Here is a 135,313-nt window from a genome sequence, read left to right on the forward strand (position 1 = left end):
GCACGGGAGACCCCGTGGGCTGTGGGCAAGAAGTGAGCACCAGCCCCGCGTGCGGAGTCAGTGCACAAAGGGGTGTGTTCTGCACCGGAGCCTCCGTGCTGTGTCCCTGGCCTCTGGGAGAGGGGCCGGGAAGGCCTCCTGCTGACTTTGGACTTGGAAGCCGCTTTGGTGAGGGTCTCAGGTCGGGCCTGGGTTCCCAGGAATGAGGCCCAACAGAGCTTGCGCCAGAGCTGGACTCCTGTCCTTGAAAGTGGAGACCCGGGCCGAACGGAAGCCCATCTGACCTGTTCTGCACCGGCTGACCTGCCCGGGCTGTGCCAAGGGTCTCCGCTCCCCCACCCCCACCTGCTGGGGCCCTCACTGCGGGAGGCCAGGGGTGAAGGGTCTGCCCCCCCAGGCCCTGCAGGAGGAGCCTCAGCCCAGCCCCTCCATGCACAGAGAAGGCTTCTGAGGGGGTAGATGCAAGTGGGCTGGGACCAGCACCGGGTAGGGTAGGGCTGGGGGTCATCACGGGGTCCCCGGCCTGCCGGCAGAGGCAGCGGGTGAGGACGGAGGAGGATGACCTGCCCACTGCAGAGGATCCTGCTGGCGGCTGCAGCCGCAGGAGCAGCCGTTGCCTGGTGCCTCTGCTGTTGCCATGGCGACAACGGAGGTGCTAACTTGCTAATGAGTCCCCTCGGCTGCAAATAACAATACTAGGGTGGTTAATAGGGCCACGTTCCAGCGCAAGTGTTCCTGGGGAGGCAGGGCCAGCCAGGTACGAGGCCCCAGAGCCAGTCCTCCCGCCCCCCTGCAGCCCCTGCCCCCAGCCTGCCTTGTCGCTAGGGCTCAGGTGCCCCCCTCCACTGGCCTCGACGCCCATCGGTAGATCTGCACCCACATTGGGCAGTATGGATTCCAGGCCCTGTGCTGGGGGTCCTGCTGGCTTCTGTTTGAGCTGAGGGACAACCTACCCACTTAGCAGATGAGCACATTGAGGCTTTGGCTCCCTGGCATCCCCTCCCCACTATGGCTCTCTCAGGTGCTGGGGCAGGGGTGGGGGTGTGCAGGGCAAGTGGCTGTGGCCTGTCACCACTTCCAGGAGTCACCTCACTGGGCAGGGACCCCCTCAGGGCAGAGATGCCCAGGGCAGGCAGGGACCCCTCAGTGGACCGGGAGCCCCTTGTAGGTGCAGCCTGGAGGGCAAGTGTCTGGGAACCGACCCCTAATCCTTGCCCACCGCTCAGAAGTGCCACGTTCCTCAGTAGCTTTACCCTGTCTCACTGGCCCACGGGGCAGCAGGAGGCACCCCAGGCTACAGGGGAGGTGGCGGGGACTGGACACAGAGACCCCAGCAGGCGAGCAGAGGGGCCGGGACTCACCGCGCGGAGGGGCTGGGAGCTGCCCCAGCAGTGGGCAGGGCATGCCGACCTGGGGTCAGCTGCATCATGGCTGCTATGGGTGACATGTGGACATTGTGTTTCTCCTACTGCTGCCTTGAGCCTCAGTTTCCCGTAGTTAATTCAAACTGTGTCTCCTTGGGGGCTGTGAGGCTCGGGTGGGCCTAGAGCAAGGCCAGTCCTGGCAAGTGGTGGGGAGCTTGGGCCCTGCAGGGGCGGGGGCGCAGGGGCTGCCAGGGGCCCCAGATACCAAGCTTCCTCCTACTTCCTCCATGCACCCCTTAGCCTGAGGGTGTCTGAAGCCATCTGAAAGCCCCAGCACCCCAAGCATCCCAGGTACACTGACCTTGGTCCTAAGGCTGCCCTCACTCTGTGAGGCAGGAGTGGCCCCCATCACAGTGCCCAGCCCTCCCACCCTCCTCCAGGAGCCCGTCAGTCCAGTCCCCACTGTGACCAGGATTATCGGCTTAGGTCAGCCGCTGTGCACACTAGGCTGGTGGTGGGGAGCAGGGGAGATGCCGAGGCGGGGAGAGGCAGGTTGGAGTGCGACAGGCAAGTTCTCTGCTTTGCCAGGGGCCCTGGGAAGCCTCGGAACCAGAGAAGGGAGAGGGCTGCATCCAGGTGTGGATGAGCCGTCCTGGAACTGTCAGTCAGTGAGCCCCAGGGCCCCGTGGAAGCTCCCCCTGGCCCGACCCGGCCCGAGACCACCCACCTGGCCCCGCCGTGTCCTGCTGAGAGGCCTGCAGGACAGCTGGGCTGGGCTCCCACGGACCCTCCCAATGCAATGAGGCCTCGGGTCACACTCGGGGAGGGGGGCCCCTGACACTGGTGCATCCCGGGAGCCCCGGGAGCTCTGACCGCCCTCTTCTCCCCTCAGGTCTGCTGCCATGCGCTAGGGCACTCGGGACGCGAGGCCACACCCTCCTCACTCCGGGGGTCAGCCTGCCCACTGCCCCACCATGGCCGGGGACCGGCTCCCGAGGAAGGTGATGGACGCCAGGAAGCTGGCCAGCCTGCTGCGGGGCGGGCCCGGGGGGCCCCTGGTCATCGACAGCCGCTCCTTCGTGGAATACAACAGTTGCCACGTGCTCAGCTCCGTGAACATCTGCTGCTCCAAGCTGGTGAAGCGGCGGCTGCAGCAGGGCAAGGTGACGATCGCCGAGCTCATCCAGCCGGCCGTGCGCAGCCAGGTACCCGGCCGTGGCCGCACCGGAGTCCACAGCTGAACGGGGGCCTGGGACCAGGCAGCGAAGCCGGGCTCCGGGATGTCACTGGGGAACCTTGCCCCCACTCCCCACGTGCTCCTCAGCACTGCAAGGTGTCTCCTCCAGGGAGGCCCTCCTGCCGCATCTCCCCAGCCCCCTCTTTCCTGAGCCTGCTGACCCCACCTGGGAGTCCAGGCTCCCCGAGTTTGCCTCCAAGCACACAAGGCAGGTCGGTGCCCCCAAGGCCCAAACAGGGCTCAGAAAGGAGCCTGCTGAGTAGAGGGAGGTGGGACCGCGCAGGGGTACAGCTGGACGCAGCTGCTCTGACCTGTGAGGACAGGGTGGGGGGCTGGCAAGGGGACTGCAGTCTTTAGGGAACATTGTCCCAGCTCGTTCCTCCCCAGGACCGCCCAGCTAAGGGGGCCAGGAGGCCGGGGCCGGGGACCCGTGCAGGTGCCCCCCCCAGGCCTCCGGCGGGGCACGGGGCACATGTGGCAGCCCGGGACCTGGTCCCAGGTGGGACGGTGCATTTGGCTGTGCCCCCACTCCAAGCCACAGCAGGCTCCCTGCTGCTCCAGTGGGGGGAATCTGGTGATTAATCACCCCCAGCGAGGACTCCAGGCCGGAGTGTGAGCCTATTGGCTGCTGGTGACATCATCCAGCCCGGGTTGGCGGCTCAGCTGGCTTAAGGGCTGAGTGTGCTGGGGTGGGGAGGGGGGGTGGCCGCTGCTCTCTGAGCAAAAGCCGCTTAACATCTGGCCCCAAGGCCCCTCCCTCAGAGTGGGGGAGGGGAGGAGGAACCCCAGCCTCCAGCTGCTGCCTCCGGAGTGGGGGTGGGGGACACTCCTGCTGCAGCCCTCAGGGTCTCCACGGGGCTGGGGAGGGAAGGAGAGGCCCAGCAGCTCCAGCGAGACCCCCACCCAAAAGACCCGCCCAACTCCTCTGCCTGTGCCCAGGCCCCCCGGCCATGTGCCCTGTCACTCTTGGTGCCCAGCAGGTGCACCCCCCCCAGCCATCACCTGCGTCTACTTGACGCCAGCCTGGCCACAGGGGACACACGTGTCCCCCCTCCCCTGTGTGGCTGGAGAGGGCACGAGCCCTCTCTGTGCCTCCCCGACCCTGTGGCTGTCTGTGTGGGCCTGGACATTTATACCTATCCAGGTGTGAGCACATCTGTGCCCCCAGCAGGCAGAGAGTGGGCGTGGGCAGGGCACCTGCCATCCCCTCAGGCAGCAGCCCTTTCTTTGGGCAGGGGTGGGTGGGTGGCAGCAGGGGGCTGGGCTGTCAGACAGGTGCAGGCAGCCCTGACCGCTGCCCTCACGGCCCCCAGGTAGAGGCCGCGGAGCCGCAGGACGTGGTGGTCTATGACCAGAGCACGCGGGACGCCAGCGTGCTGGCCGCCGACAGCTTCCTCTCCATCCTGCTCAGCAAGCTGGACGGCTGCTTTGACAGCGTGGCCATCCTCACAGGTGAGCTCCGGGGAGCCTCCCTCTCCGCAGCCCCCTTGCAGCGTGGCAGGGCCCGAGGGTGTCTGCGGAGGCCACGTCTGTAGGGGCCCAGGCAGGAGAGCAGGGGGATCCCTGAGAATGACTCGCTTGTGCAGGGGCGAGCGACCGGGAGAGACCCTCTCTGGGAACCCCCTGTGAGCTGGGACCGGTCCCACCCTGCTGCCCAGGGGCCAGTACAGGGCTCCAGGGTCTACACATGGCCTGGCCAGCCAGCCCCCCCACACGTCCATGGAATCCCCTCCTGGAGGTGGCCCAGGTCCCAGGGACACACCTCCTCCCCCGCATGGGTCTGGGGTCTTTGTTGACGCTCATGCCCTGGCCTCTGTGTACCAACCACAGGGCTGTGGCAGGCGGAGTGGGGCGTGTGGAGGGCTGCACACAGTGTCCCCACCTCCCATACACACACACCAACGGAGGCACTGGGCTCCTGACAGGTGCAGGCACAGCTGGGCCAGTCCTCTGCCTCCGGCGGCCAACAGGAGTGGGACCTTCCGCCCTGCCTGTGAGGGAGGCTGCCCAGGGGCCTGAGCATCGTCTGGGAGCCTTGGGTGGTGGGCAGGGGTGGGTGACACAGGCTGCCCCTTCTCCGTGACTGTAGTGTGAGTCGAGGGCCCCACCCCTCTAGGCCAGGGTGTCTGCAGGGTGGTCGTCACCGCACGCGTGTACCCGCGTCTGTGTGCACTCACGTGCATTCCACCTCTGGTGTATGCACCTTGCACCCGTCTCAGAGGGGTTTGCATGAACTCCTGGGGTACCTGGGGGCAGGAGCGCCTCCCCAGGCCCCAAGGAAGGCCACGGCCTAGGACCGACCACTCATTCTGGCCTATGCCCCTCCCTTGTCACCTCAGCCCCTCCAGGACTGGCGCCCAGAGCTCCCTGGGTCTGGGGGACAGGGGTTCCGCTGGGATTCCCCATGCCTCTCACTTTGAGGGGGAGGGGGAGGGCAGGTGGGGAGGACAGTCCGCAGGCCCTGTCCCTCCAGGGGGCTGACCTCCGGCAGGCATAGGAGGGGGTGGCAGCGTCCGGGGCCCCACGGCACCCTGCTCGGCATCTGGGGGCCGGGGACCTGGGGCAGCCCTGCTGCCTACAGTCACGCTGTGCACCCGGCAGCCTCCCGAGGAAGGGACTGCTTCTCCCCATCTCCAGGGTCCCCCAAAGTCACGCCTTCCTTTGCGGCACACGGGCTCTCCGGCAGTGCTGGGCTAGGGATGACGGCCAAGCGCCTCAGCAAACCTCCAGGTCCCCGGCACAGCCTCCTCCGGGGGACCTGGGACCCTGCCTCTTCCCAAGGGTAGCGAATGCCTCAACTTAGAAGCAGCAGCCCACCTGCTGGGGTAGGGGTGGGGCTGGTATCCCCAAAATGTGAACAGCCCCAGAAGTCACCGAGCAGGTCTCGGCTCACCCTGTCACGAGCTGACGGCTACTGCCTGGTTTCTGGTGTGAGTCAGTGGTCACCCCAGCCAGGACAGGTGTGTCCAGGGCCACTCATACAGGACGAGGAAGCCGAGGCCAGAGGCGTGCTGTTCGTGGGCACAGAGTCGGAGGCACCAGGACGGGCTGCGAAGCGCCCCTCCACCAGCCTGTAGCCCAAGACTCGGCGGCAGGGTGCGTGCCAGCTGTGTGCAGAACCGGTGCCCACTGCTGCCCTGGGCACGCCTGCTGCCCCAGGTGCCTCTGCGCCTCTGTCTTCTGCTGGAGCAGAGCCGCGGCCTGACCACAAATGCCCCTGCCGGCTGTGCCAATCCCACGGGGTGATGTCATGCCCCGGGGGGAGGAGGTCCCCCACAAGCACTTGCCTCGCAGTCCTGGCACCCAGGCCAGGGCCTGGGGCTGTCGGCCAGCTGCAGGCAGGGAAGGATTGCATCAGCTCAGGGTAGGCCCGGCCTGGCCACAGGCCTGAGTGCCAGAGCTCGGAGAGGCTCCCGCCCCGACCCGAGACCCCCACGGCCTCCGGGTCCAGCACGTGCCGTGCTGGCCACCTCCAGCCCACATTTTTATGGGCATCACAGCAGCGTCGTCCGCGGGGCCAGCCCCTAATTAGCGTGGGGAGGAATGTGGGTGTCGTCTCCTGGTGCAGACTGTAAATGCTACAGCAGGTGCCGCCCGCCCGGAGAGAGCCGTCCTCCAGCCCGAGACCAGGTGCTCAGGCCGGGCGCGGGCCGGGGGTCCCCCTGGGCATGGCTGAGCCCTGCGTGGATGGGGACCTTGTGCTGTGTGGCCTCACGCGTCTCCCTCTCCCTCCTCCCGCAGGGGGCTTTGCCACCTTCTCCTCCTGCTTCCCCGGCCTCTGTGAGGGCAAGCCCGCTGCCCTGCTGCCCATGAGCCTCTCGCAGCCCTGCCTGCCCGTGCCCAGCGTGGGCCTCACCCGCATCCTGCCTCACCTCTACCTGGGCTCTCAGAAGGATGTCCTCAACAAGGTGTGTGCACAGGGCAGGGGGAGGGGGGCGGTGGGAGCCCGGGCAGCCTCACCCAGAGGGGTGGTCTGGGGAGGGGCTGGGGCCAGCCAGGCTCCGATAGATAAGCTCAGGTTGGGGGCAGAGGCGGCCCAAGGCTCCCCTCCCCACCCCACCCCGCACAGGAACACACAGGGCTGGAGGAGGGGCCTAGCAGGGCGGGCATGCCAAAGTGCTGATGTCACCAGGCCCCTGGCCAGCTCTGAAAGACTCCCGTGTTTTAAAAAGCAGTGACGACCGATGGACGGGATGGGACAGGAAGTGGGGGGGGCGGGAGCCAAAGCCACCACCCAGGCAGCCATGAAATGCCTGGGCAGGGATCAGAGAGGTGGAGGGGGCGGGGACTCCCCACGCCCTCAGACCAGGAGGCTCTCCGCGCACGTTCTGAGCCCCAGGAGCCCCCAAGATTCTACAGCCCTTCCCTGCCGCAGGAGAAGGCCACCCCAGGGCGTCCCCCTCCCCACCCCCTTCTGACCCGTCCTGCCCTGCCAGGACCTGATGACCCAAAACGGCATAAGCTACGTGCTGAACGCCAGCAACTCCTGCCCCAAGCCCGACTTCATCTGCGAGAGCCGCTTCATGCGCATCCCCATCAACGACAGCTACTGCGAGAGGCTGCTGCCCTGGCTGGACAAGTCCATCGAGTTCATCGGTGAGGTCTGCGGCCAGCGGGAGGGGCGGGGCCGCCGGCGCGCCCGGGGGCGGGGCCGAGGGTGCCCAGCCCGGGAGCTCAGCCCTCACCCCCGCCCCCCGCCCCCAGATAAGGCCAAGCTGTCCAGCTGCCAAGTCATTGTCCACTGTCTGGCTGGCATCTCCCGCTCTGCCACCATCGCCATCGCCTACATCATGAAGACTATGAGTATGTCCTCCGATGACGCCTACAGGTGGGTGCCCGCCCCTGCCCTCCCCCACACACCCTGCGCTCCCCGAGGGGCGGAGCTGGAGGCCTGAGCCCAGCCCCCCCGGTCGCCGCTGCAGGTTCGTCAAGGACCGGCGCCCGTCCATCTCGCCCAACTTCAACTTCCTGGGCCAGCTGCTGGAGTATGAGCGGAGCCTGAAGCTGCTGGCCGCCCTGCAGGGGGACGCGGCGTCCTGCCCGGGGACGCCTGAGCCGCTCCCGGGCCCGGCGCCCCTGCCGCGGCTGCCTCCACCTACCTCAGAGGGCGCTGCCACCGGGAGCGCCGCGGCCGGCGCGGCCAGGGAGGGCGGCCCGAGCGCCGGCGGGGAGCCCCCCGCGCCGCCCGCGCCCGCCGCCGCGCCGGCCACCAGCGCGCTGCAGCAGGGCCTGCGCGGCCTGCACCTCTCCTCCGACCGCCTCCAGGACACCAACCGCCTCAAGCGCTCCTTCTCGCTGGACATCAAGTCGGCCTACGCCCCGAGCCGGCGGCCCGACGGCCCCGGGCCCCCCGACCCGGGCGAGGCCCCGAAACTCTGCAAGCTGGACAGCCCGTCCGGGGGCGCGCGGGGCCTGCCCTCCCCGGGCGCCGACAGCCCCGACGCCGCCGCGCCCGAGGCGCGCCCGCGGCCCCGCAGGCGGCCCCGCGCCCCTGCCGGCTCCCCTGCCCGCTCCCCGGCGCACGGCCTGGGCCTGAACTTCGGCGACGCGGCCCGGCAGACTCCGCGGCACGGCCTCTCGGCCCTGTCGGCGCCCGGGCTGCCCGGCCCCGGCCAGCCCGCCGGCCCTGGGGCCTGGGCACCGCCGCTGGACTCCCCGGGCACGCCGTCGCCCGATGCGCCCTGGTGCTTCAGCCCCGAGGGCGCGCAGGGCGCGGGCGGCGCGCTGCGGGCGCCCTTCGGCCGGGCGGGCGCGCGGGCCGAGGCCCGGGACGCGCGGACCGGCTGGCCGGACGAGCCGACGGCGCCCGACGCGCCGTTCACGCGGCGCAGCTGCCAGATGGACTTCGAGGACGGCCGGGCCGAGGGCCGCGCGCGCGGCGAGGAGCTGGCGGCGCTGGGCAGGCAAGGCAGCTTCTCGGGCAGCGTGGAGGTCATCCGCGTGTCCTGACGCCGCCGCGGCCGCGGGGCGTGTGCGTCGTGCAGAGCACGGAGGACGGTAGATGGTTTTACTGCGATTTTTACCGAGAAGTGAATATTTCGATTTTTATTTATTTAAGCTGTTGACTGCCCGTGACTTGGCCACGGCGCTGGCGGGCCTCGGGGCTCTATTTTTACTGTCCGGTATTTAAACGGAAACTCACGTTTCTAAGCAATACGAGGCCACCAGCAGTGGCAAGCTGGGGCGCCAGGCCTGGGGCCCCCTCCCCGGGAGGGGAGACACTGCTGAGCTTTGCAAAGAGGCTGCCCAGCTTTCGTGCACTTTTTACATAAGAAAAAGGGGAAAAAAGGAAAAAAAAAGTCTTTGCCACAAACTGAGCCGCAGACCCTCCCTCCTCTCTCCTCCCCTCCCCCTTCCTTCTCCGGCTCTGCACCCAAGAAGTAGGCTGGGGTGGTGATGCCAGGAGCTGGTATACCTGTGGCTGTGGTGCCAGCCCTGTGCCAGCTCCAGGTGCCAAGTCTTGGTGGCACAGAGGGCAACCATGTGCACAGCTCCCCAGGGCTGACCCCAGTAGCTGCTGAGGGCCACTGGACCCAGGGTGAGGGGCTGCAAATGGGGGCCTGGCGGCTCCCCAGCATCTGATGGGGGTGGGAACGCGCCTGGGCCTGGGCCAGGGCCAGTTGCCCTGGTGACCCGGAGAGGCCGCTCCTAAGCCAGATTACACAGGGAGCCGCCTGCTTTGGGGGGAAGCACCGCCCAGAGGAGCTTGGCCCTGGGTGGGGGTGTTGGGCGGGAGGCTCGGGACCCCACTGGGGGAGGGAGGGGTCTGCGCCCAGGTGTGAGGCCAGGGTAGCTTTGAGGGCTCCCTGCAGCCAGCCCCAGGCCGGGGCCCCAGGCTGTGCACCTGCAGGTCCAGGAGGCCTCGGGGAGCAGGTGCTGCCTCGCACCTGCCAGACCCTCCCGCTCTGAGCAGGCCGAATCCTGAGCTCCAGGCAGAGGAAGACCCGGGTCTGCCCCACCCCCAAGGGGGCCTCAGGGGAGGGGCCCCCTGCCCTGGGGTGGCTGTTCTCCTGGCAGCTTCAAGGTGATGTGCCAGCCCCCACCTCCAGGTGGCGTTGGGCCCAGGTGGGCCAACCTGGGGGTGAGGGTGGGGGAGAAGCCCCAGCTGCCCCCCCACAGCCTCTGGGCCACTGGACCCCAAGGCTCTGGGGACCGGAGGAGCTGCGCCCAGCCCTCAGGGGCCCCTGAACCTGGCAAGGGAGGAGGGAGTGGCCGCCTTGCTTGGGAAGGGCCAGGGGCTGGGCAGGAGGGCGGGCGGCCCAGCAGGTGGGAGGCCCCTCTGCCCCCCCCCCCCCGCCCCGTGTCTTCTTTCTCTGTTCTTTTGACCCCAGCCTTGTGTCCCTGTCCGCAGGGAGTGCTGTTCCTGCCCCTCCGTCCCCACAGCCCCGACCCCCCAGGAGATAAGCTATCTTTGTTGTATTTGCAATCTCTTAGAGGTTTGAGTATTTATTACTATGGGTTAATTATTATGATTATTGCGTCTGTGGACCCGCCTCCTGTACGTCTGTCCCTGTTGGGTTTCCCAGGTGACCCTGGGTGTGGAGGATGCACTGGCTCTCACCTCCTCGCCCCCCCAAGCCCCCTCCCTGTGCTGTCCGGGAGACAGCGGTCTGGGGCCACTGGTTGGGCCCTGAAACCCTGGAGGGGGGTCCCACAGCCCTACCTCCCCACTCCCTTCCCTTCCTCGGCGTGGCGTCGTCCTGGCTGTGGGGGGCTTGGTGACCTCTGCTCTCACTACTGCAGGCCCAGACCCGAAGTGAGCAGCAGAGGCGGAGGACAGCTCGGTTGCTGCCTCCTCCCCTTTGCCGGGGAGACAGGGCCCCCCACAATGGTCACTTCCTGCCCAGCACTTGGGGTCTGGAGGGGCCACTGCCCAGTTCTCCCCCAGCCTCCTGCCCACTGCCCGCCCCCTGCCCCGCTGCTGGGCACAGAGACTGCCCCAGAATGGACCAGGCCCCTCGTGTTATTTGCTGGAAAGTCCAGTGGAGGAGAGGTGGCCGGTCCCCCCACCCACGGCCCCCGGTCGCTGTGGACTGGGCTGCCAGCCCCCTCCCCCACCCCCTTTTGTATCTGGAGATAATGTGTTGTAATAAATCCCGCACCCAGGTTTTCCTGGGGGCTCCTCTGCCTCTTTTCTTCAGGCTGGGGTGGGGTGTGTCGAGGTGGGGGCAGAAGCTCCGAGGGGCTTCTGGGGGGTGCCCACCTGCGGGGCTCACCAGAGCTGGGGTGGGGGAGGGGCGCCACTCTGCCAGTGCAGGCTGCTGAAGGTGTGAATAAGTCAAAACCGTGTAAATAAAACCATTTTGCATTCACCCCCACCATCCAGGCCGGCCGGCCCTGCCCTCCACCCCACCAGGTGGGACAGCGCCTGTGGAGTGGCATGCAGCGACAGAAGCAGTGGTGGCCGGTGCTGGACGCCCATGCGGCTCCCAGAACACAGATTCTTCTGTGCGGCTTTCCCGGGTCCCGGGGACGCGCACACACTGGCGCTCACCGTGCGCCAGGCGGGGTGGACCCTAGGCGCTTTCAGGAGCGGAGGGCGTCCTCACTGCTGCCCCGGCCTGGCCTGCCTGGCCTGGGGGCCCTTCCTGACTTCAAGAAGCGCCAGCGGCCCCTGCGCCTTCCCGGAAGGCAGAGGGAGCGAGAGGAGAGCAGGGGAGGACAAAGCCAGCAGTGCTGCGGGCTGGAGCCCCACATCCCGGCCGCCTGGAGGAGGCAGAGAGCTGGAAGCATCCTTGGACTCCAGCAGGGCTATTTTTAGCTCAAGAACATCTATTTATAACTCTGGCAGCCCCTAGGAGTCAATAAAACCCAGGACTGGATAAAAGCTGCTGGTGGCTTCCAGAACATGGAGCCCCCCCTGCCCCCCGGCAGTGCAAGCGAACTTGACCGCAGGAGCTGGGGGCAGGGCCCCTCCTGGGCACCGGGGCGGGGGCCGCTGTTACCACCTCAGCTGGGGTGCCAAGGTCAACTTGACTTGAAGCAAGAGTAAGACGCTGCTGGGGTGACCGTGCCCGGCTACTGCGCTGAGCCCCGCTTCCACAGAGCGCTAGGCCGAGATGGGGGGGCTGGGGGTCACAGGTTGTTGAAGCCTTGTGCTTACCTCCTGGGGGCTGCAGGCGGGCTCCTGGTCCTTGCATACAGAAGGCACCCAGCGAATGGCCAGTGAACGATACACAAGCTGTCCGGAACCCGACGCCACACCAGAGCCCAGTTCAACCTTCTCGGGGCCCAGGGCAAAGCTGGGGCTGTACTCGGTCCCCTGATCTCCCAGGCACCACTGCTTGCGCCCCTCCCCTCCCCAGGCAGTCCCTGGTCCCACAGGCCACTCAGGCCCCACCAGCCGCTGTACTCCCGGGGGGCAGTTCACCAGGTTCAGAACCCCAGGGGCTCAGTGACGAGTGGGCAGACCCTTGCTCAGGGCAGCTCCCAGGAGGGGCATGTCCTGACGTCCAATGGCCAGGCTGGGTTGGCAGAGGCTGCGCAGGTGTGTGGTGGTGGACGTGGGGGCTGTTGCCAAGGGCCACGGATGGGAGGGAGGAGAGAGGCAGGGCCGCTCATGGCTGGGGGCCCGCAGCTGAGGGCCTCTGGCCCAGGCCAGGTGGGGGGGAACAGGTGCATTCTCCGTGACTCGGAATGGTGGGGGTGGGGGTGGGGCTGGAGGAAACTGAGCCTCTGAGGATCTGGACTCCAGCAGTCTCAAGGGAGGGTGCAGAGGCCAGGCAGGGTCGCAGCTATTCCCAGCAGCCTTTGCAGTGGGCAACCTGGGTGGTGGGCAGCAGGCAGGAGCACTCGGGGAACCACCGTTCAGGAAGCCCACCCTTTGGGGCAGGGGCTCGAGGAGGAAGGCAGAGCACACCCTGGGCCCTACCCTGGGGTCTCCTCTGACAGTGTCACTCACGGAGGCCCTGTGCGCTGGAAACAGAGCCAATCTGGCCAGGCAGAGGGAGTGAGCTGGAGACGGCGGCTTCCCCCAGACCACGAGCAGGTGACTCCAGGGCAGCCCACTGCCAAAGCCCAGGCAGCTGTCTGGTGAGCTGCATCCCGCCTTTTCAAACTCAGGACTCACCTGACTTCAGAACCGCCCAGTGCACCTGCTGGGGGCGTGGGTGGCCTGGGGCGGGGAGGGGTGGGGTCTGGAGGCTGGGAGAATGAGGGGAGGGGTAGCAGGCGAGGAGGAACTCGCTGACCCAGGAAGGGGCCTCCACTCTGGCCAGGGGCAGCCGCTGGCCGCTCAGTGGAAGTGTCCGCGTCTTTGCACACTCCAAGCTTGAAACGAGCAGCAAAGGCAGCCAGGGCAGGGGGAATGCTGGGAGCAAAGGGGAAGATGCCACGTCCTCCCTCCCCAGCCAACATAAAGGAGCACGCAGGGTCCCGGCCACTGCAGCTGTGTGCCCCAGGGCCAAGCACACCATCCCACCCCATACACCGGGGCTGCAGCCTGGGACCTAGCAGGTAGCCCTACTACCCTGGACAGTGATGCAATAGGACAGACTATAAATAGGCAAGGAGAGCCCAAAATAGAAGTGGGGGGAGGGGGGCAGGAGTCCTGGAGCCTGGTGGGGGCCAGATTGGCCTGAGCTCCTGGGCAGAACCAAGCCAGCCCCACTCTGAGGCCCCCACCCCAGTGCCAGGGCTGGGACCCAGATGAGGGGGTCAGGAGAGCTGGGACCCTCCTTCCCTTGCTTGTCCCCTCTCCGCCCCCTCCAGGTGGAGCCCTCACTCAGCAGATGCCCCAGCAACAATCCTCCCCCACGTGCCCACAGGGAGGTGTGGTCAGTGGGCACTGGGCCTGCTCCAAGCCTGGCGGGACCGGGCTCCAGGTGTGGCCTTTACCTGGGTCCCCTTGGGGAGCTGTCCCCCAGGTCAGAGGCAGGAACCCCAACCTGCCCAGGCCAGGAATCCCAGGACCCTCAGCAGGCCACAAGTGACTTCTGCTCCCTCCCCCCAGGTTTCCTTGATCCCCTGGGGTTTCTCCACCACGCATACCCCACCCCTTTCTGATCTCTGGTGGGGGTCACTTCTGCTGGGCGTGGGGCAGGGCCAGGAAGAACCCAGCCGCCGCCCAGAGCGGTGACTCAGCCCCAACAGGAAACTCCGGGAGGGGCAGGATTTAGGGCAGTAGGGCGGGATGGGGGAGGGGACAGGGCTGGCGGGCCCCGGCCCCCGCAGGGGGAGGACCACCGGCGCCCTACCAGTGGGGAGTGGGCAAGGGCCGCCTGGGACGCGGGGCAGTGAGGTCCACCCGGTGCAGGGTGCCCCAAGGCCCGGCTGGCTGGCGCGGGAGGACCCGGGGTCTGCCACCCGCCTCCCCACGGGAAGCGCCCCTCCCCGGGAGCCCCTATCCCGTCCACCCTGCGAGCACAGCCGGGCGCCCTGGGCAGGGACTGGGCGGGGTGGGTGCGCGGCGCAATTCCTGCCCCGGCCCCCACGCGCCCGCGCAGAGCCCCGGGTCCCGAGGCTCCGAGAGCGGAGGGCCGGAGCTCGTGGGCGGGGCGTCTCCGGTTCTGGCCCCAGGTGGGCGAACACCTGCCCCGCGGGGCGGCCGGAACCCGCCCCTTCAGAGATGGCCTGAGGGGCTCTGGGCCTGCGGGTCTGCTCCCGGCCTCGGGGCTTCCACCCCGGCTCGCCGGCCGCCCCCACTCCGCACTTCAAGGCCGGGAGAGAGGCGAGCGGCTCAGCCGCGCCACCTGCTGCCCGTCCCTGCGAAGGCTGCAGCGCACCCAGCCGGCCCCTTCCCTCCTGTCCATGCCTGGGTCTCTGGCCCTTCCGCCCTCACCCACCTCCTCCTGAGGCCCTCCCCTTGGCGCGTTTCCGGCCGCAGTGTGCCTGCACCTGCTGGGGCTGCCCCACCCCTTGCTCCAGCCGGGTCTGCCGCTGGATTTCTGGAGATGCCCCACAGGGTGCATCTGACTTCATCTGGTACCTCACCCCCCACCCCGACCCCACGCCCTCCCACGGCCCGCTCCTTCACCCCTCCCGGCCTCAGGTAGACAGTAAACCCGGCCTGCCTTTTGTTTCTTTAGAAAGGTGCGGGGTGGGGGGCTCCTGTCTGCTGGCTCCCTCCCCAAATGCCCTCAACAGCCGGCGCTGGGGGCCCAAGCCAGCCGCTGGGAACTCAGCCCAGGTCTTCCCAAGTACTTGATCCTCACCCGCCGCCTCCCAGGAAGCTGGAATAGGAGGCGGAGTTGGGACCCAAACCCAGGCTCTCCGCTGGGGGCCTCGCAGCCCCAGTGCAGACGCCTGGCCCTGAGTGTTCACTGTGACTGGGGCCCTGCCCACCCCCACCTCACCTGGACGACTTTCACCAGCCCGTGCAGACCCCACTGCCTCTGCGCCGGCTTCCCCCAGCCTCAGGTGCAGGCCTCCCTCAGAATCCTCTCCCCGGTGCGGAGGGGACACCAGCCACGTGTGGCACTGGTTACTGTGGCACCGACCCTATTTCCAGGGGAAGCCCTACTCTGGGTCAGGAGCCTAGCATAGGAATTCGGGGGCTCAGTGCAACCCCCCAGTGTCAGAGGAGGGAGGTTGCTGGCCCCCAGCCCTGGGAGCATGGCTGCACCCCTGCAGCTTTGCAGAGCTGCCCCCCCAGCTAGCCCCTGGGGTCCCTGAAGGCCACAGCAGGCACAAGGTCGACTCGCCCAGCCTGGCTGCACCTGGGAGCATCTTCACGCACGGGTTCCAGGGCCCTGCTCCGGGCCAGCTCTGAGGACCGGGGCCCAGGACTCTGCATCCCAAGGCTTCTCCAGGGAGTCTGCTTCCCCCGTTCCTGGGGAGACCCCCCGCTCGCCACCCAGTGTGCAGCGAGGCCTCTGGGGCCAGCTCCCCCCACTGCCACCTGCGGGGGACCACGGCCCCAGGAGCAGGCCTTTCCCAGCCGGCCCGAAACGGGCCTGGTGGCCTGGTGCTCCCTGCTCTGTGGGCCAGGGTCCGAAGCTGTGGCACAAAGCTGGTAGGTCCCTGGGCAGGGGAGGGGAAGGTGGGGGGGGTGGGCCCTTGTCATTTGCTCTGCCTGGAAAGGGGCTGGGGGGACCTCTAAGGCCTGCTGGGGTCTCTGAGGGGCGGCCCGGTGGTCCCAGCCACGCCAGGGTGGCTGGCATCCCCAGGAGCCCTGGTGCTGCTGCTACAGCCCCTCCCCCAGGGCACCCCGTGCCCGTCTCCACCCACCTGTTGCTTCTCAGGGCTCCAAGTTCCCTGCAGGGCAGCCTCTCCCCCCCCCCCCGTTCCAGTTCCAGGCACTGGTTACTGGGGTGGGGGAGGGGTCAGCATAGCCCCCCCCCGCCCCACTCCAGGCCGGCCTGACAGTGTCCCCATCTGGGGAGGGCACAGGAGCCGTCCTGGGGGCCACTTCCCCCTGGCCAGGAGTCGGGAGCCTGCACCCAGCCTTGGCTCTGCTGGTTCCTTGCCGCCTGCCCTCCCCCACCCGGGGCCTCCTCCGTTTCTGTGCTGTGGGGGGAGGAGTCAATGTCATTGACTTGCTGGCCTGCTGCTGCCCGCTGGTGCTGGACACCCACTCAAGACAGACCCTTCTCCCCACAGCCCCCAAGAGCCCAGGTAGTGGGAACCTGGCGATTCCTGGAACAGGTGGGAGGCTCTGAGGAAGACTGCCTGGAGGAGGTGGCGTTTGAGAGAAGTCTCAGAGGAAAGGTGTGCACAGTGCCATGTGAGAGAGCTTGCTGGCTCAGGCCAGGTGTGGCCGGCCACGTCCCGAGTGGAGTCCACAGCTCGGGAGAGTGCAGGCCCAGTCCTGAGGGTGAAGGGGGCACCCTACAGGTCCAATTCTCAGGAAGGGACCCTTTGCTCCAAGGTGGACCCTGCAGTGCACGTTGGTGGTATAGTGGTGAGCATAGCTGCCTTCCAAGGTGGACCCTGCAGGGGACCCTGTTGGGCTGGGTCCTTGAGACAGCCTGAGGTGGACGTGCCCTGGCTGAGCTCCCAGTCTGTCCAGGTCCCATGAGGCTTTGCAGGTGTGTCAGGCCCTCCCCTGCGGTCTGCAGGTGGCTGGCCTCTCCCAAGGCTGCTCTGAGCAGTCCTGGGGGAGACAGGTGGAACCAAGGGGCAGGGCGGGCGCCCAGCATCCCCCTCTGGGCCTCGAGTGCGAGTCCGCCCGGGGCAGCCTGCCTCTCGGGCCACCTCCCTCCCTCCCCGGCCACTCCAGCCTCCCCTGTCCTGGGAGCGAAGGACAGGGGGCCGCTTCCCATCACTCTCCTCCTGTCTCTCCTCAGTGATGAGACTCCCCCCCCCCCCCCCCGCCCGGAACCGCTCCAGGGCGCCCTCTGTAGGCCTGCCGGTGCAGCCTCCCGACACCCAGCTCCTGCCTCCGGTCTGGAATGGGGGTCCTAAGAGCCCCGCGGGGGCTGAGAGGCACCCAGGCCACCACCACGCCCCTGAACTCAGCCTCCTTGGATCAACACACGTGTGGTTGTGTCAGAAGTCGCCTTTCGGGGACGGGCGAGCAGGTAAGACACAGCAGAGCCCCCAGGCCCCAGCTCCCAGCTGGTGCACCCTGGGAGGCAGCAGGTGACAGCTCAAGCGCCTGGGTCCCTGCTACCCCCACGGGAGACCCCGCTGGAGTTCCCGGCTCCCAGCTTCGGCCTGGCCCAGCCCCGGCTGCTGCAGGCATTGGGAGGGTGAACCAGCAGATAGGAGCTGTGTCTGTTTGTCTCTCTCTCTGCTTCTCAAATAAAAAAAAAAAAATTTAAAACAAAACAAAACCAGCAGCCAGGAGCTGGGCCCAGCTGGGAACGTGGGTCTGTGTGCACATCAGTGCATGAGAAACAGGCAGATGTGGTGACACTGGGCCGGGCTCGCCGCAGTGACAAGGGGCAGGAGACCACCTCGAGGTGGCCACCCTGTGACATCGGGACACGCCAGCCCCACGCTGGGCCTACGCACCTGCCTCCCCCCCATCTGTAGGCATTTCCCTCCTGGGAGTTGTTTCCTGCCCCCTGGGCAAAGCCAGTGCAAGACCAGGGGTAAACATTTTCCAAAATGGACGTGAGAATTCGAGTTTGAAATCCAGGCTGGGGACTGGGGACTGTGGGGACTGGGGACTGTGGGGACAGCCTCCTGACCGGTGCACCGGCCGTCACCTGGGAGCCCAGCGTTGGGTTTGCTCATCAGCACTTCACAGATCCGTAGCCGAACTTCTTTGGGATCCAGGGAGGTCCCAGCTGAACCTATGGGAAGGCGTCTCTGCGCTGCCCCTGGGGAGTGCCCTATGCGCCCGAAGGTGGCTGACCCCTGGAACCTATTTGCCCAAAGGTGGCTGACCCCTGGAACCAGGGAACATGACCTGATTTGGCAGCAGAGCCTCTGTGGTGGAACCAAGCAGGGGTGGGGTCGAGCCAGATCCGGGTGGACCCCCATCTGGCCACTGGTGTCCTCATAGAAGAAGGCACTCTGGACAGGGAGCTGAGACACACCAGGGACCATCGGGGAGGGGCACGGTCCTCCAGGGCCCTGTGAGAACCCAGCTGCGCTACCTGAGACCTCAACAGGCCTACCCAGACCTCGGCCACTGAGTGACAGCTGACATCTCGGGCGTGGGAGCAGGAGAGACTAGGGAGGAGGACACAGGGGTCATGCATGTAGCAGGTGCCAGCTCTCTCCTGATGCCCATAGTTCCTCCCCAGAACAGCAGCCCCCGGGCAAAGAGCCGTGGTGGGGTGATCCGGGCCATACCCGCGATTAGCATCCCGCGTCCCCGCCCCCAGCCAGGGTTACTCCAGGAGCGCCAGGCCCCCCGCTGAGAGCTAAGCCCACGCACCACTCAGGGTTTCCTGCCTTCTGCAGAGGGGGTGCCTGGTGGGCCAGAAGACCACTCCCCAGCCTGCTCTGGTGGGTGACCGCCCAGCCCTGTGCTCAAGGCCCCGAGGAAAAGAGCCCTTGGGGGACACAGTGGTGTGGGGGGTCAGGGACTTGGGAACAGATAGGTAGTTCTGGAATCCACGCACGGTCCCTGTCTGCTGTCCGAGTGCCTGGTTCGAGTCCCTGCTGCTTTGTTTCCCAGCTTCCTGCTCACGCACCTGGGAGGCAGCAGATGGTGGCGGGAGAGCTCCCACCACGTGGGAGACCCAGCCAGAGTTCCTGGCTCCTGGCTTCAGCCCGGCCCAGCCTCAGCTCTTGTGGGTATCTGGGGAATGAACCAGGGTATGGAAGATCTCTCTCTCTGTAAATCTGCCTTTCAAATCAATCAATCAGTCAAATTTTTTTTAAAGGATTTCAGATCCCAGAGGTCTAACCTGAACTTTCTGGCAGCTAAGACCCAAAGTTATCTTTTTAATTTTAAAAAATAAATAAATTTTTTTTCGTGGGGGTGGAGGAAGCGGGCATTGACCACCCGGCGCCCCGGGGAGTGGCTTTCCGTGGTCCCCACCTCAGGCCCCGCCTTCTGGGAGACAGAGCCAGCACTGCCCCTTGGGGGCAGCAGGGACCCAGAGGCCACAGCTTGGTGCTGTGGCTGCTGCTGCCCTTGGCCTCACTTGGGACCGTCCCAAGCACGCAGTGAGAGGGGGCCATTGTCCCTGGCTCCCGAGTGTGGGAGAGTGCGTGTCACGAGGCCGCCCCCACCAAGGCCTGCGACAGCAGGCACCAGGGCGGGGAGGGGACGCTGTGGCTGGCTGACCGGGAACCGACCCTCAGCCCCGGGATGCTGGGCTGAGGCAGGAGCCCAGCCAAGGGGACGTGGCCGCCGTGCAGGGGCCACCCGCCGGGTGGCTGAAGGCAGGAGGCATTGGCCGTTCGACCTTTGGGAGTCACAAGGGCTGAGCGGGTGTCACTAACCTGTGGGGCTCACCAGCACATCCTCAGCCTGTGTCTTCCCTTTCCACGGGGACGGGGGTCCTGCTGGGCCCGCAGCCCACCCCCTCATCCTGCAGGACCTCCACACACCTCCCTGAGGGGCGCCAGACCAACTCCACCTCTCCTTGGCTGCATTCTTCACCAGAAAAATTACTTTCTAACGTGGTTTGTTTAAAGATTTATTTATTTGGAAGGTAGAGTGACAGGGAGAGATCTTCCATCTTCCGGTTTGTTCCCCAAAGGCCTGCGACAGCTGGGCCTGCCTGGGCCAGGAGCCAGGAGCCCCAGCCGGGTCTCCCACGTAGGTGCACCTGCGTTAGCAGGGAGCTGGATTGGAAGCAGAGCGCCCGGGGCTCACTCTCTGATAAGGATGTTAATTTTTTCCTGTTGATTGTCTACAGCTACCCACCTGTAGGGCTGCCCAGCAGACTTCTTAATGATTTATTTACTTGAGAGGCAGAGCTATAGAGAGAGGGAGGGACAGAGCAAGGTCTTCCATCCGCTGATTCACTCCCCCAAAAGGCTGCAATAGCCGGGCTGGGCCAGGCTAAAGCCAGGAGCCAGGAGCTTCTTCCGGGTCTCCCAGGCAGGTGCAGGGGCCCAAGCACTTGGGCTGTCTTCCACTGCTTTCCCAGGCCGTCAGCAAGGAGCTGGGTGGGAAGTGGAACAGCTGGGACTCGAACCAGCGCAGAGCAGACTTCCGTGTGCTGTTGTTTCCTGGGCACTTTTTAGTTCCTGTGGCGTAGCCGGTACTTGATACTTGTTTGTCAAGGAAGGGAGGAATAGAAAGAAGGAAAGGCAGGGGCCGGCGCTGTGGCGTAGCTGGTGAAGCCGCTGCCTGCAGTGCCAGCGTCCCACGTGGGCACCGGCTCTCCAGGTCCGGGGCAGGATGGAGACGGCGAGCTCCGGCAGGAGGACTCAGGGGTTGGGAGCACCGGCACAGCCTCGGGCTTCTTCGAGACGCGGGCCCCAGGTCCGGTCGGCCACAAGCCCACGGGTGCAGGGGACATGGAGCCACGGGTGGGGGTGGCCAGCGGGCACTCTCACTGAGGGACCAGTGCTAGCCCCAGCACGGGCTGCTCCTCCAGCCTGACACCTCCTCCAGGGTTTCCTGGGGCAGGTTAGCTCCAAGGTGGTATTACCATTGCCGTGAAAGGGAAACGGAGTCGTCCAAGTCACTCCACCAGTGACCGAGGGACCACCAGGGGGACTTGGGATGGGGCAGGACGGATTTGGACGGAAGCTGGGGTCGCCCGAAGCCCCGCCTGGACAGCTGGGTCTAGGGGCCCGGCAGCGGGCACTGCCGGGCAGGTGGCACCACGGGGAGGCACAGGTGGAGCCCGCTGATGGCTGGCGGGAAGGAGGCGGGCGCGCACCGAATGGGGACGGCCACGGGGGCAGCTGTGGACGTGGCATTTGACGGAGGAGAGAGTTCTTCCCTGCCTGCCTTGGGCTCTCCCGTTTTTTCCAGGGTGGCTGTGGTCGGTGCCTGCAAGGTGCGGCGAGGGCCGCCAGGGAGCAGGAACAGCCCCCCGCCCCGGGCCCGACCCCCGGCGTGCAGAGCGAGGCGGGTGACGGACAGCGCTGGGGGCCCTCGCAGGCGCTCAGGGACCCAGCAGGTCCCAGCTCTTGAGGCCCGGGCAGCTCCGGCCTCTCTGCGGACCGCAGCCGCGTTCCGGGACGCCCGGGAGCGCAGCAGCGGTGGCCCTGATGTGCGGGGCGCCCTCGGCTCGGGAGCCCAGCCCGCAATCCCTGAGCGCCCGCCGCGGGTCGGGCCAAGGGGTCCAGGGACGGCGGCCAGGCCGGCGTCTCGGGGGGCGTGAGGGTCACTCCAGGCCTGGGCACCAGGCGGGACGTGAGGTGATGCGGGGCAGCCAGGAGTGCGGGGCGCAGCCCCGGGGGTGGAGGTTCAGTCCTGGGCCCCGCGTGGACACCCCGGGCCGGGGACAGCCGGGGACCGGAGGCAGCCCGGACCGCCGGCACCCAGGCCCGAACCGCGCGCAGCCGCTCCGGGCGGGGCGTGGCCGCGGGGGCCGCCGGGACTACGAGTCCCAGCAGGCTTGGCGTCACTTCCGGCGGCGCGTGGGAGCGGGCGGGCGGCGCGTGTTTACTTCCGGCCGCCGCCGGGGCTGAGGCCGAGCGAGTCGGGCGGCGGCGGCGGCGGCGGCGGCGGCGGCGGCGGCGGGGTCCGCGGGGTCCGCGCAGCCATGGACTGGCTCATGGGGTGAGTCGGGGCCGCGGCCGCCCGGGTCGGGCAGGCGGCGGGGTCCGGGAGCGGCGGGGTCCAGGGCGGGCCGGGGTCCGCGCGCGGCGGGGTGCAGGGCGGGCCGGGGTCCGGGAGGCGCGGGGTCCGGCGCGGGGGTCCCCAGGTCGCGCGGGCGCCCGCGGTGTGTGCGCAGGAGGCCGCGCTGCCCCGGGGCCGCCGCGGGGACTCGCTCCCGGTCCGGCGTCCCGGACGCGGCGGGGTCGCCCCTTCAGCGAGGGCCGAGGCGCCCCGCGGTCCGCGGACCCCGCCGCCCCCGGGGCCAGCGAGCGCCCGGAGAGCCGCGGACACGGGCGCCGGCCCGGGGCGTGGCCGGCAGGGCGGCACGGGGATGCGCCTGTTTACTCTTCAGCCCGGAGCGGCGAGAGGGGCAGGCGCGTCCACCCAGGCGCCGGTGCTCGCACATCCGGGCCCGGCGGGAACCGGGGAGCAGCCGGTCCCGGGAGGGGGGGCAGGGTGCTGGGTGCCGCTGTCGGGGTGGCCCCTGGGGGCGCAGGCTCGTCCGGCTTCCCGCTGCCCGGGAGCTGCGAGCCCCTGGATGGGCGCCGCACCCTGCTGGCCCCGGCGCGGGGGGAAACGGCGGTACTCGGGGCGCCCCGCTGTGCGCAGTGGAGTGGGGGCAGCGCCGGCTGCCCGCCCCGCGGCCCGGGGCTCCCCTGCTTTCTGCAGCCGCCGCGGGGGCTCCGTCAGAGGCCCCCTGGCCTGGGGGAAGTCCGGCTCCATCAGCTGGCTGTGTTTTCCGAGCCCGGGAGCCTGGCTTTATGCTTGTGTCCGAAAGGAAACGGGCCAGCAGGCGGCCAGCTTAAACTGGCCGAGGCCGTGAGCGGGGAGGCTGCGGGGGGCCTGGCTCTGGTAACAGGTGTTCCTGCAGAGAGGGCCTGGGGGCCCCTGTGGGCGGTCAGAGGGGCTGAGGCCCGAGGGAGGGTGTCCGTGCGCTGGCATTGCCTGGCTTGCGCGTGAATCTCGCGTTTGTAGCAGTTCCCTAAACGTGGGCCTAGTTTGGCTTCTCCCACCTGGTGGGCAGTTGCCAGTGCTCCTCTGCCGTCCGGGACGTGGGCTGAGCGGTCTGGGTCTGCCGTGCCCCTGCCCTCGGCCTGCTCTGTGTTGAGCCGGCCTCTCTGGAAGCAAGAAGCTGGAAGGAGAGCAGGCCCACAGCCCCTCCCACGCTGGTCCTCGGCTCAGCTCGGGTCGTGGGAGTGACACGCCGACCCCTGCCCCCAGGGCTGGAGGCCGCCCGTGATCCCCTAACTGGGTCTCTGTCCAGAAGAGCAGGGGCTGGGGGTCATCGTCGACTGCTTCTTGATGTTTGTGTTGGTTCGGGCCTATCCGGGCTCCCCCGGCAGCGTGCGCGGAGTGTAGCGTTCCTGGGTTTTAAGGGTGTTTTTGAAGGGCCTCTGACCTAGTTTACCTCCTGTGGCTAGGTGGGCTCCGCGCCCTCTTTGCCGCCCGGCAGAGCGGTCCGTGGCCGCGCGCGTGGAAGGCCACGTCTGCCTGGTGTGGGGAGCGCCTTGCCCTCAGCAGGGCAGGGAGGCCCTGCCGGGAAGCCTGCTTGGGAAGCCAGAACAAAGCCGTGCACGTCGGGACTTGGTGCACGTCGGGACTTGGTGCCGGGCGCTGGCTGCTGGGGCTTTTCTGGATTGGGTGTGGCCCTGGGCCGGCTCCGCTCCCTCCCCTCCGCTCCGCTCCTCTCCTCTCCGTGGCGTGGCGTTGCGCTTGCTTTTGAAGTAGCTAATTAGACTTTTTCTCCCTGTGTTTTTCTTAGAAAGAGCGGTTTATAACTCGAAAAAGGTCGCTCCCGCTGCTTGCACAGCAGGTCACAGGGCGTCGCGCTGCAGCACAAGCGAGCCGACCCCAGGGAGACGTGGCCGCTGAGGAGGACCCCGTGCCGGCCCGGCGTCGGTCGGTCTGAGACACGAGGGCAGCTCACATTTGTCCGGGAGGAAGCGCGGCCAGGAGCCCGCGAGCACCTGGGGCCCCAGGAGAGCAGGCGCGCACGTCCTCCGCTCTGGCTGATAGGAGGCAGCCGGCCCTGCCGCCGCCGCCCTGGGTGGGGCCCGCGGGGTGAGGTTTGCTGGGACAGGCTGGCCATGGGCTCCCCGGTGCTCCCCGAGCCGTGGGCCGGGGGCTTCCACAGGGTGGGCGCTGGGCACAGAGTCGGTGCAGCTGAAGCTGGACGCTGGGCTTCCCGGCCCGCCTGGAGCTGCCTTCGGGAACTTGTGCTCCGGGCCCCGCCTCTGCGCGGGGACTGGGGGGCTTGGTGGCTGCTTGATGAGCGCCTGGCTCATCAGCGCGTGAGGCCCCGGACTGAGTCTCTAGACTGATTAAATGGGCTCGTGGAGGTGCTGCGCCCACACCGTGACGTCCGCAGGATCTGAGTGTGGAGTTCAGTGATTTTAGTAGGATTACAGGGCCAGGCGGCCATCGGCACAGTCAGTCGTTAGAGCTTTGCCGTCTTCCCCGAGGAAGCCTCGCGTGTGGTTGCGGCGGGTGCCGTCACTCCTGTCTGCGGCGTCTGGTGTGTGGGCCTGGCAGTGACACACGGTCTCTGGTGGCTGGCTCACACCGAGTCCGCCCGTCGCCTGCGTCGACACTTCCACGCTGTGACTGCCAGGTGAGAACCACGTGGGACCGCCATTCCTGCCGCGGGCCTCTTCACCAGCCGACAGGTGTTTGGATTGTGTGCACGTTTTGTAATCCTGGGTGGTGCTGCCGTGAACCCACCCTTTTCTGATGGCCAGCCACGGGTGCAGGGTCCCCACTGTGGGCCCCCACTGCCCTGAGCCCGTCCGGTGCTGGGGTGAAGGGCCCCCTCCCGGTGGGGAAGCCACAGTTCCCGCCTTGCACAGGTTCTCAGGCTGGTGGTGCGGGGAGCGGACGGGGCCTTGGAGAGCGCAGCACGCAGAGGGCTGTGGGCCAGGAGAGGCGCGCGCACCCGGCCACGCGCTTGCCTGATAGGCCCCGGGCGCCCGCCGTGGTTCCGGGAGCCTCGGGTGGTCTCTGGGGCCTGGGGCAGCATCGCATTGCGACCCCCTGCTCTCCGGGACAGTGGTGGTGGTGGTGGGCGCCTGGGCACCCCCGGCCCCACGCTGTTTTTATAGCAGCCATGGAGCATCCTGGCACAGGTCCTCGAGGCTGGCAGGAGAGCAGCAGGTGTGAGCCTGCTACAAGTGCCCAGGGCCTCTGTGGGCGGCGGGGGGGGGGAGCTTGGCCTGCGTTCCCACTGAGGCGCATCCGAGGCCGGAGCCCCCTGCCCAGGGGCTCCTGCCTCCAGCTTTGTCCTCATGCGGCCACCACCAAGTGCTACCCCCGTCCTGTCCCTGCTGCGCACTGGGCTTCTTCCCAGTGTCCTGGAAGAGCCAGCAGCGTGGGGGTGGGCTGCCTGCCGCACCTTCTCAGAGCTGGTGGGCTCTGCCAGGCTGTGCCCTTGGGAGCAGCTGGTGCCGGCCCGCTCGTCTGGCGTGGGAAGGTGCGGGTGACGTCCCCCTTACAGGGCGCCCACGTCCACATTCCTGTGACCCCGCATTCCTGCCTCGCGCTGGCAGTGGCTCCCTCACAGCCCGCTGCCTCGTGTCTGGCCCTAAGGCTCAGTCTGACGCGCCTGGGGGACTGCCTGCTGTGGGGGAGCCTGGCCCCTGGTCAGCCCCCAGGCACCGAGAGGGCACTGGCAGCCGTGCGGGCGGGGGTCCTGGCCTCCTGCTGTTGCAGGGGTGGGTGCCGCTCCCGGCTCTCTTGGCAGGGGTGCCTCCCATTCTTCGCCTTCGTGGTGTTTGTTTTTCTTTCTGCACAGGATTTCTCGTGGCTGGGGCACACCCACTGGTGTTCAGTGCAGTGCCGTAGCAGTGCCTGGGAACACGGAAGTAGAAACAATTGAAATAAAAATAAACGTGGAGGCTCAAGAGGAAAAGGAGGGGGTGGTTGGCAGGGTGCCCAGGCCACGAGCCATCGTGGTCCCGCTGCACGTGGACCCAGGGTCCCCTGGAGGTCTCTGTCGCCAGCAGTGGGTGCACCTCCTGGGCTGCGGGGCTGCTCAGCTCCTCCCCGCAGTTGTGGGTGCCCTGACGAGCCCTCGGTGTACCCTGGTCTGCCCGTCTGTTCAGAGAGTCGTGCTGGATGTGCTCTTGTTGGGGGGGGGGGGCAGAGGCTGGGCAGCAGCAGCGGCCGTCCTGTCCCTGTGCTGACCTTCTCGAGGTCAGGGGACTCGTCTTGCCACTGTGCCCTGGGTGTCAGGGCTGGTCGCGGCGGGCTGGGCCTGCCCCTCGGGGAGCACTGCTGGGCTGCCGCCCTGGAGTCTGGCCCGCGTCGTGTGCACCTGTTGGAGCTCCCGGCTCTGCTTTTCTGGGATGGGTCTCTGCGCTACGGAGAGGGCAGGCCTGGGAGGGAGCCCAGGAGGCAAAATTGGTTCTGGCGTGGGTTGTGAGCCTCTGGTGTGAGCACGGCTTGTCTGCGTGGATCTGGTTGTGTGTGGCCCTGGCCTGGTGCATCCGGCCTGTGTCCCCTGTGCAGGGTAAGGCCTGTCCACTGGTGGGAGACACTCTAGGCTCAGCTCCTGGGTGCCTGCTCTCTCCTCCCAAGCCGGCTTTTGACCGAGGTGAGCCAGGACACTCGTGGTGAGCTGTGGTATCGGGTCTGCAGGTGGCTCGCAGCCCCTCGGGGCCGCCCCCAGATGCCACGCGGGGCAGAAGGGCTGCCGCTGGACTCGCAGGCTGGCTTTTCGGTGTGGTCAGTGATGGTCTTTGTTGGCACTTCTGATGGGTCTCTACTGCTTGTGGGTCATTCCAAATTCAGCAGAGCCCGGGGAGCCCACCCGGGTCAGAGACTGCAGGTCCAGCCACAGCCGTGCCCGAACACGCAGCAGAGCGCCGGCACGTGTGGAGGGCAGGTGGTGGCACCGGGGCAGGAAGGGGTGCCTTGCTCACTCAGGGTGACAGCTGTCCTATGACAGTGTGTGTGAGTTTCACTGAAAACCAAGTTTTTGTTGCAAAAAACCATAAAATAAACAAAACACCACATAATCTTACATTGGGATGATCATAATTTAAAATTGTCCCTTTATGGGGCTGGCTTTGAGGCATAGCTGGTAAAGCCACTGTCTGCAGTGCCGGCATCCCATGTGGGTGCTGGTTCCTGTCCCGGCTGCTCCACTTCCCATCCAGCTCCCTGCTGTGGCCTGGGAGAGCAGCAGAGGATGGCCTCAGTGCTTGGGCCCCTGCACCCGTGTGGGAGACCCGGGTGTTCCTGGCTCCTGGCTTTGGACTGGCCCAGCCCTGGCCATTGTGGCCAGCTGGGGGAGTGGAAGGTTCTCTCTTTCTCTATTTCTCCCTTTATCTCTGTGACTCTTTCAAACAAATAAAAATCTTAAAAAACACACACACAGACACACACACACACAGACATACACACATGAAACCTGTCCCTTTGTATTCTTGGGGGGTTGGTTTGTAGACCCCCGCAGGTACCAAACCCTGCAGGTGCTCCAGCCCCTCAAGTGAGACAGCTGACATCCCCCCCCCCCCCAAGTGTGCAGCGCGGGCACGGTTGTCATGGTGTGTTTAGGGATGGGTGCGGTCTCAGCGCAAGCGCAGTTTGCTTGCTAAGTACTTTGTGCCTGTGGTGGGCTGAACCTACGGTGGAGCCCTGTAGTACGTTTAACCCAGCCACCAACTGCTGCCGGCTGCAGCAGCTCCCAGACCTGGCCCAAGGCCACCTTGGGCCTCCGTGGGGAGCAGCAGCGCCGAGCACCCAGGCTCGGTGCACGGTACTTTGGCTGCCAGGTCGGGGGTCTGTCTGCTGGAGGGGTCCTGAGGAGGCGGTGCCAAGCAGAGAGAGCCTGCTGCAGCCCCGCCCTCCCGCCAGCCCTGGTTTGGTTCTCGTTGACACGCTGGCTTCTGAGTGTTGTAGCCGACTCCCCCTCTCAGCCGCCTGCCGCCCCCGTGCAGTAGGTGCACCGCTGGCCATCACGCTGAGGTCCCCAAGCAGAGCTCTGCCGCCGTTCCACGCCCGGTGGGGTGAGCTGGCTTCTGTGCCCAGCCCGGCGTGGCAGGCCTCTGCCAGCACAGCCACCCCTCTCTGCACCCCTGAGGAGCCTGCCCTCGTGCCAGGAACGGGCCCCCGCGGGCTCCCCGGGTCCAGCCCCTTTCCTCTGTCCCCTGACTCCTGGGGGGGTGGCCCCTTCCCTGCACGCACCTCCTCCAGCCTCGAGTTTTCCTTAGTCTGCGCTCCCCTCGAGGTTCCGTAGAGCCAGTCCTGGCGTGGGGGTCAGGGCAAGGTGGACAGGCCCTCCTCACCACGGGGACCCTCGGGAAGACCCTCGCTTTGGAACGGCCGTGTGCCCAGGTGGGGCCCCTCTGGTGGGGGAAGAGTCCCCGGGCCCGCGTTGAGGGTGCGTAGAGGCTGCCCACGCCCAGCCCCTGGGCGTCTTCTCAGGGCAGTGGTGAGGGAGTGACTGCCCCGGCCGGTCTTTGCGCCTGGACTCCTTCTGGACTGTGCCGGGAGCACCGTGAACTGCAGACCTGACGGCCACACAGGTCACAGAATCTCTGCTTCACTCTGCAGTGCCAGCACTGCCGTGAGCCTGGAGGGCCGCCCGGGGAGCCGGGGAGCAGGCCTGTGGCGGGCAGCCGGTGAGAAGGCAGAGAGAGCTGCTCTCCCAGGCCGGCAGTGTTGGAGGCCACGGGACGTCTCTTCGTGGCCGTGATTATTCCCGGTGGATGGGCGCCTTAGCTTGGCGTCTTGATTCTTTCCAAGCAGGAGGCCTAGAGAGACTGCCCCTCAGTGTGTGACGTCCACTGTGGGGTGGGCGGGGGCCACGTGCCGAGCTCCTTGTGCCGCGCGTCACCTGTGCTTTCCTGTCCTGCCCCCAGTGCATCGCACCCAGCTTCCGAATGGGACTGAGCATTAAAACAGTCAATCAACTAATCACGTTTGAAAGGCAGGAAAGAGAAGGAAAGATCTGTCCATTGGTTCACTTCCCAAATGCCTGCAAGAGTTGGGGCCGGGCCAGTCCAAAGCTGGGAGCCAGAAACTCGATCTGGTCTCCCTGTGGGTAGCGCAGACCCAGGGACTTGAGCTGTCACCGGCTGCCTCCCAGGGTGCATAGGGAGCTGGAATTGGAAGCAGAGCTGGGACTCAAACCAAGCTCCCTGCGGGGTGTGGGCGCCCAGCCGGCTTCTTAGCTGCTGTGCCACACGCCCGCCTGGAGACGGCCTCTGGGAGCCCTTGGGCTGTGCTGTGGGAGTGGGGTGGGCTGTCGTGGACGGGCAGTGTGGGAAACCCAGCCGGGGAGGAACGGAGAGGGTGCCATCCAGCACACAGGGACTGCGGGTAGCCCGGGCCCAGCTGCCTGTCATCTTGAAGCTTCTAACGTGAACCTGCCTCGCGGGCTTTTCCCGAGGCGGCCCCTTCTCTGGTCAGGTCCTGCTGGTAGGCGCCCAGGCCTGCAGCAGTGAGGGCGCTGCCAGGGTGCTGGCTCCGGGAGTGGGGAGGTGGAGCCGAGCTGCGTCCCTCCCGGGCCTGCGGTGGGGCAGGTGCAGCTCTGGCTGCCACCCGGGGCCACACAGAACTGAACACTGCGTGTGAACACTGGGTGTGAACACTGCGTGTGAACACTGCGTGTGAACTGACGTGTGTCCTGCTCGAGAAGCTGAGAGCCCCAAGCCAGGGCCGCAGCACGAGCTGCCCTCGGAGGGAGGCTGCTCAGGCAGCGCCTTGCATGGGGAGAGCTGAGTGCTGGTCACTGGACGAGAAGATGCACGGCGCAGTGCTTCCCACACGGCCTGGGCAGGATGGGAGCAGCAGCCTCACCGCCGGAACTGAGCCCGCAGCCCAGTGCCCTCACCGCCGGAGCTGAGCCCGCAGCCCAGAGCCCAGTGCCCTCACCGCCGGAGCTGAGCCCGCAGCCCAGTGCCCAGTGCCCTCACCGCCGGAGCTGAGCCCGCAGCCCAGTGCCCAGTGCGCTCACCGCCGGAGCTGAGCCCGCAGCCCAGTGGTGGAGAAGAGGCGGCAGAGATCTTGTAAAATGGGCTCTGGGACAGACAGCTGCCTCGTCTGCACTCGCCGGGGTCTCCTCCTCTGCTCCTCTCTTCTTTGACCACCCTGACCCCCTCCCTCCCACACGTTGCCAGAACAGTGTGTCTGGTTCCTCTGTCGGGAAGCTCAGGTCCGGCCGGCGCTCGGGACCCCGTGCGTGCCGGAGGCAGCTGGCCCCGTTTGCTCCGAGTGCGGCCACGCAGAGTCTGGGCAGGCTTCTCAAAGTCCCTCTCGAGGAACACCTGTCCTCAGAGCTGGCCTGGTGAGCTGGGGGACCTCTGACAAATGCCAGGGTCCTGGTGGAAGCTCAGTGGCCAGGGGGGGCTGAGGGCCCTGAGCAGCCCCCGTGAGATCTCCGCCGTGGCCAGCAGGGGCTGGGGGCCCTGAGCAGCCCCTGTGAGATCCCCGCCGTGGCCAGGGGGGACTGGGGGCCCTGAGCAGCCCCCGTGAGGTCCCCGCCGTGGGCTCTGTTGGTCTCCGCCACCCGCGGTGCCCCGAGACACTCAGGCCGTGCACCCAGGGGCAGAGCTGTCTGCTCCCAGCCCTGCTTTGTCCTCTCCGAGCTGCTGGAGGGTGGCTGGGCAAGGGGTTCGCAGGCACGCCGCTGCGGATCCCCAGAGCTGACCGTTGGGCAGCCTGGCCTGGCACCCCCTGCTGGTGCTCGTGAGCCCTTGTTCTCCCTGCCTCTTGGTATTTTCACACTCGCGGATACTCTTTGCACATTCTGGGCTCTCAGCACGGTGATCGGGCCCAGAGCTTGTGGGGCGCACGGCCAGGCCGGCCCTGGGTGGCACCCGCCCGCCGGTGTGCGGTGTGCGGCTGGGGCCGCCGGGAGCTCCGTCTCCCGGGGACTGCGGCTCCCTCCTGTGGCAGCCGCGTCTTCTGGGGGCCCTGGGAGACGCGCTAGTGCGGGCCTCTCTGCGGTGGGCACGGATGGCACTGGGCGGGGGCGGCTACACCTGGCTGCCCCCTTGGCCTCAGGAAATGGGTGCACAGGCTCAGGTGTGCTGCTGGCAGCCTGTCCTTGGCTCCGTACCCTCAGCAGGAAGCTTAAAACGCTTTGTCCTTAGAATCTTTATTTCCAAGCGCATTCTGCGGTGCCTGTGGGGAACACCTCTGCCCTCCTGGCTGAAGGAGGGGGCTGCTAGGTGGGCTGGCCCCTGCAGCAGCAGCACGCGGCCTCGGCTCTGCCGTGCCCCTGCCGAGCCACGCGAGGCCGTCACGGCCGTGTCCTCCCGCCTCCTCCCAGGTGGGAAAGCTGGCACAGCGGGGCGGGGCAGCAGTGCCTGGGCTGTGGCTCTGCCTCCCGTGCCGCCATCTCGTTGGTGCTGGTGTTTCCGCATCAGCACATGGGTGTGCTGGCTCCTGAGGACTGGCTGTGCCAGGATCTTGGCGAGGCCCTGGGTTCACCGGCAGAGTGCCCTCTGCCTCCTGAGAGGGCGCCGTGGGCCAGGCCCTGCTGCTGTTCTCCCTGTGGAGCCGGGACTTGGGGTCCCAGCATGCCTCGGTGCATCTCGTAGCCCGTTCCCGGGAGCGTCTGGAAGTGTGAGCTCTGGCTGCTCGGCCTGGGCATCTAAGCCGGACAACGTCCTGGAGCCCCCAGCAGGGGGACTAGAACCCACCCTGCACTGGCACGAGTGCCTGGGCTCCAGGGCTCTGGTCAGTGTCACGTGGTGGCCGACGGCTGTCCCACACTCCCCACGTGCACCTGCTGTGTGCGGCGGTCACTGGAGCAGGCGGGCTTATGTCATGGCAGAACCTCTCTGCCCTCTAGCACAGCCAGGACACGGGACTGTCGGGTTCCACCTCGCCGCCCTGGGAGGCGGTGCTGGCCCATCTGCCACACAGGTGTGACACTGGGTTGTATGCAAGGCCTCTGGGCCTCCCATGCTTGCTCCCGCCATGAGGGGACAGGGCCCCGTCCTCCTGCCTCCGTGTTGGTGCTGCGGTCCCAGGGGCAGGTGTGCCAGGGAGCCTCATTGGCCACCGTCTGCTCAGCCAGAGCTCTCCCGGGGTTTGTGGGAACTTGGGTGGTGTGGGTGCTGGCTTCAGGTTGGCTGTGCCCCCCACAGGTGTGGTGAGGGTCAGGCCGTGCGCGGGGACTGCCCTCACCTCACCTCCACCTGCTCCGCGGCCCCCGCCTGCTGACCGTCCACTCAGGTGGCTGCACCCACAGCTGTGGTCTTTGTGCCGCCTCCGGGGCTTGGTTTCCGCCTGCACCCGCCCCAGTCCCCCCGTCCGTGCTGTCTTCTGGGCTGTGAGGTTGTCTTGCACCGCAGCGGGCGAGAGAGCAGTGGGAGTGCCCGAGGCCGTGCTGTCGAGCTCTGCCTGTCGTTTCTTGCAGGGAAGTCTGGGTCCTTTCATTTCTGATCAGAATGATGAAATGCCTAAAATGAGGCTTGCAGCCTTTGGGGTAGAGACCGAACCTTTGGAGGGTCCTGGCTGAGAGGGCCTGAGACCCGGTGGTGGGCTCCGTGCCCCGGGCTGTGTCCTGTGCGGGGCCGCATCCAGAAGCGGTCAGGGCCGCAGGTACACGGGCTCCCTGGCAGCCCTTGGAGCCTGGCCTGACCGGGACGGAGGGCCACTCTGTCCTTCCCCGAGTCAGGTTCCTCCCTGGTCACTGGAGGCGGGACTCGTCCTCCTCCTGCTGAGAGACCCTTTGATGGCCTCCGCATCGCCTGTGGGTGGAGGTTTGGGGACTGCAGCTGACACGTGGCAGCTGCTACAGAGGACGGTGGACTCACTGCTGGGGACTGCGTGCCCCACACTGACGCCCGCCATGGCTGAGACGCCACAGCGCAGAGAGCGGAAACCAACCCAGGGGTCACGGGTGGCGCTGGAGTCTGCGGGTCGTCTTTCAGGCTGAGATGTCGCAGCCTCACGTGCAGGCTGGCAAGGAACTGAGATCCTGGCACACGTGTTGGGGAGAAGCCGTGACCCCGGGTCAGCTGGGGAACGAGGCAGGGTGTGAGGTGTGGGGTCCAGGTAAGCAGTCACGCCTGGCTCACGCCGCGTGCAGAACGTGTGGCTGGGGAGCACTGCCGGTGTGCGTGAAGCGTGACCTGGGTTGGGCGAGGCAGCGAGCGGTGTCGTCCGAGCAGGGTCGTGCTGGTCTCCGGTTGGGGGGGGGGGGGTTCGTTCCACCAGCTCCTTTTGCTTTCAGCGTGGCCAGTCGAGGGCCTGAGATCCCGCACAGCCTCCGCCTGTGGTCTGTGCTCCGTGTCTGCCACACGGCCCTAGGGCTGAGGAAGGGGCCCTAGAGCTGTGAGCACAAGCGGCTGTTCCGTCAGGACGAGGCAGGCACCGCCCGGGGACGGGGGAGGCTCGGAGACCGAGAGGTCGGACCCCTGCTTCCCACGGGGGCAGCTGGCTCCTGTCCAGGACAGAAAGCCCTGTGTCTGCGGCTGTGTGCCACAGGCTGTCGCCGACCAGTGGAGGTCACCAAATGGAGTGGGCATGCAGTCGGCCTCCTGCTACTGTGGGCTCTGCGGTAAACGTGGAGGACGTGGCCGGGTCCGTGGTTACCTGCGGCCGCACGCGGCATCGCCCCGTTTCTGGAGCAGCCGACAAGGGAGGACGTGGCGTGACCTGTTCTCTGTGGCAGGGGTGGGGGCTTGTCGGCCGCCTTGGAGGGGCGGGACGCGCAGAGCGGGCGGTGTCCTGGGGTTCAGGCAGGGACCACTCCCGTGTGTCTGCAGGTGAGTCAAGGTCTGGCTCCTTTCTCCGGGCCTGTGTTTGTCCCATGCGTGTTCCTCAGCGCTCATGCGGTAGTGACACGGGAGGGTGGGTTTGGCCGGGCTGGAGCAGGATCCCCCACCCCGCTCCAGGCCGCACCGCAGCAGCCGAGGGTGCGGCCCCAGCAGGCATTGCCCACGGCGTCCTCTAAGCTTTGCCGTGGACCGTGCCAGACGTGGCCACAGCAGAGAGTGAGGTCAGGCAGGGTCTGTGCTCAGCCACCTCGATCCCCCCTCCCCCCCGCGGAGGACTTGTCTTCCTGGAAAATTCTTCAGGGCGCATCTTTGAAAGCAGTCACAGCACGTTTCGCACCTAGAGCAGTGACACACCTGTCACTGTCCACGGCCCCCGAAGTCCCTGCCTCCACTTCCCTGCTTTTTAATCCTGGTTTCTTCCCCCTGCCTCTCAGTTTGTCACTTCCTGTTCTCCCCCCGCCCCACTCTGATTCTCTTTCCCTCTCGTCCTTCACCAACCCTGAGCGTGAAGGAGTTGATTGTGCTTTTGTCAGAGGGGCCGCTGAGCGCTCACACGCAGTCTCGTGTGGTGTGGCCACGGTGTCAGTGGTGGGCGCTTGTGCAGCAGGGGTCCTGTGGGAGTACAGCAGTGGAAGAGGGGACAGTGCTGTTAACACATTGCAGCAGGACCCGTGTGTGTGTGTGTGTGTGTGTGTGTGTGTGTGTGTGAGAGGGAGAGGGAGAGGGAGAGGGAGAGACGCTGCTGTAGGTCCGTCTGCACTGTGAGTTGCAGAAGCATGCAGCCACGTTGTGTGCGGTGGGTCGTGGTTGGCTGGGTGCCGCCGGTCTGTATTTGCCGTGCTCCGTTTTGCAGTGTTCTAGGTCAGGTTCTTGCTACATGCCAGCCGCAGCCGTGTGCCCCCAGGCTCCCTGTGCCAGGAGGCCGTGGTGAGGTGGGCGGCGCGGTGCAGTGGCTTCACTTGCCACCGGGGGCGGGGGGCGCTCTGTCTCATGCTGCAATGCCTGGGTTCAAACCCAGTTCTGCTTCTGATCTGGCTTGCAGCCAGCGTGCACCACGGGAGGTGGCAGCTCAAGTACTCCGATGGCTGTCATCCACGTGGGAGACCTGGATGTAATCCTTGGCTGCTGGCTCAGCGTAGCCCAGTCGCAACTGTTGTGGCCATTTGGGGAGTGACCCAGCAGATGGAGGACCTCTCAGACATCTCTCGGCCAGTATGCTTTTCAAATAAACTTAAAGAAACAGAGGTGTGAGTGACTGAGCTGTAGCACCCACGCGTGCGTCCTTGTCACCAAGTGCCACGTGGCTCTGTGTACGCGTGCATGCACATGGGAGGGTCTTTGAGACTCCCTGGTGACAGGGGCTTTGCCCTCCAGCTCCTGTGACCCCAGTGACCCCTTCCAGGACAGCCTGGTGCAGGCTTGTCGCTGCGATTGCCGCACTGCCCCTGGACAATGTCCTTTCTCCATGGAATCTGGTTCCTGGCCTGGGAAGTGGTTTTAGAGCCCACAGTCCAGGCGCCAGGGTGCCCAGTGCTGGCGTGGTCTCCGGCAGACATCCCGGGAGGGCAGAAGGCACGGATGCAGCCTCACCCTTGCTTCCAGGCTCAGGGCCCGGGGCTCCTCCCTCACCTGAACCTGGCCCGGCTGAAAATGTGGACCTCGGCTCCACCACGGGGCTTCCTGTGGGCTTCCCGTCCCGTTCCCAGGAGACCCTCGGCACACAGGTGCCCGCAGCAGCCTGGCTCCTGCACACAGGGGTGGCGAGGACTTAGGGCGGCTCCTGGAGATGGGACCAACGGGGGACGTGCGCACCTGGCTTCTTTCCCGAGGCGCTGGTCTCACCCGGGTGTCGCGGCGACGTGGTGCTGCCTGCTGGGTGTGCGCAGCGGCTGGGCTGGTTTTCTGCTGTTCTGAGTGTGTCCAGTCCTGACTGATAGTGGCCGCTCGTGGCTTCTGTCACTGCTGGGTTTGTAGGAGGGTGTGAAACTGACTCCAGTTCAGGGGTCTTGGGAGCCTTGGGAGGCCACCTGAAGCCCCAGAGCCACACAGCAGCAGGAGGCCGACCACCCTCTCCCCAGACCCCCACTGGCCTCCGGAGGAGCTGAGGCAGCGTCCAGGAGTCCCTGCCCTCCCCAGCCCTTCCCAGATGCTGCGTGGAGGACATGGCCGGTCGTGGGGTCCTGACTCCAGTTCAGGGGCCTTGGGAGCTCAGGCCACGTCCTCCACGCAGCATGCTGCTGTCCTGAGGGGTGATCTTCATGACCCCAATTCATAGGTGACAGAAGGGAGGAGTGACGGGGTAGGGGTGGTCAGGAGGGGGCGTCCCCACCAGGTGTGCTCTTGGGCACAGAGGAGGGGCGGGCAGTGGACATGCTGCCCGAGAGCCCACAGCGGGGAGAGGAGCGGTGCAAGGTGCCGGCCTTGGGCGCAGCAGGTAAAGCCGCCGCCGGCAGTGCTGGCATCTCATATGGGTCTCACGTGGGTCTCAGTGCGAGTCCCGGCCGCTCCACTGCTGACCCAGCTCCTGCTGTGGCCTGGGAAAGCAGCCGAGGATGGCCCAGGTGCTGGGCCCCTGCACCCAGTGGGAGACCTGGATGGAGCTCCTGGCTCAGTCCTGGCTGTTTTGGCCATCTGGGGAGTGAACCAGCCAATGGAAGGTCTTTGTTTCTTCCTCTCTCTCTGTAATTTTGACTCTCGAATAAATTAAAAACAAAACAAAACCAAAGACAGGTGCAAGACAGGAGAGGCTGCAAGGTGTTTGACAGACGCCTCTGCGGGTGAGGGCTCAGCACTGGGTGCGGTGGGTGTGGGGTGGGGAGGGGTGGGGCCGAGCCAGTGCTGTGCGCCCGCACCCTGGGAGGCCTGGCCTCTGCTGCGTCTCCTGCACCCTTCTCCGGGCTCAGGCCGCTTCGTGCTGGAGCAGCCGAGGGGGCGGTGGTCCAGCCCTCTCGGGTTTGTCTGTTTGCTGCTTGAGGAGGGTGTGGAGGGCGAAGGGGCCCGCGGCTCCTCGCCTGCTGTGAGTGAGGCTGAGCTGTGCCGTGGACGGCGTCCCTGGGCCTCGTGGAGCACGGCCTGTCTGGCCGCCAGGAGTCACACCTGGGGAGACCCCAGCGGTGACCGGTGCTGCTGCTCACGGCTGAGCTCGCCACAGGACCCTGCACATAGGGGTGGGCCCTCTCGTCCTGTCTGTCCTCAGATCGTGGGCTCAGAAGCTCCAGGCGCTACTGGCCTGCTGGCCCCCATCTCCTGGGAGGTGACGTAGCTGCTCTGTCCGTGCCCAGGGCAGTAGGAGCAGCCAGGCCTGGGGCTGATCAGCGTTCCCATTTGACAGATGGGAAACGAACCCCAGGGAGGTTAGGTTGCGGGCAGCGCCCTGGAGCCCCCCTGCCTGCAGTGCTGGGAAGCAGCTAACCACGTCACTGCCCCCTCCAGGACTTCTGGCCAGGAGTGGCAATAGTGGGCCTAGGGGCTGGGGGGGGTGGGCAGAGCCTGCAGGACTGACGGGAGGGGAGGGACAGAGGGCAAGGACAGGCAATGCCTTGCGGCTACTTTCTGTCCCCAGGTTGGGGGGGGTGCCGAGTGGGCTGCACCCCGTCTCCACCAGAGGGCGCTGCTGGCTGCCAGGCTCCAGCGTCCTAGGAGAAGACAGAGGAATCAAGGTGCCATGGTCAGACGAGCCTGCCCACTGGGGTGGGACCCCAGCCCCATGAGCACCTGGTCACCCGTGGCCGTGTGGTAGATGGGATGAGGGCTGAGGAAGGCTCTGTGTGCTGGGAACACACGGAGCACCTGGCTGAGCCCAGCAGGGCTGTGCCCGAGCCCCGTGTGCTGCGCAGGGGCAGGGGAGGTCCCTGTGCTCATCTGCCAGCGGCGGCGGTGACAGGGAGAGGCATTGTTCGCTTCCTGGGCTGTCTCTGCCTGGGTGACTCTGCTCCCTGGGGCTGGCGTCTCGTGTGAGGGACCTCAGGCGGCCTGTAACCGCCGTCCTCCCTGTAGGGACGAGGGTCCCTCGGATGCAGCCTCTGCCCCCGTGTCTGGCCCTCCCCTGGAGCTCTGGGCTCGGGGGGGTGGGTGCTGGGGGTGCCTTCATTCCGTCCACAGTTGGCCTTGAGTTAAGGCTTCATGCCTGAAGATCGCGCCCCGTCGGCATCCTGCCTGCACCCCTGGCGCCGGGTGGGCTGCGTCCACTCCTCGGAGGGCGGGTCGCACCCCTCCCGCATCCCCAGGAGCCGTGTCCTGCCCAGTGCCACTCTGGATTCAGTCAGCTGGTATCAGATCTGAGTTCCTTCAGCAGATCTCTGGGGAAATGGCTGTTTTGGCGGTGTCGGCTTGTCTTTGAAATTCAGAGAGACAGAGAGCTCTCCCATCCGCTGCGACTGTGCAGCCAGGGCTGCTGGACAAGGCCAGAGCCAGGGGCCTGGTGCTGCGTCTGGGTCTCCCACATTGGAGGCAAGGGTCAGTGTACTCCCACCATCTCCTGCTGCCTTCCTAGGCACGTTAGCTGGGAGCTGGATTGGAAGTGGAGCAGCCAGGACGAGCTGGCTTGGGTGTGGGATGCTGGTGTCATAGGTGGTGGCCTAACCCACTGCACAACGCCCGCCTCGAAAAGGCTGTTTCAAAGCCTTTAGCCAGGATGTGGGCTGTAGTCCATGCCCTGGGCAGGGTGGGATCTTGTTGACCTTCAGGGTTGGGACCAGCCGTGGGTGGGCGGGTGAGCGGGTGAGCGGGTGAGCGGGAGGGCAGGGCTCTCCTTAGGCCTCTTGGCCGGCTGGTGGGGTGGTGGTGCTGTGGGGAGGGCTGGTGGATTCCATCGTGCTGCAGCAGGGGACTCCTGCGGCCCGGTGTGCTGTGTGTGGACAGACAGTGCTCCTGGTGGGATTCTGTGTGGGCACCCTCTGTCCTCACGGGCCCCTCCCGGGAGTGGGGGTGTCGTCCCAGCGCCCGGCCTCTTGGGGAACCTGAAGTGTGGGCCGGCACACCCGGCTCTGGCTTCGCCTCACTTCCTGTCACCTGGAGTGGAAGGTGCTCCCACGGCTGCCGCCTTCCCTCCAACCCCTGGGGGCGGAGCTGGGGCCTCTGGGGTGGCCTGCCTCCTGCCTGCCGTGGGTGAGCTGGGGCCTGGCAGGTGCTGGCCCAGCAGTGCGGCTCCTGTCGGCGTGGGGCTCAGCTTGGCGGTTGACTCCCTGCTGTGACGGTGTAGCCCCGGCCAGCACTTCCTGTGCTCCCAGCACGGGGCACAGCTGAGCGCCGCAGGGCGCCTGTGACCCTGGCCCAGGGCTGTGGGCTGGGGACCCTGCCTGTGTGTTGCGCGGGCCGCCTGTGTGCGTTTTCATAATGAAAGGTTGTCTCTGACCATGTTTCAGCTCTTCTGAAAAACCGTCGGTTTCCAGGTGTTGCCCAGCCTGCGGGGGGTTGCCGTGTGGCGACCCCCTTGTCCAGTGCGTCCGTGAGGGGCTGGGGCTGGAGAGGCTCACAGCAGGAGCACGGCGGGCCGGACGGCGGCCGCTTCTCACCAGCACGGCCCGCGTGGGGCTGCCGCTGTGTCCTGTGGGGCTGAGCCGGGGCTAAATTTTGCAGCTGAGGTTTTTATACCAGCGGGGGAGGGCGGGGCAGCTTGGCAGGGCCCAGCGCCGCCCTTTCCCAGGCAGCCCGGATGCCAGGCGACGGGCAGGGCCCCGCCTGCCCTGCTGTGAGAGGCCTGGCTGTTCATAGCCCGTGCCTCCTGGGGGGTGGCCAGTGCTGGAGTTCAGCCGCCAGGTCTGCAGCCCACCGGGGCCCTGCGCTCTGCAGGTGTGAGGCCGCCCATCCCTTGCCTCTGCCAGCCAACAAGGCAGCTTTGGCTGGGGTGGGGGATGAGCCCAGCTGGACCCGTGAGCCCCTTGCCTGACCCCTGGGCCAGAGGTCACTTGTGGCCGGGGCCAAGTGGGATGACAGGGCAGACCGCGGCAGCCACGGCAGTCACTCAGACGTCCGCTTGCCATGGACCGGAGCCGGCCGGCCGAGGGTGGTGTCTTTCAGCCTCCTGGCTTTCCTGCCCTGGCACATGCCTCGCTGTCCTGTTTGTGCCCGACAGCTGTTCCCCCACAACCTCACCCGACTCCCGGCCGCCTGGCCCACGAGGCTTCCCCGCTCGGCACCCCTGCAGTGGGCTCTGTGCGCAGGGGTGTGGTCTGAGGGCCAAGCCTGCTGCTGGGGCTGGAGAGCCCTGGCTCTCCTTCCACCCCTTCCCACGGCCTCCGCACAGCTCCTCCGGCTCCCGTGGGCCCGTGCGGTCCAGCGTGGCTGTGGGAGAGGCCACCCCGTGCCGCTTCCCAGGGCTCTGCGTGTAAGGGACTCGAGGGGTTTTCGCTTGGCTGTGGGTGTCGCTGGGGTTTCTCTCTCTCTGTCGGGGCGCGGGGGCAGGCGCGCTGCCTCCCTGGGGAGTGGGAGCTGACTGCCCTGGCCGTGGTTGGCTCCCCTTCTGGGTGGGCGCGTGGGGGCTCCGAGCTGAGCGGGAGCTCTGCACTTGGGGCCAGCCTTCCTCCGGGCGCGGTGACCTGCGTGCTGTCTGGGTGACACCAACCTTTTTGTTAAATTTTCTGTTTTTCTGGTAGGAGTGTAGGCTCAGCTCTGCCTTAGTGGGATTCTACAGAGTGTACTGTTGTGTCTTTATAGTCTCGTTGTCGAATCTACTGTTCTGTCCCATGATGTCTCATTTCAGATATGGCTTTCAGTTCTAGACACTTCTGTGTAATCTCTTTTGGAGTTTCCGTGCCTTTTTGAAAGTCTTGGTCTTTTTGCTTCCTTTCAAACCTTCGGTGCACCTGCTCCCCGTGGCCTGCCTCTCCCTGTGTTTCTTGCTGGGAGGTGCCGTTGGTGTTCTCTCCCTCCCCCTCCCTCTCCCTCTCCCCATCCCTGTCTGTCACTCTGCCTTTCAAATAAATACATCTTTTTTAAAGAACTCTTTTCTTAAGTGACTTTGTCCCTGCGATTTTTTTAACTATTTATGTATTTATTTGAAAGGAAGAGCTAGCTAGCTGGCTGGGTGGGTAGGTAGAATCTTGCACCTGCTGATCCCCTGGTTGGCTGGGGCCGGGCCAGGCCACATCAGGAGCCTGGAGCTCCAGTCAGGTCTCCTCTGTGAGTGCAGGGGCACCAGGAGTTGGTCCGTCCTCTGCCGCTTTCCCAGGCACGTTAGCCAGGAGCTGGCCTTGACCCAGCACCCACATGGGATGCCGATGTCCAACCCCGGGGCTTAACCTGCTGCACCGAAACCCGAGACGCCGGCTCCTCCCCTACTTGGTCCCAGGTGCGTCTCCCAGCCCGCGTGAGGGGACGGGGCAGCAGCCATGCTGCCTCTGTGTCTCTGGAGCGCCCTCCTGTGTCCTCACATGGTGATGACAGCACACGGCCCTTCCAGGGGTCTCAGCACAGGGGCGAGGTGAGGCAGTCGGAGACACCTGGGTGTCCCCTGCTTAGCTTTTGCGGCTGGGCAGGGTTTAAACATGCAGATTGGTGGTCCCCGTGTGCACGCATTTCCGTGCTGTTGGCTGAGGGGGCCACCAGTGCCCACATCCCCATCCTGGCCTAGATCGTCTCCAGTTAAAGGGACCAGGCTCCCAGGGCAGCAGCTGATCTCGGGGCTGGAGCAGGGAGTAAGCCAGGCCCTGAAGGGCCAGAAAGTCCGGACGTGCCCGGACGGGCCCAGGTGTGTGTTGTGACCGAGTGTGACGTGGACACCCTGGCTCCGCAGCAGTGTCTTAGTGACACTAAGAGGTCGATAAATGAGGCGGGTCTCCTGTGCAGAAGAGTCCCCAGGGTGCCCGTGGGTGCCCCCCGCTGGGGAGCTGGGGTGCCCCCCGCCCTGCCAGGAGCTCCGTGTGGAAAGGGGATGAAGGCTCCACAGCGGGGCCCTGGCCGACACGCCGCAGGCCGCTGGGTCGGCATCCCTGGACGAGCCGTGGCTATGCGGGTCCCGGTGGGTGTGGCAAGTGCCCTTGCACCCTGCGGCTCTCCCCACACACCCACGGCCCAGCCTCACCGGGAGAAGGACACCGGGCAGAGCCCGGCAGGGGCTGCCTCCCCGCCAGCCATGCAGGCCCCTGGGACCAGGCGGGGCTGAGCCCAGGGAGAAGGGACGCCTAGGGGAGGGGCTATTGTCACATGAGGTCCTGGGTGGGTCCTGGGACAGGAATCTGGGTTGTCAAGTGAGATTTGTGTGTTGTGACACACGTGATCTCCTACACAGGGGCTGATGGCAGGGCTGAGGGTGGGTTTATCCTCTCATATCTGCAGCCATCCATCACTCTGAAACAATGTAAACCGAGCGTGTGGTCAAAGCGATCTCACACACAAGTGCGTGGCTGCGCGCATCCTGGCCCAGGGTGCTGCGTGGCCTCTCCCCCGCCCAGGTCTGTGTTCCAAGGGGTGCCCCACAGCCTTCTGCAGGCCAGTGGGGTCCAGCTGCCCGCCCACACCTGCCCCTGCTTCTGCAGACGCCCTCGTCAGCAGCCCCGTGCTCCCCCACTGTCCTTCCTGGCTCCCACCGTGCCAGCACCTGCCTGCCCCGCCCCACGCTCTGCTCCACTGGCGAGCAGACAGCGCCCCACCACCATCCAGGTGCACTCGGGGCAGCGGTGCTGGTCTGCCCGCCCGCCCTTGGGCCTGCGTCCCCCGCAGCAGCTTGTCTGACTGTCCCTCTCACCTGCACCCAGCCAGGCCCGTGGCTCCCCTCGTCCTGAGCGCATCCCTGCTGCCCGCACCCTCTCCCACCTGGCTCTGCAGTCGCTCACTGGGAGCCTTGCTGGGCCTGAAGTGTGGCCCCCGCAGTCCCCTTCTGCCACTTGGGTGCCCCCGGCCTCTTCCCACTGTTTGTGGCACCACCGCGGTGCTGAGTGTGAGCCTGGGTTCATGGTGGTGGGCGGCTCATGCATGATGCCCACCTGCCCCGCCACACTGGAGGAGCAGGAGGTGCGTGCATGCAGGCATTAGATGACCAGAGCCTTCAGGATGGCCACTGGGGGTGGCCTGCATCCCTCACCATCTTCTGATCTTTCCCAGTGACGCAGCCTACCCGATGCCTGTCCTGACACCATGGGGCCCCAGCAGGTTCTGGGTCAGGATGCCCAGGTGCCCAGCCCCATGGCTGGCTGGGCAGAGCAGCTGCTGGTCACTGTGGTGGGGTCCAAGCTGAGAGGGGGGAGAGCTGGTGATCTCCCAGGTGCCGACCACCCACAAAGGTGGCCTTGGTGAGGCAGCCTCCCACACCCCCCGAAGGTGCCCTGCACGCTGGGGCTTTGCGTCTGCCCACACCTTCCGGAGACCTGGGAGTCCGTGGCCCTGTGCCCGAGACTGAGTGGAGAGCCACCTCGGGTGCCGCCAACAGGTGCGCGGTGACCTGTCCCGTCCCTGCCAGTGTTCTTGCGGGAGGGCCAGTCCTGCCGGTTCCCTCCCTCTGGGCCTTGCTTGGCCACGCCCCCAGCCCGCCTGAAAGGGCCCATTCAGACGCTCCCTTATTTAACCAGCCTGGCCCAGGGAGCAGCCGGTCGTGTCTGCAGTGCGCTGCAGGCCAGCCCGTGCTGCGGCACCCACTGGCCTTCCCCACCTTGCCGCCGCCCCCACATCATGCTTGGGGACCACTGTGCTGCCCCCGCAGACCGGGTTCTGCTTGGCCAGCCCCCCAAAACTGGACTCCACTGCAAAATGGTGTTCCGAGCAGTCAGCAAGGTGCTCAGGTAACCCCGCCCTGGCCCAGTCCGTGCCTCCCGTTGCCCAGGTGAGGCACCAGCCGCTGTGCGGCGGGCGGCTGGGTGCTCTGGGACGTTTCCTCTCTCCACGGACCGCGAGGGGGGGCCTGGCAGGTGGGGTGGAGGTAGGGGTCTCTGTCCTCCTGGGCCCACGGCAGCCAGCCCCGGAGCCTGGCCACGTCCCCCGCGGGGCCTTCTGAGCCGGGCCTGGTGCCTGTGCCGGGCAAGGCGGCTCCGCGGGCGGTGTCGCCGGCGCCGTGGTTTTCTCACCGCTTCCTTTCCTGACGCGCGAGCGCTGGTGCTGGGAGTGCGTGGGGAGGCGTGAGCGCGGGAGGCCTGTGGGTGAGTGGGGCGTGGCGAGCCGTGGGGTGTGGCGAGCCGTGGGGTGGTGGTCTGCCCTTGTGCTGCAGCGCGAGGAGGCAGGTCCATGTTTTCCCTGTGTTGGACTGTCCTGTTTCCTCCCACGCCGATGGCTTCACCAAGGCTGCCTTTCGCCATTGCCCGGCTGAGCAGGGCTGTTGGGGAGGGTTTGGGGCGAGCTCCACCCTCCGCTGCTGCCCCCCGGAAGTGGCTGCTGAGTTCTGGGCCACACGCGTGCCTGTGTGTCCCCACACAAGGCCTTCACTGCCAGACACAGTGGGCTCCAGAGAGCTGAGGGGTGAGCCTGCCACGGCCGGCCTGTGTGCCTGTGTGTGTGTGATGGGAGAGGTCCACAGGCAGGATCCATGTGCCCACGCCCCGGACTACAGAAGTCCCAGCCGCTCCCGCGGGCCGGCTCCCCCGGGGGCCCTGAGCACCTTCGTCACAGCAGACCTGTGCAGCTGGCTGTGCCTTGAGCCTAGGCCACGGCGCTGGGATGTGTGGGAGCCGGCCTGGCGCCTGGTGGGCGCCTGCCTTGTCTGGGGCCTGCCTGTCCGGGCCCCTCTAGCCAGCACGAGGACAGCTCACCCTGCCATCGCCACAGTCCTCGGCGGTTCAGGCTGTGCTGTGGGAAGACCCGGTGAGACCCGGTGAAAGGCAGTGTTAGAAATGCCCTTCTCAAGCCAGCTGAGACCCAGCCCCCGCGTCGGAACTGGGGACACTCCCTGCCACGTTTCCTTCTGGCCGTGGGCTTGGCCCAGGCAGCACGGTCTCAGCTGAGCACAGTGCCTCGTGGTTACAGGGTGGGGGTCGTGGCTCTCCCTGGCCTCCCTCCCCCGACAGACGCCTCAGATGGTCCTGCCAGGCTGGAGCCCCTGTGCCTGCCCCTCCCCCAGGCCAGCTGCCCTGTTTGTTAGGGAGGAGGAGAGGAGGCTGCACCTGCTGTGTGCGCAGCTGTGGGACACGGGCAGGGGTGCAGGGCCGGCTGCACCTGTGCCCAAGTAGCGGCCAGGCAGCCGTGCCCATGTGCCTGTGGCGCAGGGCTCCCCCTGCCCGTGCAGGTCACTTCTTGGCGAAGATCGACTGGGCCCTGGGTACAGGTGTGCTGGCCGGCACAGGGAACGTGGCATTGGATGGGCTCTCTCAGGACAAGGAGAAGCCTGCGGTGCTGGGGTCAGACGATGCGTTGTCTGGGGACCCAGCTAGGACAGCCACGGTACCTGGAACCTGGGAGGGTGGGAGGTAGTCGAGGCTGGGTAGCCCCGGGGGAGACAGAGCAAGGTGACTCCAGTGGGCCCTGGCACCTCCCAAGTGGACGGTGCCTGCCCGCCAGACAGGGACCAGCACGGGGGGCTTTATCTGGGGGCTCCCCAGGAGGTGGCGGCAGCCTGTGGCGGGCCCAAGGCTGCCCATCCACTCCCTGGCCACTTCAGTGCAGTCTTTGTCCTGCCCGAACAAGCCCTGACTGTCAGGGACTTGGCTGTACCTGCAGGGCCACGGCAGGGAGGAGGGAGGCTGGGACGAGGGCCACAGTGGCGCTGTCCTTGGAGAGGGAGAGGGCAGTGTGCGGGCCTGGCCGGTAGGGCGCCCGGGCGCAGCTGTGGGCCCGAGCGGGGTGCGGAGGTCTGTTCTGTCTGGGAGGCAGTGAGTGTCTGTGGCGGCAGGGACAGCCCCACAGCGTGGCAGTCCCGGGAGTGCAGGCAGCTACTGTGGGCCTGTGGCGTAGGAGCTGTGGCTGGGCCGCGTGAATTCCTGGCTCAGGGGAGCAGCACGCGGTCGCTGGGAGGCCCCCCTTTCTTGGGCATCTAGACCCCTCCTGGGGAGGCTCCCTGCCGCCTGCACGGTCTGTGCTGGAGCAGGGGTCCTGTCTCCCTCCCCCACGGCACTGAGAGTGGCCGGGTGTCAGGAGGGTCAGCTGGAGTGCACAGAGCTCCGGGGACCCAGGTCCTGGTAACGGGAGCAGGGGAGCTGGGAAGCGGCGTGGGGCCTGTGTGCTCTGGGAGGGCAGGAGCTGGCGGGAGGTGAGGCCGTGCCCAGATCTCAGCCAGAGGCCTCCCCGGGGCTTGCTGGCACACCGCTCGGAGCAGGGCAGCCTTCCCAGCAGGCCTAGTCTGAGATCTGATGCAGGAGTGAGACCACCGGCCCTGCGCCAGTTGCACCCCTGGTGGGACTGTGGTCCCCGCAGGCCGGGAGGTTGGCTCAGCACGTGTGGCTGGCACAGGTGGGAATCGGGAGCCCACAGGATGGGGTCAGCCGGCGATGCTAAGGTCCAGGCTCACGGGGAGCACCTGCCCCGTGGGGACACGCGGGGTGCGACCCAGCAGGGGCTGGTGCAGGGCTTCCAGGAGCAGGGCTGTGGATGGGTCCCTGTGGGCGTGGAGCGCTCCAGGCTGCTTTCGGCTTTCGCAGCTGGGTAGTCTGTGAGCGCATCAGCAGTCAAAGACCCTGGGTCCAGAGAAGGCTGAGACGCCCAGGATGGGCGGGGACACATCCCGGGGCGTCCCAGCCCGGCTGGACTCCAGAGACTTTGCCAGAGCAGGCGGCTCAGGAGCCGCAGGGCTGGGATGGGCCTGGCTTGTCCCCTGCCTGGCTCTGGCCACTCTGGGCCCTGGCCTGGAGGCTGCGCGCCCGTCGCCTTTTAAGGCGAAGATCTGTGAGGGCTGGAAGGGGAGCATTCCGCTGGCATCAGGAGCATTTTTCCTTCCTCTTGCTCTTAAGTAAACCACTCGCAGCTTTTCAAAACAGGAGGGAGAGCGCCAGAGCCAGGGCAGGGTGGTACAGAGACCCCACCCCCTGCTGTGGCCCCCAGGGCTGGGGGCCCGGGGCCCGGGTGCGGCTGTGCCTGGGCAGCTCTGCCTGCTTCCTCTGCTCGTGGGGAGAAGGCCGTGGGCCCCTGGGGTCAGCCGAGCCGCCCCTCTGCTGTGGGCGTGGCCTGGCTGCACACCCCCTCCCCTCCCTGAAGCACGTCCCTGGCTCGTGTTGCTTGGAGCCGGGGTCAGGGGCGAAGCTGGTGCCCTCCCTTCTGATCAGGCGACGGTCTTGACGTAAGCACCTCCCCAGGACCCCGTCAGGGCACTCTGCAGACGCACCCACGGCTGCAGCTGGGTCCTCCCTGGCTCTCCCTGATGTCCCCTGCCCTCTTGATGTCAGGTGGTGCTGTGGTCAGGGCCGTCTGCTGTCCCTGGAGTGCTGCCGGCAGGCCCGCCTGGCCTCCGTCAGCCTCTCGCTGTGGCTGCCTGCCTCCAGGAACTTCCGGTGGCTGCTTCAGCCGGAGGCCTCTGCTCCTGGGCACGTTCCTGCTGCTACGGCTTTTCTAGTGACAGAAGTGGTCCGCTGTCTCCCAGCCAGACAGGCGCCCCGCCACGTCTTGGGCCCACAGGACGCTCCAGTGGTTTCCTCCTTAAGGGGATATCTTGTCTGCCCACCTAGAAGCTGGCTTGCAGAGGGGGCAGCTGGCATGCAGGTGGGGAGCAGGCGGCCTGCAGGGGGAGCCGCTGTCTCAGGACCCAGCAGCTTCCCTCCACTCCCTAGTGTTTGCTCTGGTCAGAGGCAAAAGAAGACTTTTAAAAATACATATTTCTGGCCGGCGCCGCGGCTCACTAGGCTAATCCTCTGCCTTGTGGCGCCGGCACACCGGGTTCTAGTCCCGGTCGGGGCGCCGGATTCTGTCCCGGTTGCCCCTCTTCCAGGCCAGCTCTCTGCTGTGGCCCGGGAGTGCAGTGGAGGATGGCCCAAGTACTCGGGCCCTGCACCCCATGGGAGACCAGGATAAGCACCTGGCTCCTGCCATCGGATCAGCGCAGTGCGCCGGCCACGGCGGCCATTGGAGGGTGAACCAACGGCAAAGGAAGACCTTTCTCTCTGTCTCTCTCTCGCAGTGTCCACTCTGCCTGTCCAAAAAAAAAAAAAGTATTTTTTTTTTTTTTTAAGATTTATTTATTTGAAAGAGTTACACACAGAAGAAGAGACAGAGAGGTCTTCCATCTGCTGGTTCCCTCCCCAATGGCGCAACGGCCAGAGCTGCACCCAGTCTGAAGCCAGGAGCCAGGAGCTTCCTCTGGGTCTCCCATGTGGGTGCAGGGGCCCAAGGACTTGGGGCAACTTCCACTGCTCTCCCAGGCCACAGCAGAGAGCTGGATAGGAAGTGGAGCCGCCGGGACTCAAACTGGCGCCCATATAGGATGCCGGCACTGCAGGCGGTGGCTTCAGCCGCTGTACCCCGGTGCTGGCCCCCCATGTTTCTTTGTTTGAAAGTGGCCACAAGGGGGCAGGTGTTTGGCCTAGCAAGATGGGGACCAGTTGGAGTACCTGCATCCCAGCTGGAGTGCCTGGGCTGCAGTCCCAGTTCCGCTCCTCACTCCCCCTTTGCCAGAGAGGCCGCAGTAATGGCTGAAGTATCGAGTCCCTGCTGCTCACAGGGGAGACCGGATCGGGTTCCTGGCTCCTGGCTTCGGCCTGGCCGAGCCCCGGGCATTGTGGGCGTCTGGGGAGGGAACCAGCTGTGGCGCTGCACTAGGTTGGATGACGCTGACGGAAGTAGTGTGTGAGGAGCTGTCACCCACGTGGTCCGTCCAGGTGGTCACGTGGTGATTCTTTGGCCAGAAGGACCTGCTGATGCTGGGCCAGCCCTGGCTCTTGGGGAGCCTGGGCCCCCCAGCACTCCGGGTGGAGTCAGTCCTCTGAGGCCTTCTGGGACGCTCTGGGCAGCGTGGACACCTCCCCGCGGGCTGGTTGGGTCTCCGGAGCCCTTTCCTAACCCAGCTGATGAGGGAGGCGCCCCTCGCCGCCTGCGGGGTGGGGGTGACGTGCAGCAAGTGCGCAGAGTGCCCACGCCCGGGCTCTGCTGCCGGCTCTCGAACACAGCTTGTTGGCAGGGGCCCCTCCCACCTTGGGCTTCTCAGGAGTCGCACCAGAGCAGGCCCTGAGCTGCCCCAGTGCAGCCCGTGTGCCCCGGGCTCCAGGCTCCCTCCCCAGCCAGAGGCCTGGGGTGTCTACCTCCCACTCGTCCCGGCAGGATGGTGCTGCTGGAGCCATGGGGAGGCCGCAGGAGCGGAGGGCTGGAGCCCCTGGCAGGCCTGCCCTGGGGTCTGGGCGGGCGAGGGGTGACTGTGCCGCCCCTTCTGTTCGGCAGGAAGTCTAAAGCGAAGCCCAACGGCAAGAAGCCAGGCGCCGAGGAGAAGAAGGTGTACTTGGAGCCGGAGCACGCCAGGTCCCGCATCGCCGACTTCGCCTTCAAGGAGCTGGTGGTGCTGCCCCGCGAAATCGACCTCCACGAGTGGCTGGCCAGCAACAGTGCGTGGGCGGGGGCGGCCTCTCTCCTCCCCCACCCCTCCTCCATCTTGGAGGCCCCCCAGCTGGTGCCTGGCTGCCCGGCCGCCCCCTGGGGGTGGCCTGTGGGTGGGCCTGAGCTCCCCGGGTGCCCGGCGCAGGGTCCTCACCCGGCTGCTTCTCTTCTCCCTCCCAGCGACGACCTTCTTCCACCACATCAACCTGCAGTACAGCACCATCTCGGAGTTCTGCACCGGCGAGACCTGTCAGACGATGGCCGTGTGCAACACGTGAGTACTGCCCCTGGGGCACCCCTCTGCCTGCCTCCAGGGTCCCAGGCCCCGCCGCCCCCGGGGTTCTGCGCAGCCCAACCGTGCAGGTCCCCGCTGGGGCACAGGAGGCCCAGCAGCCTGCAGAGGCCATGGGCTGCGCTCTGGGGGACGGGCCGCTCCCTCAGCTCCCCTGGGCCTCCCGTCTCACGGGGCGGGGCTGAGGCGCCTTCTTGGTGACCTCCCGACTGGCCAGGAGCCCCCGCCCCCGTGCTGCAGCAGGCCCTTTGTGTGTTTGAAGAGAACACAGGACTTGGTGTTAACACTGGGCAGATGTGCGCTCCGCCTTGCGGTGGGGCCCTCCTCACCTCCCCTGTGACAGAGAGGAGACCCCTGGGCAGGGTCCCGCCCTGCGTGAGAGAGGAGATGCGTGGCAGAGCCTCTCCACTGTGTTACAGTGGAGACCGCTAGGCAGCCCCAGCCTCTGTGTGAGAGGAGACCCCTGGGCAGCCCCAGCCCCTGTGTGAGAGGAGACCCCTGGGCAGCCCCAGCCCCTGTGTGAGAGAGGAGGCCCCTGGGCGGGGCCGCTTGGTGACTCCACACCAGCACTGGGGCAGGTGTCTGGCACAGTGGTTGAGACACAGCTGGGGGCGCCCATGGCCCCGGTCAGAGTGGTTGAGCACAGCTGGGGGCGCCCATGGCCCCGGTCAGAGTGGTTGAGCACAGCGGGGGGCGCCCATGGCCCCCGTCAGAGTGGTTGAGCACAGCTGGGGGCGCCCATGGCCCCCGTCAGAGTGGTTGAGCACAGCTGGGGGCGCCCATGGCCCCGGTCAGAGTGGTTGAGCACAGCTGGGGGCGCCCATGGCCCCCGTCAGAGTGGTTGAGCACAGCTGGGGGCGCCCATGGCCCCGGTCAGAGCGCCTGGTCCGCTTTCCTGCTCGTGGGCACCCTGGGAGGCAGCAGGTGGGCACTCAGTACCTGTGTCTCTGCCCCCGCAGGGAGACAGACGGAGCTCCAGAGCTTGGCTCCAGCCCCCTCAGTCCTGGCTGTTGTAGGCATCGGAGAGTGAACCAGCAGGGGCAAGAGCTACGTCTGTCTGTCTTGGCTCTGTCTCTGCCTTTCAGAGAAGAAATAGTTGAGGCCGTCTGATGCTGGCATCCCACTTGGGTGCCGGTGTGAGTCCGGCTGCTGCACGTCCAACTCGGCTGCCTGCCAGTGCGCCTGAGAGAGCAGCGGGCGATGCTCCCAGTCTGTGGGCCCCTGCCACATGTGTGGGAGACCCAGATGGAGTTCTCGGCTCCTGGCTTCAGCCTGGTCCAGCCCTGACCTGTTGTGGCTGTCTGGGGAGCGAACCAGGGCATGGACGCCCCCCCCCGCCCCGTTGCTGTGCCTTTTTTTAAAAAGCAGTCCAAGTTATCAGCAAGGCCTGAAGAGCCGGGCGGATCCTGGAGCTGTACGTGGAGACCCTGCGCAGAAGCTGCACGCCCACGTCCTGCGCTCCGTTCTGTCTCAGAGAGGCACTTCCCTGAAAGGCAGAGTCACAGAGAGAGGGAGGGCGACACGAGCTCCTCCGCCCACGGGTACCCTCTCCAGCGGCTGCAGCGGCCAGGGTGGGCCAGGGTGCGCCAGACCAAGCCAGGGGTCTGGGGCTCCATCTGAGTCTGCAGCGTGCGTGGCAGGGACGCAGCCACGTGGGCATCTTCCTTCCCGGGGACGCTAGCAGGGCGCTGGGCCGGAGGCGGAGCAGCTGGGATTCAGAACCGTGATCTGGGGCCGGCGCTGGGGGCCGGCGCTGTGGCGCAGCGGGTGAAGTCACCACCTGTGGTGCTGGCATCCGTATGGCTGCCGGTTCGAGTCCCAGCTGCTCCACTTCCAATCCAGCTCCCTGTCATGGTCTGGGAAAGCAGCAGAAGATGGCCCAAGTCCTGGGGCCCCTGCACCCGTGTGGGAGAACCCGTGGGAAGCTCCTGGCTTCAGATCAGCACAGCCCCAGCCGTTGCAGCCATCTGGGGAGTGAACCAGTGGATGGGAGAGTGCTTGCTCCCAATCTTTCTCTAACTCTGCCTTTCATATAAATAAATCTTAAAACAAAACAAAACAAAAAAAACCCTGCTGTGATACAGGATGCCAGTTTCGCAAGCAGTGGCTTCACCCGCTGTGCCAGTGTCAGCCCCACGCAGCCAGCGCTTTGAAAATGCAGAACAGCAAAACTGAGCGAGAGAAGAGGGTAAGGGATCCTGGTTGGAAAGGAGAGCTCGGTCCGGCCCCATTCACGAAGTGCGGCTGTAAAGCCCTCAGGGCCTCGGCCAGAGGGTGGCATCGACTGGTCAGCGGAGGACGGCGTCCCGGCCACGCGCAGCTCAGGTGCCGGAGCAGCTAGGGACGCGGCGAGCTGCTGCCGCCGCGGTGAACACAGGATCCGTGCCCAGGGGACTGCACGAGGCGCACACGCACACGCGTGCACACGCATGGCCACGTGCTCGAAACTTCCTGAAGACAGCAGCCATCTTCATGCTGTGCTCCCAGGAGGTTGCTGGGGCTTGACACCGAGCGCCCAGCGAGGGGCTGTGGCAGCGAGGGGCTGTGGCAGCGAGGGGCTTCGCCAGCGAGGGGCTGTGGCAGCAAGGGGCTTCGCCAGCGAGGGGCTGTGGCAGCAAGGGGCTTCGCCAGCGAGGGGCTGTGGCAGCAAGGGGCTTCGCCAGCGAGGGGCTGTGGCAGCGAGGGGCTTCGCCAGCGAGGGGCTGTGGCAGCAAGGGGCTTCGGCAGCGAGGGGCTTCGCCAGCGAGGGGCTTCACCAGCGAGGGGCTGTGGCAGCAAGGGGCTTCGCCAGCGAGGGGCTGTGGCAGCGAGGGGCTGTGGCAGCGAGGGGCTTCGCCAGCGAGGGGCTGTGGCAGCGAGGGGCTTCGCCAGCGAGGGGCTGTGGCAGCAAGGGGCTTCGCCAGCGAGGGGCTGTGGCAGCAAGGGGCTTCGCCAGCGAGGGGCTGTGGCAGCGAGGGGCTTCGCCAGCGAGGGGCTGTGGCAGCAAGGGGCTTCGGCAGCGAGGGGCTTCGCCAGCGAGGGGCTTCACCAGCGAGGGGCTGTGGCAGCGAGGGGCTTCGCCAGCGAGGGGCTGTGGCAGCAAGGGGCTTCGCCAGCGAGGGGCTGTGGCAGCGAGGGGCTTCGCCAGCGAGGGGCTGTGGCAGCGAGGGGCTTCGCCAGCGAGGGGCTTCGCCAGCGAGGGGCTGTGGCAGCGTTCAGGACTTCGCTGAGAAGAGTAGGGAGAGGTTGCAAGGCGCACATCCCACAGAGCGCCAGCGCTCCGAATGCGCGAGGCCCTCAAAGGTCGTGCCGGGGACGCGGCCAAGCACGCGGGAGCCCCGTGGACTGGCAGTGCCGGCCCCCTGGATGGTGGTTGGGCAGTGTCTTGTGAGATGCAGCCTGCACTGACCGTGGGACCCAGCGACCCTCCTCGGGGTGCTGCCCCAGAGGGGTGTATGAGCCACGGCCGCATGGACATCTGCCTGTCCAGGAAGGTTGTCGCTCTCCCATCCCGATGTGCCCCCGACAGGACAGGGCGCAATGTGCTCCCGCAGGGCGGCGGGTGGCAGCCCTGCAGCCGGCCATGGCCATCTCGGCAGCCACCAGGCGGTGGGCTCCGGGGCCTCACTGGGCACATGCAGGGCGGCCGTGAGGGTGTCACGGGGTGGTGTGTGCGGGGTTGTGGTCGTGGTTCCGTGAGCCTGTGCAGGGGTCAGAACTGAGACGTTCCCACCAGGACAAGTCGGTTTTGTCGTGTGGTTTTTCAAGTGAGATGCAGACAATGGCAGGGTTGCGTGGAGGCGGGGTCCTGCCTGCAGAGTGGCTGGGACCGCGGTGCCCGGGGCTGACGCCCAGGAATGTGCGCTCCAGCTCCTGCCTCGGCCTCTCTCCTGGCACACCCTGCACTGGGGGGCACCGCACGCGCAGGGAAGAACTGCTGGGGCCAGGGGTCTGGGCCCTTCCACGCTTGCCTGGGGCTGGGCCGTCTGGGTGGTGACGGCAGAGAGGTGCCCTGTGGTGGGCACGGCCCCCAGCAGGCTGGAGCAGCAGCTGCCTCTGAAACCACCGCTCCCATCAGGCCCGACACAGAGCCCTGCGCGGGGCGTAAGCGAGTCCCCTGGTTGCACTGTGGGGGCAGCGTGCTGGGAAAAGGTGGTCCTGGGACCCCTGGGGAGGGGCCTGCTGGGAGGTGGCCCCGCTGCCTTTTATCCTGTGGAGGGTCGGGTGCCCGTGGCAGAGGCTTGGAGCCGTCTCAGTGCCCCCGTGACCCCCTGGTACCTCTGGCGACCCCCGTGGTCCCCACTGCCCACCCTGGTCCTACCACAGCCGCACAGGTGCTCGCACAGAGGCGCTGCCGAGTCAGGGCGTAGCCGTGACGTCACAGCTGTCCGTTCCTCGCTTAGGGTCAGGCTGGCCAGGAGAGGCTGTTGATGCTCTGCAGCTGCCACGACCCGGGGGCTCTGTTCTGCTGGCGGGCTGGCCGCCCGCCTGGCCACGCGGGGGTCTCCGCTGGTGCTCGGCGAGCTCCCGCTCCCAGGGCACGGGGCTGGGGTCCGCCTCGAGAGCCGTCTCCGAAGCCGGTGCCGAGACCACGTGAAGTCGGCCCGGTGAGGAGTGGGCGGTGTGTGGGGAGGGTCTCTGAGGCCCGGCTTAGTGAAGGCAGAGGTGACGGGTGTCACAGGGGGCGGAGGCCCTGGTGGTTTGCTGTGCTGGGGGCTGGAGGGGGGGGGGTGTGGTGGTCACATGACCAGGAAGCGCACCTGGCTCCTTCCTGGCTGGGCTCTGTGCTGAGGGCCCTGTCCTGGCCAGAGTGCTGGCTGCACGGCCCCCAGAGGCCCCGCGCTGCCTCCAGGAGGACAGGGAGCCCTGAGTGCTCTTCAGATTCACGCAGACAGCACGCGTCTGTGGGCACACAGGTGGAGGGCAGGTGGGGACAAGCCCCATGCCCTTCTCCGTGTGCGGCAAATGCAGCCGACCCTGCCTGCAGTGGGCTGCTCCCAGCCCCTCAGGCAGGCCCATCCCCTTGTCCGACTGCTGAGTGCCCCCGCCGCTGGGCTGACCACGTCTCTGCCCCACAGACAGTACTACTGGTACGACGAGCGGGGCAAGAAGGTCAAGTGCACGGCCCCGCAGTACGTGGACTTCGTCATGAGCTCTGTGCAGAAGCTGGTGACGGACGAGGACGTGTTCCCCACAAAGTACGGTACGTGGCCCTGCAGGGCGGGTGTGGCGCGAGGCCGTGGGTCCCTCCTCCATGCTCTGGCCTCTGCTCCGTGCCCCGGCTCACAGGCCCGTGTGGGCACACCTGGTCCCCACTTTAGCAAGGCCCCCGCCGGGAGGTGCCGCCCGGCGGCCGAGCTCGGGGAGCACGGTGGCATGGGCCTCCCTGGCGGGCCTGACGCCGCGGCTCCCCCAGGCAGGGAATTCCCCAGCTCCTTCGAGTCCCTGGTAAAGAAGATCTGCCGGTTCCTGTTCCACGTGCTGGGCCACATCTACTGGGCGCACTTCAAGGAGACGCTGGCGCTGGAGCTGCACGGACACTTGAACACTCTGTACGTCCACTTCATCCTCTTCGCCAGGGAGTTCAACCTGCTGGACCCCAAAGAGACCGCCGTCATGGACGACCTCACCGAGGTGCTGTGCGGTGGCCCCGGCGGGGCCGGCGGCGGGGGCCCAGGGGCACAGAACCACGTGAAGGAGAGATGAGCGGGCCGGACCGAGGCGCACAGGTGCAGGGGGACGGCTGCGTGTCTGCGAGTGCAGTGCCGTGCACGCGGCCCCGAGAGGCCGGGGCCCGGGCTGCGCCGAGCATGGGGTCCCGACACCGACGGCCGGGCCGCGGCTCCCGGCTGCCCCGTTGGATGGATGCGTGCCGTGTGCCGGGAAGAGCCTTGGGTTCGTTCGTTCGTTCACACGCTGCCGGCCTGACGCTTCGAGTGTTCTGCAGGGCTCTCCTCTCCTGGGTCCTCCGCGCAGCCCCCGCCCCCCACCCCGGGCCTGGTGGGAGGTGGGGCTCGCTCCAAGGAGGGGGTCTGCAGCCGGGGCTTCTGCTCTGGTTGGAGGGTGGGCTGCTGCTCTCGCGGCCCCGCCTGCCACGCCTGCTCCCTGCCTCACCCGGGTCTCGCTGTTGGTGGCTCAGAGCCCAGGGAGGCCCAGGTGGCCTGGGAGGCTGTGCACCTGCTGCTTGCTCCTGCCACGCAGGGAGGGGTCCTGGTGTGCAGGCCCCGGGGGGGCTGAGGCCCCGCGGAGACGCCAGGTCAGCAGAAGGCTGGGCCGGGCTCGAGTTCCTCTGTTCAGTAATAAAGAGAATCCTCTCAGGTCAGAGCCCTGTGTGCGTCCTCAGCGTCTCGGGGACCCCGCCCTGAGGGCAGGGGGCTGGAGGGGAGGCCTGGCTGCTCCCGCACGTGGGCAGCCCCATGGATTGCTGGCAGCAGGTGGTCCCGAGCCTTCCCTGCAGCTCCTGGGTGGGCAGGGGAGGTGGGGGCCAGAGTCCCCTTCCTGTAGGGACTGCCCACAGGATGCCACGGGGCCACGCCCAAGTCACTAGACCAGATCTCTGCCTGCTATGCCCCTGGGCCCCACATAAGGGCTCTGCTTCCAGGCCCCGAGTGCACATGCCAGGACCCTGAGGCAGGTCTGAGCTGTAGTCTAGCTGGCCCAGGACCGGAGTGGGACGAGGGAGGGAAGAGGCTGGCCCGGAGCTTGGAGCTGTGGCCCGCCACAGTGCTGCACCTGCCGGCTCCCAGAATGCTCAGCGCTGCCCCAGGACCCCTTACTAGGGAGGCTCACCCGGGTGCCTGCTCGCCTGGCCCCCAGCCCAGCCCGTATGTGGTGCCTGTGGCTGAGCGGCACTTCATTGGTGTTCCCACACCACCACCAGCTACGGCCACCTCCCCCGGCGCCTGTCTCCCGTGGCCTGGGCTGGCCATCGCCCTGTCTGGTCTCAGCCTCCCCCTGGCACCTGTCTCCCGTGGCCTGGGCTGGCCATCACCCTGTCTGGTCTCAGCCTCCCCCAGCGCCTGTCTCCCATGGCCTGGGCTGGCCATTGCCCTGTCTGGTCTCAGCCTCCCCCTGGCACCTGTCTCCCGTGGCCTGGGCTGGCCATCGCCCTGTCTGGTCTCAGCCTCCCTCAGCCTGTCTCCCGTGGCCTGGGCTGGCCATCACCCTGTCTGGTCACAGCCTGTCCTCCCTCCACCCGAGAGCTGCCGCCTCCTGACAGCCTGTCCCACCACCGGCCCAGAGTCCCACAGGCTCTCCCCAGTCCCTTGGTGCACGATGGGCCAACCAGGACCACCCCCAAAACTCCACCGCTTCTGGACCCAACTCGTAAGGTCACCAAGCCTGTCCTGGAGGTAGGCTCCCTCCTCTCTCCTCCCTCGGACTGTCCTGGAGGTAGTCTCCCTCCTCCATCTGACTGTTCTGGAGGCGCTTGCCCTCCTCCCTCTGACTATGTCCTGGAGACGCTTAGCCTCCTCCCTCTGTCCTGGAGGCGCTCGCCCTCCCCCCTCTGACTCTCCAGGAGGCGCTTGCCCTCCTCCCTCTGACTGTCCTGGAGGCACTCGCCCTCCTCCCTCTGACTCTCCAGGAGGTACTCGCCCTCCTCCCTCTGACTCTCCAGGAGGCACTCGTCCTCGGCCCAGCCCCCAGAGCTGCCGTACCCTCTGCCGATTGGAATGTCGGTTTTCGCCCGGCGGAGCCCACTTTGATTTCTGACTTCTCAGCTCAGCAGGAATTTGTTTCGTTCAAGCCCCTGGGCCATGGGGACTGGGCAGTGGCCGGAGGGGCGTGAGGCTCCCCAGCGGGTGGAGGAGGGGTGCTAGTGGCCCTGCGGGACGCCCTGACTCCCCTGGGAGTACTGCCAGGAGGGCGTGAGCAGACGCGTGGCAGGGTGCACGGGGCCAGGCCTGCGCGGAGCCCCCTCTGGCCAGGGCAGGAGCCCGGCTGGGTCATGCTCGCTGGCTGTGCAGGAAGAAGGAGGGCGCCGAGCGGTTGTTTCCGAGCCGCGTGGGCGGCCGGAGGGAAGGAAAACCGAGGGGCCTCGGCCTGAACGCGCTGCAGCAGACCCCCAGTGGGTGTGGCTGGGCGGCCTGTGGCTCGATTGGTCACCCCCTCGGCCACCAAGGCCAAGCCCAGCGCCAGAGAAAAGGCAGTCTTGGAGGAGCCCGGCATGGGAACCCTGGCAGTGTAGACGGAAGGCGGGGGCCAGGCAGCGTGGCCAGAGGAGAGGCCGTCAGACCCCAGAGTGTGGGCAGCACACGGGGCTGTGCCTGGGGAGTGGTGACGCCCCGCGCTCTTCCACTGCTGGGTGTGCGTGTGTGTGTGCGCACGCATGCGTGTGTGAGAGCTCCCCACTGCTCTGTGTGTGTGTGTGTGTGCGCACACGCACGCGTGTGAGAGCTCCCCACTGCTGGTTTTTGGGTTGCTCCTCCAGCCGCCTGCAACAGCCCGGCCTGGGACAGCCCTGAGCCAGGAGCTGGAAACTCCACCAGCGTCTCCTGGGGGGGGGGGGGGCGCAGGGGGCAGGGACCCACGCACTGGGGCCGTCACTGCTGCCTCCCGGGACGTGCGTCAGCAGGGAGTGGAAACGGAGCTGAACCCAGCCCCTCTGATAGGGACGCCGGCGTCCTGACCATCGGGGCAGGTGCCCCCCTGCGGCCGACGCTGGCACCTGCCTGAGCCCCAGGTCCCCAGGGAGAGGGACCTGCCCCGGTGGGCCGTGGTTTTGGTGGTGGTGCTGGGCCCTCAGCCCGTGAGGGCACGGGTGGAGACTTGGGGACCTCGGGAGGGACGTGCGTGCTTTGCGTGTGGCATGGGTGTGGGGCTGTGGGGGCAGGCAGGGACCTGTGGCTGTGCCTGCTGACGCTGCAGGTGGCGTTAAGGTTGCCACCTGCGACCTGGCGAGGGGAATGGCGCAGGGGGTAACCAGACCCCTCCGTTGGGGGGAGGCAGAGCGCAGCGGCTGGAGAGGCGGGGCCCGGGAGCCGGGGAGAGCAGGCCGGCAGTGGCTTCCTGAGCCCAGGGAGACCCAGGTCAGCAAGACCGGCCCGGTGCTGGCGCCACGTTTGAGGTAACTGGTCAGGAGCAGCGACAGGAAACAGACGCCAAGGCCACAGAGCCCTGGGAGGATCTGCTGGACAGTAGCCCGGGGGCACGTGGCTGACACCCTGGCTGCGGTCGCCCCAGGCAGGAGGCTGCCGCCCCCCGCCGCCCCCAGCTCTTCCAGCGTCGCTGATTCCAGGGGACCCTTGGGCAGTGGCAGGGAGGTCACGAGAGGCCTGGAGCGTCAGGAAGCCACTCCCCAGGCCGAGCACCCTGGTGGGGTGGGGCTGGCACAGCGCCAAGCGCCTTCCTCCTCGAGGCCCCATGGGCTCAGCCCTGCCGCGTCGCACAGGCTCCTCAGCAGAGCGCCTCGCGTGTGTGCGCCCACCCTCTCCATCTGCAGCACCCCGCTGCCCGAGAGCCTGGGCAGAGCCTGGCCTTAGGTGGGGCCCCGCCGCCTGCGTCGCGTCCGAACGTCTCTGCTGGACAGCACAGGGCCCAGCGGGCTCGCTGCTCGGGGTGCACGTCCTCACGTGAGCCCTCGTGTGCGTGCCAGCAGTTGGCCGTGGCTTGTCACAGCTGGGAGAGCTTGGTGTCAGAAGTGGGGCTGCAGGGGACACCCCAGGCCCCCGAGGCTGACGTGGGTCTGAACTCGTCCAGAGGGTGTGGGACAGCAGGGGCCTGTGTGCCCCGGCCACTGCACAAGAGGCAGAGGCGAAAGCACAGGTAAGAAACGGCCTAGCCGTGGCCGGCAGTGGGGACCCCGGGGAGCAAGGCCCTCCCTCCCCTGTCTCAGGCGAAGACTACAGGGGACACCCCGCCGGCCAGCAGTGGCCACGCAGCCTGACCCCGTGGCCTCGAGGGTACCATGATGCTCCAGAGCGGGCAGAGACCCCCGGCTCTCCCTGGGTGCCCTCCTGCAGCCCACGGCCCTCGCCCGGTCCTGACGAGGGGACCAGGGCAGCCTTGACCTCCGGGGTGGGCAGGTGCACAGGACACGCCCCCCGCCCCCAGCTCCACGGCAGGCAGCTCCGGCATCGCGGCCTCTGCCCCACCCCGGGTCCTCCAGGCCGTGTAAACCCGGTCTCCAGGGAGCTGCTGGACGCAACACGGCCAGAGCCACGAGGGGGCAGCACTCGTCCTCTGCATGCCACCGTGCCGCCCCCAGCCCTGAGCGTGGCTCTGCTCAGCCGGGCGGTCCCAGACCCCTCCCCAGCCCGGACGAGGCCTCGCGCGGCTGTGACGGAAGGGATTTATTGTTCTGAACTGAAGTCGCTCACAGTTGTCTGACGGGGGTACACTGGATGGGGCGCGTCCACGTCCTGATGGCCGAGGTACAAAAGAGGAAGGCGTGCGGGAGGTATTGCTGTGGCGTCTGCCTCCGAGGAGGGGCCCTGCCCGCCTGCACCGCGTGGCTCTTGCTGTACAGGTGTTTGGTTGGTTCTAGAAATCCCGCCTGTGCTGGAGGTCGGATGGATGTGACCGAGGGGGGCGGTCACAGCAGAGGCATGCACACCCCCGCCGCCCCGGCGCGAGGACGGGAAGAACAGAAGCTGTAGATGGGCGCGAAGCAAGGAGGCGGCCGGGCCTGCGGTGGCGGTGGCGGTGGCGGAGTGGGCCGCGCCCCTGGGCCCCACTGTGGCCGGGGGACGCCTGCCGCTGCTCTCTCGGTCCTCGTTGTCTGTATGGGTTGTTTTTTTTTTTAAACCTTTTGTCATTTTAGTAAAAAAAAAAAAAAAAAAAGAAAAAGAAAAAAACGCCCCAGTGCCCCTGCCTCCCTGTGGGTGCCGGCTCGGGGCCTTGCGCACCCCCTCGCTCTTGGAGTCCAAACCAAGAGGCGCCCCGGCCGCAGCTCGCGCGGGGCTGCTCTGCACCGCGCAGGGCAGAGGCCGGGGCGCGTGCGTCCCTGTGTAAATATAGATCTGTGTGTATCATAGAAACCGCCAGGGCACGGACCCTGCCCGGCGCCCCACCCCCACACCCCTCTCCAAAAACAACCGAGAAAAAAAAAGTTTATAAAAATATCTTGCAGGAATTCTTTTAAAGTGTACAGTAGCTCGCCCCCGCTGCCCCCCCGGCGGCTCTGTCCTGGGGGGGCACCTTGGCTCCGGCCCCACCCTGCCCGGGACACACAGACAGACGGCAGGCGGGCACCGCTGCCGCCCCTTCCCTGAACAGAGAAGTAAAGGAACTCAATAAATTAAAACAGCAAATAAATAATACTGATCTCAGCCCGGCCTCACAGCCTGGCGGCCCCCAGCGTGTCTCTTTCCAGCTCGGGTGGGCGGCACGCGTGCCCTGCGGCCGGGCGAGGCGACGGAGCAGCCGGTGAGGCGGTGGGGCCGGCGCCGGGCCTCCCGCCGCGTGGGGACACGGCGCACAGGGCCCCCGCCCCGGAAGGCGGCGGGACGGGCTGTTGCCTCCAAGGGGTCTGGAGCCGGCGGGCGTCCTCGGGGCCCGGCCAGCCGGTGGCGCGGCGCGGCGGCAGCGGGAGGGAGGGCGGGTCCGCAGCAGCTGCCGTGGGTCGTGGCCTCGCGCAGGCGGCACGTTAACTTTTCGGGATAATTCCTGGTATCAGAGCGGAAACAAGCGACGCCGTCAGAGACAGGCAGAGACAGACACAGCGCGAGAGGAAGGAGTGAGCGTGAGCCAGTGCCCGCTCCTTCCTCCCAGGCTCCGGGGCCGCGGTCTGGGCGGGCAGGCGGCCGGGTCCACGCGGTCAGTGCTGGGCTGGGGAGGGGCTGGTGTCTACGGCGGGTGGCGGGCGGCGGGCGGCCCCGTCCTGGCCGCGTCCTTGCCCGGCGGGCGCTTGGCGTCCCCTCCGGGGCCAGCGGCCGCGGAGTCGCCGAGGGGGCCGTGGGCACTCCGCGTGCCGGGCGTGCTGGGGGCCTGGGCCGCCTGCCCGTTCTTCTCGTCTGAAAAAAGTTGTTTAATTACGTCAAAGAAGTTACTCAATGGGCTGCCTGGGTACACAGAACAGAAGACAAGAGAGAAGAAAAGAAAAAAAGGGGAGGGGAGAGAAAGAGGAAGGGCGGGAAGGAGAGAGAAACACGAATGAACACTGGGCCCTCGCCACGAGAGAGACCCGGCGGCGCGGGCGCGGGCGGGCAGCAGCCAGCGGCGGGGCCCCTCCGCCCCACCAGGCCCAGCCCCGAGGGCCCCAGGCGGCTGCAGCCTGTGCGGGTTCCCTGCTCAGGCGGTCCGGGCCCAGTCCCCAGCCAGCACGGACAGGTCAGCGGCAGACAGACAGATGGACGGATGGGTGGAAGGCATGGAGAGCGTGGGCGTGGGCGGGCGGGCAGAGCCGGGCCCCTGGTCCCAGGGGACAAGCGCACGGGCGTCCCGGGCACCACCCCCTCCTAGGCCCTGTGCGCCACCGTCCAGGCAGGCAGAAGGGGCTCCAGCCCCGCCCTGGCCCCTCAGCCCACAGTGCTGCAGGCCCTCTCTCTCCCAGCCACAGCCCATGGCCAAGCAGGCCTAACCCCAGGCCGGAGCTGCACCTTGGTGTAGGGGCCACTCCTGGCCCTGCCCTGCCCTGGGGCTGCCCCGGGGTGAGTGAGTGAGGCTGCTCCTGGCGGTGCACACGCAGGGCCCCAGGGTGCACAGGGGCAGGCAGCACTGGCCAGGCGGGCTCTAGGGTAGGTGGAGGGTGGGTGGCAGGCCGAGGTGCCAGGTGGGCGAGGGGTTCTTACCACATTTGGAAAGCCGCCCCGTCACCATTTCCATACAGTTAGTGGTGTCTGGAGTGCAGAATGGAGAGAGGGAGGGAGGCAGTGAAGAGGGTGCCCGTGCCCCGGGCTGGCCTCCCCAGCCTCTGGCTGGGGTTGTGCCCCAGAGACACAGGGCCCCAGAGAGGGGCAGGGCCTAGGTGTGGGGCGGGACCTCAGAGGGGGTGTGGCCAGGAGTGGGGCAGGGCCTAGGTGTGGGGTGGGACCTCAGAGGGGGTGTGGCCAGGAGTGGGGCAGGCCTAGGTGTGGGGCGGGACCTTAGAGGGGGTGTGGCCAGAAGTGGGGCAGGGCCTAGGTGTGGGGTGGGACCTCAGAGGGGGTGTGGCCAGGAGTGGGGCAGGGCCTAGGTGTGGGGCGGGACCTTAGAGGGAGCATGGCCAGGAGTGGGGCAGGGTCTTAGAGGGAGGCGTGGCCAGGAGTGGGGTGGGACCTTAGGTGGGCATGGCCAGGTGTGAGGTAGGACCTTAGAAGGGTGTGGCCAGGAATGGGGTGGGACCTTAGGAGGGTGTGGCCAGGGATGGGGTGGGACCTTAGGAAGGTGTGGCCAGGTGTAGAATGGGACCTTAGGAGGGTGTGGCCAGGGATGGGGGGACCTTAGAAGGGGCATGGCCAGGAATTGGGTGGGACCTTAGGAGGGTGTGGCCAGGTGTAGAATGGGACCTTAGAGGGGGCATGGTCAGGAGTGGGGGAGGGGCTGGGTAGGGCGGGGCCCCAGAGAGGGGAGAGCTAGTTGTGTGGGGGGTTCTGAGAGGGGAGGGATGAAACTTGGAAGACAGCAGGGGGCAGGCCCTGGGCGGGGAGGGGAGCCAGGCGGGCTGTGCAGGGTCCCCTAGGTCTGCCCTGGGCCTGGGACAACCATCCCACTCGGTCCTCACCTGGCACCTGCAGCTCCGGCACTCCCTCCCCCAGCTTCCCTGGCTTCTCCCACCCTCGGGGGCCTGGGGTGTCGGCGCCGGGCTGGGCTGGGGTGGCAGGCGAGGGGGCCCCTTACGGCCCTCCCAGGCCAGCCGCAGGGACTCTAGGATGGGTGGTGCCTCTGTCCACCTCCTGTGACGGCTCTGGGCTCAGCTCACTGGACAGGAGCACACAGGGAGACGCAGAGTACTGGGGAGTGCGGGGGTGACTGGGACAGACTGGGCACCTCTGGCCCAAGGTGGGGACAGACGGGGCCCACAGTGGGCACCCAAGAGGCTCAGAGCTCCGAGGTGGATGGGTTGGGCTGCAGAGTGCGCCCAGTGGCCAGGACCACAGGGGCCTTGTCCAGCACGTCAAGCAGTAGGGGCCAGGGGATGTGGCATCTCGCTGGGGAGGGGCCTCACCCTGGCCAGGAGCAGAGCGTGGGAGCTCACTGGGAACAGGAGCCCCCTGGGAAGCACACAGGGCCCCATGTTCCCTGCTGCCCCGCAGGACGCTGGGCTGGCCTGAGCGCTGCCCGGTGCTGCCCCGGCCTCAGCTCCCCCTGCTCAAATCGGGGGGCTTACAGGTGCAGGACGCTGACAGCATGGCTGCCGCCGCCGCAGCACTAAGCCCCTGGCTCGCTGCCCCCGCCCTCCGTGCCAGCCTGGCTCCTGGCTGGAGGCCACTCCTCGCCCCCAGGGCTGGGGCGGGCCAGGGTGACGGGGTCTGGAGCCCCGCCCCCGGGGGTGACGCGGCAGCGGCCACAGGTGATGGGATGAGGATGGAATGACCACGGCGGTGGCTGGGTGGGGCTGGGTGGGCCAGCCAGCTCTAAACTCCACACCCTACGCAGGCACAGGGGGTGGCAGCTCTGGGGACAAGCAGCCCAGCCAGCTGCGGGGGCTCTGCTGGGGTTGGGCCGGGGCTGGGCCAGGGCTGGGCCTTGCTCCCCCCATGACCCCGTGTCACGCCACGTGCACACAACCGTCACCCCACCACCCCTGCACCCAGGCCCGGCTCATGCACCTGCCGTGGGCCTCCCTCCTCCCCCTCTCCCCCGGGACCCAGGCGAGCAGGCCTCGCCCTCTCCCCTCCAGATACCCGGTGGCAAGGCTCCTGGCCCTGTTGGCTCTAGGCCTGGGCAGTCCTCCCTGTGCGCCCCCTTCCAGGCCCAGCGGGGGACCCCTGCTCTGGCTGGGGCCTCGGGCCCTGTGGGGCTGCAGGGAGCTGAGCAGCCCCGGTCCCCTCCGGGTGCTGCGCTCGGGGAGCCTCGGCACGGGGCCTGCTCAGGCTGCCCTGCGTCCGGCCGCCTGGGCGCCTGTCCAGGGCCAGGACGGGCGAGAGTCCTGGCTGCGGCCGGAGGCCCTGCCCACAGCCCCTCCCGCCCCGGCAGCAGGCCGGATACCTTACCTGCCAGCGTCAGAGGCTACTCTCGTAGCTGGTGGCCACCTTCTGGCCTTTAAGCCCAGCGCCCCAGCTTAGTCCTGGCGCTGGCGGGGGGGGCTCTACAGTGGACAAGAGGCGCCCTCAGTGTGCTGCGGCCGGGCCTGGGCCCTGGGGCGGAGGCGGGGGCGGGGGCCCCGCTCCCTGAGGGGTGTAGCTCAGAGGGCCAGGACGCCGCACCGCCCGTCGGCCGCCAGCCCCGGCTCACCTGGCAGGTGCGGGGCGCACGGCTGCTCGTGGGCGCTCAGCAGCTGGGCCTGGATGGTCTCCACCACCCTCTTGAAGCGGCGGCTTGGGCCTGCGGGAGAGGGTGGGTGAGAGCAGGGCCGGGGCGGGGCCTGTGGGAGAGGGCAGGTAAGGGCGGGGGTGGGGGCGGGGCCTGTGGGAGAGGGCGGGGTAGGGCGGGGCCAGGGATGGGGATGCGAGGCCCCAGACACCTCCAGCCAGGGCGCACCAGAGAGCAGCGTGAAGGTCACGGAGTAGATGCCGTTTTCTTTGTGGGCCTCGCTGCCCTCCGTGTAGGTGATGTCCACCTGGAACTTGACCGGCTTCTGGAACACGGCCGGGCCTCCGGTCGCCTTGTACTCAGCCCGGAAGCTTGTCTGGGAGATGACGCTGTGGCCCAGGCTGGGGATCTGTGGGCGGCACGGGGTGGCGTGAGGGGCTCCCAGGTGACCACACCCATCTGGACTGAGCCCAGTGTAGGTGGGCACTGGGGCAGGAGAGGAGCTGAAGCCCCTGCCCCCATGGCCTGCACAACCCGAGACAGAAGATGGGGTGCGGGCAGGAGGGCACGGGCGGGGCCTTGCGGGCTGGGCCACTTGGGGGTGGGACATGGGCCCCTGGCAACGCAGGAGCAGCCTGGAGGGGGGGCACGCAGGCCGCAGGGGCTGGCTGGCCAGGGGCCCGGGGAGCCTCACCTGCAGCTACAGTGGCCACGGCTCAAGGGGCAGAGGGGCCAGGTGGGGGGGCCCCTGCGGGTTGCGTGGCCATGGTGCCGTGTGGCCCCAGGGACAAGCATGCGCCAGCGCGGAGGGGTCAGGCTCGGCGGGGGACCCTGTGAGGGTCCTGGGGCTGGTCTCCCCTCAGCTCCCCTCAGGGACCACTCCCCAGTGGCTGTGAGCTGGCAGAGCGGGGAGGAGGCCGAGGAAACAGGCCCCGAGCCCCTGGGGCCTCTCCTGGGGTGCTGCCGCAGGCCCCTGCTGGGCGGCCCCCCACCCGTCGGCCGGGCCCACCCCAGCATGGCCTACCGACAGGAAGGCGTGCACCACATCGGCCTTGATGGAGCTCAGCGGCTTGTCCTTTATCACCACAAAGATCTGCTCCTCCTTCTCCAGGCTGATGAAGTTCCCGAACCACGACTTCTTGGCCAGCCTGGGCAGGGTGCGGGGGGGCTATTAGGGTCCCGGAGCCTCAGGTTGGGGCTTCTCCTCCACCACTTCCCACCGCCTGGACGCCCCCAGCCCCAAGCCTGACCCACTCTCAGCCCAGCCCGGCCAGCTCAGCTTTGGCCCTAACCACAGCCCTGCGCCTGGCCCCCAGGCCTGTGCCCAAGCAGCGCTTGCTGGCAGGGGAGGACCTTGCCCCTGGCCGCAGGGCTAGTTTCGGGGTAACACCTGGGGTGTATGGGCCGGTGACAGCACCAAGGACACTGGACAGGCAGCCTCGCAGCCCTGGGCCACCCTGGTCCTGGGGGACAGGTGGCCACGTGGCCACTGCTTCCTGGCTGCTGCAGACCGGACCGGACCTGCCGCTCCCAACCGTGGACAGGGATGGCAGCTGTGGCAGAGCCCCTGGGCCAGGGGAGCGCCTGTCCAGGGCAGGTGCCCCGTGGCACAGCACATGTGGCACATCTCACGCGTGTGGCACAGCACACGTGGCACATCTCATGCGTGTGGCACAGCACACGTGGCACATCTCATGCATGTGGCACAGCACACGTGGCACATCTCATGCGTGTGGCACAGCACACATGGTGGTTCACACGCTGCGCCCAGCACCACACCGTGGGTCAGCCCCTACCCTGGCACCGTTTCCTCAGCAGCTCGGAGAGTCCCGCTGCCCCCGCCCCGAGCCGCCAGCCCTCCGGCACCCTCCTCACCGCACACCTCCTGCCTCGCTTTCTAAGCCCAGGCACCTCCCCGAGGTGGAGCCTCCCCCACGGGAGCCGGAAGCCCCTCAGGAGAGGGTGGAACTGGGACTTGCTCCGAACCGAGAGCGCGTCAGAAGGCCAGGGCGCCTCTCCCGTCCCAGTGAGACCCTAAGCAGAGTCGGGGCTGGCCGGGGCCCGGGCCGTGCGCCCCGCACCTCCTCTGCCTCACATGACCAGGCAGCCTCTCTGCCCGCCCTGGGCAGTGGGCCTGGAGCCGGTGCGCGAGGCAGGGGGCCGGTGAGTCCTGGCCCCAGAGCTTCCCCGGGCTGCCCATCTCGGAGCTGGTCCTCTGGCCGCCACAGCCACCCCTGGGCAGGTACAGCCCGGCTGTCACGCGTCCTGCCCCGGAAGCTCCTGCTGGCTGATCCAGCGCCCACGGCAGGGTCTGAGCCCAGAGGTGCCCGGGGCATCTGCTGGCCAACTATGGAGTAGCCACAGAGGGGTCTGCGCACGCCTCTTCCCGTGAAGCCTGACGGGCCCGGCGTGGTGGAGGCTGTGCTTGGGACCCGGTGCTGTGGCCCCCGTGGGAGCCAGGCCTGTGCGTCTGGGAGCAGCAGGAAGACCAAAGGGGCCCAGGCAGGGGCGGTGGAGGTGCCCAGGCTGGGCGTGGCCCTGAGGGTATTTTTGGATGGGATCAACATGTAAGCACAGGTGACCTCCCTGCACCACGTGACTGCCTGTGCCACGTATTCACCCTGTACCACGTGACATGTACCATGTGACCTCCCTGTGCCACGTGAGCACCTGTACCACGTGACCTCCCTGTGCCACGTGAGCACCCTGTACATGCCCACCTGTACCACATGACTATCCTGTGCCACATAACCACCCAAACCATGTGACCTCCTTGTGCCACGTGACTGCCCCACACCACTCCCTGCCCTCCACCTATCAGCAGAGAGAAACCGAGGCTTCCCAAAGAAGGAGACCCCGGCTGAGCCCCGGTCTCTGGCCTAGCAGCCCCCTTGCAAGCCCGTGGCAAGAACCGCCCCCGCCACGCCCCATCAGGAGCCGTCTCGGTCCCCGGCCAGTGAGTCAGAGAGGAGGCAGCGCTCGGAGAGGACCCGGGGCCCAGGCCTGCAGGGCGTTTCGCGAGTGGAAGGCAGGCTGAGGCTGTGCTATGGTGTGCAGAACCCAGGGCGGGTGGTGGGTGTGGCACACAGCAGGGCCCTCCCCGGCGGCCCCTCCCCCTGCCTCTTACAGGGCACCCCTCAACCACCAAGACACTCAGCAGCCACCAGGGCCTTCGCAGAGAGTGGAAGGAAGGTCTGGACGCTGGGCATGGCCAGGGTCACTGCCCCGTCCCCTCACGGCCCGGGGTGACTGCCACCCCTGCTGTGTCCCCACCCCCAGCACGTCTCCCCCTAAGCACAGTGCCCCCCGCAGCTGTGGCTTCTGCGTGGAGCAGGGGGCACCCGCACCCACCATCCCCACACAGCTGGGATTCAGAGTGCATGGGGGCTCGGGCCGAGGACACACGCAGGGCCCAGGGACCTAGAACAGGGGACACTCACTCTGGGGACGACTCCGGGGTCAGGTTGGACATCTCCTCTGGCGTTGGAACTGTGCACATGGGGCGGGCAGGAGAGGGGCATGGTGACCGCCGTGCTCAGCCTCAGCCACCCTGCCCCCACCCCCGGCTGCAGTCCTGCCAGGGACACAGGGCACCAGCCCACCGCAGCTCCTGGCCAGAGGCCGCGGGAGCTGTCCGGCCTCCGGTGCTGAAGTTGGGCCGGGCCTCTGCACCCGGCCCTCCAGACTCCAGCACAGCCAGGGGCCACCCAGAGGAGGGCGGGGCGCTCACCTTGTAGTTTCCGGCGGTGGAAGCGGGGTGAGCCCAGGAAGCTGTTCTTGATGGAGTTGAGCCGCGTCCTCCAGGGCACGCCGCCGACGCTGGGGCTGGACGGCGGCGTGGGGTTGGGCGTGCCGGCCGGGCTCTCCTTTGGCGTGTGCACGGGCGTGCCCTTGGGGGTGGGGAGGGGACTGCCCCGCGGTGAGGGGTGAGGGGTGACCTGTATGGTGGGGACAGATTTGGTGTTGGGTCCAGTCCCGGAGGGTGGGAGCCGGGCAGGGGCCGGCTGGCCAGGGGGCGGGGCCAGCTGGGGGCCGGCCGGGAGCGGGTCCGACTTGGTGCCCTGCAGCGGCTTGTCGGTCAGCTTGGCCTTGCACGGCAAGGTCTGGGTCTTGGGGTTGGGCCGCAGGGCGGCCTGCGGAGGGAGGAGGTGTCCGGGCTGCGGGGTGCTCCGGCAAGCTTCAGGCTCCACGAAGGTGGCCAGGGGGCAGGCCACAAAGGGGGGCTCGGGGGGCGGGGGAGGCAGCACAAACTTCCTGACGGGCTAGAGGGAGCAGAGCAGGCCCAGGGGGCGGGGGGAGGGAGCGGGGAGCCGCCATGCACGTGCACCCGCCGGCCCCGCCCCCACGTGCACAGACACCAGGAAGCAGCAGGGTGGACCAGGGGTGGGAGGCAGGCAGGCAGCGGGGGAGGATGCGGGGCAGCCAGGAAAACCAGTGACAAACGAGAAAACACAAAACAGAACAAAAGAAAACGTGCAGTTAGCAAGAGCAGCCCGGGCAGGGCAGCCAGAGAGCCTCGGCCTGTGTGCGGGGCGGGGCCCCCTCCCCCCGCACCTGCGGCAGGCGGGGCACTCACCCGGGGGCTGCTGAGGGGGCTCGTGGAGAGGCCCGAGGAGGCACCGCTGATGGACCGGGACCTGAGGGTGGCAGGCAGGCGCTGCGACTCAGCAGGAGGGGGCGGCAGGGGCCCGCGGCTCCCTCCCCACCCCGGCAGACCCGCGGACCCGCTGAGGCCGGCGTGCGCCCTGCCAGGCTGGCCGGCCGGCCATGTGCAGCCATGCCAGGGCCTTCTTGCTGCCCACGGCCCCGTCAGCAGCTCTGGCCCCGGCATGGAAAGAGGCACAGGGACGGGCAGGGGCTTCCTGTGCAGGGAACCCCGCCCCATCCACAGAAGCTGGGTCTCCCCGCCACGCCCCTGCCTGCCTGAGATGGTCCCTCACAGCTCAGCCACAACAGGGCCTGGCATGTGAGCCACCAGGGGACCCCAGCCAGGGCCCTCCGTATCCATAGCAACCCAGGGGACAGGGCAGGGCAGCCCACAGCCCTCCTGTGCTCAGACCCCAAGGGCCTGGGTGGGCCAGGCTGGTAGACGCCGCCAGCAGGACAGTTGGGCCTTGCCCAGCCACCACACAGCTCAGCTGGAGGACTGGGCACAGCCAGAGGAGGCCGCCGGCCAGAGTGCCCAGTGCGGCTCAGGCAGCAGCCGCCTCCAGGGCAGGGACTTGCCTCTCGCCAGGACAGGCTACCACCACACCCCCTGCCGGCCTTAGGACAGAGGACGGAACAGAGCAAAAGGCCACCCCACAGTGCCCACCACCAGCCAGCCAGCCGCAAGGTCAACCCGCCCACCCACAGCGGGCACCGGGCGGAGGGAGCTGGCCCCTCGCCGCCTCCTGGGCACCTGTAGGCAGTGGGGGTCCAGCTCCCCAAACCCACACAGGCCGGGAGGCGGGGAGGCAGCCAGCAGCTAGGCCCAGGGCCCGGGACACCCGCCAGAGCCGAGCGGGAGCTCGTCCCGGAGGGCAGCTGTGCCCTGCGGCCTCCTATCTGGCCTGCAGCTCTCAAAGGCTGCAGGGGAGGGGCGCACACAGCACGGGCTGGCTGCGAGCTGGGGCAGACCCCTCTGACCCTGGCACCGCCTGCCCCCTCCTCGGTGCCTTCAGGTGGGCACAGGACCCACTCAGGTCGGGCCAGCCTTGCGGGCAGGAGGCCACCCCAGTACCCGGGGCCAGCAAGGCCCACTGGGCACGGGCCAAGGGGCAGGCAGCCGCACAGGTCCCGGAGCTGGGAGAGCCGCCTGGGTCTCCCAGCCCTGGGAGCCTCCCCGCGCTGGACGTGGGCGCTGGCCCTGCAGCCCACCCCGCCCCCTCGCCTTTGGAGTCGCCGACGGGCTGGGCGGGGTGGGCGCCTGGGCTGGAGGCAGGTGGCGGGCAGGGTGAGTACCTGTCTTCTTTGCTGAACTGGGGATGGGCCTCAGCGATATCCAGGCTCTTACTGAACACTGCCTTACTACAGCAGGAACAAAGCAAGAGAACAGAGTTACCGCCGGGGCCGCCCTGGGACCCAGACCGGGGCAGCCAGGGAGGAAGCCGGGCAGGAGCCTGGGTAATCTGCTGGAGCCCGGAGGGTGCCCGGCCCCACCGCCAGCCCCCAGCACCCCTCCAGCCACAGCCAGCGGCCAAGCCAGGAGCGGAAGTGGGCTGGGATGAGCCAGGGCACTAGGCCTCCCAGGGACTCGGGGAATCCCGGCCACAGGGCTCAGGATAGGAGGGGCTCAGGGTGCCGGGGCTGTGGGCAGGACGCTGCAGGAGGGTTAGCGTGAGAGCGTGGCCGGGAGGGGCCCCCTGCCCTGCCCCAGTGCTGGGGGTGAGGTGCAGTGGGCCACGGCTGGCCGGAGGCATGGAAGGAGGCCCCAAGGCCGGGATCCCCGGTTAGAGGCAGAAGCAGCCCTGTTCCCTGGGGGCCCGGCAGACTCCTCAGTAGCCAGTCTGGCCTGTGTGACGCCCACCAGCAGAGAGGGCAGTGGTGGGGGGTGGGGAGGAAGCGGGGCAAGCTGCAGAGCTGACCACGGACAGCCAGTGGTGCTGGAACGCCCTGTGGCCCCAGGAGACAGAAGCCCCACTGGCTGAGGGAAAGTCGGGGCTTGTCCCTAACAAGTACAGCTGGGCACCAAAGATCTGTGGCCAAGGATCTGTGCAGCCCAGCCCCACCCCCACCCGCCATGGCTCTACAGGACTGGGTACCCCTCCTGCCTCCAGGTCCTGCTCTCAACCCCAGAGTCCACACCCCTGCCCACACGATGCCACGGCCACCCAGACACTTCGTGTTAAACCAGCTGGCTGGCAGCTCAGAACACAGTGTGTCCGGTGCCCGGTTTAACCAATCATAGCCTGGCCTAGCCCAGCCCAGCCCAGCCCAGCTCAGCTCAGCTCAGCCCAGCCCAGCCCAGATCAGCCCAGCTAAGTCCAGTTCAGCCCAGCCCAGATCAGCCCAGCCCAGCTCAGCTCAGCTCAGCCCAGCCCAGCCCAGATCAGCCCAGCCCAGCCCAGCCCAGCTCAGCTCAGCTCAGCCCAGCCCAGGCCAGCTCAGCCCAGCCCAGCCCAGCCCAGCCCAGGCCAGCCCAGGCCAGCCCAGGCCAGCCCAGCCCAGATCAGCCCAGCCCAGATCAGCCCAGCCCAGCTCAGCCCAGGCCAGCTCAGCTCCGCTCAGCTCAGTCCAGTTCACCCCGGCCCAGTTATGCCAGCTCGACCCAGGCTAACACAGCAAAGCCAAGTCCGGCTCAGCCCCGACGCTGACCAGCACAGAGCAGTCCAGTGACCCAGCACCAGTGGGCAGAGGACAGTCAGACAGCCCAGGGCACCGGGGAAGGCGTCCACGCTGACCCCGGCTGGGGCACCAGGTGGGCAGGGTAGGGCCCCCAGGCCGGCACCCACCTCTGGCCGTGCTGGGCCATCTCGATGGCTCGCCGCGCGGGCACGGGGGAGCCGCCGTCCGTCCCGCTGAGCACCTCCATGGATTTGCGCTCCGGCCGCCGCTTGCCGTGCCGGTTCAGCATTGGGGAGTCCACGCGCTTCCGGGGAGGGTCTGCACACAGAGGGGCGTCAGGGCCAGGAGGCCCGCGGGGCCGGGGGGGGGGGGGTGCTGGGGCCGGCCGGGACCCCGCCCGTACCGATTTCATTCCTGGGGGGCAGGTCCTCGTCCTCGTGGCTGGGGTACCTCTCCTTCCGGTCCAGGAGGAGGAAGTAGATCATCTTCTCCTGGTTCTCCCTGCAGGGGGGAGAGGGAGCCCCGCGGGCTGGGTCGGGGAGGGCCGGGCCGAGCACGCGCCCGCCCGCCCGCCCGCGCGCGTGCCTGCCGGCCACACGCACTCCTCGGACAGCAGGTCCTGTAGCAGCTTGTTGCGGTCCCGGAAGCAGCCAAGTGAGTGCATGCTGTCCAGCACGTCGGGGTCAATGTCCTCCAGGCTGGGCAGGGAGCGGATCTGCACCTTGCGGGGGATGGGCTGCTCGGGCTCCGGCTCGTTCTTGCCCCCTCTGCGGGCGACAGGGCACGGGCCGGTCACTCACCTCCCGCCGGCCCAGGGCTCCTCCACCCCCACCCTGAGGCGGCCGGGGAGGTGGGGAGAGGCCGGCCCTGCTCCTGTCCCTGCATCCGGCCCCTGCAGGCCTCCTGCTGCCCCCGCGGGGCGCGTGCAGGGGGCCAGCCCTGCCTGGCCGGGGCCCTCCCCGCCGCCTTCCTAGCTGGCCCTCCAGGCCGAGTGGGAGGGAGAGCTACTTACATATACCATGTGTGTTTCTGAATGTGTTCTAGCTACAAGGAAAGAGAAACAGGGTGTTAGTACGCAGGACAGCCCACATTAGGAGGTGAGAGGGGCGGGCAGCAGGCAGGGCCGTGGGGCCAGCAGGAGGGTGCTGGGGAGACAGGGAGACAGGTGGGGGCGGGCCTGGGGAGCGAGGCGGGAGCAGGGGGCAGGGGCCCTGCGGCCCCCGCGGGGCACCTGTGCTGCCTGGCCAGGCCCTGGGTCGCCCCTGGGGCAGGGAAGAGGGGAGGGAGCAGGAGGGCTGGCCCGGGCGCAGGTGCCAGCAGGAGGCCGAGGGCCCCCAGGCGACCGCTGCGTCCCCACCCTGACGGGACAGCTTGGGGGGAGGCGGGGGGACGGTCCGGGGAGGGCCTGGCTTCCTCACGTGGACGTGAGCCGTCCTGCACCTTCCCTGTCCTGGCCCTGTGGCTGATGGGCTGGCTGCCGGGGAGCTGGCCACACTGGCCACGCTGGGCTTGTCCGGCCCAGCCCGAGGCGGGACGGCGGCCAGGGGACACCTCGCAGGACTCCCCCGAGGGCTCCATTCCACTCCCAGGCACAAGTCTGCCGGACAGCTGAGCACGGCTCTACACACCTGTGCACCCACACACACCTGTGCACACATTCACACACCTGCACACATGCCCACACACACCTGTGCACACATTCACACACCTGTGCACACGCCCACACACACCTGTGCACACATTCACACACCTGTGCACCTGCCCACACACCTGTGCATGCATCCACACACACCTGTGCACATCTAAGCATACCCCCACACACCTGGGCACATGCCCACACACCTACACACCCACACACCTACACATCTGTGCCTGCCTCCACACACCTGTGCACGCCTCCACACACACCTGGGCACATCTAAGCATACCCCCACACACCAGTGCACACGTACCTGTGCACACGCCCACACACCTGTGCAATATACCTGTGACATGCCTAGACACTTGCACACCACACACACCTGGGCGCCCGGGCACACGCACGCGCACGGCCTCCCGGGCGGGGCGGGCGGGGCGGGGGGGCGGGGCGGGGGGGCGGGGCCGCACCGTGAGGCGCCGCGCGGCGTCCACCTCGATCATGCCGCGCAGCAGGCTCTGGCAGTCGGGGCGCCCGGGCACACGCACGCGCACGGGCCTCCCGGGCGGGGCGGGGGGGGCGGGCGGGGCGGGGCGGGGCGGGGGGGGCGGGCGGGGCGGGGCGGGGCGGGGGGGCGGGGCCGCACCGTGAGGCGCCGCGCGGCGTCCACCTCGATCATGCCGCGCAGCAGGCTCTGGCAGTCGGGGCGCCCGGGCACACGCACGCGCACGGGCCTCCCGGGCGGGGCGGGGGGGGCGGGCGGGGCGGGGCGGGGCGGGGCGGGCGGGGCGGGGCGGGCGGGCGGGGCGGGGGGGCGGGGCCGCACCGTGAGGCGCCGCGCGGCGTCCACCTCGATCATGCCGCGCAGCAGGCTCTGGCAGTCGGGCGGGATGAAGTGCGGCATGTGGAACACGCCGCGCTTCACCTTCTCCAGCAGCTGCCGCAGGTTGTCGTCGTCGAAGGGCAGCGCCCCCTGCAGGCGGGCGGAGGGGCGTGGCTGAAGGCCGGGGGCGGGGCGAGGGCGGGGCGAGCGGGCAGGGCGGCCCAGGGGCGTGGCGGGAGGCCCGGAGGCGGGGAGAGGGCGTGGTTGGAGACCCAGGGGTGGGGCAAGGGGCGTGGCTGAAGACCGGGGGCGTGGCGAGGGCGGGGCGAGCGGGCAGGGCGGCCCAGGGGCATGGCGGGAGGCCCGGAGGCGGGGAGAGGGCGTGGTTGGAGACCCAGGGGTGGGGCAAGGGGCGTGGCTGAAGACCGGGGGCGTGGCGAGCGGGCAGGGCAGCCGGCACAGGAGGGCGGCCCGGGGGTGTGGCGGGAGACCCGGGGGCGGGGCGAGGGCGGGGCGAGGGGCGGGGCTCACCACCAGCAGCGCGAACAGGATCACGCCGCAGCTCCACACGTCCGCCTTGCGGCCGTCGTACTTCTCCCCCTGCGGACGGCAGGGCCCGGGGCGTTGGCGCATGGGAGCAGCAGAGGGTCTGCGAGGCCCCTTCCGCCCACAGGGTGCCCATCGGGGGCTGCGGCCGCGGCTACTTACCCGGATCACCTCCGGGCAGGCGTAGTGCGGGGATCTGAGGGCGGAAGGGGCAGTCAGGGGACGCGGCCCGAGGCCCAGCAGCCCGCCCGCCCCCCTGCGCCCCCGGGGCAGACCGCGCGGCGCCACCCACCCGCAGCTGGTCTCCAGCAGGCTGTCCCCAACCTGCAGCGAGGCCATGCCAAAGTCCGCGATCCGAATGTTATTCCTCTCGTCCAAGAGCAGGTTTTCCGGCTTCAAGTCCCTGTGGCTGGGGAGGGGGACCAGGCCAGGCTGACCCGGGGCCCCTCCTCAGAGCCCCACTCCCCCAGCCCGGGGAAGTCACAGGCGGAGACCACCTCTGGAGCCTCGGGCAGGGGCCCTGGGCTCAGGGCGGCGGCCAGCCTGGGCCCGGGCAGCGGGGGGCGCGCGCGCACCAGATGGAGTGGCTGTGGCAGAAGTCCAGCGCCGAGATGATCTGCCGGAAGAACTTGCGGGCCTCCTTGGGGGTCAGCCGCCCCTTCTTCACCAGGTAGTCGAAGAGCTCCCCGCCGGACACGTGTTCTAGCACCAGGTATCTGCGCGAGCCGGACAGCGTCAGGGCCCCGGCCAGGTGGGGGAGCTGCCGACCCTCCAGGGTGTGCGGGGCCCCCCGGCCGGCCCAGGCTGGGCCCTCCACCCCGCTCGGGTCCTGGCCCGGCTCCTGCGCTGCCAGAGCCCACCGAGCCTGTGGGGGTGGACGGGCAGGGGCTTGACATTCGGATCCCGGCACCTCCATTGCAGCCCAGCCCACGGCCCTGTGGGCTGCCAGGTGCGGGGGGCAGAGGTGTGGGGCGGGTTGGCATCCAGGCTCTGGCCAGGAGGGGGACAGCGTGGGTGCTGCCCCCCAAGATGGGTCTGAGAAGTGGACCCCACGGAGGGTGTCACTCGGCGTGCGTGAGGGTGGCTGCTGGGACGTGGGAAGGGGGAGGGGCTGGACTCTCCGAGCAGAGGTGAGCCTGGCCTGGGCAGGAATCAAGGGGTCAGTGTGAAGTGAAGCCCCTTGGGCAGAAGTCCGTGGGGGGGTGTCCCCCTGGACAGGGGTATGGGGACAGTGCCGGAGCCGGGGCAGGAGGGGCTGGTCCTGGGGCTGAGTGGTGCCTGCTGGACTCTGTGCCCACCCAGGGGTCACACATCTGCAGCCAAGCCCCCCCCCCCGGCACCTGGGCAGTCCTGGTCCCCCACTGCCCTGCCTGCCCCGCTCAGCCGGCCTCCCCAGAGCATGCTCCCCCTCCAGCCCGACGGCCCGGCTGCCTGTCCACAGGGCTCACGTGGAGCTGAGCGCTCAGGCCAGTCCCCACACTGTGTGTGCCGTGGCTCTCAGCCCCGGAGGGCACCCCCACCTGTCCCACATCCGGGCCGGCATCGGCTCAGTGTTGTCCTGGCCACGCACCTGTCACACCAGGCCCCCACCGCGCGGACCCCCGCCACTGCCTCCTCGGCTGCCTTAGCCCCTCGCTTTCCTCCCTAGGTCAACGCCACCCCCCAGCGCCAGCCCCCAACCTCCTGCCAGCCCCTCCTGCTGAGAGTGCTGTGGGGAGGGACGGGCGCTAACGGGACCCAGAGTCCGGCCCCCTTGCCCGCACCTAGCCCATCTCCACGGCCCTGCCTCTGACAGGACCTGGTTCCAATGGCAAGGCGGGCATGGGGGCCTTTGGGGTGGGGACGTCTGGGTCCCCTTGGGCAGCAGCCTTGCCGGACAGCGCCCTCTGTGGACATGTCCTGGAACTGCAGGGCTAAGTACAGTGCTGTCAGGACCCCAGAGGGCCTCGGGGTGCAGCTGCCCTGCTTTCTGGGGGCCCCGTCATGTCGCCCCACAGGGAGCTGGGGTGCCCGGGTCAGCCCTGGTGGCGATGACAGGTGCAGGAGGCAGCCACACCCAGCAGCAGGTATCTAGGCCGGGGGGGGGGGGGCGGCGACAGCGTTTCTGCCCAGGACCCCAGCCCCTCCTGCGGACGCACTGTCCCCAGGCTGGTGTCCAGGTCGCAGGGGTCCGGGCAGGAAGCAGTGAGCGCACAGCCCGGGCCCAGACCCTCCTCGAGGACAGGGGCCCAGAACGCTGGCCTGGCCTGGGCCCTGCCCCGCGGCCCCCCGGCCAGCCCAGCCCTCCAGGCCCAGCAATACCTACAAATATTTTTTGTTCTCGTAAACGTCGTGGAGCTTCAGGACGTGGGGGTGCTCGATGAGCTTCAGGATGGCGATCTCTCGCTCCACCTGCAGAGACAGAGACGGCGTCGCTCACCGGCCCCGCCCCGCCCCACCCACCTGCCGAGACAGACAGCGTCGCTCACCGGCCCCGCCCCGCCGGACACCGGCCGGGGCGGCGCCCAGCCTCATCCCCAAGGACAACCAACCCCCACCGCACAAGGTCCCCAGTGGAGAAGGCCGGGTGGGAGAGTCCCCGGGGCCCCGCCCAGCTCCAGGGGACGGGCGCCCAACTCCCAACAGGTGGGCATCCTCAGAGAGCCCCCGGGGCCCCGCCCAGCTCCAGGGGACGGGCGTCCTCAGACTCCCTGGGACCCCGGGGCCCCGCCCAACTCCCAACAGGTGGGCATCCTCAGACTCCCTGGGGCCCCGCCCAGCTCCGGCGGGCGCCCACCTTCATGAGCACAGACTCGCTGAGTTTCTCGCGGTTGACGATCTTGACGGCCACCTTCTGGCAGGTGACACAGTGGATGCCCAACTTCACGAGGCCTGTGGGGGCGGGGGGAGGCCGTGCTCAGCTCTGCGGTGCCCACCATGGCCCCAGCCACCGTGCTCCCCCCACACAAGGCCTGGACCCCATCCCTGCTGCCCAGGGAACCCCAGGCCAGCCGGGCTCCCGAGGCTGCTGCCCAGCTCGGCGCCCCCTAGGCCTCCAGGTATCCTTAGCTGGCCAGACCCCCAAGCCCATTTCCCCACATCCCCAGGCCCCAGCCCCTGCACCTGAGCCCCCGCTCCACGTTCACCTGGCACAGGTGTCGGCCCCCTCCTCCCGGGACCCACCTCTGGTGTCCCGGGCACACGGAGCTCGTCAGTGTCACAGGGTCCTGGTCACCCCTACCTGCCCTGTCTCACGGGCTCCCCCTGCTGGGGTGGGGGTCCCACGGCTGGGAGGAGGTGCTCGCCCACCTCCCCAGTGCATGCAGTGCCCGGAGCCTGGTGGGCTCCTGTGGACACCACATGGACCTGCCCGACAGTCACGCCTGTGGTTCTGGGCTGTGGCCTGACCACGAGGTTTCCGCGCTGGCGGGCACATGTGTGTGCGTGTCTCCTTCTCGGTGGGTGTGGGGAACAAACACGAGAAACCCACAGTCCAGTCACACAGCTGCATTGAGCCTCCCGCTGGGCGTCACCACCTGCGGCTGCACCAAGTCCCAACCGCCCGAGTGTGGCGTCTGCTTTTGCAAGCTCAGCTTTCCTTCCTGCTCCCCGACCAGCTCCGTGGGGTCCTAAACAGAACCCCCAAACCCCTGCCTCCTGGGCCTCCAGGTTGGGCTCCTGCATGTCGTTGGGGGGTCCCCTCCCCGCACACCTGGGGTCCTTGCCCAGGCCTTCAGCAAATGTCCTCAGGTGCAGGTGCCTCCCTGGTCAGCCTGCGAGTTGCGGGGGCTGGGCTTCCCCTGGACCACGGCAGGGCACAAGAGCTGGGGGAGCCCTGTGGGAGCTGAGCTGGGGGCTCAGGGGCTGTGTTTGCCCAGACAGGGACTCCTGCAGGCTGGGCACCCTTGATCTGTAGCAGGAGGAGGCAGGGGTCTCCATCACCTGTGATCCAGAGCCCCCCCCCCCCCCGGGATGCACCGCAGGACGCCAGGCCTGCGCCTCCTCCCGGGGCCCTGGGACAACACCTGATGCCCCCGCGGGCTGTGTGCCCCCAGCCAGCAGCACAGGACTCAGGGAGAACACCCCGTGCCGCCACCCAAGTCCCCAGACGAGGCAGAAGGCAAGAGAGGCCTCCTGCAGCCCAGCCGTGCCACGCCCCGCACGGTGCAGCCGACAAAGGGCAGCAAGGGACACCCCCAGGCACCATGGGCACAGCCCCCGGAAGGTGCCAGCAGCATCCCCGAGGCCGGGGGCCCCGGCACGGGCCCAGATCCACGTTACCCTGCATCTGCACGAGTCCCCGCAGGGCACGGGGTTCAGTTGTTACAGCCCCAGGACGGCACAGGCCAGCTGACCACAGCAGAGGGCCCCAGACAGGGACAGTGTGCACACGCGTGCACACACACACACACGCTGCGTGTACACACGTATGCAGCACACACACCAGCGTACACATCCTCACGATGGAGCTAAAAGACGCACGTGGGGAACGTGGCACTGCCTCCAGACAAGGGCAGGACGGAGGCACCACGGGCAGCGGGAGGGGCAGCGCTGCCCGCTCCCAGCTCCGCTCCTGGGCCCAGCGTCCTGCTGACGTGCACCTGGGGGCATCGGATGATGATTCACGTTCGTGGGTCCCAGCCTGGCCCAGCCCTGGCCGTTGTTGCCATCTGGGGAGCGAGCCCGCGCGTGGAAGACTCCCTCTGTCCCTTCCTGCCTTTCAAATAACTAAAAATAGGAAAGTTTTTTTTTAAGTTGTGAGCCTTGGGCCACCCCAGGCCCACCTGCCTGAAGCGGGTCACAAGAACCACACGGGGCGCTCGCCAGCGCTGATCACAACAGGCCCTGCCCGGCACCGCGCTCCCCCGCCCACCCTGCAGATGGGGGAGCCCCCCTCCACGCACAGGGGCTCATTTTCCAATTGTGACTTCCTCGCTAATCGCCGTCTCCGCACAAACACAGCTCGCACGCACGCAGGGGGAAAGTATATGTTGCCACTGATAATTGCCAGGGCCAGGCTACGGCCCAGGGGGTGACAGGCGGGGAGCTTCCGGGGGTGGGGAGGCTGCGGGTGCCCGAGCGTCAGCAGAAGTTAGGAATCAGCCTGCATGTGTGCCAGGGGCCTGGGGAGCAGCCCAGCACCTCACACCGCCAAGTCCTGCCCACCCCCAACACCTTCACAGAGGGGGGTTCCCAGCCTCCCCGCCTCCCAGCATCTCACACCACCAAGTCCTGCCCACCCCCGACACCGTCACAGAGGGGGGGGTCCCGCCTCCCAGCACCTCACACCGCCAAGTCCTGCCCACCCCCAACACCTTCACAGAGTGGGGGGGTTCCAGCCTCCCCCCCCCAGCATCTCACACCGCCAAGTCCTGCCCACCCCCTGACACCATCACAGAGTGGGGGGTCCCAGCCTCCCAGCATCTCACACCACCAAGTCCTGCCCACCCCCGACACCGTCACAGAGTGGGGGGTCCCAGCCTCCCAGCATCTCACACCACCAAGTCCTGCCCACCCCCGACACCGTCACAGAGTGGGGGGTCCCAGCCTCCCAGCACCTCACACCACCAAGTCCTGCCCACCCCCGACACCGTCACAGAGTGGGGGGTCCCCCCTCCCAGCATCTCACACCACCAAGTCCTGCCCACCCCCAACACCGTCACAGAGTGGGGGGTCCCCCCTCCCAGCATCTCACATTGCCAAGTCCTGCCCACCCCCTGACACCATCACAGAGTGGGGGGTCCCAGCCTCCCCCCCCCAGGGGAATCCTCTCTGCCCAGCGCCAAGTGGGCTGCCCAGGCTGATGACACTGGGTGAGGAAACCCTGGGAGGGATTCCCCGAGTTCACACCCGGCAAGCCCTCTGTCCAGGAGAGGCAGGAGGAACGGTGGGCAGAAGTGGATCCCAGCCCGAGGGCAGACTGCAGGCCCTGCCTCCCGGGAGACACCCGCCCGGCCCGGCAGGTGCATTTGCTCCGGCACACTCTGCAACCTGGCTTAGCCCAGGCTGAACGGCCGGGCTCCCTCTCTCTCAGGTCCAACAGGACGCCCTGCCCCGTTGCACCTCGCTCGCTGGCTCGCCACTCCCGTCTGCCTCACGCCTCAAGTCTTTCTTACACAGATAAGCGCGTCTGCTCCCCCATCTCCAGGCCAGGAGAGACAGAGGTCAAAGGGACCCCGAGGAGTGGCAGCCTCCCCTGGCAGGGCCCAGGAGCTGGGTGTCTCCGCAGGGCAGCCAGCCACACTGATCAGGGGAGAGGGGGCGGCAGGGGGCTCTCGGGGGACCCCAGGGTGGTGGCAGGCAGAGCCTGGCTCCCTCTGACCACAGGGGCCCTGGGCAGCTGTGATGGCATCCGGGGACCTGGGTGCAAGCGTCCCCTGGCTCCCTCCCTCCAGGGCAGAGTCCCTTTGAAAAGACCCGCAGGGGGGCCCTGAGCCCTGGGGGCTGCAAGCTTGCTGTGCGGAGGGTCTCCCGGGGACCCTGCTCCTTGGTGTGGGTAGGGGTCTGGAGGGCAGACGACAGCACAGGCCCTGGGGCAGCGGCAGCCCCTGGGGCTCCCAGTGAGGCTGGGGCTCTCGGGGCCCCCAGCCACCGCGCACGCCAGTCACAGGCAGCACCCGTGCCTTCTGCTTCCCGGAGCCCTCCCCAAGGAGTACAGAGCCACACCCTCCCAGGGCCCTGGGCACTCCCCGTAGCACCTGTCACAGCCTTGCCAACCCCACCGACACACAGACGGGGGCTCAGCCCCTCTCGGCATAGGTGGCTCCAGGACATATCCACCACGGGGCCGTGTTCACCTGCTTGGGCAGGAGAGTCCTGTGCCTCTGTCCCAGCTGCCCACATCCCTGCCACCAGTGCCCACCCTCTAGCAGGACCTCGTCCCACGTGACCAGAGCCCCCAGCCCCCCAGGGCCTTGCCTGTGCATCACAGGGTCTCCGCAGACCTGGCCTGAGGCCAAGAGGCCGGGACTGGGCCTCTCTCTGGGAGCACAGCCTGGCTCCCTGCCCCCTTCTCTAGAACGGCTCAGCCCTGTGCGTCCTGTAGCACCGCGACCCCCAGCCTGGCGGTGCACCCAGCCCCAGCTCTGCAGGGGGCCCACAGACCCTGGGGAAGAGGTAACGGTGCTGACCCGGCCGCGGCAGGAGCTGTCCCTGGGCCTGGGATGGACAGGTGGGCCCCTGGGCCCCCACTTCCCCTCCCCGTCTACTGCTTGTTTCTTGCCATCCACTCACTGACCCCTCCCCAGCCTCAGCACTGGGCTCCCACCCCCACGGAGTCCGCAGGCACGGCTCAGCAGCGGCTGATTGAGCTGCTCCTGCGCCAACCACAGGAACACGGCCCTCCTCCCCGTGCCTCCCCAGCCACCATCTGCACACAGAGACCCCTCCCCCACCTCCCACCACCTCCGCCCCTGCCTTAACAGTGCACGGGAGTCAGCTCCGCCCCCAGAGGCCAGTGAGGGGCGTGGGAGTGGAGAGAGCTGGGGGAGGCGGTGCTCTGGGGAGGAAGGCGGAAGAGGCCGTTGTCCTTGGTGCTGAACGTGGCCGGCGGGGCAGCAGGGCCCAGCGTGCGGAAGAAGGAACCAGACAGGGGCAGGAAGCCCTGGTAGAGCCCAGCCTGCGGCACCTGGCCCTGGGCTGTGGGAGTGGACAGCGGAGCCCTCCCCTGGGGTGCTGGGGAGTGAGGCTCCCCCGGGGTAGGGGGTAGTGCTGAGCTGGAATCGGGTGGCAAAGCGGCACCCTGCTCCAGCAGCTCCCCGCAGTGCCCTAGGGGTCACGAGCGACCGGAGCCACAGCACAGCCAATGGTGACCCATTTTCCTCGGCCTCCCTGCCGCGGGCACCGCTGTTTCTGTCACCGGCTGTGTGGGCACCCATCTCCCTGGAGACAGGGAGCCACTTCCTGTGGACTTCCCACACAGTGTCTCTGCAAAAAGGGATCCTTGCGGCTGGACACCACGGGCAGACCTGCCCACACGGGTGGCCAGGCAGGATGCTGACGCTGGCGGCCCCCGAGAAGGGCTGACACCCCGGCACCAACACGCAGAGAGCGGAAACGGACCCCAGGCCGCTGCCCCGGACAGCCGCGCCGCCTGCCGCACGGGCTGTGCCGAGGGCTGCTCGGTGGCAGCCTCACCAGTCACTGCGCCCCACCCCGTGCCTGAGCCCTTCGGGCAGCGGCAGGCAGAGGGTGGGCGGTTCAGAGCAGTGTCCACGCCGCTGGCCTCAGACCGAGTTCTCTGTTGGGTTCTGTGTCTGGGAGGCAGCAGCTCTGGAGGGAGGGGCCTGGGGCTGGACACGCCCTGGGAGGTGTGGGCTCCGGGCAGTGGGTGGGCAGGCTCGGCCAGAGGCCCAGCCACACCACCTTGGGTCCCCACAGAACCCTGCGCCCCTTTGGAAGGGGAAACCAAGGCAGGGAAGTGGGACCACCTGCTCAGGAACCAGCTGTGCAGGCCTCGAGGCCCCTTCCCCGGCCCCTGCACCCCTCACCCCCAAGCTGGCCCAGCCCCAAGCTGGGTGTGGGCCTGGAGCGTTGGTGACACGGGGCAGAGGTGGTGGAGTGGGGGGTGCACAGGGCCTGCAGCTGTGCAGGGGCCAGGGAGCTCCTCCAGCCCCTCAGGACCTGGGACAGCTGGCCAGGCGGGGAGGAGCCCAGCAGTGAGCCCTGCCCCGCCGCCCAGGGAGAGCAGGTGGCCAGCTCGGGGCCAAACCGCTGGCCCCACGCTGGCCACACCCTTCACCTCCTAGGGGCCGTGACCCTGGGGCACTTGTCTGCCCCACCCCCGGCACAGGCGAGTGCCCCCCGCTGGCCGGGAGCTGCCCGCTTCCCCAGCCCCGAGTCCAGTCTCTGCAGCCAGGAGCCCACCTCCACGCAAGACCCATGATGGGGCTCAGTGTGAGCGAGGACCCCCAAACACAGTGGAGTGGGGGGGTTGGGGGGGAGGGAGGGGATGGGGCAAGGGCCGCGGCTTCCGAGCCCACCCACACGGAGGAGTCCAGCCTGGAAGGGTCCTCCCTCAGCCAGGGTTGGGGGCTCGTCCCCCTGCAGGGCCGTGCTGGGAGGAGGGAGTCCCTGCTCCCACCCATTGCTGGGGGTCCGGCCAGCAGAGGCAGGCAGAGCCCCACCTGGTCCTCAAGACGCCCCCTTCTCCCCACCCCCACCCCCTTGGCCTCCTCAGCTTGGGGGGCTCTACGTGCACTCGGAGCGGAACCTCCTGCGCTGAATGACGCCAGGAGCCCCTCCCCCTTGCACCCTCTCTGCGGGGGGCCCCAGGCCGGAAGCCCCTGACCCGCAGCGGGAAGGCACCCAAGGTCCCCCAGGGAGCCCGCCTCCCCCTTCCTCTTCCCAACACCTCCTCCCTGGGGGTGAGCCCCCGCCCCGTACCCGCAGTCCCAGCTTCCTGCAGGGGGCAGGCGCGGGCTGGACCTGTCCCCAGGCAAAGTCAGGGGATCCCCAGGCTGAGCCCAGAGCCCTCTCTCCTGCAGGGGCTGGGAACTCAGCACTCACCCACAGGCCCCACTGAAGTCCCCCTCTGCCCTGCACTGGTAGCAGCCCCACCCCCGCTCAGGCCTGGGCCCGAGGGGACCCTCCTGGGGACACAGACCCACCCCATCCCCTGGTGCCCAGGCCCCTGAGAAGCTGAATTCCCTGGGCACCTGCAGGAGGCCACGGGGCGCAGGCTGGCACGGCTCTGAACTCAGCCGAGGACGGGAGCGGAGGAGCGGGGTGTTCACCAGGCAGGTGAAGAGGTGGGGGGGCACCGGTCCCAGGACCTTAAGGCCCAGGTTCCGAGACGGACTGGGGTGGAGACACATCCCGGGGCGGCCCTGGGGGGTGGTCCAGACCGGGGCCTGCAGGGTGGCTGCCGGGGCACATCCTGGTGAGCTGAGCCACGGATCCGCCTCTGGGCTCGAGAGGGGGTCTGGCTGTGCTGAAGGAACCTCGGCACATCCGAGGAGCCCGGGTGCTGGGGTCAGGGCGGGGCCTGTGGTCTCCGGGGCCCCAGGGGTGCAGGCCGGCCTCAGGGTGGGCTGCATAGCCAGCAGGAGCGCTGCTGAGGGCGCGGGTGCCAGGAAGTCACAGAGCAGCCAGGGACAGGCTGGCTGCAAACGTGTGTGCACACACGCCTACACTCACGCAAATGCATGTATACTCACACGCATGTACGCAATGTGTGCTCGATGCGTGTGTGTGCACGCACATAGGTTTCTGCATGAACATGTGAGGTACGCACACACAAACGCATGGGGCAGGAGCCCGCCCCCAGAGGCCCAGCAGGCACCTCGGTCAGCACAGCACGCGGCCACTCTCAGTGGACAGAGCACTGCGGCCCCGGGCGGGGCGAGACAGGAAGTGGCCCACAGCAAACAGACTTAACAAAACTCCCTCACTGCCCGAGGGTTTGACAGGCGCTAAGTCTATAAGGCAGGAAGCCGACAAGAGGAGGAAAGCTCCCAGGCACTAACAGCTAGCAGTAACCGGGAAACTGGAGAAACGGAGTGGGAAACAAGAGAAGAAGCCGAATGAGGCAGGCGAGACCAGGGAGCCCAGTGCTGGCCCGGCTGGAGTGCAGAGCGTGGACAGGGCCGAGGGGCGTCACCCAGAGGCACAGCGGCTCCTCAGGGACAGAGGCCCCACCCCCGCCCAGCACAGGCCTGGAAGGTGGACCCCTTCATTCTCTCATTCACTCGTTCATCCTCCCAGCATGCAGCGCTCCAAACCCAGCCAGAGATGAAGGAGCCCTGCTCCGGCCACACAGCCACGCGGCCGGCACACTCGGCTGCAGGTGCCCAGGGGCCGCCCAGTCCTGACCCACAGGAAGTCCCGTTCGGATCCAGCTGGCCAACCCCACGGGACGGGCCCGGCGGCAGCAAGGGAGGCTCCTTCTGGGGCCACCATCCCTGCTTCTGCCTCCCGTTGGACACGTGGCCACTGGCACGAGAAAAAGATGGCAGAAGCAGGCCATGGATGAGCCAAACCCCAGATCTTCAGCAACGGGTCCTACGGACGTGTTAGGACGACAGGTTATCAATCGGAAGAAAAGTTCAAAACCAGGAATCCCCGGGGAGGGCTCGTCAGCAGGGGGCGAGGGCTGGGCAGGTGGAGACAGAGACACGGAAGGAGAAGCAGGTGGCCCCGGCCCAGCCTGGCACACTGGGAGCAGCAGTCCCATCCGGCAAGGGCAGCCAGGGCCGCACCGTTGAGAGCACACTGGAATGTCGGCCCACGGGTACACGGGAGGGACCACCGAAAACCACGCGAGGCACGCTGCTGAGCGGAAACCCTAGGGGCCGCCGGGAACCACGTGGTCCCATCAGGGGGCGCCCGTGACATGACATCCCCACCCCTGCCCCAGACGCAAGACCCCAGGAGACAGCGGCGTGGTGGACGACACAGAACCTCACACCCAGCCAACATCCGCTTCAGAGTCAAGGAGAAGCGACGGCACCACAGGTAGGCCGAGGGGCTGCCTCGCGAGCCGGCCACGCCACACCCACGTGCAGGCAGCCCTGGTCTGGAGGGAGGTGGCGCCCGGCACCACAGCAGCTCCCTCGGAACACCTGGCTCTGCCAACGCCTTGACCGCAGAGACGGACGCAGGCACAGCCGCAGAGCAGCGGGGCTGGGGCCTGGGCTCGAGACACTGGGGGCAGCTGGAAGGAGGTCCTGGCACACTGCCAGCCTTGGCCGGGCCCAGCCCGGGCCGGCCGTGGTGGCCATTTGGGGAGTGAGCCAGTGGACGGGGCTCTCTGTCTCACGAACAAGTTCAGGGACAGAACTGTTTGGTCGGCTTGGTGAACCCACCTGCCTGCCTGAGCACCACCCGGGCAGGGCCTCTCACATCCTACAGGGAACGCTGGGCAGGCCGACCAGGGAGGGGTGCACGTGGGGCACCCTGTGGAGCTTGGGGGCCACGCATCCCCGGATGATAGCCACTGCTGTGTCCCACAGGCGGACAGGGCCCTGTCCCCACCGCAGAGCCACCTGGTACAGGCCAAGTTTCCAGATGTTTCACCAGGGGGCAGCTGCCCAGGCCCGCCCCCGCCCCGCCCCCGGCGCTCCCCCACCCCCAAGGCCACGTCCTGCTCACCCATGGACACACCAGGCAGTGAGGGTCAGGGGTGCAGCTGGAGCCGGGGGCCGGCCTGGGATGTGATCGGATGAGCACCTGGAGACCTGGCTCTGCCCCGTGCTGGTCGGCCCTGGGCTCTCTCCAGGGAAGCAGAGGGGGAAAGCAGCTGGGGTCCACTGGCAGGGGCATCCTTGTGGTCAGTGGTCAGACACGGTAAGGCCGGTGCCCAGCAGGGCCCTCTCCCCACCCCAGGGCAGGGCCACAGCCCTGACCCGGGCTCCCCCGCTACGCAGCCGACCCCAGCTCAGGGCTGTCAGGGGACGCTGGCCCTAACAGTCTACAGCTGTGGCCCAGGGCTAACACCGGGACCCCAGAGAAAGGAAGCTCGGATCCACGTCCAGTACTTACGGGAGGGTCAGCCCGGGCCTGGGGGAGCAGCCCACCAGCCCCAAGCCAAAGACCCCAACCCATACCCAGAAGGTTCCCCTGCATGTCTCCACCCCAGCGGCCTCACACAAAGCCTCCCCCTCCTCCTCCCTGCCAAACCTCCCTCTGTTGCCATGGTGATCGCAGCAGACAGGCAGGCAGCATCCTTGTCGGCCCCGCCCCCACCCCAGCCATTGGCCCTGAGCTCTGGGCCCAGTGAACACCTCCTTTTGCCCACGAGGGCATCTGAGGCCTCCCCCCCACCAGCTCAAGGGAGAGGGGCCCAGCCAGGAGGAGCAGCCACTGCCCAGCGCCCCCAGGCAGGCGGGGCCTGCAGGGGAGGGGGTGGGGCCCAAGCAGGGGGCCAGCCCTGGGAGACACCACACCTGCCACCCCAATCAACCCCAGGGAACGAGGGCCTAGAACAGAAGCCACCTCTTCCTGGCCCTGCAGCTGGGGCCTCCCGAGACGCCGCAGTCACGGCGGCTGTCGGCTCACGACACAGGGACTCCACGTGGAACTCTGCCAGCACCCCGGCACGAGGGGCCCTGGGGAGCGGCCCCCACGGCCCTGCCGCGGCTGTGCCTCCTCCAGTCGCTGTTCTGAGCAGCTGGGAGGCGCCCCGAGACCCGAGACGCAACAGCTGTCAGTCTCGGCTGCAGCACAGGGACTCAGCCCAGCCCGGAGGGCCTGCGCCCTCCACAGCCCCTCGGCTCCGCACGGCCTCACGGGGAGACGCAGGGGAGACTCAGAGCCCGCTGGACGCCGAGCAGGACGGCAGGCCGGGGTGAGCAGAGGGAACGGGGCTCCCATGTGGAAACAGCTCTGGGCAGCCACTTAAGAGCACACGACGCCCGACTGGGCTTCTGTGGGCCAGTGTGGGCCAGGCCACCCCTTGAAGAAGCAGCGCTCCAGAGAGAACGAGACACCTGCTGAGGGGCCCACCCCTAACGGAGAGCCATGGGAGCCCCGGCCCCAGGCGGGAAGACAGCAGGGGCACGAGGGCCCAGCCCCCACACCTGCAGCCCCTCCTGCCTCGCCCACTTCCAGGCAGCCGGGGGCCAGGGTGGGCAGAGCAGGCAGGCTGGGTGATGCACCTGGGCCGTGGCTCTCCGGGCCCCGCCTGCCCACAGGTCAGGGCCACAGCAGGACCGGGAGAAGCTGGTCTGAGGATGTGTCCTGCCTGACTCAGCCTTGGGGGGGTGGCCGTGGGAGCCCCTGCCCACCCCAAACCTGCAGTGCTCGGGGCTCCCGGTGGGGAGGTGGCACCGGGCTGTTATCATGGTAACACACCCCCAACCCTTCCGCTGGCCCCTGGGTAGGGAGTGACGTCACTGCACCCCAGACCTCCTCCCTGCCCCCACATGCAAAGCTGGGGTGCCCCCGGGTGTGGAATGGACGCAGGCAGGGGCTGTGGGGAGTAGAACCATGGGCTCCACCACTGTGCAAGGGAACAGAATATCAGGCACTGGGGACACCTGGGTTCCTGACCCCCCACCTTCCTGAGCCTGCACGCAGTGTGGGAGGGGTCCCCCTTCCTCCTCGGCACAAGAGCGGCCTCTGTGTGCACCCACAGTGAGGACCAGGGCCCTCCCCTCCCCCCCCCCAACACCCCAACATCATCCCCTGTAGGGACCGCCCTGAGCCAGGCAGGCTCCTGTCAGCCACCAGGGGCGGGCATCACTCCCCAGGACGGGCCCAGCCCCCGGGGAGTGGGGCTGACCCGAAGGCTGAGGAGGGGCGGGGCCAGGAGACAGGCGCCTGTTCCTCCCGCACAGGACAGCCCGGCCACAGCCCAGCCGCTTTCCTGGGGCTCCCTTCCTGGGCACAGTGCTGTGAAACTGGATTTGGGGACCCCTGGCCCGCCCACCCACCCACACAGCGGGAAACGCTTTCCTGGAGGGGCTCCACCACCCCGCCTCCAGTCCTGAGGTGCTGGGCGCTCGGCTGACTTTCACGAACTGGCTTCCACAATTCAGCGCTGCAGAGCCGGCCCGGGGTAATATTCTGATGGAATCCTCAACCACTCAGTGAGGAACCATTTCCGGCGGGCGTCCCGGCTCAGCCGGCAGTGTGGGGCTGGGGTCCTTGTGAGACCACTGGCAGGGCCACCACAGTTACAGAGACCAGCAGGAGCGACCCAGGAGGCCGGGGGTCTGTGGGGCAGGCAGGTGTGATGGGAAGAGAATGGTGATGCCCCTGGCTGGGGGGGGGGACGTGAGGAGCCCCCACCCCACCCAGGACTGCCCAGGGGAGCCAGGCTCACACCCTGTGTGTGAACAACACCGCAGTGTGGCCAGAGGTGGCACAGCGGGCAGTGACCCCCTGGCCAGAAGCTGTCCAGGCCCTGGGGACATGCAGGGCAGGGGCATTGGGGTATGGGATGGACAGAGCCTGAGCCACCCCAGTGAGCGCCCAGCACAGCTGGCCTGCAGCCGCCCCTCCTGCTCCGCACCTGCCGGGTGGCCCCTCGAGGGCCCCAGGGAGGGGCTGCCGGTCGCCGTGGAGATGAGGTTGGGGAAGCCTTCCCTGGGAAGCCCCAGGGAATCTCTCAGGCAGCCACCACGGCACAGGCCTGCACACAGACGTGCACGCACACACCCCTGCGCGCCCAGCTGAGCCCGCGGAGCCCAGCCTCCCCTGTGGGTGGGCGACACACAGCTGTCTCCTGCTGATACCACGCCCACGTCCGCCAGGGGACAGTCCTAGACTGACAGGTGGCTGGGGAGGGGGTTGGGGGGCTGTGGGGGGCTGCCCCGCTGGGAGCCCACATGGACCACCTGCCCTGACTCTCCAGAGCTGTCGGAGCCTCAGGAGGGTCTCGGGGCGTCCAAGGGCAGAAAGCACCCCCTCCCTCCAGGACAGTGCCACCAACGGCCGGCGAGGCTGAGCACCCTCTGCCGACCCCAGGAGGGCCAGGCCCGCATCTGCGGCCCCCTGCCCTGCGACTGTTGCCCCTCTGCTCACTTAGGCAGTGGTCACGCCATGCCTGCTGGGTTTGGGACGGCCTTAACCTCCATGCACCAAGAGCCAGCTGCGACCGAAACTGGGCCCCGGCTCCACACAGGATAATCGCGGTGGCAAGGAGAGGTGGGGGCTGGCGGGCGGGGGCCTGTGCCGAGGGGCAGGAGGAGGAACTCGGGGTCCAGCCCAGCACTGTGGGAGCAGCTGCTGCCCAGGAGACACTGACTTGGTTTACCCTTGGATGTGGCACTCTGGTGGCCAAAGGGGGGACTGGGGGAGGGGGAGGGTTAGGCAGCTGGGGCAGTGGACGGAAGGTGACAGGGTGTGGGGAAGGCCAGCATCCGGTGGGGGGGGAGACAAGAGGGTGGGAGAGGTGGGAGGGGCTGGGCACAGTGGGGTCCGTGGCCCGTGCAGGCATTGTGGGAAGGATCTGGACCAACTGGCACCCCAACAGCTCAGCAGCCCATCTGCCTGCCTCGCTTGGGCCCAGGCCAGCACCGCCCTCCTGGGGGCGGGACCCCTCCTTGGGTCCCTGCAGAGGAAGGGCCAGGTTCCCACTGCCCGTGCCAGGGCTGCCAGGAGCTGTGACAGCAGCCAGGGCAGCCCCCACGCCCAGGCGGGAGCCGAGCAGAGCACCACCGTGCAGGCCTGGTACAGCCGGACACAGTGGCCTGCAGCTCGCAGGCCCTGCCCCCCCCCCGAGTCCCCCCAGGAAGAGCGACCCCCCGGGGGACCAGGCTCCTGAGAGAGATGGATGAGACACACACCCCACCTGCAAGGGCGGTGGGGGGCGTGGTCAGGAAGGGAGACCCCGCGCGGGCCGAGGGGACGCTGGCCCCGGCCCTGCCAGGGCAGCCTGCTGTGGACAGCAGCCAGCTAATCCGCGCCCATGTGGGTAAGAATAGAACCTGCTTAGCGGACAGCGGGCAGGAAGGGCAGGGCGGGGGGAGGCAGCGGCCACCGGCCACGCCGGCCACACTCTGGTCCCTAAATCCTTGTGGCTGAGGGGCTGGTGCCTCCCCTCACCCCAGCCTCCTCTGACCACTGCGGCTTGGGGGTGAGACCCCAAGCTGAGGGACCCCACATCTATCCCAGGCTGGGGTCAGGAATGGCAGCCTGGAGACGCCAGCCCCTCTCACGTCCTCACTCCACAGGGGAACAAGGGGAGGCTTTGGGAAGGGGGACCCAGGGATGGGAGGGGGCGCAGAGCTGTGAGCCTGTGGGATGGAGCCGGCTCGCAGCACCCCAGACCATACATCTTGCAGGCCTTGGGGTGCTGGAGTTCAGGGGCACGGCCAGAATCACTACAGGGCAGAGCCCAAGGCCAGCGGCCCACAGGACGACCAGGGCCTGCCCTCGGCCCCTTAGGGCCAGGCTGGAGATGCTGAGACCCCACAGCAGGCTTCTGTGCCACGGGGAGGGGTCTGTGGCTGGAGACACGCTCCCCCCACTCCGAGTTCTGCTTGTGCTGCTGCTCATAGGCCTGGACACGACGCTGTGGGCCCCCAGCTCCAGGGCTGCACACAGTGGACACCTCCCACCCGCCCACCTGGGCCCTGGGTCCTCCCTGACTGATGCCCAGCACCCACACAGGTGGAGGGGGCTGCCCACCCCCAGAGGCGGGAGGTTCTGCAGACAGAGCAGCTCGGAGCCCCAGGTCCTTGCCCTGAGAGCCGGACTCCCACCTGCGGCCCCCAGTCCAGTCCCAGCTCCAGTGGGGAGTCACGCAGGGTGTCCGCAACGCAGGGGGCCCCGGAATGGGCGGCCCCACCTGCTTCCCTGGGTCTGGGTCTGGCTGCCCCTGGCCCAAGTGAGCTGCCTGGGCTCCCACAGAGCAGGCCAGTCCCACCATGGCAGCAGGAACCAGACCCCAGGGGCATGCACTGCACAGCCCCTGGGTCAGCAGGTGACCCGAGCCCACCTACACCCTGCTGTGTGCACCTGCTGCTGGCTGGCGCTGCCCGGGAAACCGTCCATCTGTGCGCTGACGGCGAGCTGCAAATCCCTTGGGATTTGGGGTTTAGCATCAGCCAACCTCGGATCTGACATGAGCTCTCCTCTCCACAGAGATGACCCAGCAGCTGGCTCCTTGCCTATCTGGCCATCAGCAGCCCCCTGGGGCTACCTTTGTGGGAACCAGGCCCTAAGCCCCTGCCGCTTCCAACTCCATCCTCTGACGGGAGATTGGCCTGGGATGGGCGGGGGGAGGGGCTGAAGAAGCAAACCCATCACGAGGAGCCGGGGAAATCCGGGGGCCACAGGGGAGCAGCTGGCACCTTCCAAATCTCTCTCCTCCCAGAACCACACAGCACTGACTCAGGGGAGCATGGAGGCCGGCTCGCAGCTGTCCCCCTCAGCACAGGCCCCCATCTGCCCACAGCCACCCCAGGGCCCAAACCCAAACTCCTGCACCCCTCCGGCCACCAGAGCCCAGGAGTGAGCCAGGGACTCCACCACGACACATGCCTGCCCCCACCCCAGCGGGCCCCGATACCCACACGTGGCCAGCGGTATCTCCCCACCGGGGAGAGGAGGCGCAGGGCTCACGGCAGCCTCAGACGCGGGGCCAGCATCGAGGGGCCAGGGACCACCACACTGAGTCACACAGTCAGCCCGAGATGGGGGCTGCTCCCTGCCAGACACAGACCTGGGGTCTGAGCACGAAGCCCCCCGGTTCCCAGTTGGCGCGCGGCAAGGGACTCAGCACTGGGGACACGTTAGGGCACTTGCCCAGGCCGCCCAGCCCCTCACTCGTTCCTCCAGCGAAGCCAGGGCTGAGGGCTGAGGGCTCGCCGCAGACTGCAGCAGGGCCGGTGCTGGACAGCTCCCAGGCCGGCTCTGCAGGCACAGGACCCAGGGCCGGCTCCCCAGCCCCTGGCTGACCCTGGCTGACCCTGGCTGACCCTGGAGATGGGGAGGGGCTCTCTGTGGGAAGGCAGGGGTCCCAGGCATGCCCACAGCTCAGCTGAGCTCCCCACCCTCGGCCATGCCCAGGGGTGGCCCATTCCTCCAGATCACACAGCCCTGGCTGGACCAAGTCACCACCACACGCATGCCAGCGTGAAACACGCATGAACACAAGGAAACACATGTGCACAAAACCAAACACACACGGAACACACAAATGACACACCCATGCACAAAATACATATGAAATTAAACCCATGTGCATACACACACACGAATGAAACGACAGGTGTGAGCACTAAGCCCATGCCGAGCCATGGGGACGAGCCCTCAGTAGTCTACGGTGCCCCGACACCAAGCAGGAGGCCCCAGGACCAGATACCTGGGGTCAGCTGTGCCTCAGCCTGACGCAGGGGGTGTGGGGTCCACTAGGTGGCCAGGCTGGGCGTGCTGGGTTGAAGACAGGCAGCCTGGGGCCAGCACTGTCCCTCTGAGCGGCCCCTGCCCCGTCAGTCGGAACCCTCGTGTGGCAGGAGGTGAGTATTCGAGCAAGCGGCCACCGCCCCCAGGCAGGGCAGGACCAGCTGTGCTGTGCCGGGCTCCAGGTCAAGTATAAGGAGGCCAGCGAAGGGATCCCGAGAAGAAACAGAGGCCCTCAGACCCGCCCTGGAACCACGGACATGGAGGACCCTGGGTGCCCGGCAGGGGGTGCCCCCTGGCTCAGGCAGAGCCTGGACCCCTTGGCAGTGGCCCAGAGGGCTCCAGGCAGCTAAGCCCCCAGGGTGTGGCCGGACCTGCACCCAGGTTTCACACATCAGCGTTTTAAGACGCACAGCTTTGAAGAGGCACACAGCGTGGTTATCTACAACTAAACGACGCCCCAAACTCACTTTGAAACAATCGGGGAGGGGCAAGGGGCTGGCGGCTGGGGCTATCTGGCTTGGGGTGCTTCTCTCTCGGCTTCTGCAGCTTGAATGCCATGATCCAGAGTCAGCCTAGGCCTGGGGTTCGCAGCCCTCACGCCACACAAGTCACAGAAGTGGGGTACCTGCCCCCACCGGCTGGGCCCCAGAGCCAACGGGAGCTGCGAGCCAGGGGCATCAGGCCCGGGGTTCTCCTGCCGTCCCCCAAGCCCCTCCCAGTCCCCGATACCAGGGCACAGGCAAGGGGTGGGGAGAGGCCGCACAACAGAATCCAGCCAGGGCTGGAGGCGTCCCGAGTCCCCCAGCCCAGGCCTGCAGGAGGGCCCCAGCGCGAGCCCCGAGGGACAACGCCAGCCCCGGCATCCGCTCTGCCCGGCTCAGCTTCCCCACAATCCCCGTGGTCATCTCCCTGGCTCACCGCCCCCACACCCAGAGCTTAGGGAAATCCCATCAGCCCAGCCGTGCTGTCCCCATTCTGTGTGTGGGCGGCGCTGGCCGCTGTGCAAGCCCCTGCGCACACCCGACCTCGCCCTGGCCACTTCAGAGAGGGACACTGAGGCGCAGAGATGGGCAGGCTGCACCAGGACAGTGCCTGACCCCCAGGGGCCCCTGACGCAGCCACCTCTGGCCGGCGCCCTCCTGGGAGCTGGCACGGCGCTGTGTCACCTCCTGCCGTGGTGAGGTCGCAGCAAACAGCCACTCGCGGGCCCATGGGGGTCCCCAGCCACACCAGCCCCGGCGGCAGCTCCCCCGGAAGCATCAGCCCGGCCTTGGGACCCTGCAGTCGCTGGCGGGGGCCCTCCATAACCCACAGCCACACGGCTTCCCCGGCAGCTCCTCTCCCAGGCATGGCCGCCTCTCCCCAAGCCAGGAGCTGCCTGGCAGCTGTGGGGTCACCTGGGACTCCCACACCTGCTGCCCTGCAGCGGCCACACCTCTGGCCAGGCGGGTTCTCCTGGCACCAGCCCTGAGCTTGCCTCCTCCCCCGCCGAGTCACTTGCTATGAAGGGGCTGTCCAAGCCGCCTTCCCACCTCTGCCCTGCAGGCCGGAGCCTGGGCAGGAGGTAGGTGCCCTAAGGTGCCTCTGACCTCCAGCAGCCATGGACCCCCTGCCCACCTACAAAGGCCTGGAGTCGCCTGACCACCCTGACCAGGCCCAGAGGAAGTTGGATCCATCTTCACAGCCCACGGCCGAGGACAGCATGCCGGGCTCCACCTACACTGACTCTCAAAATTGGGTTCGGGGAGACCCCAGACCCAGCCTATGGCCCTGGACCCTGGCCTGGCCTGAGACAAGCTCAGGGGCTGCCCCCTCCCCCTCCCCCCACCGCCCTGGGCCCTGGACCAGAAGGGGAGCCTCCCGCCGACAGCCTGGCCTTTGGGAGCGCTGTCCTGTGGACAGGGCCGGCCTCAGAACACTGGCCCCTCAGAGGCGGCAAAACAAGGCCCGCGCTGGGCCCGCCCGGCACAATCTCGGCTTTGTCCCCCGGCCTGGCCCCAGCCCGGCCTCCGTCTGGCCCAGAGTCAGGCTGGCCTGACTCAGCCGGCATCCCTGGGCCGAGCCATGAGGACGCCTGAAGGCAGCTGGGCCTCGGGGGAGAGCAGGGCTCACCTGGGCCCGGCCCGGCACGGCCCTCGCCTCCCAAGGACCCTGGAGGGCCAACAGCTGCCTCCCACCGTCCAGGGCCTCGGAAGCTCTGGGGAAACCCAGCCCGCAGAGGGGGCCCAAGGTTCACAGCCCCTCCGGGCTGCAGGTGTAGGGGCGCCCTGTTAAGGGCCAGGGAGCCCGGTCTGGCGGGTGCTGGCAGGCCAATTCAGGCGTGGCGCGACCGTCCACGAGGGCCGTGAAGGTGCCCTCCTCACTGCTCCTGCTGGGCCCTGTGCCCTGGGGTCACTCCAAGACAAGCCTCAAGACGGACACGGGCACACGCACACTCAGGCCCAAACCCAGGCACGGAGGCACCGGTGTGCGCCCCAGGCAGCAGCCCCGGCGTCCCCCGCTGCAGTCCTGGGCCCCACGCTGGCCTGCAGGTGGCCGTTCAGGGGCTGGGCGGGGAGGCAGGGGCACACACACACCACCCTGGCCACCATGGGGCCAGGGACGGGCCCCCGGGGACCTGGGCAGTGGCACAGTCCCTAGAAGCTCCAGCAGTGGACTCCCCTCGGAGGGAGCCTGGGATGGCGACAGAGCTGGCCACGCTTTGCACAGAGCTCCGGACGGTTCCAGACGCGACACCACCAGAGGCCCAGAGGCACTCATCTGGAGGTCCCGGGGGCTGCTGAGCCCCGGCCGCAGCCCATGCCGTCAGCTCTGTGGGCACCCCAGGGGCGGGCACACGCGAGTACGCGCACCCGTGCCACGCCCTCTGTCCAGTGGGCTTTTGGCCCCAGCACCAGCGGGTGAGACAGCGAGACCCACACAGACAAGGACAGGACCGTGCCCTGCGGCTCCTCCCTCCCCCACCAAGAGGTATCTATCCGTCCCCAAGAACCTCTGTCCCTAGCTCTCCCGTGGGACAGCCCCCAGAAGGGGGGCTCTGGGCACCCAAGCTCAGCCACTGAGCGAACACAGGGCCCTTCCAGCGCCGGGAGAGAGGCACAGGTGGCTCACCAGGGTGTGGGCCCACCATGGCGGTTCCTGGGCTTTGAAAACCAGCCTGGGACAAAGCCTGAGCGGGAGGGGGCTGCACACTCACCTGGGGGCCTCACAGAGGGGCGGGGGACCTGGGGCAGCAGTGGCCAGCACACTCCATCCACCAGCTTGGCTGGTGAGCTCCTCAGCCAGCCCAGCCTCACGCACGGTGGCCACTCGCAGCCCACCCAGAACCTGCCTTATGTGCACGCCCCACACACACACACACACTCACACACACACTCACCACCACCACCACCACCACCACCACCCCCCCCGCCTCTGCTTCCGACCCTGTGCTCCTGCTGGGCACCTCTCCTCACCTGTCCCACCCTCCCACCTGTCCCACCCTCCCCACCTGTCCCACCCTCCCACCTGTCCCTCCCTCCCACTTGTCCCACCCTCCCCACCTGTCCCTCTCCCCACCTGACCCTCCCTCCCACCTGTCCCACCTTCCCACCTGTCCCTCCCTCCCCACCTGTCCGTCCCTCTCCCCACCTGTCCCACCCTCCCACCTGTCCCTCCCTCCCACCTGTCCCACCTGCCCTGGCTCCTGCCACTCCTGGACTGCTCCAGGGCACCTGCCTGCCACCATTCTAAAGGAAACTTGAGAAGACCTGACAGCAGCCCGGGCCCCACCCTTGCTTCGCCCGCTGCCTGAGACCCAGCCAGGTGACCTGGGGAGCAGCTGTCATTCCCAGGCCTCTCCTGCCCGGCCCTCTTTCCCTGGACCCAGGGTTGCCCAGAGCAGCCCCCACGTCGTCCTGGGGGGTGCCGCTCCCCTTCTTCCCCCAGGGCCACAGGGCCCAGCCCCTAGGGGCGCACCCAGTTCTAGTCCAGGCAGCAGGGCTGCAGGAGCCAAGGCCACACAGCTCCTTCCCACCCTCCGGCTCGGGGGGAGCCCCCACGCAGGGACGAGGGGCCAGGCTGCGCCCTGCAGGTGGATTCACACCCCCACCCCGTGGCACCTGCCCCTGGGAGGCTCTAAGGGCTCCTCCCCAAACGGTCTTCCTGGGCCAGATGCCACCACTGCCGGCAGGGACACGTCCTGGGGCTGCGTGGCGCCCCAGCCGTCAGGAAGCCACACCTGCCCTGGGGGATGGCCAGATGCCATCACCAAGTGACAGCAGCCTCGCCAAGGCCAACGCCACGCAGAAGGGGCCAGCTGGCCCTGTGGTCCCTGGAAGGGGCACCCTCGGGCGCAGGTGGGGGCAGAGAAGGCTCCACCACCACCCTCTCCCGAGCCCACCCACCCAAAGGCAGATCTCAGAAACTTCCAGCAGGCCCAGCTGAAGGGTTCACGCTGGACCCTGGGGCCACTGTCCCCGGAGTGTGCCCTGACCACAGCCACTTCAAGACAGGCAGCTTCCCTCTCCAAGGCTCAGGGCAGAGGGAAGCGGTGGGCCTGGGGCCGGGAGAAGCCGCCGGCGCTGAGGCCACGCCAATGGCCCTGCCAGGGAAGCACTGGGGACCTGGCCTCCCAGGGCGGCAGCGGGGCCGAGTCGAGCGTTAGGACCTCCCGGCGCCTGCCAGCAGGCCTGGCTCTGCAGTGAGGGCAGGCTCAGGACACAGCAGTGCCGCCGGTGCGTGGTGCCCACGTCCACCAAACCCCAGGTGACCCCTCGCCAGCAGGGGGGCGAGGCGGGCGCCGCCGGACAGGCTGCTGCGGGGCCTTCCTGGGCACAGCTTTGCACGGGGACCCCGGGAGCCCAGGAGAGCCCAGACCTCGTGGGGCAGCACTGCTGACACAGACGTGTGTCCTTCTGCATGTGTCCCTGTCCATCGCCCCGGAACCTCCTACAACCGGCGCAGGGCAGCAGCCCTCGGCCAAGAGCTCGCCCTGAGCCTAATTCATTGCTGTCATCACTTGCACGCTGGTGCTTCCTTATAATGACATTTTATTGGTACCATAATTGGGTTACCCCACGGCCTCCTGCATTCTGGCGCCGGGGCTCTGCCGCTATCCCGGAGCTCAGGGCACACAGCCACTCTCCCCAGGAAAAAGCCAACGTGGAACTCGGCTACCTCCTCCCGGAACCGGGGCCCTGGCACCCCCACCTCCCAGCCCGGCAGCCCAGGCCCCCTCAGGGCTGGAGGTCCCAGGGCTACCTTCCCCACGTCTCCTGGCCCCTGCCCGCCCCAGAGCCAGGACCTGGCCCACTTTTCATCCCGAATGCCGGCTCACAGCTCCGCCTCCGTGTGCCCCTGGGGCAGGGGGGTTGTCCAAGCCTCCTAGCCCCCACAGCACCAGCAACCCCTCCTCCGTTCCTCCGCCGGCCGCCCACCTGCCCTGAGCCCACGGAAGTTCTCTGATAGAGACCAGCGGTCAGTGCCACCCGCCCAGGACACAGGCCAGCCCTGGGAGAAGAAAGAAAATGGCTGAGTCCCAGCCTCCGACAAAGACGACTCTGAACGCGCCTGGCTGACCAGACCAGGGGGCTGGCGGAGCACCGCCAGGCTAGGCAAAGTTGCCCGGCGCCAGGGCGGCTGCGGGCCTCCGCTGGCACCAGCTGGGCCTCGCAGGCCCCTCACCTGTCCCCCCGGAAGACGGCCAGGCCCCGCTGCAAAGCCCCTCCTCCCGGCAGGCCCGGGTCTGTCCCAGCGCCAGCGCCAGCGCCAGCCCCCTCGCCATCCCCTGGGACGCGGCGTCGCAGGCTCCCTGGCCCGGCGCTGCAAAGTGCGCCGGGCGCTGTGCAGCCTCTGCGGCCCCGCGCGCTCGCAGCCAGCGCGGGAGCCAACGGCCGGGCCACGGAGGCCGGGACCGCGCGCGGGGGCGGGGGTCGCGGCCCGGGCGCAGCTGCGCGGGCGGCTCGCCCAGGAGCGCGGCCGCGGCAGACGGCAGATGGGCGCCCGGCCGGCCCCCTCCTCCGCGGCACAATGGGCCCGGAGCTCCGCGCACAATGCGGCCGGCGTGCACCTGCAGCGGGCCCGGCCCGTGCGCCCCCGCCCGCCCCGCGCCCCGCGCCGCGCGTCCTTGGGCCGCGCCCGGCCACCGCAGCCGCGCGGCCTGGGGCTCGGGGCGCACGGGCCGCCCATTGTTCGCGCCGCCGGGCCGAGCGGGCCGGGCCGCAGCCCCCAGCCCCCGCGGCGCGCACGCACCTGTCTGCCCCTTGCCCAGCGTCTTCTCCAGGCGGTAGGGCCCCACATACTGCGCGTGCTGCGCCCCGCCGCCGTCCTTCCCCGTCGATGTCATCGCTCCCGAGCGCGCCGGCGAGTGGGCGCCCGGGCGCGCGGGCAGGGAGGGGCCGTCCGGTCGCGCGTCCGCTCCGCTGTCCGCGCCGAGCGGCCCGCGGCGCCCCCCGGCGGCCCGCGCCCCCCGCGCTCCGCCCGCGCCGCCCGCCGCGGCCGTGTGCGAGGCCCGGCCCGCGGCGTCGCCTCCGCCTCGTCGAGAGGACAGGGCGGGCGGGGGCACCAGGCTTCCGCCGCCGCTGCCGCCGCCGCCGCCGCCGAGGCCCGCGCCCCGCGCCCCGCGCCCCCCGCGCACGCCCGTCAGCGGCCGCGCAGCCGAGCCGAGCCGAGCCGCGCAGCCGAGCGGCCGAGCCGAGGGGAGCCGAGCCGGGCCGAGCTGCGCAGCCGAGCCGAGGAGGGCCGAGCGGTCGAGCCGAGCGCAGCCGAGGGGAGCCGAGGGGGGCCGAGCGGTCGAGCCGAGCGCAGCCGAGCGGAGCCGAGCGGAGTCGAGCCGGGCCGAGCCGAGCGGAGCTAACGGAGCCGAGCGTCCGAGCCGAGCCGAGCCCGGGCGACTAGCAGCTGGATGCGGCGGCGGCGGCGAGTGGTGCGCAGACCGGCCAATCAGAGACGCCCGCCAATCGGCGCCGCCCGCCTTCGCTGCCCCGCCCCGCCTCACGCGGTCCAGCGCGGCCGCGGGTGCTGAGGCAGGCTCGGCTGGGAGAGGCCGGGCGAAGCCGGGCGAGGTCCCGGCGGGCTCGGGGCGGGGCGAGGCGAGGCCGAGCCCGAGTGCCCCCAGCCCGGGAAGCGATGGACAGCGGGTGCGGGCGGGCGCCAGGCCGGGGGGTTTGCGCCTTGCCGGCCGCGGCCTTGGTTTTTGGGTTTTGGAAGGAGTCTCCCCGGGGCGCTGCGGTGCGTGGGGCAGGGTGGGGGGGTGCTGACCCCCGGCAGTTTGGCGGGGTCACACACGCAGCGGCCGGCCAAGCACCTCCCACACCCCGAGCCTTGGGTTGGGGTGCGTCTGGGAGTTCTGAACAGGCTAGGTCAGTCTCAGAGGTAGCCAGGCCTGGGGGACCCTCTGGTTTTTGCAAAAATAAATAATTACATTAAATTAAAGAGCGCTGTTTAAGTCGGCTGCCGGGAGAGCGAGGTCAGGGCCGGGGTTCCCACCCAACCTGTGGGTCTGTGGGCCCCTCCCCAGGGCCACCTCTTGTTCCAGGTCTTCCCAGGGTGTCCCTTTGGGCTGCTTGCGTCCCCAGCCTGGGCTCAGCTGTCCATTCCACTGGCCCTGGGGGTCCGGAGGCTGGTCAAGTGCAAAGTTCTGGGGCCTCCGGCCATGGGCAGGGCAGCCCCCTGCCTGCGGGTGCTCGAAGCTCGCCACAGGTCAACCCCGGGGTGCCCGTGGGAGTGGGGACAGTGGGACGTTTTTCTCCAAATGTATTCATTCATTTATTTAAAGATTTATTTATTTGAGAGACAGAGTCACTCCCCTAGATGGCCACAACTGCCAGGGCCGGGCCAGGCTGAAGCCAGGACTTCCCACGCGGGTGCCGGGGCCCAAGCGCCTGAGACATCCTCTGCTGCTTCCCCAGGCCGTTAGCTGGGAGCTGGATCAGAGGAGGAGCAGCCGGGATGGGAACCGGCGCCCACGTGGGATGCCGGCTCTGCAGGTGGTGGCTGAACCCGCCACGCCGTGCTGCCAGCCCCATTTTTCCCACATTTAGACTGTTTGGGACTCTGGACGGCAGACATTCTTTCAGGAGGGAGACAGAGCCTGGCCCAGGTGCACACGGGGAGGCTGTGTGGGGGCCGGGATGGGCACAGCCGGCTACACGGGAGGGAGGCCTGGCACTTCTACTGCTCAGCCCAGGGGCACCCCAGAGTCATCTTTCTGGTGCCCCAGGCAGCATTGGCCCTCACGCAGTCACACTCCCGTTCTTCTCCCCATTCATGTCCACCCCTGGGGTCTTTCCCTACCCCACTCTGGCCACTTCCCAGCCCTTTCTGTCCCCAGAGCCTACACCCATCAGTGAGCTTTGGGGCTCAAGCAAGACCCCCACACCATCTCCATGTCCCTAGGCATGGCTGTGTCCACTCTGAGCCCACCTCTATCCAGGCCTGGGGTCAGCCCCAATCTGCACCTGTCTCTCTCTATTGCACAAATTCTCAAACTCAACATCTTCACCACAGAACCCCCCTCCCCATTTTGTGGGGTCAGGAGTAGGACCTTCAAGGCCAGGCACCCACGGGTCCCCAGGAAGGGGTGTACTGGGGGCAGCTAAGAGGTTCTCATGAGGCCACAGCTCCCGATGGCCTCTCTGTCAGCCGCAGCATGGGGACAGGGGCAGGAGAGGGGGGTTCTGTTGAGCAGGAAGCACCTGGTCCCATCAGGAAAGTCCAGGCCTCGATGGAGGGTGACAGCAGATGCTTACAGGAGAAAAATCGTCCCTGGTGCACTGGCACTGTGAGAACGCAGAGGAGGAGGGGCCACTTCCCAGCTGCTGACACGAACCCTGGCACCCAAGCCACGCAAAGACGTGGCGAGGGAAGGAAGAGTGAGCCTGGACACAAACCCTCAGTGGAACGCCAGCAAGTCAGTCCCGGTGACACGGGGGCAGGAGCAGCGCGGCTCATTCCAGGAATGCAAAGTTAGAAATACCTGTCAGTAGGGGCCGGTGCTATGGCGTAGTGGGTAAAGCCACTGTCTGCAGTGCCGGCGTCCCATACGGGCGTCAGTTCAAGACCCGGCTGCTCCACTTCTGACCCAGCTCTCTGCTGTGGCCTGGGAGAGCAGTAGAAGATGGCCCAAGCCAAAAACTCTCAATCAGGAATGCAAGGGAGCTGCCTGCACCTGATAAAAAGGCAACTAGCAAAACCCACAGCCGAGTCAGGGGAAGGTGTGGTAGTGCCAACAGACGATTAGAAACTGAGATTATACAATGATGCTATTAGGGCCAGTGCTGTGGCCTAGCAGGTAAGCCATCATCTGCAGCGCCGGCATCCCGTATGGGTGCCAGTTCGAGTCCTGGCTGTTCCATTTCCAATCTGGCTCTCTGCTATGGCCTGGGAAAGCAGTGGAAGATGGCCCAAGTCCTTGGGCCCCTGCACCCATGTGGGAGACCCGGAAGAAGCTCCTGCCTCCAGGCTTCGGATTGGCCCAGCTGCAACCACTGTGGCCAACTGGGGAGTGAACCAGCAGATAGAAGACCTCTCTCTCTCTCTCTCTCTCTCTCTCTCTCTCTCTCCTTTTCTCTCTCTGTGTAACTCTGACTCTCAGATAAAGAAATCTTTAAAAAATTTTAAAAAGTTGCTATTAGCAAATAAGATAAAAGATGTTAAGTGCACGAGGGCAAGTTTAAAATATCCACGTGAGACCTCTACACAGAAAACGGCAGAATATAATCAAGGGAACTTAGAAAGAAGCCCTAGATGAGTGGAGAGGCATACCATGTTCATGGAGGCCAAGACACAGGACTGTGGAGATATTCCCTCCAAACTGCTCTGCGGAGAGTGCAGTCTGCATCAGAACCACTGCCACGTCTGTGGCTTCATTCCCTAGAGCTTGAAAAGGTGACACTACTGTTTATGTAGAAAAGCGATGACCTAGAAAAGTCTAGATAGTTCTACTGAAGAGCAAAACTGGGAGACTCATACTCCCTGAATCCAAGTCTTATAAAACTGCACCAGGCAAGACGGTAGTTTTTTGCCTTGCAGGTGCACATATATGAGGACACTTAAAAGATCCATGGGTGAGGGAGTTAAAAATAAGCTACATTTGGTGCAAAGACATTTTGAAATCCATGCACGCAGAGTTTGTTCATAATACACATTTTCTACACACGTTTTAAGGAACTCTCAGAGGCATGGGCTCTACATTTCTGCACTAAAGTAATCCCATCTCTCTCTCTCTCTCTCTCTCTCTCTCTCTCAATCTCTCTTTTTTGAAAGGTAGAGTTGCAGAGGGAGAGAAGAGAGAGAGAGAGAGAGATTGATCTTCCATCCACTGGTTCACTCCCCAGTTGGCCACAATGGCCAGAGCTGCACCAATCTGAAGCCAGGAGCCAGGAGCTTCTTCTGGGTCTCCCATGCGGGTACAGGGGCCTGAGCACTTGGGCCATCCTCCACTGCTCTCCCAGGCTATAGCAGAGAGCTGGTTGGGAAGTGGAACAGCTGGGACTTGAACTGGCATTCATATGGGATGTTGGCCCTGCAGGTGGAGGCTTTACCCACTATGCCACAGCACCAGCCCAAGCCGGTCTTTTAATTCCACCTCCCACCGACTTTTCTGAAGGGTCCTCATAGGCCAGGCAGGGAAATAAGATCCCCGGAATTGATCCTTACAGGTATGGCTGTTGGTTTTCAACGAGGGCACAATGGAGAAAGTGCAGGCGTTTCAACAGAAGGGGGCTGGAGCAATCACAGAAGCTCCTCCCCCGCAGTGGGGTAGGAAACCCACCATTCGTTGATAAGGTCATACGTCAGAAATACATTTAATACATCAGACCCCTCCCACCTCCTCTGCAGCAGGGTGCACTGGGCAGGGTGAGCAGCGCCCCCCAGAGGTCCCCAGGGGAACGGGGAGCCGTACTCAGACGCACAGCCTGGAGATAGAAAGTCAAGCTCAGTTTCCACCCAACGCGTATCCCCCGGGGCGGCACTGGAGACCTGGACAGTGGTTAAGTCAGAGCAGCAGGAGTCAGCCTAGGGCATACACCCCATAGTAACAGTAACCACAAGCTCCTTAATATCAACAAATACTGGGGCTGGCGCTGTGGCACAGCACGTTAAGCCTCTGCCTAGGGCCCCAGCATCCCACATGGTCACTGGTTCAAGTCCCGGCTGCTCCACTTCCGACCCAGCTCCCTGCTAATGGGCCTGGGAAGGCAGCGGAGGATGGCTCAAGTGCTTGGACCCCTGCACCCGCGTGGGAGACCCGAGTGAAGCTCCTGGCTGCTGGCTTCGGACTGGGCCAGCTCCGGTCATTGTGGCCATTTGGGGAGTGAACCAGCAGATGGAAGACCTCTCTGTAACTCTACCTCTCAAATAAATAGATAAATCTTAAAAAAAAAAAAAAAACAGTAACTACAAGCTCGTTAATATTAACCAATACTGTACCTAAATGTAAGAGCTGCAAGTACACATTGAAAACTACAAGGAAACAGGGGAGAAAAATCTCTGTGTCCTTGGGTTAAGCAAAGACTTCTCAGAGGACATGCAAAAAAGCACAAAGTAGAAACCAAATAAATCAACTGAACGTCACCGACATCAAAAATTTGAGCCTCAGAACACTAACAGAAAGCCACAGTTTGGGAGGAAATGTTTACAATGCAGATCTTCCGTCAAAGACCCGTATCTAGACTAGAGTCGGGAAGAACGTTCAGGAAGCCACGGTGGCGAGGAAAAGGACGCTCCCCACGGTCCGTCTCCAAAGACTGCAGACGCCGCCGCACACCCCTCGGAGCGGCTGGCACACCGCCGCGTGCTCGCCAGCACTGGACTCTCGGTCTGGGGAGGGGCATGCAAAACGGAGCAGCCCCCGTGGAGACCCCTTAATCCTGCATGCTGCTTACCCGGCGTGTGCCCAGGGACAGCAGAAGCCTGCGTCTGCGTCCACACCACCCTGTTGGCAGACGCCCCGCGGCTTCATCTGCACTCACCCAGTATTGGGAGCAGCCCTGGAGTGGGCTCCTGCAGAGACCCCTGTGGTCCAGGCAGAGCGTGGACGCCACCGAGCAGTGACTCGGCAGGCGCCCGGGACCTGAGCAGCCTCCTGCGGGTGGAGGGGAGGCACCCTCAGGACGGGGAGCTGTGGTTTCAGAAGGCAGTGGGGGGGGCGGTGGCAAAGGGCACGGAGGAAATTGTCGGGGTGCAGCAGCAGGATGTGACCACGGCCCCTCTGGTCATGAACCCCAACTTGCCCTCGGGACGACCCTGACCATCCCGAATCTTGTCTTGCCCAATCTGACCCTGGAGGGGAACTGAGGCTGGGGGAAGCCTGGCAACTGGCCTGGACCAGTGCATTCGGGCCCACACTGGTCACCGACACGGCCGTCTAGAACTCTCCAGAGACTCAGGGGTGTGGTCCGGGTCTCAGCGTCCAGGGTACAAGACGGCAAGTCCATGTTCAGTGTCTCACTCCCTCCTGCTAACAAGTTCTTCTCTCCTACTCCTGACAGGGTCTGGCCTAGTTTCCTGGCAACCCTTATGCCCACTGCTCCTTACCCAGGCCCCTCCCCTCTCCCACCCTGCCCAGGGTCAGCATCCAGCCCCTGCCTTCCTGGAGGGCCACCAGAGCTCCCCGGGACACCCCGGGGTCAGGGGGGGTCCTGAGGTCAGTGACCCCATGTTGGGGGGGACAGAGGGGCTGAGAGGCGAGGTGGGGTCTTGGAGGCTGCAGCTGTGTCTCCAGGCTGAGTGACCCGATCTGCGCGGGGGGTGGGGGGGAAGTGCTTCACAGGACAAACAGAAAGGAGGTGCGGGGTGCTGAGTGGTGACCCTCTGGCTCCTGAGGTCGGTGCCCGCCCTAACGCGGGGGCCACAGCCTGAGGGCAGGACCAGAGCAGCTCTGGCCTGTGTCTCTTCCCAGCCTGATGAAGCCACAGAAAAATGACTCACTGAGGCCGCAGGTTCCTCATGGGGGGTGTTAGTGCAGGGAGACCCCTGGCCACGAGCAGGGCCCAGCGTCCCCCAGAGTCCAAAGACCCTCTGTTTGTATCAAAGGGCTGGCCGTGGCCCAATCCCAGCTACTCCACTTCCCATGCAGCGCCGAGCTACATGGGAGACCCGGATGCAGCTCCTGGCTCCAGGGTTCGCCTGGCCCAGCCTTGGCCGCTGGGGCCGTCTGGGGAGTGACCCAGCGGAGGGGCACGGAGTGGGGGTGGAGAGGCGTCCCTGGGGCGCCCTCCTGGGCTGAGGCCTCTGCTGACCAGCAGGTGTTCTGGGCTTTGGCCCTGCAGAAAATCAGCAAGCAAAGTGCCCTGAGCACCCCCGGCGTATGGCCACAACCTCGGCCACGGCGGCCCGCTTCCCGCCTGGGCGGCCCTGGCTTCGGTCGTGGTTTGTGCTCAGCAGGGTCCTGGTGGAGCCGCACTGCATCCCTGCGACACTTCTCCCAGGACGCCGGGCTCCAGTCTGCAGCCACAGCTTCGGCAGCCACGGGCGGAAAGTTTGCTGCACCCCATCTCTCTGTCAGGGCTGCTCAGGCTGCGCCGCTGACGTCACTCTGCCGTCGGCCCCTGCTCCTCCTCGGGGAGCCAAGATGGCCTTTCCCTCGCAGGCTGACGTGGACGGCCTGCCGCCCTGGGCTGCTCAGCTTTTTTTTTTTTTTTTTTTTAGATTTATTTATTTATTTGAAAGGCAGAGTTACAGAGAGAGAAGGAGGAGGACGAAAAGAGAGAGGGGGAGAGAGAGGGAGAAAGAGGGAGGGGGAGAGAGAGGGAGAGGGAAAGAGAGAGGGAGAGAGAGGGAGAAAGAGGGAGAGAGAGGGAGAAAGAGGGAGAGAGAAAGAGGGAGAGAGAGGGAGAGAGAGAGGGAGAGAGGGAGAGAGAGAAAGGGAGAGAGAGGGAGAGAGGGGGAGAGAGAGAGAAAGAGGGAGAGAGAGGGAGAGAGAGAGGGAGAGAGGGAGAGAGGGGGAGAGGGGGAGAGAGAGAAAGGGAGAGAGAGGGAGAGAGGGGGAGAGAGAGAGAGAGAGGGAGAGAGAGAGGGGGAGAGGGAGAGGGAGAGAGAGGGAGAGAGGGGGAGAGGGAAAGAGAGAGGGAGAGAGAGGGAGAGGGAGAGAGAGGGGGAGAGGGAGGGGGAGAGAGAGAAAGAAAGAGGGAAAGAGAGAGGGAGAGAGAGGGAGAGGGAGGGAGAGGGAGAGAGGGGGAGAGAGAGGGGGAGAGGGAAAGAGAGAGGGAGAGAGAGGGAGAGGGAGAGAGAGGGGGAGAGGGAGGGGGAGAGAGAGAAAGAAAGAGGGAAAGAGAGGGAAAGAGAGAGGGAGAGAGAGGGAGAGGTCTTCCATCTGCAAATGCCTGCAACAGCTGGGGCTGGGTCAGGCTGGGGCCAGGAGCCCAGAGCTCCATCTGTGCCTCCCACTTGAGTGGCAGGAACGCAAGCCCTTGGGCCATCTTCCACTGCTTTCCCAGGCCATAGCAGGGAGCTGGATCGGAAGTGGAGCAGCTGGGACTTGAACCTGCTCCCATATGGGATGCCGGCACTGCAGGTGGCGGCTTAGCCCACTATGCCACAGTGCTGCCCCTGCAAGCACTTTATGCCACAACACCAGTCCCTGCTCACCCTTTCTTGAACTGTGTTGCCCATGGACGTTGCCCGTGGACGTTGCCCATGGCTGGTGTCCGTGGCACCACCCCACGAGCTCCGTGGCTCATCCGTAGCGTCACCCTTCTTGTTCTTGCTTCCACTTGAGCTGAGTCCACGCTGCGCTGTCAGGGCTCGTTTCCGGCCGTGGTCTCCTGCTCGGTGCCGTGGACCGATCCTGCGCAGACCGCTCATGAGAAGCTGGTCCCTGCGTTTATTTCGGTGCAAAACCTTTGTGAAATGTGTGCACCGTTTTTCATAGCAGGCACATCCCAGGGACTTGGGGAGACCCCCGGCGTTTGCCATTTGCCATCGGCACCAGCAGGGTACGGGGGCTGCGGCTCCTCCACACCCTCCCCAGCCGTGCTTAGTCTCTGCCGATCCACAGGGTGAGGCGCAGTCGTCCTGCAACTTTGTCTTTTCCTGATGGCTCCTGAGGACCAGAATCCGTGGGCTTACTGCCACCCCAAAATAAATAACCGTTTTTTAAAGGTTTATTTCATGTATTTGAATGGCAGAGAGAGAGCGAGTGAGCTTGCATCCGCGGGTCCACTCCCCAGATGGCTGCAATGCCCACTGCTGGGTCAGGCTGAAGCCAGGAGCCAGGAGCTCCATCCGGGTCTCCCAGGTGGGTGCAGGGGCCCAAGCACCTGGCCCATCCTCCGTTGCTTTGCCAGGCCATCAGCAGGGAGCTGGATCGGAAGCAAAGCAGCCGGGACTCGAACCAGCACCCATTTGAGATGCCAGCGTCACAGGTGGCGGCTTTACTCGATATGCCACGACCGCCGGCCCCTAAATAATCTTTTTTAAAGGTAAGTTTACTTTGATGCAAAAGGTTCTGAAATCCACGCACAGCTTTCTCATGGGATGCATTTTCCACGGCCCGGTGAAAAGCCCTCCGTGGTCTCCGTCACGGTTCCAGGGTAGCAGGACCTGGGGCCCCGTCTCCCAGCGTTGGTGCCTGGGACTCCCCAGCTGCAGCCCTCGGGGCCAGCTGTGCCGTCTGTCCACCTGGAGCCAGGTGGGGGCCCCCTTCCTGGTGACCTGAGGAGGGGTGAGACCCTTCATCTGGAGAGGGGGTGGGAAGGGGAGAGGGCGGCAGAGGCCAGCCAGCACGACACCCTCCCCTTCTGAGAGGCAGGTGGACGACCAGGCAGCCACCCTGGACCTGAGGGCTCAGGCTGCCTCCTGCCTCAGGGGTCTCTCTGCTGAGCCTGGCTGGGCGGGGCACGGCCCCTCCCTGTGGAAGGACTTTCCAGGGACCGTGGAGGACGTGCAGTTTCGGGGAGCTGGGCGTGGCCAGCGGCCTCCCTGCCTGTTGCTACAGAAACAAGTCCAGGGCTCCTGCCTGTGCCGCCCCTCCGGCAGCTCATCCTGGGGGCAGCCCGCTGCGAGGAGCCCCACACCCCACTGCACCTGGAGTTCAGAGTGGGGAAGGGGAGGGGACAAAGAAGGGAGGCTTGGGCAGGTGCTGGGACACGTGGGTGTCGGGTGCCCCACGCTGGGCACACTGTGGGCCCAGAGCCGTGGGCTTGCGTCCCCCCCCCCACCGTGTGCGTCCCCCTACTCCCCCACGAGCCCCACAGCCCAGGTGTTGGCTCCATCCCCTCTGGGAGGGGCTGAGGGAGACAGGCAGACAAAGCAGGGGCTCAGAGGCTGTGCAGCTATCGGGGGGGGGGGACAAGGCCTTGCTCTTGGGTCACCCCAAGGTTAAGGGATCCAACAGGACCCAGTCTCAGGATGCAAAGTGACCTTCTGGGGACTCAGGGAGTGGGGTGCACTGCCCTGGGGGTCCACAGGGTCAGCCCAGCGTGGGCAGGGATGGAGGGGTCCACGCACCAAGGGCGCCGGGGGCATCAGATGGTGGGGGTGGAGGGCCCCCCCCAGGACGCCCAGCTGTGGGTTCCCATTAGTGTCTGAACCTGGGAGAAACGGGAGTTAATGGGAAAGACCGAGGTGGGGGCCCAGCCAGGTACTGCCAGCCTCACAGCCCTGAGCTGAGCACCTCAAATGCTAAAAGTGGCAAAATTTCCTGTGTCTCACTTCGTGTTTTCCACACCGGTGGCAGGAATGCTGGGATCAGGCTCCCCCTTCCCCGGTCTCCGGTCTCCGGGGCTGTCCCGGGCTCCCTGGGGGCCTGGACCACAGAGACAGGAGCCCCTGAGTGGTGGGGGTTGGAGGGGGCTGTCAGGAGGGAGGCGCTGGCCCAGTATTTTTGGAGCATAAATCCCGTTCCTCCAGAGACAGCCCGGCATCCTCTGCCCTCTCCCGGCCCTTGCCCCGCTGTGCACGTGGCGTTCACCCCGCGGAGGGCAGGGGCCAGGTGCCCACCTCTGCTGCGCCTGAAATCACAGCTCTCAGACAAGTGCAGGAACCGCAGGTGCAGCTGGACCGGCGGCCCCGCCCCGTCCTCCTCCGCCGCCGTCGGAAGCCAGGGAGAGCCAACGCGCCAGCGGCAGCCCTCGGCCGACAGCAGAGCCGCCCCCCGCCCCGGCCGGCCCCCGCGTCCCCAGCTCTCTCCAGGGCTTAAATGAAATACGGCTGCGGAGGCCGGAAGAGGTCCCCCGCCCGAAGTGCGACCAAGTATTTATGGTTTCAATTTGGTTTTTATTATCATTATTATTATTTGCTGTTCAGAATTAGGGGAAGTAGATCATTCTCTTGCCTCCAGCTCGCAGCAGCACAGCACTCAGCCGGGAGGGGAAGACGAATGCCCCGTAATTACGTGGAGTGTTAATAATTAAAGTCAACGCGGCTCCGTGGGTCCAGGCTGCCACTCCTGGAGCCCTGCCTGCGTCATCGCCAGGGAGCCCTGCACGCGATTCCCCACACCTGAGCCGCAACGTCGGGGCTCCCCGCGGCGTTCGCCTTCCATGGGGGGCTTTTCTCAGGACCCTGCCACAGCACGAGTTCCCGAGGGACGCCCGCACGCGCTCGCCGCGCAAACCATCCCGGCCCCACCTGCTGTGGCTGAGCCACGCCCCAGCACCAGCTAGCCACCCTCTGGCCCCTGCTGTGGTTGAGCCACGCCCCCCATCCGCACCAGCTGTGATTGAGCCACGCCCCCAGTACCTGCTGTGACTGAGCCACGCCCCCATCTGCTGTGATTTAGCCACGCCCCCAGCCTCAGAAGCTGCACAGCAGGTTTCTTTTTTTATTTTTAAAAACATATATATACATACACACACACACACACACACACACACACACACACATATATATGTATTTGAAAGACAGAGTTACAGACAGGCAGAGGCAGAGAGAGTCTTCCATTCGCTGGTTCACTCTCCAGTTGGCTGCAACGGCTGGAACTGTGCAGATCCGAAGCCAGGAGCCAGGAGCTTCTTCCAGGTCTCCCACGCGGGTGCAGGGGCCCAAGGACCTGGGCCATCTTCTACTGCTTTCCCAGGCCACAGCAGAGAGCTGGATTGGAAATGGAGCAGCAGCCGGGACTCGAACCGGCTTTGTTTTTGTTATATAAGATTGCTTTAGCTATTCGAGGTCTCCTGTGCCTCCATATGAATTTCAGCATCATTTTTTCTACATCTGAGAAGAATGTCTTTGGTATTTTGATTGGTATCGCATCGAATCTGTAAAACGCTTTCGGAAGGATGGACATTTTGATATTGATTCTTCCAATCCATGAACATGGACGATTTTTTCATTTTTAAATCTTCTATTTCTTTCTTTAATGTTTTGTAATTCTCATCGTAGAGATCTTTGACATCCTTAGCTAGATTTATTCCGAGGTATTTGATTATTTTTGTAGCTATTGAGAGTGGGATTGATCTGAGAGGCAGGAAGACCCCACGGATGGTCCCTGAAAGTACCACTGCGTGGGGTCCCGAGTGAAACCCTGGCGACCCCCTTCTTGGGTAAGCGCCTCCTTGCAGCCGGAGGCGGTGCGCAGGCCTCGGGGGTGCGGCGGCCAGGACAGGAGTGGGCAAAGTGGCTCCCAGCGTGACCTCGATCCCAGAAGTTCTGGACAGCTGCCGGTCCTGGTGCCGGGCGGACCCCGGCGCCGGGGGCTCCTGCTCCTCCCCTCCCCCGTGGCTGCGTCCGCGGGCCGGCCCCGTCCCAGGGAGGCGCCCCGAAAGCCCCCTCCCGGGCAGCCCCCGCCCCAGGGAGGCGCCTGGCAGCCCCCGCCCGAGTCGGACCTCGCGGGCAGCCCCCGGGAGGGGCTCGCTGCGGGGGCCGCTGCGCTTCTCCGCCCCACCGCGTCAGGCTCCGCAGCTCCCGCCCGCTGCCCGGGCAGCTGCCCACGCCTGCGGCGCGCAGGGCTCCCTGGGTGTGCGGCTCCTGCTCGGAGCCATCTCCGTTGCTCTTGGCTGTCACCCCCCGCCCCGCCCCTGCTTGGGGCTGTCCTGGGGTCTCTGGTCCCTTCTGGCCTCCCCTGCACAGCGGCCCCGGTGGGGTCCCGGCCTGACGGCGTGGCTGGGCCCCTCTCCGCACAGCTCCTGTAGCCTCCCCCGGGGGGCGGGGCGGCGCGGGGGCAGACGCGGGGAGCAGAGGGTCTGGGCGGGGCTGGGGGGGGCTCTCTTTCAAGAGCCCAGAGCTTCCGGAAGATCTGCTCTTCCAGGCAGGGCAGGGCAGAGCAGAGGCTGGGTGGGGTGGGCGCCTGGGGGCCTGGCCCTGCTCCCTCCCACAGGAAGTGGGGACAGGGGCTCCCTACTCACCCCAGCCCACCTCCAGACCCAGCGCTCAAGCCCCGCCCCAGCAGGTGGCTGAGTGAGGCGGGGGGGCCTCACCACCTGGTCGCCCCCGCAGACCTCAGAGGAGCCCCAGCTGCCCCCTGCTGGCCGAGTGCAGCTCCGCACTTCACCCACGTCGCGGGTGAGCCGGCCTGGGCGGGCGGACGTGCGGGAGTCGCGGTAAACCAGGAAAAGTTGATCCACACCGTTCCCATGCAGTTGTTAGGGCTTGAACTGAACACTTAACTCACTGCTTCTGTGGGACTCCAGCGCAAGGGGTGTGCTGCACCTGTGGGCAGGCAGCAGGTGGGTGCATCCCCAGGGATCGGAAGTGAGTGCAGGTGGGGAGCCGATTGGGCCCCAGGCTGGGGAAGCAAAGCCCGCAGTTTCAGAGGTGCCCGGAACCGGAGAGCCCTGAGGTTTCGGGGGGGGGCGCTCTGAGTCCCCAGGACTGGCCCCAGGGCTGGGACGGCTGTGTTCACATCACACACCAGGCTTTGCCTTGCGGACCCCGGGAATGGGCACTGCCTCATCCCCTTGGAGCCCAGGCTGGGGTCCCCGGGGGAGGAGAGGACTTAGCAGGGGCAGCCAGGTCTGTCCCATCACCGGGAACTTTGTGCCTCCTGGGGACCGGTTCCAGGCGCCTGCAGTGGGAGGGAGGCGGGGCTGGAGAGAGGGGTGGGAAGAGGGGGACCCGCCCTGCAGCCGCAGCTGGGGCCCGCGCTGCGCGGTTCAGAGGCTGCCGCGCTCATCGCTGGGCTGGGCCCCCTCTGCTCCTCCAGACCCCACACCCCAGGATCTAGGTGAAGGGGGAGGGGCAGGGGCACACAGGCGGTGCCTCTGAACTCCCTGAGCCCTGTTGGGAATCAGCTGGGGTTGCAGGCTTCCCCACACAGTCACTGGAAGTCCCTCGTGGGCTTCAGCAGGCGTGAGGAGTGGCCAGGCTCAAAGGTGTGGGATGGGAAATGTCACTGTGGCCACACCAGGGCCAGCCACCTGCTGGCCTGGACCCCTCCCCATTGCTCTCAAAGCCCAGAGCCTCCCAGGAACAAAGCACCACCCCCTGCTCCCGTCCCAGGCACGGAGCACTCCCAGTGGGGCTCCCCTCCCCCCACCCAGCCACTGAGCACTGGACGCCGGCCCTGTCCCTGTCCTTGTCCCCAGCCCCAGCCTCACCTTCCCGGTGGAGGTGCAGCACCGGGCCTGGCTCTGATGTGGGCGGCCGGGTATTAATTTTTGCTCCAGACTCTGAGAGAAGCATCCATGCTGTTGACACACAGACGCTGCAGGAGGGAAAAGCTGTATTGAAAAGGGGAGGACGGGAGCACAGTTCCCATCTCGGTGGGCCGTGCGCCAGAAGGTGTGTCTGGGGGGGGGGGTGACGGGAGACAGAGAGGGCTCCTGGCAGCCCCTCCAGCCATGGTCCACCGTGGGGGAGAGAGAGACAGAGAGGGGGAGCCTCCTCCGATGCTGGCCCCTGTGTGAGGTGGGGCGGTGCCTCTCCAGGTGTGGGGCCGCCTGGGGATTGTCAGGCACCTCCCCAAGTTGCCCCTGGAGCTCAGCGTCCCTGTTTTCATGACATTCCCCTCCCCCCATCCTGGGAAAGCGAGCACTTTGATGGACAAGTAGAATAGAGTTACGTGGGGCAGCATGTGGGAGGCTTCCTGGTCTCCCACGTGGGTGCAGGGCCCCGAGCACTTGGGTCACCTTCCGCTGCCTTCCCAGGTGCATGAGCAGGGAGCTGGATCAGAAGCGGAGCAGCCGGGCCTGGAACCGCAGCTCATTTGGAAGCCAGCACTGCAGGAGGGGGCTTAACGCACCGCACCACAGCGCCAGCCCCGTGAGGACGACTTTCCAGGGCTGGTGCCGGGGGAGCCGCCCAGTTCCCGATCTCGATGCCGTCCCGTCGGCAGCACCTTCCCGCTGTGCCGCTCCCGCCAGCCCTGGCTCCGTGGATTTCCTAAAAGCTCTGTTACTCCCAGGCTCCCGGTGAGCGGAGGAGGAACAAAGACATGGAGAATCCGAGGCTTTGGGGGTTTCCTCATCGGATCCGGACCCGGCACCTCCTCCCTGCCATGAGTGTCCCCAGGCGACATTTACCCCCAATGACCAATCTGCCGTGAGCCAGTGACAGCAGGTGCAAGATAAAACATCTGATACCATGCAGCACATGAACCAAGCCGAGAATGAAGGAAACGTCTTAACTTGATAAACGGAATGTAAGAGGCGGCTGGAACCCCAGAGTCTCTCATAAAACAGAAAACTCCAGCAAATGCCCCACGCGTGCATTTGTTAAAATCAGGCACGAGACCAGTGCCCCTCACCGCTTCTGCTCAGCGCACCTGCTCAGAACACGAGACCGGAGTCAGAAGCAGAGACAGAGCTATGCCTTGAAGATACAGTCACTACAAAGATGACAGAAAATCTGCAAGGTGCAAAGATTTAAGATCTACCTGGAAAAGCAACGTGCGGGGTGCTCGTTTGGCCCAGGTTAAGTCCCCGCCACACAGCAGAGTGCTGGAGTCTGGGCGGCTCCCTGCGGCCCATGTGGGAGCCCTGGGCTGAGTTCCTGCTCTTGGCTCCAGTCTCAGCCCAGTCCCGGCAGTTCTGGGGATTGGAGGCGAGGGGGTGAACCAGCAGATGGGAGTTCTGCCTTTCTCTCTGCTTCTGTATTTAAAAAATTTTTTTTGTGCAAAAACCAAGTTTCATGCATAGGCATCAAACAAGCACAGCATTTAAGGAAACGTGACTCCAGAATACAAGGTACTTAGGGATAAACCTGGCAAATTTCATATAAGACCTGTGAGCAGAAGATGACACAACTTCACTGAAAGTCTAACGAAGACTAAAGGGGGGCTCAGAATAGGCCGTTGTGTGTTGGAGCCCAAATTAACGTGGGCGCTCAGGACTGCAGGGGGTGGGAAGTGGTGATGGACAAGGACAACCATCATGAAGCTGTCCATCCTCCTGCTGGTGCCAGAGCTGGGGCAACGTCCACACCCGGGGCAGGTCTGCGCGGTGGGGGCCTCGGAGGCAGCGGGATTGAGAGTTTGTGGGTGGGAGGAGCTCCTGCAAGCAGTGGGTGCCATGGGAAAGGGAATCCAAAGGGCTCTGCACTGCAGGGGGTCCACACCCTGAGTTGTGAGAGGCAGAGAGAGAGAGAGAGAGCCAAGAGCCAGGAGCTTCTTCCGGGTCTCCCACGCAGGTGCAGGGGCCCAAGGACTTGGCCATCCTCCACTGCTCTTCCAGGAGCATTAGCAGGGAGCTGGATAGGGAGTGGAGCAGCCAGGACTCAAACGGCACCCATACAGGATGCCAGCTGTAGGCGGAGACTTAGCCCACTTGCTGCAGCGCCGGCCTCTTAGCCTCAATTTAATGCCCCTCTCCGTGGAACTCTGGGAAGTGCCATTGTGCACGGTGAACCCTCAGCTTCTCAACAAAAGGAGCTAAAGAAATGGTGAGTGGGGCCGGTGCCGCGGCCCACTAGGCTAATCCTCCGCCTTGCGGTGCCGGCACACCGGGTTCTAGTCCCGGTTGGGGCGCCGGATCCTGTCCCGGTTGCCCCTCTTCCAGGCCAGCTCTCTGCTGTGGCCAGGGAGTGCAGTGGAGGATGGCCCAAGTGCTTGGGCCCTGCACCTCATGGGAGACCAGGAGAAGCACCTGGCTCCTGCCATGGGAACGGTGTGGTGCGCCAGCCGCAGCGCGCCGGCCGCAGCGGCCATTGGAGGGTGAACCAGCGGCAAAGGAAGACCTTTCTCTCTGTCTCTCTCTCTCACTGTCCACTCTGCCTGTCAAAAAAAAAAAAAAAAAAAAAAAAAAAAAAAAAGAAAGAAAAAAAGAAAGAAAGAAACGGTGAGTGGACCTGACCCGTGGAAGCCACAGGTCAGGGCTCGACCCCACCCCACGCCCGTGGGAGACGCCCACCCCCGCCCTCCAGCCTCCAGTTCCCTCTCACGGAGAGCCTGGCTCAGGTTCTGTGCAGTAGCCCCCATGGCATGCAATACCTGTGGCGAGGGCTGACAAGCAGGGACACAGCGTGGGGGCCGGCGCTGCGGCGCAAGGGGCTAAACGGCTGCCCTGAACACGGGCGTCCCGTACCGGAGCACCTGCCAGCGCCCGGCTGCTCTGACTCAGCTCCAGCTCCCGCCGATGCGCCTGGGACAGCAGCAGTGACGGCTCACCTGCTCGTGCGCCTGTCCCGAGTGGAGACCCGGATGGAGCTCCCGGCTTCCACCTCCTGCTTCCGCCTGGACCAGCCCTGGCCATTGTGGCCACCTGGGGACTGGACCAGCGGACAGAAGATCTCTCTCTCTCTGTATGTCCGTCTTTTCCTCTCTTGAAAACCTGCCTTGCAAATAAACAAATGAATCTTAAAAAGACCCCACTGTGGTGAAAATGACAGCCTTTGGGGGAGATGTGGAGACACCACAGAGGCTGCAGGGCTGTGGGGTGCGGGTCTCTGCGAATCCCACCCTGCCTTCAGGGCCCAGCCCCTGCCTCTCGCCACTCAGGCTGCGACTCCCCCAGTCGCCTCTGGAGGCGCTCCAGGCTCCGAGCACGCGGCCCAAGCCTGAGGCCGGCACGCTTCCCACCAGGACGCTGCTAATTTAGTGCCTGGCTGGATTCTGCAGCCCAGGGGTTTATTTAGCAAGCCCAGGGCAGACGGCGCCCTCCCCGTGTGCACGGGACACAGGCCTGCAGCGTGGGATGGAGGAGGGGGGCCTCGGGGGGAGGGGACCGTCGGGTAGGGGACCATCGGGGAGGGGACCGTCGGGGAGGGCACCAGCTGCCGCGGGGCCAGCAGGATTCCGTCCCCGCTGCAGAGAACCTGGGGGAGGCGTCCCCGCCCTGCCGATGCTGCCCTGTGTGCTCCTTCCTGGTGCCTGTCTGTGTGTGACTGTGTGACTGTGCGACTGTGTGTCTGTGTGAGAGACTGTGTCTGTGTCAGTGTGGCTCTGTGTGTGCTTGGCTCTGTATGTCTGCCTGTGTCTGTGTGTGATTGTGTCTCTGTGATTATGTGTGTGTGTATGTCTGTGGGTGTCTGCACATGGGAATATGTGTGACTGTGTGTGTCTGTGTGTGACTTTGTATGTGACTGTGTGTCTATGTGTGTGTGTCTGTGTGACTGTGTGTGTCTGTGTGTCTGTGTGTGACTGTGTGTGTCTGTGTGTGACCTTGTATGTGACTGTGTGTAACTGTGTGTGTGTGACTGTATCTGTGTGTGACTATATGTGTGTCTGTGTCTGTGACTATGTGTGTGTCTGTGTCTGTGACTATGTGTGTGACTGTGTGTGTGTCTGTGTGTAACTGTGTGTCTGTGTATGTGTCTGTGTGTGACTATGTGTGTCTGTGTGTGTATCTATGTGTGTCTGTGTGACTATGTGTGTGTCTGTGTAACTGTTTCTGTGTGTGTCTGTGTGTCTATGTGTCTGTGTGACTTTGTGTCTGTGTGTGTCTGTGTAACTGTTTCTGTGTGTGTGTGTGACTATATGTGTGTCTGTGTGTGTCTGTGTGTCTATGTGTCTGTGTGACTTTGTGTCTGTGTGTCTGTGTGTGTGTCTGTGTAACTGTTTCTGTGTGTGTGACTGTGTCTGTGTGTGTCTGTGTGACTGTATGTGTGTCTGTGTAACTGTGTGTCTGTGTGTGATTGTGTGTCTATGTGTGTGTGACTGTGTCTGTGTGTGTGTCTGTGTAACTGTGTGTCTGTGTGTGACTGTGTGTCTGTGTGTCTGTGTGTGACTATGTGTGTTTGTGTGTCTGTGTGACTATGTGTGTGTCTGTGTAACTGTTTCTGTGTGTGTCTGTGTGTGACTGTGTGTCTATGTGTCTGTATGTGACTGTGTGTCTGTGTGTGTGTCTGTGTGTCTGTGTGTGACTGTGTGTCTGTGTGTGACTGTGTGTCTGTGTGACTGTGTGTGACTGTGTGTCTGTGTGTGTGTCTGTGTGTCTGTGTGTGACTGTGTGTCTGTGTGTGACTGTGTGTCTGTGTGACTGTGTGTGTGTCTGTGTAACTGTTTCTGTGTGTGTGTGTGACTATATGTGTGTCTGTGTCTATGTGTGTCTGTGTGACTCTGTGTGTGTATGTGTGGGTGTTGTGGGGGAGGCGTGAGCAGTCATACCTCTGGTACTGGCAGTGGCGGCCACCTTTGCTGGCTGTGTGTCTGTGTCCCTGGGACCCGTGGGCTCCGGGCCGTGAGGTCTCCGCTGCTGCTGGGCTCATGGCACCATCCCAGGTGTCCTGCTTTATCCTGTTTTCTGCCCTTCTGGGTCCTGTCATTATTTGTTAAAAAAAGATTTATTTATTTGAGAGGCAGAGTTACAACAGAGAGGGAGAGGGAGAGAGACAGAGAGAGGTCTTCCATCCACTGGTTCACTCCCTAAATGGCCACAACGGCCAGGGCTGGGCCAGGCGGAAGCCGGGAGCCAGGAGCTGCACCCTTGGTCTCTCAAGCACCTGGGCCGTCCTCCACGCTTTCCCAGGTGCATCGGCAGGGAGCTGGGTCAGAAGCAGAGCAGCTGGGACTCGAACTGGTGCTCTGACCTGGGAATGCGGCTGTGCCACGACGCCGGCCCCTCCTGCTTGTCTTGGTGGGACTGATTCTTTTCCAAAGCTCAATGCTGGCTTGTATTTAATTTTCCGTTTAATTAATTGCTGTTTTGCCTTTAGTAATTGCTTTCTTCTGCTTGAATGTATTTTGCAGTCTCTGATTGTAGCCTGGTTGTTTTGTTTTTAGTGTCTTTTGTTTCATAATAAAAGCCTTCAGCTTGGGGAACTCCTTGGGGTGTGTGTGTGTGTGTGACTGTGTGACTGTGTGTGACTGTGTATGTGTGACTGTGTGTGTGTGTGTGTGTGTTGCCAACCAGGGTTTGCTTCGTCTCTAACCAGAAAGTTGCTTAGAGAGGTCGCTGTAAGGTCAAGGTCATGGCCTTCAGAATGGCCCTGGAGGCCTGCAAAGATGGCGGCCAGGGCTGGGTCCCTGACCTGGGGAACACACAGAGCAGGGGACGGCCCCTCGTGGCCTGGGGATGGCGCCCGCTGTCCAGGGTCCTGACGGAGCGGGCTCCTCCCCATGCAGCTGCTCAACCCGACTGGTCCCCGGTGCCCCCCTCCCTAGGGTGCCGTTCTCTCTTCCGGCAACCCTGGCGTGTGCACGTGCCTGTGTGCATACGTGTGCATGTGTGTGGGGCACGTGTGGGCACGTGTGTACACGCAGGATGTCCAGTGTCTGGGAACGAACTCTGTTCACTCTGAGCACATTTGCTTGACCCAGAGTCAGGGTCATCTCCTCTTCCCACTCAGCCTCCTGCCCTGATTCCCTGGAGACTGGTCAGCCCCGGCCATTCCCTGCTGGGGCACCTGAGACAGGCGATGTCGGCCCCCCCTCCCACCGCCCCCTGCGTCTCGGCGTCTCCCGTCTACCCAGGGCTCTCCCTGGCGGTGACTGGGTTTGGGGGGTTTAATCCTCTTTCTGCTTCCCTGGCGGCCACTCAGAAAGTCAGAGGAGGTTGCTGTCGCCGACTGAGCGATCCCCCGGGGCTCAACAACACGGGGTGCCGAGGCCCCCACTCCTGGCGCGTTCTGCACTCTGGCATCGGGGGGGGGGCAGCTCCCTCCTGGTCAGGGTCTCTGCTCTTCTTGCACACAGAAGCCCCTGTCTGCTGGGTCTGAAATGCCACTGTAAAGGGTCATATGTCCACACGCGTGTGCACACCTCCCTCCACACATACACACACACCCACACTTACACACAGGCTCGTGCATACAGGCGCCCCGGGTGCACACACACCTTGGATGCACACACACACGTGCACACACGGACCCTCCCGGGCCCCAGGCCCAGAGCAGGCTGGGCCCCCCGTGGGGCCTGACGAATGACAGCCGGGCCCGAGCACCGTGGTTCCGAGTTCCCACCGACGCCGAGTTCCGGGGGAGGAACCCATTTCCTTCAGCGGCTGAGCCGCGGGCCGAGTGCCCAGCAAACGCCACTGGTCACTGACCACGGCTCTCCCGCCATTGCGGGCTCCCGGGCCCCAGCTCGCGCCACCACCAAGGCCCACTAGGTGGCGACAGAGACACTTCCCAGAGGGCAGCGGGGACTCGAAACCCCGCCCCGGAGGGGGTGTGGCCTCAACCCCCCGCCCCTTCCGCTTCCACAAAAGGCGCCTTGGGGACGGCTGTGCTTAGGCTTCGCCGGCAGGGAGACCAGCGCCAGGGACCAAGAGGTGGCAGCGCCGGGGCCTGGCGCCCGCGGTGCCACACCTGAGGCGGCCTCTGAGCTCTGGGACCCTGGCGCGTTCCGCGGACGGCGAGGAGAACAGGGCCAGGCCGGGTTTCCGCTGTGGTCCCAGGGCCGCGCCGTCTTCCTGTCCGCGTGGGCGCCGCGTGGACTTGCGGGGGGTCCCGGGATGTGACGCGGGCTGGGTCAGCAGTGACGCACGAGACCTGCCCGCGGCCGGGCCACTGGGACAGGCGAGCCACCGGTGCCGGCAGGGGTGTGGGGACCCCGGACCCCCCTGCGCGGCCGAGGGCAGCAGGTGTCGCCCGGCGGGGCCCGAGGCCAGCAGTCCACGTCCCCCAGTGTCCGCAGCGGCGGACCAGTGGGCAGCGAGGCACGGCCGTGCGCGGGGTGCTCCTGGGCCTTGAGAAGGAAGGAGCAGGGCCTGGGTGCTCACGGGCGCTGTGTGGGGCGGGGGCGGCGCACGGGCCCACGAGGGACGATGGTCAGCAGGAAGAGGAAGGGCGTTCGGACTGCGGCTGCCCCGCGGACACGCCGGGCGGTGTCCGGCCGGGCAGATCCGGGGCCGGGGCTGGGGTGGGGGCTCCTGGGATGGTGAGAGTCCTCTAGCCCCGACTGTAATGGCGGGTGCACGGCGCTGAATTCAGCGCGGGTGGGCCCCGCTCCTGGATGGTGGACTGGGGTGAGTCAGGTGTGGGAAAGCTCCGGGGGTTGGGGGAAGCCCACCTGGCCTGAGCGGCCTTGAGCTGAGCCCCGGCGTGGGGAAGCCCGCAGGGCTGGAACCAGGGTCCCCAGGCTGCAGGCGGTGAGTGACACCTGCTGTCTTAACCCTCAGGTCGCGGCCATTGGTGCCGCAGCCTGGAGCTTGGTCACAGAGCAGAGCAGGTGCCTCCCTCCCAGGCCCTGGACTCCCTGTCCCCCGGGGCTGCCGTGCCGCCCACTTGTGCCCTAACTGTGGGCTCTGAGTGGCCCCAGCCGGCTGCGTTGCCCAGTAGTCTGCCCCGGGGGAGGGGGAGGGACCCACGGTCTGACCAGGGCCTGCGTCCCCCGGGAACCCTGCCGGGTGCTGTGGTTTATGGCCGAAGGATCAGTGCCCTCCCTGGCAGTAATGGGGTGGGAAGGCCCTCAGGAGGCCAGTGGATGGGCAGTGCCCTCTGAGGGGAACAGCGCAGTCCCGTGGTGGGGCGGTCCCTGTGCGTGGCCAGCAGGGTCCGGAGCCACGCGGGCCTGTGTGTTCCGTGGACGGCACCACGCAGGCATCTGGTCGCGGCCACACAGGGCGAGGCAGCTGCACGCCCAGCTCTGTGTTCTTGGGGCTCACACCCCGGAGGGCGATTGCTGTCCTTGTCCGAAATGCCCTGTTGTTTTTCTGAGACTTACATTTTATTGATTTGAACGGCAGCTTTACAGAGAGATCTCCTAACCGCTGGTTCACTCCCCAAATGGCCACAATGGCCAGGGCTGGATCAGGCCAGAGCCAGGAACCAGGAGCTCCTGTGGGGGTCCTCCTCCTGGGTTCAGGGGCCCAAGCACTTGGTCTCTGTGTTCCGTTGCCTTCCCAAGCGCATCAGCAGGGGGCTGGATTGGAAGTGGAGCAGCCGGGACGTGAACCGGTGCCCTTGTGGGGTGCCAGCATCACAGGCAGCGGCTTTACCTCTTATGTCACAGCGCCAGCCCGGTGCCCTGTGTCCAACCCGAACTCGAGCCTGTTGCGAACTGTGCAACAGAAGGGTGCACGGGGCCAGGCCTGCTCCCCTGTCAGCTCCGTGCCCGTGCCCAGCGCCCAATCAGTTTCCAAAAGTGACCGCGTTTAGGCTTCGCCAAGATGCCGGGGGAAGGGCAAAGCCGACCTCACATTAAGGCCCCGAGGACTCTTGTTGGGCGCCAGGCCCCGCAGTGACAGTGCAGAGCCCGCCGGACTCAGGCCCTTCCTCTCCGCCAGGGTGGTTCTAGCCGGAGTGGACCAGTCCCCCGGGGGGCTTTCCTGACTTTGATCCTTCCTAACCCCAGAAGCGCCTGCCAGCCCCGTGTGGAGCAGGGCCACGCCCGCACTGTGCTCGTGGGTGTTCCGTGGATCCGGATCTGCCCCCGACAGCTGTATTCGGGGCTAATTCGCAATCAGCCGGCTGCACTGCTTCCCGTGCGAGCTGGTAGGTTTCCACTTTGGTGAGCCACGGCACCGGGAACGGCCCACCCCAGGAGGCTCCGGCTGCCTTCTGCCAGCGAAGATTGGACTGCGTCCTGCGGAATCGCACCGTGCACACCCTCTTCTGTCTGGCTGCTTGCGCTAAGCCAGGTCGTGTTGAGGTCTAACGTGTTGTGGTATGCAGCCACGGTCCACCCCTTTGGTCAGTGGGTGGTACCTCTCCGTTGCTCGTTCCGACTTGGGGTTGCTTCCGGTTGGGGACTGCTGGGGAGACAGCTGGAAGAGGTTCTCGCCATCTCGTAAGAGGATTTCGGGCATGAGTCAGAGGAGGAGTGGCCAGCAAGGGAGCAAGGGTTAGTGGGGCAGGGCCTGCGTCAGAACGCGTGGGCACCCCTCCCAGCAAAGGTGCTGCTGGAGATGCACCCTACAGGCCAGGGGGCATCCGAGCGAGGAACGCAGCCGGGAGCGCGGTCCCCTCCTGGTCCCCTCCTGGACGGAGCGTGTGCCGGGCATGGAGTCGGGGGCATCCCCCGGAGCTTCAGACTGGGCAGAGGGAGTCTCCTGGGGGTGGCTAGGACCCCTGCGGAGGGGTCGGGCTGTGGGCGGGACACGGTCGTGCAGAGTGGGGGCTGCTTCCCAGACGGCCACAGGCTGCCACGTTCCTCTCGGGGGCGCCTCGTCTGCCTCTCACACACGGCTGACTTCTGACTTCCTGCCCAACGGGACCACTTCCCCGACACTGCCGTGAGCGCTGCCGTGTTCTGGACACAGGCGCACCGTGGTGTCTCGTGGCTGCCGGGCGCCCCTCCGCGCCGTGTGCCCCCGAGTCCCCGCCGCGGGCAGACCTACCCCAGTGTCGTGCCCATCTTTTCATTGGCCTTCTCACTACTGTCTGAGGAGTGGGAGGGCTCCTGGGAAGTTCCGCGTGCGAGTCCCACGCCTGATCGCGGTCTGGAAGCCTTGGTGCCCTCACGGAGTCTCGAGAGGAGCGGACGCCGGGGAGTTGAGGAAGCGCAGTGCAGCGCCGATTTCTCTGGTTGCGGCCGAGAAGCCTGGGTGCCTCCCATCTGTCTGCCTCCGAGAGTCCGTGCTCGCCTTTTACACCTACCCCTCTGCCCCCTGCTGCCAGGAGTCAGGGAGGGACATGGGCGTAGGGGCGGCCAGTTGCCCCCGCGCCGTTTGTTGGAAGAACTTCCGTCCCCTGATGCGTCACCAGGCGCTTGGGGCAAATATGAATTCACTGAAAGCCACCAAGACGTGGAAGCAACCCGGACGCCCGTGGTCAGGGCGGCGGGCGGGCGGGCGGATGAGCGGAACCTGCGTGTCCACACGATGGAGCGTTTGCGTCCTGAAAGTGAAGGAGCTTCGACGCCTGCTGCCACGCACACGCCTGGTGGCACGGTTGTGTGGAAGAAGCCAGGCAGGAGCCCCCCCCAACTCCATGGGATCCCACGTGCGGGGTCCACAGCGCAGTCAGATTCAGAGAACGGAGAGCAGAGTGGAGGGTGCTGGGGAGGGGCTGGGCACTGGCTCCGTGGGCTCAGCGGTCCAGTTTTGCAGGATGAGGAAGTTCTGGGATTGGTTGCACAACAGTGCGTAAAGTCGGCATCCCTGAAATGCACACTTACAGTCCGCTAAGGTGGTAAGGATGGAGCTGTCCACCCCCTGGTTCACTCCCCACACGGCTGCAACAGCCAGGGCGGGGCCAGGCTGAAGCCGGGAGCCAGGAGCTTCATCCGGGTCTCCCACGTGGGTGCAGGGCCCAAGCACTTGGGCCATCTGCTGCTGCTTTCCCAGGCACATTAGCAGGGAGCTGGATAGGAAGTGGAGCAGCTGGGACCTGAACCGGCACCCACATGGGATGCCGGCGCCACGGGCTGGGGCTTTGACCCACTGTGCCTCAGGGACGGCCCCAGCATATTTTTCACTAAAAAAAATTTGTTTTCATTTGAAAGAGACCAAGATCTTTCATCTGCTGGTTCACTCTCCAGATGCCCACAACTGCTGGGGCTGGAGCAGGCTGAAGCCAGGAGCCCAGAATTCAAGTCTCCCGCGCGTCCGGGACCCAAGTACTTGTGCCATCACCGAAGCTTCCCAGGGGCACGTTAGGAGGGAACTGGAACTGAAGCCAGGACTCCAATGCAGGCACTCACTCGGGATGAGGCTGTGCCAAGCCGCGCCTAGCCCCCGTGCCAAACGCCCACCCTCAGACATTAAAAAAAAATTAACCTTGTACGTGAGAATCTGTGAGCCCCAATGCTGTTCACTGACTGCCCCCTGCACTGACATCCGTGCCCGTGTCTTCTGCGGCTTTATGATACGTCTTGAAGGCAGACAGCACAGTTCTTCCGGTTTTGTTCTTCAGAGTGGTTTTGGCTTTTCCAGAGCTGTGGCGTTTGCCTGGGAACCACAGCGTCGTTTCATTCGTTCCCTGAAATTCACCGCTGGGATTGGGCTGTGATTGCGTTGAGCCTGTAGAACGCTGAGTGCCCACGTGACCACAGTACACCTTCCCATTTCCTTAGGTGGCCTGGAAAGTCTTCCAGCAATATTCCGTAATTCTTGGTATACAGGTGTTGACCTTTTTTTTTTTTGTCAGATTTGCCCCTGCGTATTTTTGATGTCATTGTTAACAGTATTCTTATTTGATTTCTCATTGTGATTGCTATAAAATACGAACCATGTTTTTCACTACCCATAGACTGTCAGCCCTCGGGGCTGTTTGGAGGCTGTGTGGTGTAGTCCACACAGGTCACTCCCATGGACTCTGTCAGCCCTCGGGGCTGTTTGGAGGTTGTGTGGAGTCCACACACCTGTGTAGTCGTTGTGCCTGTGCACAGAGGCAGTTTTTTTTTTTAAAACTTTTATTTAGTAAATATAATTTTCCAAAGTACAGTTTATGGATTACAATGGCTTTTCCCCCCATAACTTCCCTCCCACCCTCACCCCTCCCACCTCCCACTAACACAGGCAGTTTTGCGCCTTATTTTTCAGCTGCCACATCCTCTGTTGATCTCCTTGCCTGCCCGCCCCCCAGGTCTGGAGCTGTGCTGGCCACGTGTTTCCTGCAGCTGCCCATGTCACGCTGGGAGTCACCGTCTGGCCCCGTGTGTGAGTAAGTCAGCGTCTGGGTTTCTTCAAATGCTTTTTCTGCCTCCACTTGGAGAATATCTGGCTTTTCTCTTTTAGTATTTAACACAGTAAATTACGTCGTAGGATGACCTCCAGCCTCGTGTCTTCCTTGCATTGCTGGAGTAAACGCCACTTGGTCGTGACGTATCATCCTTGTTGTGTAGTTTATAGATTTATTTATTTATCTGAAAGGCAGAGGGGCTGAGAGAGGAGAGACAGAGGTATCGTCCATCTGCTGTTTCGCACTCCAAGTGCCCACGTCAACTAGGATAGAGCCAGGCTGAAGCCAGGAGCCAGGAACTCCATCTGAGTCTCCCACGTGGGTGGCAGGGACCCAAGCATTTGGGCCATCATCTGCTTCCCTTACAGGTGCATCAGCAGGGAGCTGGATCGCAAGCAGAGTAGCCAGGGCTTGAGCAACCCACACTCCGATATGGGGTGCTGGTGTCACGGCAGCAGTTTACTCAGCTGTGCCATAACGCTAGCCCCCTTACTACACTGTTTGTTCAATTGTTTTTGAATATTTATTTATTTGAAGAACAGAGAGAGAAGAGATAGAGACAGAGAGATCTTTCCTCTGCTAATTCACTCCCCACATGGCCAGTATAGCCGGAGCTGGGCCAGGCTGAAGGCAGGAGCCAGGAGCTTCTTCCAGGTCTCCCACACGGGTACAGGGGCCCAAGCACTTGGGCCATTCTCTGCTGCTTTCCCAGGTGGATTGCAGGAAGCTGGATTGGAAGTGGAGCAGCTGGGACATGAACCAGCACCCATGTGGGATGCCGGCACTGCAGGAGGAGGCTTAACCTTCTATGCCATGGCGCTGGCCCCTGCTCAAGTTTGCATCTAGAGGCATGAGAAGCATTGGTCTGTAGATTTCATCTCTTGGACCATCTGGTTTTGGGCTCCACATGCTGTTGCCTCACACAACGAGGTGTGGCTCCCTCCCTCCTCTGCTTTCTCTGGTTTTGCCTGCTTGGGTATCTGCAGTGCTCTCTGGGGAAGCCATTGAGCCTGGAGGCGTCTTTGTGTTTTTTTTTTTTTTTTTTTTTTTTTTTTTTTTTTTTTTTTTACGAATTTAATGAGGGACTATTCCAGGTTCCTGTGTCTTCTGGAGTGTGCTTTTTTATAATTTGTGCCTTTCAGTCATCAGTTTCTTTTTTTTTTTTTTTAAGATTTATTTATTTGAAAGTCAGAGTTACACAGAGAGAGGAGATGCAGAGAGAGAGAGAGAGAGAGAGAGAAAGTCTTCCATCTGCTGGTTCACTCCCCAATTGACTGCAACGGCTGGATCTGCACCGATCAGAAGCCAGGAGCCAGGAGTTTCTTCTGGGTCTCCCATGTGGGTGCAGGGGCCCAGGCACTTGGGCCATCTGCTGCTGCTTTCCCAGGCCACAGCAGAGAGCTGGATCGGAAGTGGAGCAGCCAGGTCTCGAACCGGCGCCCATATGGAATGCCGGCACTTCAGGCCAGGCATTAGCCCACTGTGCTACAGCACTGGCCCCTCAGTCATCAGTTTCACTTCTTCACATTTAACTTAGGTGAGTTTGTTTTTAATGTTTTATCTTTGTTTTAATAATGGTAGAGTCTCTTGGTGTGTCTCCTTTCTTCTTTCTGATCCTTGTGCTTTCCATCTGTCTGGTTTTTCTGGATCAGTCTACCAGAGGTTCACCGACGACTGTTGATCTTGTCGCTGATTGTCCTGTGTTCGATTCACTGGTTTCTTCTATGACCTTTACTTATTCTATTTTCCTTGTTTACTTGAAACTTGGTTTGTTCTGCTTCTGGAGTCCAAGGGGGACTGCCAGTATCAGTTATTTGGGACCCCCCTTTCCCATTGTGGGCATTTAGAGCAATGAATTTACCTCTGACTACTGCTTCAGCTGCACCCCATTACGTTTCATCTCCATTAAGCTTAAAATGTGGTCTAATTTTCAACTTCCTTTTTGATGCCTGAGTTACTCGGCTGTTTCCAAACGCTATGGGCATTTCCTTGGTATATTTTTTTATTATTGGTTTTAACTGGACTCTGTTTTGACCAGAGAAGGTGCTTTGCATTTCAGATGTGCTCTGTGACCCTGGCCAGCGTTCAGCAGCATGCATTGAGAATCGTGTGTCTCTGTCACGGTCAGGCCGTGGGGTGCCTCCCTGTCTCACACCCTCCCTGAGTCTCTGCTGGCTGTGGAGGGAGTGTGGGTGCCCCAGCTGTGCTCCAGGTGTTCAGAGGCTCCGTGGCTCACTGAGTCACTGCTTCTGTCCTTGTCATTCTGCGGTGACCCACTTCTCCCGGCACTGTCAGGGCAGGACCCTGGGAGCACTGCCCAGCGTCCTGTCAGTCACGCCAGTCCTGTCCCGACTCTGGTGGGAACAGGACCGTCTCCTGGCCTGGGCCTCATTTCTGGAGTTCTTTCAGTGGCGTGGCTTCACTGGTACAAGTGCCATCACGCCTCTCTGTGACCTCTTCCCTCACCGGTGCAGCTCCCTGCACCCCAGCTAAGTGTCCTCAGCTCAGGGCCATGCTGGGCTCCACACAGGTTCCTGGTCCCAGGGCTGCAGGCCCAGAAACTGCAGACAGCAAACAGGCGGCCACGGCACTTGCCTCGTCTGTGGCCAGTCCTTCGCGGCCGGATGACCTTCTTGCTGGGATCTGTGCCTTGAAAACTGCTGCATGGTCTGTTTTTCTGGATCTTTTTTTCCCCAAAGATTTTATTCATTTGAAAGTCAGAGTTACACAGAGAGAGAAGGAGAGGCAGAGAGAGAGAGAGAGAGAGAGAGAGAGAGAGAGAGATCTTCCATCCGCTGGTCAGAGAGAGAGAGAGAGATCTTCCATCCGCTGGTTCACTCCCCAACTGGCTGCAATGGCTGGAGCTGTGCCGATCCAAAGCCAGGAGCCAGGAGCTTCCTCTGGGTCTCCCATGCAGGTGTAGGGGTCCAAGGACTTGGGCCATCTTCCACTGCTTTCCCAGGCCATAGCAGAGAGCTGGATTGGAAGTGGAGCAGTTGGGTCTCGAACCGGCGCTCATATGGGATGCCAGCACTGCAGGCGGCAGCTTTACCCGCTACACCACAGTGCCCGCCCCTTTTCTGGATCTTAAAAATGCCTGCCAGTTGTTCTGTGAGCGTCTGCTTTACTGCCTGCCCGGGGCATGGCGTACGCCCATCACCTTGGATTCACTGCTTCCCCGAGTCTGGGTGGGGAGGCTGTCGGCTTCTGCACAGACGTCCGAGTGAGGGATGGCCTTGCGTGCACTGCCCTGAGTGGATGGCGGTGGTGGTGACAGGCGTGTTCTCCAGCGAGGGCTCAGAGGGGATCTGGTCTCAGGAAGCACAGCTGTGTTGCTTCTCCCAGACCCCCACAAGTCAGGGTGCCCGCCCTCTCCCAGCCCTCGTTCTCACCCAGCCTCCAGTGCCGCTCCTGACAGATGTAAAGTGGCCTCGTCCTGTTGTCTCATTTCTCTTCTCCTCAGCGAGGTCCAGGGCCTCTTCCTGCGCTCGCCAAACGTCTGGAGCTGCTTGGTCGTGAAGCCTTCTGTTACCCATCTGGCTTTTCCCTTTCACTACTAGGAACTGCCGAGATACAGTGGGTACCGAGGACGTGTTGGTTGTAGCGGGGGCAGCGCTTCCATCTTGGGCTCTCTGTCCTCTTCTCCAGGACGTGCAGAGCCAGGGGGCGCACTCCACAGGATGGAGGTAACACTCGCAGAACAGAGCAAGCCGCTGCACAGGCTGTCTCTCATCATCCCATTGAAAGACAGAAAATGCCTGGGCTTCTCGGGCCCTCAGGACGTTCCACGAACACTGAGACCCCCGTGTGCCGCTGCAGGCTGAAGGCTGGAGGTAGAAGGCCCAGGGGAGAGTGGAAGAGGCAGGAGGCAGGGGTGCTTCCCCAGGTAGATGAGCTCTCTCCCGTGAGATGGGGGGGGGGGGTTCGGGGAGAGTGCAGGCAGCAGTGGGAGCCCCCACTGTCCAAGCGGGGTGTCCCTTTGCAGTGTATCCTGCGTCAGAGCATGTGTGGCCACCCCCTGCCCCTAATGCTCCTGCTAACCACATCTCCTCAGGTCCCCTGTGGCCCCAGCTCCACTGCCAGGAGGCCCACACTGTAGGGCTGTTCCTGTGCAGCTTCCCGGTGCCCAGTCCAGCAGGAAACCCCTCCCCCTCTGTCTGCCCACTGACACTGGTTTCTCCTGCCCCCCCCACCCCCGCACACCTTCCTCAGGTGTATCTCCCCCGTGCCTCGTCTGGCTCTGCACCGGGCCTGCAGGCTTCCACCACAGCTCACCTGTGTTGTCCCTGACGCCTCACCTGTGGCTCAGCCCCCTCCCCGGAATGGATAGGAGGGCAGGTGGCTGCCTTTCCTGATTTTATCCTTCCCACACTTGACAACGATGCTGAATCACCAGGGCTTTATGGGCTTAGTTCCGTCAGGACTTGCTTTTTGTTTGGCATCATGTGAGGGTCCAATTTCACTTTTTTCATGAGTACCGATGATTGCTTTAGGCAAGCATCTGTGTGAACAGTGGTTCCCAGCAGGGTTGGAACTCACAGACTGAGTGTTGCTGTTCTGTTCCACAGTGAATCTTTCTCTTCCCACACCTGTATCACCATCTGCATTATTATGGTCTTACAGTACACTGTGATATCTCCTTGGATATCTACTTCCTCCTTCTAGAATGTTTTGGTTTTTATCCAGCCCTTATTTTTTGCATATATTTGAGAACCAATTTGTTAAATTTACTTTAAAACTCTTGCTCTCTGTAGAGGGGAAATGAACATATTTCTCACACCAAGCCTTCCTATCCATGAACATGGTATGTGTCTCTTAATATATTAAGTCCTTTTTGAGTGTTTTGCCGTACAGTTTTACAATTTTTCCTTCACTCATTTTTTTTCTGACAGGCAGAGTTAGACAGTGAGAGAGAGAGACAGAGAGAAAGGTCTTCCTTCCATTGGTTCACCTCCCAAATGGCCACTACGGCCAGTGCACTGTGCTGATCTGAAGCCAGGAGCCAGGTGCCTCCCCTGGTCTCCCATGCGGGTGCAGGACCCAAGCGCTTGGGCCATCCTCCACTGCACTCCTGGGCCACAGCAGAGAGCTGGACTGGAAAAGGAGCAACCAGGACAGAATCTGGTGCCCCAGCCGGGACTAGAACCCGGGGTGCCGGCACCGCAGGTGAAGGATTAGCCAAATGAGCCGCGGCGCCGGCCTCCCTCACTCATTTTTTTTTTTTTCTACGTTCCTGGCATCATGCTTTTCCTGTTGCTGCTGCGGCTCTTCTCATGGTATCTTACAAAACTGCATTTCTGGTCCCTCTGATGCTTAGATGCACAAGTAAATCATTTCCACTCTGGGTGCCAGCATTGTGGTGTGGAGTGTTAAGCCACTGCCTGAGACACCATATGAGCACCAGTTCCAGTCCCAGCGGCTCTACTTCTGACCCAGCTCCCTGCTTATGCCCCTGGGAAAGCAGCAGAAGATGGCCCAAGTGCTTGGGTCCCTGCCAGCCAGGTGGGAGACCTGTATAAAGCCTCTTGGCTCCTGGTTTCAGCCTGGCCTGGCCCAGATCTGCCAAGCAAGTCCTCCCCCCTCTTGAGGCCAGTGTGGTGGCAGTTTCCTGAAGCCAGTCAGCCCTCTGCGCTTCCGCAGGCCTTGCCCCCTCACTGAGCTTCCCCCCTCCTTTGCAACCTCACCAGTTACTTTCTCCAGATATCTTTATAATATCGGCTTCTGACTTAATTTCACTGTGGTCTGAGAGCATGCCTTGTGTGAGGTCTGTTCTCTGATTTATCAAGCGGCGTCTACAGCCTGGGATGTGGCCTGTCCTGGTGAGTGCTCCATGGAGCTCGACCAGAGTGTATACTCAAAGATCAGATCCACGATGGAAGTGGCTCCCGGGAGTCCCCTGTGCTGGTCTGACGGTGGTGTCGCTGTGTTCCACCACGTCCTTACTGCTTTCCTTCCTGCTGCCTCTGACCATTTCTGATCGAGGGTGCTGAGTCTCCAGCTGTGTTAGCATACTGTTTTGCCCTGTGCATGTTGATGCTGTGTTGTGAGGCACATACGTGTTAAGAATGACATCTTGGAGAACTGGCCCCTTGACCATTTCAGCCCTCTCTTTCCCTGGCAGTTTCCCTTCCTCTGAAGTCTGTTCTGTCTTGGGCCAGTACAGCTCCACCAGCATAATGTCTCTTTTTTCCATCCATCTACCTTTCAAATGCCTTTGTATTTAAAGACCACATACGGTTGGATCTTGTTTTTTGATCTTGGTTTATTCAGACATTGACATTTAAACAGGTCAGTGATATGTTTGTTACTGTTTTCTACTTGTTGCCATTGTTCCTTTTAGCTACTTTTGTCTTCTACTCTTTCTATGCATTTTTTGGTTTTGATCAAGAATTTCATGATTCTATTTCTTCTCCTTTTTAGCATATCTATTATAATATCTCTCTCTCTCCTTTTAGAAACCTACCTTACTGGTTATTCTAGGATTTGAAAGTCAGAGTTACATGGTGGGGGGGGGGGATCTTCTATCTGCTGTTTCACTCCCTAGATGGCCAAAAGAGCTGGGGTTGGGCCAGGCTGAAGCCAGGAGCCTGGAACTCCATCGGGGTCTCCCACTGGGGTACAGGGGCCCAAGCACTTGGGCCATGATCTGCTGTCTACGAGCAGGGAGCTTGTAGATCTGAGTTTCTAGTCTATGTCATTTTTCTTCTGAAGAACTTCTTTCAGCATTTCTACCACAGCACGTCTACTGGCAACGAATTCTTGAGGAAGCCATTTCTTTTTGACTTTTGGAGACTGCTCCCAGCATGCACAACTCTAGGCTGGGATTTTCCTCCTCGCACCAAGGGGCTCGTTCCCCGTTCCTGCTCGCATGGGGTCTGGGGAGAAGCCGAGTGCCATTCTTAACTTTGCTCCTCTTGAGGGGGGGATTTTCTCAGCTCTGTAAAGTTTTTTCTTCATCTTTGATTTTTGGCTGGCTGAATATGATGTTCCAGGTATAGGGTTCTTTTTATCATGATGTAATTGTATCTTGAGTTTTTAAAATTATTTGTTTTAAATTTTATTTGCAAGGCAGAGCAAGCTCTTCCATCTGCTGGTTCATTCTCCAAATGCCTGCAGCGGCCAGGGCTGGGCCAGGCAAAAGCCAGCAGTGAACTCAATCCAGGTCTCCGACTTGGGTGGCCATGCTGAGCCATCACCTGCTGCCTCCCCGGGGGATTCTTAGCAGGAAGCTGGAACTGGGAGCAGAGCCAGGCTTCGACCCAGGCCCTCTGCTACGGGTGTGTGTGTGTGTGTTCCTGGAGCAGCACGGCCACAGGCCCCGTACCTTCCCAGGCTGTCTGCACGTTCCTTGCAGTGCTCTCACCCCAGCAGTGTTCTGGTTCTTCTCAGAATTTCCGTCTCCCCGTTTACATTTTCCATCTGTGTGACATTTGATATTCTCCCACGTCCTGAACGGTATGACACGTACTTGATTTTCTTGGGTCACCTTGTGAAATTCTTATTTCTAATCACTTGTCTGCGATATTTTGGGGTTTTCTATGTAGACGACAAACATCATGGACAAGGAGGTTCCTCCTTTGTCTGGTATTTTGCTGTTTTTCTCTCATAGATTTGTAAGACCTCTTAAGAAGTTCAGATTATCTACCTTGTCACGGCTTTGGAAAGCATTTTATCATTCAGTTCCTAGTTACAGAGCTAAAACTCAACACACACAAAGTACACAGCTCACGGGGTATGCAACTGCACACATCCTTAACAAAACCACATGCGGGGCTGACGCTGTGGTGTAGGGAGTAAAGCCACCACCTGCAGTGCTGGCATCCCATATGGGCACTGCTTCGAGTCCCAGCTGCTCCACACTTCCAGTCCAGCTCTCTGCTATGGCCTGGGAAAGCATGGAAGATGGGCCAAGTCCTTGAGTCCCTGCACCCATGTGGGAGACCCGGAAGAAGTTCCAGGCTCCTGGCTTCAGATTGGCACAGGTCCGGCCACTGCGGCCAACTGGGGAGCGAACCAGCGAATGGAAGACTTCTCTGTTTCTCTCTGCCTCTGCCTCTCTGCAACTCTGCCTTTCAAATAAATAAATAAATCTTTTAAAAATAATAGATATATAAATATTTTTAAAAAAGAAAGAAAGTGGGGGCACTGAAGAATGGCTGGGAGGGCCCACAAGGGGACTTCTGGGGCTGGCATAAGATTTATGTGTCTGGCCAGGGCAGAGTGGTCACAGCCGTGCATGCGCACATGAGTGTGTGTGTGTGTGTGTGTATGTGTGTTAAAGATTTATGCAGGTGCAGGGGCCCAAGGACTTGGGCCATCTGCTGCTGCTTTTGCAGGCCATAGCACAGAGCTGGATTGGAAGTGGAGCAGCTGGGACTTGAACCAGCATCGGTATGGGATGGCAGCACTGCAGGTGGCAGCTTTACCCATGATGCCACAGCACCAGCCCCAAGATTTATTTAGGTGGAAGTCAGAGCAAGAGAAGAGAGAGAAATCTTCCATCTGCTGGTTCACTCCCCAAATGGCCACAATGACTGGAGCTGGGCCAATCTGAAGCCAGAAGCTAGGAGCTTCTTCTGGGTCTCCCACATGGATGCAGGTGCCCAGGCACCTGGGCCATCGGCAGGAAGTTGAATCAAAAGTGGAGTAGCTGGGACTCTTAACTAGCACCCATATGAGATGCTGGTGCTGCGGGTGGCGGCTTTACTGGCTACACCATGGCGTCAGCCCTATGTGCGCCCACTTTTGGCTCATACAGACGCCGACTGTTCTGAGTCACGTCACGTGTTGCCTTGATAGATGTTTCCATCGCTACAGAACTGCCCCCACCCCATTCTGACGGCTGACTCAGCTGACATGGTTTCTGGTGAGAAGTCAGCTGTCATCCTTACCCTTTCTCATCAGCCTGTATCCCCCCAGCTCCTTGTGATGAAGAGGAAATCAGGCTGGGCCCAGAAATGAGGGAGAAAAATACGTCCCTTCAGGAGGGCAGATGTCCGAATCTCTTCTGTAATTCCTGTTCCAGGTCCCACTAGGCGTTGACATGTCTGGGCAGATGTCCCGTCTCTTGTACCTCATAGACGTTGACATGTCTGGG

The 135,313-nt window shown here is 65.5% G+C and overlaps 3 protein-coding genes across 25 annotated transcripts in view; 2 read left to right on the plus strand and 1 right to left on the minus strand.

Moving 5' to 3' along the window:
- Window positions 1–10,713, plus strand: part of DUSP8 (dual specificity phosphatase 8) — a 13,151-nt gene extending 2,438 nt beyond the window's left edge. For 2 of the 4 annotated variants that reach the window (XM_051841370.3, XM_051841371.3), the window contains exons 2-7: window positions 2,257–2,569; window positions 3,915–4,053; window positions 6,343–6,509; window positions 7,038–7,197; window positions 7,306–7,429; window positions 7,524–10,713. In XM_051841370.3, coding sequence (XP_051697330.1) covers window positions 2,339–2,569; window positions 3,915–4,053; window positions 6,343–6,509; window positions 7,038–7,197; window positions 7,306–7,429; window positions 7,524–8,550 — 1,848 coding nt within the window. In that variant the 5' untranslated portion in view covers window positions 2,257–2,338 and the 3' untranslated portion in view covers window positions 8,551–10,713. Of the gene's footprint in view, window positions 1–2,256; window positions 2,570–3,914; window positions 4,054–6,342; window positions 6,510–7,037; window positions 7,203–7,305; window positions 7,430–7,523 lie in introns of those variants that run through there. The other 2 variants (XM_051841372.3, XM_089311420.1) reach the window with 2 other exon arrangements.
- Window positions 10,714–21,490: 10,777 nt separating this feature from the next.
- Window positions 21,491–55,364, plus strand: MOB2 (MOB kinase activator 2). Of its 6 annotated transcripts, none has more exons than XM_051841369.3 (5): window positions 21,491–21,628; window positions 48,619–48,779; window positions 48,952–49,045; window positions 54,121–54,245; window positions 54,459–55,364. In XM_051841369.3, the coding sequence occupies exons 1-5, from the start codon at window positions 21,612–21,614 to the stop codon at window positions 54,746–54,748; spliced, it is 687 nt and encodes a 228-aa protein (XP_051697329.3). In that variant the 5' UTR covers window positions 21,491–21,611; the 3' UTR covers window positions 54,749–55,364. The 6 variants fall into 6 exon arrangements, 5 of the variants coding, with proteins under 5 accessions (XP_051697329.3, XP_089168117.1, XP_089168082.1 ...); XM_089311991.1 differs by having other exon boundaries at window positions 54,463–55,364; XM_089311956.1 differs by lacking the exon at window positions 21,491–21,628 and adding an exon at window positions 23,771–24,278.
- A 3,955-nt stretch (window positions 55,365–59,319) lies between these two features.
- On the minus strand, window positions 59,320–100,050 carry BRSK2 (BR serine/threonine kinase 2). 15 transcript variants are annotated; one of them, XR_016219060.1, is made up of 22 exons: window positions 99,649–100,048; window positions 77,423–77,517; window positions 76,952–77,037; window positions 75,222–75,362; window positions 74,939–75,055; window positions 74,809–74,842; window positions 74,632–74,700; window positions 74,104–74,250; window positions 72,654–72,685; window positions 72,244–72,408; window positions 72,045–72,142; window positions 71,809–71,959; window positions 70,319–70,384; window positions 68,952–69,012; window positions 68,106–68,313; window positions 67,816–67,864; window positions 65,400–65,523; window positions 64,604–64,784; window positions 64,358–64,447; window positions 64,117–64,211; window positions 61,774–61,821; window positions 59,320–60,649 (listed from the first exon to the last, which is right to left on the minus strand). XR_016219060.1 is itself a non-coding variant. In XM_070060580.2 (21 exons), the coding sequence occupies exons 1-21, from the start codon at window positions 99,740–99,742 to the stop codon at window positions 60,830–60,832; spliced, it is 2,271 nt and encodes a 756-aa protein (XP_069916681.1). In that variant the 5' UTR covers window positions 99,743–100,050; the 3' UTR covers window positions 59,320–60,829. The 15 variants fall into 15 exon arrangements, 11 of the variants coding, with proteins under 11 accessions (XP_069916681.1, XP_089167628.1, XP_089167926.1 ...); XR_011383474.2 differs by lacking the exon at window positions 59,320–60,649 and adding an exon at window positions 60,908–60,996; XR_016219073.1 differs by lacking the exon at window positions 59,320–60,649 and adding an exon at window positions 60,956–61,044.
- Window positions 100,051–135,313: the final 35,263 nt, after the last annotated feature.

Source organism: Oryctolagus cuniculus, chromosome 1 (assembly GCF_051225735.1).
Source record: "Oryctolagus cuniculus isolate XC-2025 breed Fujian yellow rabbit chromosome 1, ASM5122573v1, whole genome shotgun sequence".
Lineage (NCBI taxonomy): Eukaryota > Metazoa > Chordata > Mammalia > Lagomorpha > Leporidae > Oryctolagus > Oryctolagus cuniculus.

What these genes read in the sequence shown, in the direction of transcription:
- MOB2 (XM_002723758.6), top strand. Translation starts at nt 43,006, where the DNA reads ATGCTTGGGGACCACTGTGCTGCCCCCGCAGACCGGGTTCTGCTTGGC. An exon ending in ACGATGGCCGTGTGCAACAC is followed by an intron (nt 49,046 to 54,120) that starts GTGAGTACTGCC and finishes TCTGCCCCACAG; the next exon opens with ACAGTACTACTGGTACGACG. An exon ending in CGTGTTCCCCACAAAGTACG is followed by an intron (nt 54,246 to 54,458) that starts GTACGTGGCCCT and finishes CGGCTCCCCCAG; the next exon opens with GCAGGGAATTCCCCAGCTCC.
- BRSK2 (XM_070060580.2), bottom strand. Translation starts at nt 99,742, where the DNA reads ATGACATCGACGGGGAAGGACGGCGGCGGGGCGCAGCACGCGCAGTAT. An exon ending in GCTGGGCAAGGGGCAGACAG is followed by an intron (nt 77,518 to 99,648) that starts GTGCGTGCGCGC and finishes CCGCCCCCACAG; the next exon opens with GCCTCGTGAAGTTGGGCATC. An exon ending in ATGGCCCAGCACGGCCAGAG is followed by an intron (nt 70,385 to 71,808) that starts GTGGGTGCCGGC and finishes TTCCTGCTGTAG; the next exon opens with TAAGGCAGTGTTCAGTAAGA.